This window comes from Chionomys nivalis, chromosome 21 (genome assembly GCF_950005125.1).
Source record: "Chionomys nivalis chromosome 21, mChiNiv1.1, whole genome shotgun sequence".
Taxonomy (NCBI): domain Eukaryota; kingdom Metazoa; phylum Chordata; class Mammalia; order Rodentia; family Cricetidae; genus Chionomys; species Chionomys nivalis.
In genome coordinates this window covers 6,587,307-6,709,202 of record NC_080106.1, presented here as the reverse complement: position 1 = coordinate 6,709,202, position 121,896 = coordinate 6,587,307, and the positions used below count along the sequence as shown (strand labels likewise).

Genomic DNA, 121,896 nt, shown 5'->3' with positions numbered 1-121,896 from the left:
GTAAGAACCCCTAAGACGCACTGACTCAAGCAGGAAGGAGTTCACCATGACATCACCTCTGTCAGGCACTGGAGGACATGTCAAAGTGTTCTTCCGGTGCACAGAATTTGACCAGGCTCAGGCCGGCTCTGAGGAAGGACAAATGAGTAAACGGAAGTTAAGAAGCACAGAAATAATAGAGGTGAAGGAAATAGTCTTGGAGATGACAACATTCTTACAGTAGGCGGAGTAGTCTAAAGTGCAGCTTGACAATGGAGCAAAGTGTGGGGAGAGATACCGTGAAAGGAGCGAATTAAGGCCCAAAAGTTATTCTCTGAACTACACACACACACACACACACACACACTTGCATGTGCACACATACAGTGATAAATAAAACATAATTTTAAAAAGGAGAGTCAATAATCTTTTTCCCAGGCATTTATTTCTCACAGCGTCTTAGTAATAACTGCTAGTGTAAATGGCTTGCTGGTTCACAAGTTGCTTTCACATGCATTTTATCTTTATAAATGCCGTGTGGGAAATCCAAGGTTGGCATTAGCCTGGCTTTGCAGATAATTATTATGCCCATTTACTGATGAGAAAATTGAGGCTTAGAAGTTAATAACTTGCTCGGGGCTATTAGCTGACAGGCTCCAGTGGCTACTTTCTTGACATCTTCTGGTGGTGGTTATGACTCAGTAGTCAGGTAGAGTCCAGACAGCAACTTGGGTCCTCTGTCTGCAAGAGCCACAAGTGATCTTCAGTGCAGAGCCATCTCTCCAGGCCCTTCTTCTGGTGTTAGTATTCAGGCATCTGTACTGGCCTGCCCTTGGGGTCCTGACAGGATGCGTCCTCAGCTGCAGTCACTAAGAGCACTACCCGTGCACACTTGCTATGTTCCCTTTTAAAAGGTGGGCCTTGCCCACCTCCAGCGCTCTGTCTCTGTCTCTCTCTGGCCACTCTTGTCCCCAGGGACCCATCTCTGCCTTCTTCTCTTCTTTTTCTCTGTCCCCTTTTCTGCCCCTTCTCTCCTCTTCCAATAAAACTCCGATTGATTGATTGATTGATTGATCTGTTTGGTTTTTCAAGACCTGTAGCTTTGGAGCCTGTCCTGGAACTAGCTCTTTTTTTTTTTTTTTTTTTTTTTTTTTTTTTTTTTTTTTTGGTTCCTGTCCTGGAACTAGCTCTTGTAGACCAGGCTGGCCTCGAACTCAGAGATCCGCCTGCCTCTGCCTCCTGAGTGCTGGGATTAAAGGCGTGCGCCACCACCGCCTGGCTGGAACTAGCTCTTGTAGACCACGCTGGCCCGAACTCAGAAAGATCTGCCTGCCTCTACCTCCCAAGTGCTGGGATTAAAGGCGTGCGCCACCACTGTCCTGTTTTTCAGCCGATTTTTTTTTTTTTTTTTTTTTTTTTTGGTTTTTCGAGACAGGGTTTCTCTGTGGTTTTGGAGCCTGTCCTGGAACTAGCTCTTGTAGACCAGGCTGGTCTCGAACTCACAGAGATCCGCCTGCCTCTGCCTCCCGAGTGCTGGGATTAAAGGCGTGCGCCACCACCGCCCGGCTTTTCAGCCGATTTTAAATTAATGATAACATCTGGTATTTTAAGAAAGTTTAGCGCAGGAAAAACAGCAAGATGACTCAGCTGGTGAAAGCTGGCTCCTTACATTTGATTCCTGGGACGCATGTGGTGAAGGAGAAAACCGACTCTCAAAAGTTGTTCTCTGTCCCAGCACTCGGGAGGCAGAGGCAGGCGGATCTCTGTGAGTTTGAGGATATTCTGGTCTACTTAGCAATTCTAGGACATAGAGAGCCCGCCTCAAAAAAAAAATCAAAAACGAAAACAAAAAACAAAAACTTGGCAGTGGCCCGGCGGTGGTGGCGCACGCCTTTAATCCCAGCACTTGGGAGGCAGAGGCAGGCAGATCTCTGTGAGTTCGAGACCAGCCTGGTCTACAAGAGCTAGTTCCAGGACAGGCTCCAAAAAACCACAGAGAAACCCTGTCTCGAAAAACAAACAAACAAACAAACAAACAAAAAACAACTTGGCAGTGGTGGCACACACCTTTAATTCCAGCACTCAGGAGGCAGAAACAGGTGAGTCTCTGCGAGTTTGAGAATTTGAGGCCAGCCTGGTATACAAAGTGAGTTCCAGGACAGGCTCCAAAACTACAGTGAAACCCTGTCTTGGGAAAAAAAAAAAAACAGGAAAAGCAACCAGTAGTAAAAATAAGTGAACATTTTTTAGCCTAGGGCTAGTCTGCACAACCAACTGAACATTTACCCAACCTTAAGAAGCGTTGCGTTGCTGATAAGCTCTAGCTACTACAGAGCTGCGGGCTAGTCTGCAGGACATTTGGTACTTCCCCAGGAGTAGGGAAAGGGACAAGAACTCACCTGTGACCTCGTAGACTGTACACACGGGGTGGAATGCAAGCCAGGCCAGACTGTGCCTTAGGTCCCTGTGCTTCCTTTCTGTGTCGGTCCTCTCCTTCTACCTCTACTTGTTCTTGTCCTTAAATGGTTTTAGGAATACAAGGCCGGGCAGTGGTGGCGCACGCCTTTAATCCCAGCACTTGGGAGGCAGAGGCAGGTGGATCTCTGTGAGTTCGAGACTAGCCTGGTCTACAAGAGCTAGTTCCAGGACAGGCTCCAAAACCACAGAGAAACCCTGTCTCGAAAAACAAAAAAACAAACAAACAAAAAAAACGGAATACGGATATTTTCCCTGTATATATGTATGTGCACCATATGTGTGCCTGGTGCTAACAGGGGCCAGAAGACGACATTATGTGCCCTGGAACTGGAGTTACAGTTGAGAGCTGTTATATGACTGCTGACAATTGAACCCTGGTCAGAACAAACAGCCAGTACTCTTAACCTCTGAGCCATCTCTCCAGCCCCATGTCTTCCACCTAGTTTTTTTGAGGCAGGAACTCTCTCGTCTCTCTCAAGACAGGGTTTCAGTATAACAGAGTTTCTGGAACTCACTCTGCAGACCAGGCTGGCCTTCAGCTCACAGAGATCTGCCTGCCTCTGCCTCCTGAATGAGTGCTGGGATAAAAGACAAGCATGTGCCACCACCGCCCCCACGCAGGATCTCCTTTGTTTCTGCCACTGAGGTGCCTACTCCAGGCTAGCTGGCCCACAAACATCTGGGCTTGTAGACTTCCAGGAAGCCTTATTTCCAGGTGATTCTGCTGTCTCCACCTCCCGTCGTGGGGCAGGAATGCTACAATGACAGGTGGGTACCACTGAGTGTGGAGTTTCACATTCCGGAGATTGAGTTTGTAAGGTAAGGCTTGCCTGTCGAGCATTTCACTCACTGAGCCGTTCCCTAACCTATGTTTGTTTTTAAACTTTATAAGTAAATTAGAGACATTCTTTACTTCAAAGGCTGGAGAGGTGGCTCAGGAGTTAGGCACACTAGCTGCCACATGGCAGCTCCCAACCCATGTAACTCTGTTCCCAGGGGATCTGATGCCCTGTTCTAGCCTCCTAAGGCACCAGGCACAAACTAAGTGCACACGCATCCATACATATAAAATAATCAAAATGTTTGTAGTGCCTGAGAGTTGGTTCTACTATCAATCTTGTTGCGTTTGCAGAGGACCCAGGTTTGATTATCACCACCTTGCATAATGGTTCACAATCATCTATAAGTCTAGTTCCAGGGGATCCAATGCCATTTTCTGACCTCTGAAGGCACCAGACATGCACATATATGTTACACTTACATGCATGCAGGTAAAACATTCATATACATAATATAAAATTAATTGATTGTAATTCACTTTTGCATGGTACCTTGGTACATGCCTTTTATCTTTCCTTTTGTTTTCTTTTTCTTTTTTTTCCAAGACAGGGTTTCTCTGTTTAGTCCTAGACCTGGCTGTTTTGGAACTCACTTTATAGACCAGGCTAGCCTCGATCTCACAGTGATCTACCTGCCTCTGCCTCACAAGTGCTGGGATTAAAAGCGTGGGACACCACCGCCCAGCTGGTGCATGCCTTTTATCTGGCACTCAGGACACAGAAGCAGGGAGATCTCTGTGAATTTGAGACCAGCTAGGTCTACATAGTAAGATAATTTTTATTTTTTAATGTTCTACTTCAGAGAGTTGTGAACATTTAAGTTTGAGTGTTTGATGCGGAACCAGGCACTAGTCAGCACTAAGAATGTTGTTTTATTTAGTATTATAGACTAGAGAGTACAGAAAAAAACGCAGTGTAGAACAAAGCTCACTGCAAGGTCACTTCTGAGGCACATGATTCAGCCTGCTTTCAGACTAATTAAGCTATCAGGCACGAGACTAGGGCAGTCACAGCTCCGGTAGCCCTCTCTCTGCTACACAGAGTGGACAGTCATCACCCTGTCCAGGCTGTCCCACCCTGTCCTGTCCATGGGTGGGCATAAATGAACTGTGAAAGCCCAATGGTCTGAAGGCTGGGACGAGGGGTATTACCTCAGTGGGAGTGACGGTAATTAATCAGGTCCTACATTTGATCACAACACAGTCCACAGAAACAAAACATATTAGCAATTGCCTACGGCTAAGGGGTTTGGGGAGATGGGGACTATTAATGACTACAAATGAGGGAGGAAGGTAGGAAGAACATTTGGGGGGGATTATGAACAATATTATGTCCTAAATTATGTCTCTGTCTCTCGTGTGTATGTGTGTAGACCAAAAAAGGTTCATCAGATCCCTAAGGAGCTGGACTTATAGATTGTTGTGAGCTTTCTGCCACAGATGATAGGAATCAAACTCAGGTCCTTTGAAAAAATGGTATAGCTCTTCAACACTGAACAATCTCTCCAGCGTCTATTTCCCTCCCTTCTCCTCCTCCCCTCCTCTCTATTTTGAGACAGGTTTTCAAGTAGGTAGCCCAGGGTGGTCTCACAACACAGCCAATGAAATTAAGCTCTTGAATTCTTGGTTCTCCTGCCTCTACCTCCTAAACTCTGGGGTTACACACCCAGTTTCACTTTTAATACAATCTCATTTCCTGTGAGTAGCAATATGGACTTCTGTGTGGCTGCCTAGGCGTTATATAAGCCTGGCTGAGAGCCATGGTCACGAGGGTTGGAAATTACTTCCAGCAGTGAGTCAGCCAGTAGAAAACACGTAAGCTAGTATGAGAAGACAGTTATCTATATGAATTCATCATCTTAAAAATTTCTTTTTAAATGTGGATGGGTATTTGTCTGTCTGTATGTCTATATACCACACAGGTGTCTGTTATTCAGTGAGGTCAGAAAAGGGTTTCTCCAAGGACTGGAGTTCCAGATGATTGTGCCACCACGTGGGTGCTGGGAATTGATCTGGAATCCTCTGAAAGAAGAACCGGTTCTCTTAACTGCTGAGCTAACTTTTCAGCCCCATCTACATCAATCTAAAGATGTATAGAACAAATATTCCACCCTGCTTGAGTCACAAAGAGCTTAGTATTTTCCTTTTAAAAGCATCTTCCTCCTCATCTGCCCTTCCCGCTGCAGCTGCAGTTTGATTTCCTTCTTAGGTTCCCGGGATGAATGAACAACAATCACCTATGACCGTTAACCCTTGGTGGGCTTGAGCCTCTTCTTTAGCCCTCTCCAGACCAGAGACCGACTATTCTACATTCGATTAGTCCACGTCTGACTTTAAGAGCTCCTCTTCGGCCGGGCGGTGGTGACACACGCCTTTAATCCCAGCACTTGGGAGGCAGAGGCAGGCGGATCTCTGTGAGTTCGAGAGAGCTAGTTCCAGGACAGGCTCCAAAACCATAGAGAAACCCTGTCTCGAAAAACCAAAAAAAAAAAAAAAAAAAAAGCTCCCCTTCTTCGTTCTTAAGACGGGGAGCACATTTTTACTACTCTGTAGCATGTTGTATGGTGGTCTCACACACCGTGGCCCTCCATCCACATTGTATTCTATAGCCTGTCAGCAACATCCTCAGGACCTCTGGGGTTAAGGAAAAACTGGATCTAGTGACTCTCTATTGGCAGGCCGGCACTCAGGAGGCTGGGCTTCAGGATCTGGAGTTTGAGGCCAGGCTGGGTAGCACAGTGAATATTGTATTAAAAATAAATAAATAGGGCTGGAGAGATGTCTCAGCAGTTAAGAGCACTAGCTGCACTTCCAGAGGACCCAGGTTCAATTCCAGCACCCACACAGTGGCTCACAGCCATCGACAGTGGCATCTGATGCCCTCTTCCACCTTAAAGACATACATGCAGACAGAGCACTCATGTACATAAAAGAAATAAAATCTTTAAAAATAAATAATAAATAAGGAAAGTGGCCAACAGGAACCAAATCACACCCCTAAAGAAAGGCGTTTTAAAAGCCATATTCTGTATTCTCTTGCCAAGCACTGAAAACAGCAGCTTGAACTGGAAATAAAACAGAGGAAAAACAAATACCGGGTAACCGGAGCTTGTCTCCTCCGGAACCCGCAGGCTCCCGGCTGCTAGCGTTTGCGCTGCGCACCCTGCTGACACAGGAGATTTAGCAGCTAACCTTGCAGGGGACCGGAAAGTTCTGACAGCGCAGGCGCCGCGAGGAGTCACAACTTTCGCTACGGCGCAAGCGCTGGAGGAGGCTGCCCTCCAAACCCGACCGTTAGGGCGGCCGGAGCCCCACTGCGCAGGCGCCGCGCTCGGCACCATGGCGGCGGTGTTGCTGCTATGGCGTGCGCTCCGCCACAGCCCGGAGCCTGGGTCCAAGCGCTTATGGGGTCTAATCTCGACCATGGGCCCAGGCCTCTCGTCCGGGGCTGGGAGCAGGCGACCATATACTGTCCGCGGGACTCTGGTTGGCACTGCTGCGGCTGAAGGCCAAGCGCCGCAGGTAACCTGCCCGGAACCTAGCGGTGGCGGCGAGTGTCGCCGGTCTCCGCGGACCGGATGTCGCCGGTCTCCGCGGGCCGGATGTGCGCCTGCACCTTCCTCTTCGGCAAGGCCCTGCTGCGTGGTGCGGGAGGAGGGCTGATGTGGGCTTCCCTGGGCGTGAGGCACAGCCTCGGGTGGTTCTTCTGCCGTGTGTGTGTGTGTGTGTGTGTGTGTGTGTGTGTGTGTGTGTGTGTGTGTGTGTCCGTCCGTCCCTGGGGATTTAAAATTGAGCCCAGTTTCCTTCCTTTCTTTTGGTTTTTGAGGCAGGATTTCATGCAGCCTGGAACTCACTATGTAGTCAAAGCAGCTCCTAAATTCATGATCCTTTTGCCCGCACCTTCGGGAGCGCTGGGGTGTGGATGATTTCACCAGTGTCTGACGTTAGTGATAGAGTTGGCTCAACGGAACCAGTTCCATTAGGATGAATTTCAGCGCTTTCGGAAAAGTGATTGTTGCCTAGAGCAGTAGGAAGCTTTTTGCGCGAATGAAATCTAGCCAACTACAGAAGGAGTGTAGTTTGTCGTTGATAGCCACTCTGAGTTTCGAATGGGAAGGCCCCATCTCAGCCTGATGAGGTTTTGATATTTTAAAACTTTTAAATGGTCACATTTTAGGGCAATGTCAATATTACAGATAACTTTTTAAAGCAGAGCCAAGTGGTACACACCTGCGATGTCATTTACTGGGGGATGGAGGCCAGGAGACTGTGCTGGAGACTGACACTAGTCCTGTGATCCTCAGCCTATGGTCGAAAATTATTGGCTTTTGTTGTTATTTCCTTTATGTTTTCTGACCGAATGTGGGTGACATTTATTGATGGAACTGACAGGCGAGCATCCTAGGCCCCTCTTCTTGGGCGGCAGATGGGAACTCTGAGGAGGGGAAGAGTCCTCAGCACTGGGCGGCCTTCCCTTTCCTTTTGTGTTTTTCCTGGGATGGGTGGTCCAGGGTACACCCTGAAGACCATGTCGAACACCACCTGTTGCCATAGCCAAATTCACTGTGCCAGTAAATGAGTTTGACACAATGGTAGTTGAGTGGAATGAGAGCCTCAACATTAAAGGTGGAAGAATGGGTGTCACTGTTGAGACCTCAGAAGACAACTGGATCCTCAGCGTAGCCCAGGGTGCCCTGGAGGGAGTCCCTCTGATACCTGCTTCACCACCTTCTTGATGCTGGTATGTTTGGCAGCCCTCTCCAGGTGGTAGGTCAGATCCAGAGCAGACGTTGGGAATGGATAGCTATTCAGGAGGCCATGCCAGTGAGCCTTCTTCCTGCTCATCTCTGGCATGACCCCACCCACATCTTGACAGTGCCAGTGGATGCAAAGACGATGTTCTGGGCACCTCCACTGCCATCATGCTGACTTCCCAGAGAGGCCATGTAGTAGTAGTGATGGCATGGATTCTGGTTATGAGTCGTTTAGGACATCAAAGTTGACATAGATGGCCCTGGTCATCAGGGCTAAGCTGTGGTGCAGGAGGCGTTGTTGATGCTTTTTTTTTTTTTTGAGACAGGGTTTCTCTGTGTAGTCCTGACTGTCCTGGAGCTCTTTTTTTTTGTTTGTTTGTTTGTTTTTTTTTTTTTTTTTTTTTTTTTGGTTTTTCGAGACAGGGTTTCTCTGTGGTTTTGGAGCCTGTCCTGGAACTAGCTCTTGTAGACCAGAGAACTCACAGAGATCCGCCTGCCTCTGCCTCCCAAGTGCTGGGATTAAAGGTGTGCGCCACCACTGCCCGGCTTGTTTGTTTTCTAATAAGATTTATTTATTTGCTATGTATACAGTGTTCTGCAAGAAGAGGGCACCAGATCTCATTACAGATGGTTGTGAGTCACCATGTGGTTGTTGGGAATTGAACTGGGACTTTTGGAAGAGTAGGCAGGGCTCTTACTGCTGAGCCATCTCCCCAGCCCCCCGAAACTCATTCTTTAGTCCAGGCTAGCCTCTAATTCAGAGATCCACTTGGCTCTGTCTTCCAAGTGCTGGGATTGAGAACGTGTGCCTTTGCTACCCAGCTTGTTGATGCTCTTGACTGAGTTGTAGTTCATAGCCATCACAAAGATGGTAGGGTAACTTCAGCCCAGGGACAGAGATGTTGACCTTTTGGCTTCCCCTATCAAGTGGGCCTAGCCTTCTCCATGGCAGTGAAGAAATGGTAGACTTCACAATATACTCACCAGTCTGACCCATTTGGTGTTGGTGGGAGTATAGCCAACTGGAAGATGGAGCTAGCCTTCCCATTGATAACAGGATTCCAATTCTTAGCCTTTACTGTGAATCAAAAAAATGTTAAGTTGGATTGTTGATCTTAGCATTTAAAGGTTGGTGGGTCGTGGTGGTGCACGCCTTTACTCACAGTGCTCAGGAGCAGAAGCAGGTAGACATCTATGAGTTCAAGGCCAGCTTGATCTACACGTCGTGTTCTGTGCTAGGCCAGCCAGGGCTACATGTAAGACCCCGTCTTGTAGGGGAAAAGAGCATAAAAGGCTAAGCCAATCTGGAGCATACCATAATGCTATATTTGGGAGGCAGAGATGGAAGGTCAGGATTTTAAAGCCATCCTCAGCTACAAAGTTATTTGGGGCCAGCCTGACCTATACGAGGCAGTTAAAAACAACAAAACCAAAACCAAAACAGGCTCTCTGGGTTGATGGTGCATGTTTGTAATCCCAGCACTTGGGAGACTGGTGCAGGAGGATCACTGAGTTTGAGGCCAGACTCTGTCACAGTACTGGGATTATAGGCATCGACCACTATATATACTTTTATGGGATACTGGGGATCAAATTCATAGCTTTCTGCATGGTTTGCGGGGACTACCAACTGGTCCATATCCCCAACCCTGTGTTGTTTTGGTATGTGGTCTTAGTGTTACCTCAGTCTTTTTTTTTTTTCTTTTTACAGAACTTGCTATTTCGAATACTGACCCCTAGCTTTGGAAGTATTAGCGGATTGTTACTGAAACAGCATATAGTGCCAAATGCAATCAGACCATGGCAGCTTTCAGGTGTGTATCTATGCGTTGCATGTGTCCCTAGTGATGGACACAGATGTTACTGTAGTCCTATTAGATATAATGGAAGAGGAGCATGGTCTAGTATGCTTGTAATCCCAGCACTAAAATGGGGGGCTGCCAGTTGGAGACTAGCCAGAATTAGCTAGTGAAACCATGTCCAAAAAAAAAGTTTGGGTTGCTGAAAACACACTCCTTACTGTAGTGAGTAGAGCTCACTACTGTAGTGAGTAGAGTAGCCTAGGAGAAACTCTGCTGGATTACGTGTGCAGCAAAGTTTGCCAGCTCAGTCTGTATAGATACACTGTGATCAAATGTAAGGATGTAGTCTCCTTGGCAAGAGACAAGTGACCATTAGAAGAATGTTGCTAGTTTGACATTGCCCAGAAAACTAAGTAAGAACAGCCACCATAAAAACCCTGAACTTCTGACCTTTTTAGTGCTGAGATTACAGGTGTGTGCCACTGTGTCTGGTTTTATGTGATGATAGGGATTGGACTGAAAACTTTGTGCTTGGTAGGCAAGTACTCCACCAACTAAACTATTCTTATTCCAACCTTTGGTTCTTTCTGTTAGTCTTTGGATAATCTGAAGTGATGTTCATAAATAGATTGAATACTTTGTCATCCTGCCTTTACCTTGCCAGTGGTAGAGTATAGAAATATGCCACTACTCACCTGGTTTTTTGTTTTGTTTTGTTTGTTTGTGTGTTTTTGTCTTTGTGAGACAAGGTATTAATTTGTAGTTCAGGCTGGACTTGAACTCATAATCCTGTGTTCACCTTCTAAGTGTCGGGATTACTGTATGTGCTGCCAGGCCTAGACCTATTTTTGCTTGTGTTTTGTTTAGCAACTGTGTGTGTGTGTGCACACGTGCGCATACAAACAGGTACCCCCTGGTGATCTCTCCTGCCCTGTGGGTCCTAGGAATCAGGCTGAAGTCATCAAGCTTGGCAAGAACCTTTACCCATGTAGCCATCTTAATTAGCCCTCATTTTATTTATTTATTTTTTTTGTTTGTTTGTTTTTTTCTTTTCTTTTTTTTTTTTTTTTTTTTGAGACAGGGTTTCTCTGTGGCTTTGGAGCCTGTCCTGGAACTAGCTCTGTAGACCAGGCTGGTCTCGAACTCACAGAGATCCGCCTGCCTCTGCCTCCCGAGCTCCCGAGTGCTGGGATTAAAGGCGTGCGCCACCACTGCCCGGCTTTTTTGGTTTTTCGAGACAGGGTTTCTCTGTGGTTTTGGAGCCTGTCCTGGAACTAGCTTTTGTAGACCAGGCTGGTCTCGAACTTCAGAGATCCGCCTGTCTCTGCCTCACAAGTGCTGGGATTAAAGGCGTGCGCCACCACCGCCCGGCTTAGCCCTCATTTTAAAATTGAAGTGGTGGAGACTGGTAGGGTGACTCTGCAGGTGAGAACATTAACTATGTTTTCAGAGGACCCAGGTTTGGTTCCCAGAATCCACATGGCAGCTCACAGCCGTCCTAATGCCTATTGCAGAGGCTCCAACCCCTCCTGACCTTCACTAGCACAGCACAGGTGGTACCCAGCTGTGCACGTGTGCAGACGTGTACACGCAGGCAAACGCCCACACACGATAAAAACGAATAGAGCATGAAGTGGAAGTCGTGTTCCATTGTTCTTTTTTCTCTTTGAGATGGGGTTTCTCTGCGTGGCCCTGGCTGTCCTAGAACTTTCTTTGCAAAACAGCTTGACCTCAAACTCAGATCCTGACTCTAACTCCCAAGTGCTGGGGTTAGACTCTAACAGTGTCTCTGCTTTAGTTCAGGGGGACATCCAGGGTTGGTGCCAGAATTTCGCTCCTTTCTTGCCTAGTTGGACTAGGGAACAGTGGAATGCTTGGATCCTAATCCGAAGGAGACAACCTGTGTTGGCACTGGGCTCATTTGCTTGAGTTTCATTTGAATTTCTTCCCGGGTTCAGTGACTCTGAGATAAGCATGAATAGCATCAATATACCCCAGCCATCCAAAAACTCAGTGCTGAGTTCTAATGGGAATAAGTATAGTTCTGCTTTTGCACCTGTTATATTTTTGGTTGTGAGCCTAGCCTTTAACGGCTGAGCCATCTCTCCAGCCCTTTTGCACCTGTTAATGTTTTTTTTTTTTTTTTTTTTTTTTTTTTTTTTTTGGTTTTTCGAGACAGGGTTTCTCTGTGGCTTTGGAGCCTGTCCTGGAACTAGTTCTTGTAGACCAGGCTGGTCTCGAACTCACAGAGATTCACCTGCCTCTGCCTCCCAAGTGCTGGGATTAAAGGCGTGCGCCACCACGGCCCGGCACCTGTTAATGTTTTTATGGAGAAAGTTAGACTCGGGGCTGGAGCTGTGGCTCATAGGTTAAAAATACCCCTCTTCCAGGGGACTTGAGTTCAGTTTCCAACATCCACATCGGGTAGCTCACAACCATCTGTAACTCTGTGTTCTGAATTCCATGGGGTCTGGCACCTGGTTTCCTCAAGGCATGCATATGTTACATATGCAGACAGACAAAACACCCATATAGATAAAAATTTTGTCTTTTTTAAATTTATTTTTAATTTTTTGTTCATTTATTATTATTTATTTTAGTTTTTCAAGACAGGGTTTCTGTGTAGCCATAGCTGTCCTGGAACTCACTCTGTAGACCAGGCTGGCCTCGAACTCACAGAGATCCACCTGCCTCTGCCTCTGAAGTGCTGGGATTAAAGATGTGTGCCACCACCACCCAGTTTATTCATTTATTTTGAAATAGGGAGGGTTTCTCTGTACCATCTCTGGCTGTCCTGGAACTTGATTTGTAGACCAGGCTGGCCTCAAGTTGAGAGATCTGAGTGCTAAAGGTGTGTGCCAACACAGTTGGCTAAATTATAATATACATACACATACATATATGTATATGCATAGAAAAGACTTGATGTCATGGTCATTTTTCTCCCTCATCTGTTGAGACTTTGGGCAAGACCAAGCCTTTCCTGTGCAGCCTTATGCCAGCCTAGGCCTGGCATTGACGACTGGTAGCCACAGTTGCCAAACCATTTGGGTCATTCTACTGCTTAAATTCACTTAAAACAGATTGAAATTGATCTCTAGTAAGCTTGTGTCATTATTGTCCTTTTTGTTTATTTATTTATTTATTAAAGATTTCTGCCTTCTCCCCGCCACCACCTCCCATTTCCCTCCCCCTCCCCCATCAAGTCCCCCTCCCTCATCATCCCTAAGTGTAATCCGGGTTCCCTGCCCTGTGGGAAGTCCAAGGACCACCCACCTCCATCCATCCTTTTTGGTTTTTTGAGTCAGGGTTTTGCTGTAGTTTTAGAGCCTGTCCTGGGACTAGCTCTTGTAGACCAGGTTGGCCTTGAACTCACAGAGATCTGCCTGCCTCTTCCTCCCAAGTGTTGGGCTTAAAGGCGTCTGCCACCACTGCCTGGCCGCTTGTGTCATTTTCAAACTCACATCTGTAACACCTTTTTTTTCTTCTGGTGACTTAGGGATTAAACCCAGCATGTATTGTGTTCTGCCACTGAACTATATCCTCTAGTTCTGTATTCTCTCACATTAGCCAATTAAAAAAAAAAGTTTTGTTTTTGTTTCCTTTTGGAGATGTCTCATGTCATTTAGGCTTATGTTCAACACTTTGTAACCCAGCTGGCATTGAATCCAAGGTGATCTGTCTGCCTGCTGAGTGCTAGTATTACAGGCGTGAGCTACTGTACCTGACTAGCCAGTCTGTTGCTTTGTTTAAAAATATTTTTTAGATTTATTATTTTATGTGTGCACGTGTTTTACCTGAATGTTTGTGTGTGTGCCACAGGTATTCCTGTCACCTGAGCAGTCAGAAGAGAGTGTTGGATTTCAGAAAGTGAAATTCTGCCGGGCGGTGGTGGCGCACGCCTTTAATCCCAGCACTCGGGAGGCAGAGGCAGGCGGATCTCTGTGAGTTCAAGACCAGCCTGGTCTACAAGAGCTAGTTCCAGGACAGGCTCCAAAACCACAGAGAAACCCTGTCTCGAAAAAACCAAAAAAAAAAAAAAAAAAAAAAAAAAAAAAAAAAAAAAAAAACAGAAAGTGAAATTCTGGACGGTTGTGAACAGCTGTGTGGGTGCTGGGAACTGAACCCAGGTCTTCTGCAAGAGCAGCCAGTGCTCTTAGTTGCTGTGCTATCTCCAATCCCATTTTACTTTTTTAAAAATGGAAAACTTTTTCAGTGTGTTTGTGTGTGTGTGTGTGTGTGTGTACACATACATGAATCCAGATACCCACAGAGGCCAGAAAGAGGGCATTAGTGCTGGATTATCTGGAGCTGTAGTTATAGGTAGATGGCTGTGAACTGCCAAACTTGGAATCCTCTTGCTAGAGAAGTATGTTCCAGCCTCTAGCTATCCAGTTTAGGTAGCACAGATTTGTCTTTATACATTAATGGTTCATTATTCTCTCATCAGCAGATACCGTAGTGTACATAGAAGGAAATGCTGCACTGCTTCCGATGCAGCAATTCTCAGGGCACAGGTTCCAAATGGTTTCTGTTGTGATGGGGTTTTTTGTAGACACACTTTCTTCTTGTATGTCTCTTGTAGCTGCAAACTTAATTCTTTTCTTTTTATTATAGGTAGTACTTACTATTTTAGCACCTCGCGGATGAAACAGAAGAATAAGGACAATAATAAACCCAAAGGCAAGGCCCCTGAAGATGATGAAGGTACATCTGCCTGATGTTTGAAGTACCTGTCCCTCTTGTGCCCCCTTGTGTACGCTCCTCTTAGTAGGGTGAGACTGTTAAGAAAGGCACAGTTGATTGCCTGTTCCTGTGTGAACTGCCCTACTTCTGTGATTGCCGAGTCTTTGTTCTCTCAGAGGTGTCTCTGTGGACACCTGTGTCCCTCTGTCACATCCAGGAAAGGGTAAATCCTAAATCCTGGGAGCGGAGACTGTGGTGACCAGGATTCACACTGGTCAGTGTTCCCACTGTTGCTGAGTGTGAGGCCAGCTAACAGATGAGTGAGGAGGGCTCCTGAGTGGGACGGGTTTGCAGTGCAAGGGTCACCACCGTTTACAAGCCTGTACTGCCCTGTTCCCGTTCACAGCCACACTCTGGGAGACTGTGGATGCCCTCATATCTTATCTTAGGTCTCACCTTTCTGGAATTAGGACTCATACAGGAGTATAAAGCATGTAGAAAATTAATGCTTGAACTAAACTTCTAGAGTTTATTAAGTTTCTTAGCTAGAAGCTGTTTGTTTTCTGTAAGGTTTTTAGAGCCAATGTTGGAAATTGTCTACCCTTAGATATAGTATGTGCTTAGCATTGTACTAAGTGGTTTTCGTACATTGTCCCATTTAATTCTGTTCTCAAAATAGAGCAAATTCTAAATGAATTAAGTGTATTTTCTTATTTATTTTGTTTGTGTGAGGTGAGACTGTCTCACTTGGACCAGGCCGACTTTAAACTTGTATCAGTACTTCTGCTTCTCTCTCCTGAGTGGATGCTGGTGTTCTGGGCATGCACCGTCATGCTCACCTCTGTCATTAAGTCTAAAAGGCATAGCTGGGTCTGGGAGCTGGGTCAGTGAGTAAAGCACCTGTTGTGCAGATGTGAAGAGTCTGGGTCCACAGCTCCCATGTAAACACTGGGCAGTCTGGCAGCCTGTCTGTAAATCTCATCACCGGGGAGCACAGCTAGGGAATCCTGGCCCAAGCTGACTGGCTGGACTGGTTGAATCACCAAGCTCTGGTTTAAGTAGAAGATCTTGTCTCAGTATATAGAATGGAGAACAATCAAGGAAGTCACCTGACTGGCCTCCACACGCACACCTATCCACACCTGTGCACTCATACTTACACACTCAATCACACACATAGTTTTTTTGTTTGTTTTTAAGCAAAACTAAGAAGACTTAGAACATACAAGTGAACATCTCACATGTTGAAGTAGAAAAGACTTCTTCCTTCTCCATTTTTTGACATAAAGTATCATGTAGCCCAGGCTGACCTAGAACTCACTGTGCAGCTGAGGCTTCCTTGAACTGATCCTCCTGCCTCAGCTTCCCAAGTGTTGTGTTTATAAATGTGTGTTTCTGCTTCTGGCTTGGCTGGGTGTTTTTTGTTTGTTTTGCTTGTTTATTTGTTTTTGTTGTGTTTGTCTTATTCTGTAGCCCTGGCTGACCATTGCCTCAGGCCCTCAAGTATTGGGATTATAAATCTTTATGCCTGGCTTTTTTAATTTTTACTTTATTTTATTTTAGACAGGGTTTCTCTGTGTAACCTCCCTGACTGTCCTGGAACTGAGTACCTTGAATTGAAGACCAGGTTGGCCTTGCATTCACAGACTTCTGCCTGTCTCTGCCTGTCTCTGCTGGGATTAAAGGTGTGCACCACCACCACCTGGCTAGAAAAGAAACTTCTGATAGATGGCAGTGGTTAAGAGCACTTACTGCTCTCGCAGAGGACCCTGGTCATTTCCCAGCATCTTACAGCCATCGAGGCCATGCTCTCGTTCTAGGTGCTCTGCTCGCCTCTTCTGGGCTCCATGGGCTCCTGCATGCATGTGATGCACATGAATTCATACACAGACAATAAATAGATTTCAAAACTTTTCAGGCTATCTTCTAAAGATAATGCCTCCATTGTTTCTGCAAGGTGAGACTTGTCCAGGTTTCTCTGCAGGTCATCAGTAGTCACAACGAATGGTGTGTGTCTAGAACTAGCCACATGGTGCTCACAGCAGGAAGGATCTGAGCCTGAGAACCTGGTGACTCTTCCCTTGGGATTCAGTAGCAGCGTTTTGCCTTTACATGCCTGAACCAGTGACCTATTTAGCGATTGACAGCCTTCCCCCACCCCCGACTCCCCGGAAGAATTTTGGCAACAAAGCTTGCTCTTTAGTCTTCTGTGTTGCTGACTGGTGGATGTGCCATGTGATAGCTTTGATGGAGGTTCATGCCTTAAGCAGATTGGAGACAGTGTGACATCAAACACTCCGGCAGGAAAAAAACTGTGCTGTGAACTTTCTGAGCTGGTATATTATTCAACCCAAAGACGTGCAAGAAATATGTAGGAAGAAGTACTTGGGGCTGTAGATCTGGCTCCGCGGTTAAAGAGTTCTACTGCTTTGCAGAGGATGTGGATTTAATTCCCAGCACCAACTGCCTGAAATTCTAGTTCCAGGGGGTCCATCCATCACCTTTTTTGGCTCTGCAGATACTGTACTCAAAGGTACAAATCCACACTTAGACATACCCATAATTAAATTTTTATTTTTTATTTCTTTATAATTTTTTGGTTTTAAGATAGGGTTTTTCTGTAGCTTTTGGAGCCTGTCCTTGAGCTAGCTCTTCTAGACCAGGCTGGCCTCCAACTCACAGAGATCCACCTACCTCTGCTTCCCGAGTACTGGAATTAAAGGCGTGCGCCACCACCGCCCGGCTAATTAAAAAGATTTAAGAACAATCTGAAGTTTTGAAATCACAGATACAAATAAACATGACACAGATCAATGAGGGACAGTTGGGATTGGGAAAGAGTTGAGCACTGGGCATCAAATGCCAGTTTCTAGTCCATCCCGGGGTCAGGGTTCACTCTTGTATCTTGTGATGGGATCATGGGAATAGAAATGAGGGACAATATGATATTCCTAGGGCCTAGGGTATGAATTATATTTATTGATTTTTGACGTTTTGAAATTGAGAGAGAAATGCTCTCAATTTTTTAGCCCAGGCTAGACCTGAACTTTCAACTTTCTTGCCGAAGCCTCCCAAAGTGCTGGAATTACAGTTATTACAGATATACATCATAATTCTTACCCAACCCCCTAACACAAGACAAGGGTTTTTATGCTCAGGCTGTTTTTGTGTATAGATGTTTTGTCTACATATGTGTCTCTGTACCACATGTGTGCCTAGTGCCCTGGGTCTAGAGTTCTAGACTGCTGTGAGTCTCCAGTGGGTGCTTGGAATTGAACCCAGGTCTTCTGGAAGAACAGTCAATGCTCCTAACAGCTGGGCTATCTTCCCACCCAACCTACAGTCCTAAGCAGTTTTTGAACTCACTGTAGCAGAGAACGACATTCCATCTCTACCAATCCTCAGACTGTACACTCCAGTGAGTTCCTGTCTCTTCCCCTTTATATTCCTCTCATTGCCCAGCTATCACTCCTGTCTCCATCTACTTTGTGCTGGGATTAAAGGTGTGTGACTCCCAAACACTGGGATTAAAGGTGCGAGCCACCACCACCTGGATCTGTTTCTGGAATGTCTTCCTTTTGGTCTGAAGATTTGGTAGAGGTAAAAGATCTCTCTAGTGGTTGGCTACTTTGCTTTTCTGATCTTCAGGTTGAACCCCATTATCTGTCTCTGGGTTTTTATTATTTGTGCTAAGGGAATGGGAGGATGGGGAGAGGCTGCAGCCAGGATATAAAATAAATAGATAAGTAAAAAAATTTAAAAATTAAAAAAAAAAAAAGGTGTGCGCCCATGTCAGGTCTAGGATAGCTCTCGAAAAACAGGCAGAAACTTGGGATTCATTAGGACACAGATCCTGCCCTTCCTTTGCTGAGCATTCCGAAGGAGAGAGATAGAAGTGAGACCCTGCTCATGTGAGAATGTGCCTGGGCTTACTCCTGATGTGCCTGATTCTCCCTGTGTTCTCTTCAGAGGAGAGGAGACGAAAAGAGCGGGAAGACCAGATGTATCGTGAGAGGCTGCGCACCTTGTTCATCATTGCTGTTGTGATGAGTCTGCTGAACTCCCTCAGTACCAGTGGGGGCAGTATTTCCTGGGCCGACTTTGTCAATGAGATGCTGGCTAAAGGCGAGGTGCAGCGTGTGCAGGTGGTACCCGAAAGTGATGTGGTGGAAGTCTATCTGCATCCTGGAGCCGTGGTGTTTGGGCGGCCTGTGAGTTGGGGTGAAAGCCTTGGGGAGACTGGGAAGGTTGGGAGTATCGCCTTTGTTTTGGTTTTTCGAGGCAGGGTTTCTCTGTGGCTTTGGAGCCTGTCCTGGAACTAGCTCTTGTAGACCAGGCTGTTCTCGAACTCAGAGATCCGCCTGCCTCTGCCTCCCGAGTGCTGGGATTAAAGGCGTGCGCCACCACGGCCCAGCGGAGTATTGCCTTTTTAATCAACCCTTAAATCCTGGACTTGCCTGGCTGTCTTTAACATGATGTGTATAGAGTAGGGCTTGATGCAGGGTTTGAGCAGTGCTTGTTAAGGTGGAGCCGAGGGAAGGTAGTCAGAGAGCTCTTGACAGGAAAGCGCTCTGATGGCAGTCATGTCAGAGTGAAAGAGGTGAAGACCAGTGATAATTGATTCTGACCAGTATCTCCTTGGTGTGAGAGGATAAGGAGCTGAGACCACTGCAGCCAGAAGTCGTACTGTATCCGCCTGGGTATGTGCAGAGCTTTTGTTTCCGGTCCCGAAGGTTTGGGAGTGCTAAGGTGGCAGGGAGTTACTGTAAACGGTTTGCAGCAAAGCTCTTAAGTGGCCGGTTGGCAGGGATGGGTGCAAAAATAGGTAATGCACAATTAGTCTGGGGTCTGCCCTGTGAGGGATATAACAAAATGCAAGTTAGTGAAGGGCTGGAACTCAGAGAGGACAGAGGGATTGTGCTCACACCAAGCTCCCCGCTTGAGAGAGCTGGAAGAAGGCACATGATGGGGCAGGGATGGGGTTCAGATCTGGTGAAGGGCTCAAGGTCAGAGAGCAGGGACCTGCCCCACCCCCAGGGCGAGAGTGCTCAGTGTCTGACAGTTGAAGGTGGAGACTGGCCTCAGAGGACAGCCAATTGACAGTGAGTCCTATCCTGCTCTGCTTCAGTTCTTAGTCTCTCTTATTTCTCCCCCAGTGTCGTGTACCGTTATGGAGTCCTGAAAGCTTTCCTGCAAAGATACTGTCTAGAGCATATTTGCTGTCCATTTTTCTGGATTGTTTCTATGTGAGCCTTAAAACTACTTGGGTATAGTATTAATTAGGATGCTGACTTTTTTTTTTTTTTTTTTTTTGCAGAGCCTTACTATGTAGCCCTGGCTGGTCTGGGCCTTACTATGTAGACCAGGCTCACCTGAAACTCCTAGAGACTCACCTGACTTTGCCTCCCAAGTTCTGGGATTGAAGGTGTATGTTATCATACTCAGTCAATGGACCCTGAATTTTTTTCTTTTATATTATATTGTTCTCCTGTTTTATTCGAAGTTGGGTAGCAGGAGAGTGTAACTCTGAGAGGCCACCTGGCTGCTCTCCCCTGCTCCGGGTAAGCACTCCAGGCTGTAGGCATGGTCTCTTTGCGGGCTGTGCTGACTGGAATGAACCTATTCTTCCAGTGTGCTGTATTTTCTTTCAACAGGCCTGTTCTGTGTTTTTTGTTTTGCTTTTTTTTGATTTTTCGAGACAGGGTTTCTCCGTAGCTTTTAGTTCCTGTCCTGGAACTAGCTCTTGTAGAGCAGGCTGGCCTCCAACTCACAGAGATCCACCTGCCTCTGCCTCTCGAGTGCTGGGATTAAAGGCGTGCACCACCACCGCCCGGCAACAGGTCTGTTCTGTACCCCAAAGGGATACCATGAGATTCCTCTTACCTGGATGTGGGTGGCGTAAATGTCATCTGGTCCAGCAGGTTTGATTAGATCAGTTCTGTGCTGATAATTTTAAGAACTGAAGCCATGGGATCAATACACACTGTCAAACAACAAAAGCTAAATCCATCTAACCATAAAAATGAAGGCATGACATAAGAAGCACCTCCCCCAGAAACCTGCCTACCTACATCAGCACAGGTGCACAGAGAAGCACCTCCCCCAGACACCTGCCTACTCACATCAGCACAGGTGCACAGAGAAGCACCTCCCCCAAATACCTGCCTACCCACATCAGCACAGGTGCACAGAGAAGCACCTCCCCCAAACACCTGCCTACCTCAGCACAGGTGCACAGAGAAGCACCTCCCCCAGACACCTGCCTACCCGCATCAGCACAGGTGCACAGAGAAGCACCTCCCCCCATACCTGCCTACCCACATCAGCACAGGTGCACAGAGTAGCACCTCCCCCAGATACCTGCTACCTCAGCACAGGTGCACAGAGTAGCACCTCCCCCCAAAACCTACTACACCTACATCAGCACAGGTGCACAGAGAAGCACCTCCCCCAAACACCTGCTACACCTGCCTACATCAGCACAGAGGTTCAGGCTTTGCAGAGGGACCTGGGTGAGGCTGGTGCAGAAGGTCCTGGGCACTGCAGAGAATGTAGGTTTTGAATTGACTTCTGAAATAAGATACTTTGTGCTGGAGTCTGGCATAATAAAGAGGGTCATTTCAACCCTTTTCCCTGTGCGCCTGTGCTGATGCAGGTTGGTGAAGCTATTTGGGTGTTAGAATGGCTTGATGTATTGGGAAAGCCCAGATCAGACATCTAAGATCAGTAAATCCTGAAAGTAACTTATGGGTGCTTCATCTAATGTGCAAAGGGAGGAAATATAAATTATGGTTAAAATATTTAATTGCCCCCTTACTGTCACCTCCATCAAGATGTCACCACCACACTGAGCCATGACACGTCGAAGACTTCTCTGAAACTATAGGGCTGAGCCACCCATCATCCATCATTGGCTCGAGTTAAATCCAGGAATGTCTTAGAATTTGAGCTCCCAATAATGTAACGGGGTAATATGTGGGAAGTGACGAAAGTGACATGAGCCCTGGGCACAATGCATGGTTCCTTCAGAGGAAGTCAGAATCCAAGGCCAACCTGAGTTATGCAGCAAGACTACTGTATCCAAAAGCAAAAGCAGTAAAACCTGAAGCTAGTGACTCGTACTGGCCATGGGGATAACTGTGACTTCCTGGTGATGAGTCCCACATGTCAGGGTAAAATTTTACTTAGTACAAAGCATTTCCATCAGAAAGGGCATTTCCTGAGATGGTCATTCTAGGCTGGGCTTGAGAAAACTAGAATTTTTTAGTCATGGAAATGTGTCTACAGTGTCCTCTTTGGAGCCCTGGGTCACATAGTGTGCCGGCTCTGAGTGCCGACCTTTCATTCTCTCCTTGCCTGCTCTCCATTTTGCCCTCAGCGGCTGGCCTTGATGTACCGGATGCAGGTTGCAAATATCGACAAATTTGAAGAGAAGCTTCGAGCAGCTGAAGATGAGCTGAACATCGAAAGCAAGGACCGGATTCCCGTTTCCTATAAGCGAACAGGATTCTTTGGAAAGTATGTTGGTTGTCTGTGGACTTGACTTTGTAGTGTGAGCCATACTGAACAGACAGCAAATCCTGAGCTGACTGCTGGATTCCTGTGGGGAGGTCCCGTGAGTGTGAGAGTAGAGAGGCTGCAGATGTGGACGTGCAAATCCCTAGAGTGTTCACTTTGTTTAGTTGTCTGTGGTCTGTGGTCGTTCTTAATCAGACGCGCCGAGGTTGCTGTTTTCTGTAAAGGAAGATGGAACAGAAGAATAGAAAGGGTCTCAGTCAGTAGAAATTCTTTCAGTGGCATCTTAGCACTGTTTGTATACTGTGAGGGACCATGGAACCTATAGGCATTGCTCGGCCAACAGTGATGAAGCCAGCGTCTAAAGCAAAGGTAATTGTGAGTTTGTAACCTGGGATGCAAAAGCCGGCATCTAGCAGGTATTCCTTTGACAATAGCTTGATAGCCTCACGGCCCAGATGCTAAATCCGCCCACCCTGTGACTGATCTGGTTTTATTGTCAAGTGACAGGGAGGTATGGGGCAGGTCATGGGTGGTCCTCTTCTTCCTTCTCAAATAGAGAGCCTAATCCAGAGTTTAAGTTTGTTAAGTTTTATTTGTTTACTAATTGAAAATGACAATATACGGTGGCGGGGAGGAGGCAAAAATCTTTAATAAATTAAATAAATAAATGACAATATAATATTAGCCATAGAAGAACCTGCTTTTGTTGGGCATTGTCACATGGCAGGCTAAGTAAGCCTTTGTACACACAGTGTAAACACTTGAAAAGCTTTGTGAAGAGGGAATGTGGTAACAGTGGACAGGAGACCATGTTTGCACAACTGCTTACCTTCTAGAGATCCCAGCTTTGTCATCAGTTGCCCTGACAATGACTTCATCCGTATAACGGCCTTTCCTTCTTACCCAGCGCCCTCTACGCCCTGGGGATGACAGCAGTGGGCTTGGCCGTCCTGTGGTATATTTTCAGACTGACTGGGATGGCAGGAAGGGAAGGCGGATTCAGTGCTTTCGTAAGTTGTACTGCTGGATGTTTGTGTGTGAGAACTTGAATCCTTCTCTAAGCCTATAGAAAAGTCCTCAGGTAGCCGGACGGTGGTGGTGCACGCCTTTAATCCCAGCACTCGGGAGGCAGAGGCAGGCGGATCTCTGTGAGTTTGAGACCAGCCTGGTCTACAGAGCTAGTTCCAGGACAGGCTCCAAAGCCACAGAGAAACCCTGTCTCGAAAAACCAAAAAAAAAAAAAAAAAAAAAAAAAAAAAAAGGAAAGAAAAAAAGAAAAGGAAAAGTCCTCAGGGAAAATGAGCTTTTTACAGTAGCTATGATCAACAGCCTGTCTCATCAGTGTTCCTGAAAGCCCATTTCCGGACATGGGAGCCACTGAGCCCACTGTGTATAGGGAACTGTGTTCTGTCTGCCCCCCCCCCAATTTTTTTTTTCTAAAGTTACATGTTAGCTTGGAGTAGTGCTCTTCTTTTTTCTATTATTGGCTAATAAACATTAAAAATACCTTAAAGAGCAGCCATAATAGAGGAAAACTCCCCTTCTACTCTTTTTTTTATTTTAAATCTTGTGTTGTGCATTGTGTTTTGACTGTGTAAGGGGATCAGATCTCCTGGAACTGTAGTTGCAGATAGTCATAAGCTGCCATGTGAGTGCTAGGAATTGAACCCAGGTCCTCTAGAACAATCAGTACTCTTGACTGCTGAGCCATCTCTCTAGCCCCTCTCTCCCATCCTGTTCTTGGGATATATCTTAGGAAATGTGCTTCCCTCCCATGGCTTCTCCGTCCCTCAGTGTAGACTGGGATGTAGGCAGCTTCCTTTCTACCCCTGCGAGTGTCACTCTGTTTTCACTGAGAATGCAAGCTTATTTCTGTCTCCTTAGCTAAAGAAGACTTTTTCTTCTGGTGTGGTGTTGGTGATTAACCCCAGAGCCTTGTACTAGTAGGTGAGCTCTCTACCACTGCACTCCTTACCCTGAGGAGAAGAAGTTCGTGGTTGTCTTTTCATTCTTCTTCTTCTTCTTCTTCTTCTTCTTCTTCTTCTTCTTCTTCTTCTTCTTCTTCTTCTTCTTTTTTTTTTTTTTTTGAGTCAGGATCTCACTATGCGCCTATGCAGCCCTGGTTGGCCTGACACTCTATGTGGACCAGGCTAATATGGAACCTAGAGAGGTATACCTGCCTCTGCCCTGAAAGCTGGGATTAAAGGTATGAGTTACCATGCCCAAATAGAGTGTTGCTTTTATTTTGTTTTAATTTTTGTTTTTGAGACAGGGTTTCTCTATGTAGCCCTGGCTGTCCTGGAACTTGCTTTGTAGACCACACTGGCCTCGAACTCAGAGATCCACCTGCCTCTGCCTCTGTCTCCCTAATGCTGGGATTAAAGGTGTGTGCCGTCACCACCTGGCTCCAAAGAGAGTTTTATATTTTTACTTATCTATTTAAACTTTATTTTTATTTTTGTGTATGGGTGTTTTGCCTGCATGTGTGTGTACCCTGTGCATGTCATGCCCACAGTGGCTGGCAGAGTGTCGAATCTCCTGGAACTCAAGTTAGAGAAGGCTGTCTCTATGTGGGTGAGCCTCTGTGAGAACAGGTGCTCTTAACCACTGAAGCATCGCTCCAGTTCTAGTTTTTGTTTCTTTGTTTTGGTTTTTTGTTTTGTTTCCTTTCGTTTTTGAGACAGGGTTTCTCTGTGTATCTTTGAAGCCTGTCCTGGAACCTCACTTTATAGACCTGGCTGGCCTTAAACTCACCACCTGCCTCTGCCTCCTGAGTGCTGAACCCAGCCTCCAATTCTATTTTTTTTTTCTAACATAAATTGTTAGATTATGGGGATGGAGAGGTAGCTCAGAGGTTAAGAGCACTGGCTGCTCTTCCAGAGGCCCTGAGTTCAATTCCCAGCAACCTCATGGTAGCTCACAACCATCTGTAATGAGATTTGATGCCCTCTTCTGGCCTGCAGGGACACATGCAGGCAGGACATTGTATACACAATATATAAATCTTTAAAAAAAAAAATATATATATATATATATATATATTTTTTGTTTTGTTTTGTTTTGTTTTGTTTTTTGAGACAGGGTTTCTCTGTGGTTTTGGAGCCTGTCCTGGAACTAGCTCTTGTAGACCAGGCTGGTTTCGAACTCACAGAGATCCGCCTGCCTCTGCCTCCCAAGTGCTAAAAATATTTTTGTTAGATTACTTTCTTCCTAATATAAACAACACAAATCAAAGATTCCCCTTGTGTGTTTGAAATGGTCTGTGATCTCCATTGTCACAGAGGGAGTAGGCTGATAGGTAGTCCCCCTGGGCTGTGAGAGGAAGCACCTCCACCGAGGGTGGAGATACATTTTTGTGTTAGGTCAGGCAGATAGTAGCTACTGCTTCCCTGTTTTGCTAAGGATGCACAGCTTCCCGCCTTGACTCTTTTTGCACAGAATCAGCTTAAAATGGCACGTTTCACCATCGTGGATGGGAAGACAGGGAAAGGAGTCAGCTTCCAAGATGTGGCAGGAATGCATGAAGCCAAACTGGAAGTCCGAGAGTTTGTGGATTATCTGAAGGTGAGAGTCATGTGTTAAGGCCATTAAAGACGGGAGTAGGTGGTGACGTCTTCTCTCCAAGAAGGAAGGTGGGATGAGCAGACTCTGAGACTGGAGTTGGCTCCATGAGCTAGATGTTATTTGTTAAGGTACCACTCTCAGCGTATAGGTATGATGTTCTGTACCTGGGAAACCAACAGCATTGCCCAGTATGCAGTTGGCCATCAAAGGAGAAGAGTGTAATAGTTCACTTCAGCTAGACCATCTTTTCTTTTGGAGCTGAAAGCCTATGAAGCTTTGTTTTTCTAGACCCCTGAGACTGTAGCTGATTCACGACTGTCATAGGTTCTCTTCATATGAGTCACTTAAACATTCTCCATGAAAGGCTGAGTACTTAGTGTCACATGTCTGTTCCTCACTAGAGCCCAGAACGCTTCCTTCAGCTTGGTGCCAAGGTTCCAAAGGGTGCCCTATTGCTGGGACCTCCTGGTTGTGGGAAGACGCTGTTGGCCAAGGCAGTAGCCACGGAGGCTCAAGTGCCCTTTTTAGCAATGGCTGGCTCGGAGTTTGTAGAGGTCATTGGAGGTAGGTATGGGCTGGAAGTAAGGGCAGGGTTATTGGCCTAGTGCCTGGGAGGGCTTTTCATATAACCCTCCCTAACGTGGGGAGCTGAGTGGAACAGAGAAGAACAAACTTAGCCCAAGTTCAAATAAGCTTTGGTTCAAGCCAGGCAGAGGTGGCACACACCTTTAATTCCAGCACTCAGAAGCAGACGCAGATGGATCTGAGTCTGAAGCCAGCCTGGTCTACAGAGTGAGTTCCAGTATATCCCGGGCTGCACAGAAACCCTGTCTTTAAAACAAAACAAAACCAAACCCCCCCCAAAAAAAACAAAAACCAAAATCTTTGACCCACATCCACTTGGTAGTTGTGTGTTTTAATTCCACTTTCATCTGTGGCTTGGGAGTCCTGGATGAGAAGATGGCACTTCTGCTTCATCTGCAGAGAGTGGCCGGTTAGATATAGGCATCTTTGGTAGGAGATTTGCCTAGCTGTAACCCAAAAATAGTATTTGATTTCCTTCCTCTGCCTATCTCTTGACCCTCTGTGTCCCGTCAGGCCTGGGAGCTGCCCGTGTGCGAAGCCTCTTCAAGGAAGCCCGGGCCCGAGCCCCTTGCATAGTGTACATCGATGAGATCGATGCTGTGGGGAAGAAGCGGTCCACCTCCATGTCTGGCTTCTCCAACACAGAGGAAGAACAGACCCTCAACCAGCTCCTGGTCGAGATGGACGGTCAGTGCCACGCATGCCTTACCATACACTGTACACCAGAGGAGACTTCCTTCAGGGCAGATGAACCTGGTGACATTTTTTTGTTCTAACTTCTGGAATATCACTGGAAGGGGTATTATTTTTTCTTTAGCCACTGTTACTTAGTGTTGTTCACTCCTGCCCTAGTGAGAACATTATGCAAAGAATAGTTTAGATGTTGACATCTAACAGCAAAGTCAGGTTAAGAATTGTACATCCGTTTGCTACCTTTAACAAACGCCGCTTTTACAAGCCGGGCAATGGTGGTGCATGCCTTTAATCTGAGCACTTGGGAGGCAGAGATGGGAATCTTTGTGAGTTTGGGACCAGCCCAATCTACAGAATGAGTTCCCGGACAGGCTCTAAGCTCTAAAGCTACAGAGAAACCCTGTCTCAAAAAAACCAAAAGAAAGCCAGGCAGTGGTAACGCACACCTTTAATCCCAGCACTTGGGAGGCAGCGGCAGTGGATCTCTGTGAATTCGAGGCCAGCCTGGTCTACAAGGAGGTAACCCTCCTTGCAGGACAGTTATGTTAAAGACATCTTTTTGGGCGACTGTGATGTGTGTTTTTGATATTTTGAGACAGGGTTTCTCTGTGTAACAGCCCTAACTGTCCTGGATCTTACTTTGTAGACCAGGCTGACCTCAAACTCACAGAGTTTGCCTCCTGAGTGCTGGGATGACAGGCCCACACCCCCACACCTGGCTTATGTGTTGTGTGTATGATGTATTCTTAAGGCCAGGTGAGGCATTTATTTTGGGAGGAACAGTTTAATAACATGATCCTCAAGGCATTCAGAGTAACACATCACATCCGTGGTGGAGAGCGATGAGAGAGGACACATGATGTCTTCCTTCGGCCTTCATACACTGGTCCATGCTTGCACCTCCATGCGCATGCGTATGTTTGCACTCCTCACACACAGAGGCGTGTGAGAGTTCAACTCCTAGCTGTTGTGATGTCAGAGGGGCTGGTGTTATTTCATGAACTGTAAAGTTGCTATAGCTTTAAAAGTCAAAGGATAGGCTGGTACTGATGGCACACACCTTTAATCCTAGCACTCGAGAGGCAGAGGAAGGCAGATCTTTGTGAGTTCAAGGCCAGTTCTAGCATAACTAGGGCAACACAGAGAAACCCTGTCTTGAAAAAAACTTAAAAAAAAAAACAACTTAAAAAAAAAAATCAAAAGATACTTCAGGCAGTGGTGGGGCACAACTTTAATCCCAGCACTTAGGAGTCAGAGGCAGGCACATCTCTGAGTTTGAGGCCAGCCTGGTCTACAGAGCAAGTTCTAGGACAGCTAGGACTACATAGAGAAAACCTAAATCAATCAGTCAATCAGTGGATAGTTCTAACACTGAAGAGAAAAGGCATTGTGTTGTTGAGATGGTATGAGAATGGCTGCAAACAGAGCTGCCCACAGCTCTGCCTTTCCTGGCCCTTTTGTTGTCCAGTTGTCTGTCCACATATTAGTTCAGAGCCCATGGCAGGAGCAACACCTACCCCAGCAGCTGCTTTGCACACTGACAGCAAGTGCTCAGGGTCCAGTTTCCAGAGCATTAACTGCCTTGGGAGGTGTGGCTGGAGCAGTTAGTTCCCTGCTGAGGGCAGAGGACTACTAGAGACTCCTGATTCTTTCAGACCAGGCCTTGGACCTGACATGATGGTCTTTCTTGTCACAGCTATGGCTCTATGATTTATAAAGTGAGGTTGAACACATATCCCTCATCCTTCTGAACATTGACCAAGCATCCTTAATCATGAAGGAGACTCCAATAAACCCTTCTCCTGTGGGTGTCTTGCCCCCTCAAAGATATATTTTATTTAAATGGAGGCTTAAATGGATTTCATAACCTTACTATTGAACTAGAAAAGAAAATCTGTTAACCAGTGTGTTACCTCACACAACTTGACGACAGAGGCTATCTTTTTCAAGAGATCTGAGTCTACTAGAAAGCATGACATTTTTCTGAGCTGAATTTCTCTGAACGACCATAAAAATAGCTGTTTGTCCCCCAGGGTTGGCTGAGGAACTGGTTGCTTGTCAGCTTGGCCCAGCACTAACAAGTCTCTCTGTGTCCTCACAGCTGCGTACACTGGCTCCTTCAGATGCTCTGAGCCTAATCTTTGTTGTCTCCTCAGGAAGAGCACTTTCTGTTCATTGACTGCAGGGGAGCGAGTTGAGCGGATGTGGTGCTGGTCGTGGGAAAACTCCCCAGGGAATGAGAAATCCTAGTCACAGAGGCCTAAGCACAGGTGCTGTGGGCATTTCTGGGACTGTAAAGCTACGCAAGAGAGCCTGAGGCACGCGCCCCAGCCACCTACCTGGTGACCACACAGTCACTTGGCTGAAGATGTATTCTTAAGAAAAGGACTTTTTGGAGAGGGGTGCTTTTGAGACAGGGTTTCTCTGTGTAAAAAATCCTGGCTATTCTGGAACTCTCACCGTAGACCAGGCTGGCCTCGAACTCACAGACATCTGCCTGCCTCTGCCTCTCCAGTCAGAGCAAGAACTTTTTAATGTGGGTGGTATATGTTGTACAAGTTTTTGTTTAGGGAATGCTAATTCCACATAGGAGTCATTTTAAAATCCTAACAGGGCCAACCATGGTGGTTCACACTCTTAATTCCAGTACTTGGGAGGCAGAGGCAGGTGGATTTCTGTGAGTTTAAGGCCAGCCTGGTTGTGGCAAGTTTCAGGCTAGCCAGAACTACATAGTTTCTCTGGACACCCGCATCCCCAGACCAGAAGTTAGAAGTGAACACTTGAGTGAGAGAATCTGCTCTGTCTGGGGATTGGCTGCTTTGTTGGTGCTGTGTGATAATAAATGCCTGTTACTCTATGCTGAAGTTGTCAGGGTGTGGCCAACTTCTCTTTTTTTATTTATTTTTTTTATTTTTATTTATTTTCTTTTTTTAGATATTTATTTATTTACTTATTATCTATACAATATTCTGTTTGTGTGTATGCCTGCAGGCCAGAAGAGGGCACCAGACCTCATTACAGATGGTTATGAGCCACCATGTGGTTGCTGGGAATTGAACTCAGGACCTTTGGAAGAGCAGGCAATGCTCTTAACCACTGAGCCATCTCTCCAGCCCTATTTATTTATTTTCAAGATAGGTTGCTCTGTAGTTTCTGAGCCTGTCTGGAACTAGCACTTGTAGACCAGGCTGGCCTCGAACTCAAAGAGATCTGCCTATCTCTGCCTCCCAATTGCTGGGATTAAAGGTGTGCGCCACCACAGCCTGGTTCCACTCCTCACATCTCTGTTGTGTCATCGACCAGCTACCCAGCTCATGTGTCTGTTCCCCATTCTTCTCCCACACAGAGCCTCTCCCCGGCCTAGCTGGTTTGAGAGCTGGATTCTTCCGCCTCCAATCCCCATAGGAGTGATGGGATTATAGAAGCTTCTGCTATGCGTCTGGCTTTTGAATGAGTTCTGAGAATTCAGACTCAGGTCCTCATCCTACATAGCAAATGTTTTGTTTTGTTTTTTTTCTTTTTTTCCCCCCCTAAATGAGCCATCTTTCCAGTCCTGTTGTAATTTTTTGTTTTGTTTTTATTAGTTTGTTTTTAGGACTGGAGGGGGGCAAAGTCTTACTGTGTAGCCCTGGTTGGCCTGGATCTCAGAGACTCATTTGCCTCCACCTCCAATTAAAGGCGTGTGTCATCGTGCTCTGCTTTTTTGTTTGTTTGTTTGTTTTTGTTCGCTTGTTTTAAGACTTATTTATTCATGTGCTGGGTAGTAGTGTCGCACACCTTTATTCCAGCACTCAGGAGGCAGACACAGATGAATCTCTGTGAGTTCAAGGCCAGCCTGGTCTACGGAGCAAATTGCAGGACAGGCTTCAAGGCTACAGAGATACCCAATCTTGAAAAAACCAAAAAATAAGTTATTTTAAAAAAATATTTATTAATTATGTATCCTTGTATGCCTGCAGGCCAGAAGAGGTCACCAGTTCACGTGAGCCACCATGTGGTTACTGAGAATTGGACTCAGGACCTCTGGAAGAACAGCCAGTGCTCTTAACTGCTGAGCCATCTCTCTGGTCCCTTGTGGTCTAGGCTGGCTTTGAGCCCCCTGTGTAATTCAGGATGACTTTGAAGTTCTGATCCTCTCATTGCTCTCTAAAGTGATGGGGATGCAAATATGTGCCATCTTCCTGGCTCCTTAATTTATTTTTTATTTTGAGATAAACTCTCACTAGTTGCCCAAGATGGCCTTGAACTTGGCCATCCTGTCTCAGGCTTCCAAATATCTGGGTACAGGCCTGGCACACTTTTGTATATAACCTGTATAATATCAGAATTCCAGGGCACCTGGGCAGAGGCAGTCAAGAAGCATGGGCATGCTGGGTGTGATGGAGCACACCTGTAATCCCAGTACTCAGGATGCAAAGACAGGCAGATCTCTCTGAGTTGAAGGCCAGTTTCATCTATACAGCAAGTTTCCGGCCAGCCAGGGCTACCGAGATTGATTGTCTCATCAAAACAAGCAAAAGCAGCCTGAGCATGGCACCAGGAGGTCTCTGGCAGAACGTTCTATGTCTCTCCCTTAGCAGGCACATCTCTAGCTCTCAGCCTCGTGCTCTCTGTGCCATTATCGCTCTACCAAGTGCTCAGATATGCAGAGGAGCCTTGGGGCTGTGACAGAAGGCAGTGTCTGTGGTGCTTCTATGAGTCGGAACTCATTTTTAAAAATCAGCATTGTTTTTAGGCATCTGCTTAGCTTTGGCAAGGTGACCTTCTGCCCTGCTCTGTCCTTGAAGGTTCAGTGGATTATTGTCACTGTTATGGCTTGTCCGGTTTAAAGTGTGAAAAGGAGGAAATGACCTTCCTTCTTCCTCCTTCTTTTCTCCCTCCCTCCCTCCCTCCCTCCCTCCCTCCCTCCCTCCCTTCCTTCCTTTCTTCCTTCCTTCCGAGAGTCTCATGCATCCTAGGCTGGTCTTGAACTCAGTATGTGACTGAGGATTACCTTGAACTTCAGATCATCCTACCTCCAGAGTGCTAGTTTTACAGGTAATGGCTACCACACCTGGTCTATGTGGTGCTGAGGATTGAACCCAGGACTTCTGCATAGTCGGCAAGCTCTCTAGCAACTGACCACATTCTCTGCCCCTCCCCAGCTTCTTTAGAAAGAAGGTTTTTAAGGAGTTTTGTTGTTGTTGTTTGTTTTGGGAGGGTGGTGTCTATGTCTTTGTTCTCTTGGAGCTCCCCTGTAGACCAGGCTGACCTAAAACTCATAGAGATCCGCCTGCCTCTGCCTCCCAGATGCTGGGAGTAAAGGTGTGCGCACCACCACATCCGTCTATAAACCTCTGCCTCCCAGATGCTGGGAGTAAAGGTGTGCGCACCACCACATCCGTCTATAAACCTTGTTGTGTAGCTGATTTTTTCCCCAGTCAGATCTAGTCAAGGATCTGGGGAGGTTTCTGAGCTACTTTTTAAAAAACTATAGGTGCCATCCTGGTCTACAGAGCTAGTTCCAGGACAGGCTCCAAAGCCACAGAGAAACCCTGTCTCGAAAAACAAAAAACAAATAAAACAAATAAAAAACTATAGGTGTATAAATATTTTACATGTTTGTAAATATGTGTACTGCACGTGTGCCTCGTGCCCGTGGACGTCAAAAGAAAGCAAGCAGACCTCCTGGAATTAGACTAACAGATGGCTGTGAGCCACCTGATGTGAATCCTCTGCAAGAGTGGCCCTGGTTTTAACCACTGAATCCTCTCTCCAGCCCTACTTTTAATATCCTGGACAAGAACCCTCATGCCTAAACCCAAGTGTTAAAGTGTTTAGGCACCACACAGGAAGGGCGGTGGCAGCTCGGTAAGAACTGTGGCTCCTGGGGTGAGAATGTACTAGTCCCTTGCAGGGATGCTGCCTGCATCTCCAGGGGTCTTTGGGCAGTTCTGCCTCCACATCTGGCCAAGGGAAAGTGCTGTTGTTGAAGAACAAGCAGCTTCACACTTTTGGCATGACTTTGATTGAAAGTCATTGGGAAGGTGTCCCCACCTCATCATCTTTTTGGGAAGGAATCTGGTGGCCTTTTTGTCCCTGGACCTTTACTTTTCCCTCCTATGGTAAGGGCGTAGGGGAAAAGCCATTTTGTTGAAATCCCCCACTCCAAAGGCCACTCACTGTCTGCTCTGCTCTCCCAGGAATGGGCACTACAGACCATGTCATCGTCTTGGCATCCACGAATCGAGCTGATGTTTTGGACAATGCTCTGATGAGGCCTGGGCGACTTGATAGGCATGTCTTCATTGATCTTCCCACTCTGCAGGTCAGAACCGCTGGGAAGGAGGGCAGCTAGCTTTGCATAGCACAGTCCCTGTGGCTTGGGCACAGCCTTCCTTCCTTGGGAAGCTCTAGTTTTGCGGTTGTCATTGTTCTCTCTCTGGGGCTCAGGCTTGGTGTGGCATTGCTGTGGCCACTGGGGCCCAAGTATGTGGCCATGGCCCCTCTAGGAACCACAGAAATACCCAATGTCCTTTTGTATCCCAGGCTGGCCTTGAACTTGTGATGATCCTCCGGCCCTCCAGCTTCAACTTCTTTTTTTTTTCTTTTCTTTTCGGTTTTTCAAGACTGGGTTTCTCTGTAGGTTTGGAGCCTGTCCTGGAACTAGCTCTTGTAGACCACGCTGGCCTTGAACTCACAGCGATTCTCCTGCCTCTGCTAGGATTAAAGGAGTGTGCCACCACCACTTGGCATCAGCTTCAACTTCTTTTTTTTTTTTTTTTTTTTTTTTTTTTTTTTGGTTTTTCGAGACAGGGTTTCTCTGTGGCTTTGGAGCCTGTCCTGGAACTAGCTCTGTAGACCAGGCTGGTCTCGAACTCACAGAGATCCGCCTGCCTCTGCCTCCCGAGTGCTGGGATTAAAGGCGTGCGCCACCACCGCCCGGCTCAGCTTCAACTTCTTGAATGCTGGGTTCGCAGGCCTAAAGGTGGGACTTGCTCAGTGTTTACTCGCTGCTCTCTCCTAGCTCCACAGTGAGCATAAGTTTTCCCCAGTGGCTTCATCCCTACAGGTATGGAGTTGACTGCACTGGCCTAGGTTGAGGTGGTTTTTTGTTTTTTTTTTTTTTTTTTGCTTTTTCTTTTTTGAGACAGGGTTTCTCTATGTTTCCCTGTCTATCATGGAACGCTCTCTGCAGACCAGGCCGGCCTCAAACTCAGAGATTCATTTGCCTCCCAAGTGCTAGGACTAAAGGTGCAAGCCACCACTGTCTGGCTTAGGTTGAGTTTTAAAGTAAATTCTCTCAAGTCAAAATGAAGGCATTTCTCCTTTCCATCTTGAATTCTATGAGGTCATGGGATTTTCCATCCCTCTGTTAGATTTATTTATTTGTGCATTTTTATGTATATGAGTTTGTCTGCATGAATGCATGTGCACCATGTGTGTGCCTAGTGCCAGAGGAGGTCAAAGGAGTATCAGATCCCTTGGGTCCCTAGGAACTAAAGTTTCAGATGGTTGTGAACCATTATGTGGCTACTAGGAACCCAACCCAGGTCCTCTGAAAGAGCAACAAGGGTTCCTAACCTCTGAGCCATTTTCTTCAGCTTCTCATCATCTTGCCTCTCTAAATTGGTTTCCAAGACTACGGATATGACTGAGAATGTCAGTCATGCAGAAGCCACGTCCTATGACGCCACCAGTTTCATTCATGGAGCTCATGGGAGAAGGGTTTGTCTTGTTAGCAAGTGTGCTGAGTTCAGCCGTGTCCCCATCTGTGACAGGAGCGGCGGGAGATTTTCGAGCAGCACCTGAAAGGCCTGAAGTTGACCCAGCCCAGCAGTTTCTACTCCCAGCGACTGGCAGAGCTGACGCCAGGATTCAGTGGTACGACCTTGACCCCAGTACACACGATCATAATGGAGCATCCACCTCCCAGTGCAAGTGCCATCCCTGTTCTGAGTCACTAATCAGGCCTGGGTGAGATCAAGTGTGGATGTAAGCACCAAAGGGATAGATAGATCAGTGGGCTATCTTCCTCCCGGATGGTGGAAGCAACAGCAGAAGTGTTGTGTTGCTCACCCGACTTCACAGGCAGCCCTATGGTGTCCTCACTACAGTAGCGGGCAGTCAGCATTGTGATGGCCCCAGAGCTTCTGTAGCCAAGGACTGCGAGACAGTCTGCAGTGTCTCCTGTGTCGCCTCTACATAGAGAACACCTTCTAGTTTAGACTGTCCCACCAGACCTCCTCTGCACAGTCCCCATGGGATTTCCAATGAAGTAAAAATCACAACTCGGTGCCTGTAGTGATAGCACATGCCTTTAATTCCAGCTCTCAGGAGGCAGAGGCAGGCAGATCTCTGTGAGTTCGAAGACAGCCAGGCTACACAGAAAAACTCTGTCTCAGAGAGAGAGAGAGATCACAGTTAGGTTTCCTTCCTGTATAACTCCCATTTTAAAGGTACATTTAAAATTACCCTTGAGCTGGAGAGATGGCTCAGTGGTTAAGAGCATTGCCTGCTCTTCTAAAGGTCCTGAGTTCAATTCCCAGCAACCACATGGTGGCTCACAACCATCTGTAATGAGGTCTGGTACCCTCTTCTGCCCTGCAGGCATACACGCAAACAGAATATTGTATACATAATAAGTAAATAAATAAATAAATATTTAAAAAAAAAAATTACCCTGAAAGCCAGGCTGCTGGCTTTATGCCTATAATTGTTACTTTTCAGAATTTGTTAATTAATTAATTTATTTATTTTTAAAGATTTATTTACTAATTATGTATACAGTATTCTCAGTATTCTGTCTGCATGTATGCCTGCAGGTCAGAAGAGGGCACCAGATCTCATTACAGATGGTTGTGAGCCACCATGTGGTTGCTGGGAATTGAACTCAGGACCTTTGGAAGAGCAAGCAGTGCTCTTAACCACTGAGCCATTTCTCCAGCCCCTGTTAATTTATTTTTATTTCATATGCATTAGCATCTACACCTATAACCTTAAGCACTTGAGAGGCTGAGACATAAAAACTGCTGTGAGTTTAAGGACAGGCTAGGCTATAGCATGAGATCCTGTCTCTAAAAATAAAAACAAAATTTCTCTTAGACTACTTTCTTCTTTTTTGATTATGCTTCAGTTTTTAATAGAATTTGTACACATGAGAGCCCTTCATTCTTATTCTTCTGTACACATAAGAAATGTCAGGTGCCATAAAACAGCCAGAAGCAGACGGGAATCTGGAGTAGCATGGCATTGCAGTGCTGCCTGCTCCCCTCCCTCCCTCCCTCCCTCCCTCCCTCCCTCCCTCCCTCCCTCCCTCTTCCCTTCCTCCTCCCTCCCTCCCTCCCTCCTCCCTCCCTCCCTCCCTCCTCCCTCCCTCCTGCCACAGTTCACCAATGCTGGCATTTATTTTCTTTCTCTTCCCTCCCTTTTCCTGTTCTCCCTCCCTCCCCTTTCCTTTCCTTTCCTTTCCTTTCCTTTCCTTTCCTTTCCTTTCCTTTCCTTTCCTTTCCTTCCCTTCCCTTCCCTTCCCTTCCCTTCCCTTCCCTTCCCTTTCCTTCTACCCTTCTCCCTTCCTTTCTTCCTCCCTTCCTTTTTGTTCCTTTCTCTGTTGTGTTGCTATAGAGTTCCATCAGGTAGACTACGCTTGCCTAGAACTTGTAGTCCTCTTGCCTCAGCCTCCCCAGTAATAGAATCATAGACCTATGCCCCCACTTCTGGCTTTTTCCATTTTTGTTTTTCTTCATTAAAAGCTGAGTCTCCCTCCTTCCTTTTTTTTCCTTTTCCTAAATGCTGACAGGGAAGAGCCAGCCCCCCCCCCCATCCCTGCCTGTGGTTTGTGTTGACAGGCGCCGACATCGCCAACATCTGCAATGAGGCTGCCCTGCATGCTGCCCGGGAGGGGCACACATCTGTCCACACGTTCAACTTTGAGTATGCGGTGGAGCGTGTCATTGCCGGTATGAAGACACACCCCTTGTTAAGGCTTGCTAGGGCCAACACTTTCAGACAACCAGTCAGAAGTTGTCTGTGCCAGACAAGATGGGGGTTGGGTAGATGGAAGTAGGCCCAGGTTCTGTCATTACGTCAGTAGCAAGGAATTGTTACTTTTCCTCCATTTCAGATATTGTAAATCTATCTAAGAACAGACCTACTCCTCGAGCAAATATAAAATCATCTTCAAGTCCAATATGCTGGCACACATATTTATAATACCAATACTTGGGAGGTTGAAGATCATGAGTTCAAAATCACCCAAGTCTACATCTAAGCCAGCCTGTACTACATGAGATACTATCTCAACAAACTGGAGGGATGGGAGGGCAAGGCCAGGCATAATGACACATACCTTTAATCTAAGCATTCAGGAGGCAGAGGCAGGAGGATCTCTGAGTTTGAGGCCAGTTTGGTCTACAACTTGGTGAGTTCCACAAAAGCCAGGGTTATGTAGAGAGACCATATCTCAAAAAAAAAAAAAACCCTCCAAAAATAAGTTTCCTGTACTCCCATCTGTGGCATTGATTATCCTAGGTACCATGAAGTGACTGAGGGCCCACCTCAGACCAGATGAGGCACAGCCAGCCAAGTATGGTGTAGGGTAGAGGCTGCTGACCCCAAAAGACTACCTGCAGGGTCTGTGGGAGAGGGATAAACCTGCCACTGACTCTCATTTTTCTGAAACTAATCACTAGTGATTAACAAGATAGGAACCTCATTTTCCATCAAGAGGATGGGGTACAATTTGTTTAGTTTTGGTTGGTGTATGTTTTCTTTGAGATGGGATCTCATCATATAGCTTTGGCTGGCCTTAAAATCATAGAGATCTGCCTGCCTCAGCCTTCCAAGTGCTGGAATTAAAAGCAGGAATCATAATGTCCAGTGAACAAGGTTGCTTTGCAATGGTGCTTGACCAAAAGCTTCTTTTCTTTTTTTTTTGAGATAGGGTCTCTATGTAGTCCTGGAGCTCTCTAGGTGGATAGGATGGCCTTGAACTCATAGATCCTTCTGGCTCTGACTCCCGAGAGCTGGAATCAAAGGTGTGTGCCACCTTGCCTAGCTCATTTTGGCGTCTAAAATGGCATGTGCTGGAACCTCCTACACAATTTCTGTGAGCCATGCGTACATCAGACAAGACACAGTGGCAGCTGATCGTTCAGCTGGAGGTGATTGTGAGTGTCAAGTACAGGACCCTACACCCCACTTGAAAACCACTTTCCCTCAGAGCCAAGACGGAGGTTCACTCTCAGTGTTCAAACCCAAGACAATTAGTGTTTAGTGGGCCTGCCGGTTCTCATTTGCTCATCCCTGTGATGTCAGCTCCCACCAGAAAATAAAAACCTTAGAGAAAACATACTTCTACTTAATTTTTTAAATTTTTTTTGTTTGTTTGTTTTTTGTTTTTGTTTTTTTTGGTTTTTCGAGACAGGGTTTCTCTGTGGCTTTGGAGCCTGTCCTGGAACTAGCTCTGTAGACCACGCTGGTCTCGAACTCACAGAGATCCGCCTGCCTCTGCCTCCCGAGCGCTGGGATTAAAGGCGTGCGCCACCACCGCCCGGCTGTTTGTTTTTTGAGACAGGGTTTCTCTGTGTAGCTTTGGAGCCTGTCCTGGAACTTGATCTTGTAGACCAGGCTGGTCTCGAACTCACAGAGATCCACCTGCCTCTGTCTCCTAAGTGCTGGGATTAAAGGCGTGCATTACCCCTGCCCAGCTACATACTTTTACTTTTTTTTTTTTTTTTTTTTTTTTTTGGTTTTTCGAGACAGGGTTTCTCTGTAGCTTTGGAGCCTGTCCTGGAACTCCCTCTGTAGACCAGGCTGGCCTCGAACTCACAGAGATCCGCCTGTCTCTGCCTCCCGAGTGCTGGGATTAAAGGCGTGCGCCACCACCGCCCGGCTTTACTTTTTTATTTATATTTTTGAGAGAGGGTTTCACTATGTAGACCAGGCTGGACTGGAACTCACAGAAATCTGCCTGCCTCTGGAACTCCTAAGTGCTGGGATTAAAGGTGTGCATCACCGTGCCTGGCCAAAACATTCTTTTAGAAAAAGATATGGGCAGCTTCCATTCTGTTCTTTACTGGCTGCTATGGAGAAATCATAACTAGGTATTGACAGCTCTGTCTGTCCCTCCCTTAGGAACTTCCTGCTTCCAGAGGCTCAGCCTTGGGAACCTGTGGCATTTGTCCTGTCTTAGTTAGGGTTTCTAGTGCTGTAAAGAGACAGAACCATGGCAATTCTTTTTTTTTTTTTTTTTTTTTTTTTTGGTTTTTTCGTGACAGGGTTTCTCTGTAGCTTTGGTGCCTGTCCCGGAACTAGCTCTTGTAGACCAGGCTGGCCTCGAACTCCCAGAGATCCGCCTGCCTCTGCCTCCCGAGTGCTGGGATAGGATTAAAGGCCTGCGCCACCACCGCCCGGCGACCATGGCAATTCTTATAAAAGAAAACATTTAATTGAAGTGGCAGCTTACAGTTCAGAGGTTCAGTCCATTATCATCATGGTGGGGAGCATGGCTGTGTGTAGGCAGACAGGATGCTGGCTACATCTTGACCAGAAGGCAGTAGGAAGTGGACTGTCACTCTCGGCAGGATCTTGAGCATATATGAGACCTCAAAGCCCACCTTAGCAATGACATACTTCCTCCAACAAGACACCTACTCTAAATAGGCCACATCTCCTAATCGCACTGTTCCCTTTGGGGGCCATTTTCTTTTCAAACCTAAACATTAACTTGATGTCAGGTGTAGTGGCACCTGATGGCCTGGGCAACATAGTGAGACCCCGTCTCAAAAAGCAGCAACAGCAAAAAGATACACAGAATGGGAACTTAATGTTTGAAAAGTTTGGGATGGTAAATGACCAGAAGCTAAGCAGGGAAGGTTAAGTAGACATGCCTCTGAGGTGTGAGGTCCTCATCTCATGGAGGGAAGAATGGAAACAGAACACTGCAGCAGAGGCAGCTGCTGCTTTAATTCTGAAGGGGCCTCCTCATCCTGTCAGTGACAAAGTCAGAAGTCACTCATGGCATAGAGAGGGACGCACTGAAGACGAAGACTGTCCTAGTTCCTAACGAACTGCTTTGATAGCCCTGGGTGGTGGCGCACCTTTAGTCCTAGCACTCGTGTATCTTTGAGCTTGAGGCCAGTCTGGTTTACAGATCAAGTTTTAGGACAGCCAGCGCTACATAGAGAAACCCTGTCTCCAAAATCCAAAACAAGAAAAGAAAGAACTGTTTTGATGGTTCCCAAGAAACCCTCCACTCCACCTCTTCCCAGGGTTCCCTGGAGTCTGGCTGTCAAGAGGGATGTCTGTGTGAAATGTCAGCAGAGCTACAGAAGTGCCAAGCAAGAAGACAGTGCCCAGAAGGTACCCAGCATATTGTTGCTGAACTTGGTTCTTGTCTTCTTTCAGGAACTGCTAAAAAGAGTAAGATCCTTTCCAAGGAGGAGCAGAGAGTGGTTGCCTTCCATGAGTCTGGCCATGCCTTGGTCGGTTGGCTGCTTGAGCACACAGAAGCTGTAATGAAGGTGGGTTGTGATGAAGCGGTGGTGGGTGATCTGAACTCTACAGTTGACCCATCTGCTCTGGGAAACACCACGTGTGTTTCTGTTATGTGAAAGAAATTTTATCACCAACTTGGCATGACTCTGGCTGTATCCCTGGCAGGAACTAGGAGGGAGAGGCTGGAGTGGGTCCTAAACCTTAGCTACCAGGCATGAGGGGAAAGTTTCCTAGGTCCAAGTCCTCTGTCTCTGACCATTTGAGCCTCATGGCAGAGAGCTGAACTTGTTTCTGCTCAGAACGGCAAATGTTTCTTTGAGATAGTTTCCAGAAATCATGTAGACTATGCATAGAGACCCTTGAGGAATCCAGGGGTATGGGACAAAAGATATGGCATCCAGCTTACCCTCTAGGGAGGCCTGGGTAGCTCTGACAAATAGCAAGGAATCTATAGGGGCTGGTAAAACCACTGTTCCCGCCCCAGCAGTTCAGGATGAGACAGTGCAGCAGACAGCAGACTGCCTGTATGTGCACACTTGCTCAGTTCCGCTGCTGTTTTCAGAGCTAACAGCATATTGTCTGCTCTCTTTGAAGTAGATTGGAGCAGTCCCTCTGTTCCTGGATTGACAGTTTAATGCCTACCTGCTACCCTATGGCATATTTGGCTGACACTGATCTGGGGACCAGGCCCAGCTTGAGGCAGGCGGGCACTAATGAATTCAGTAGCAAAATAAATACTGTTTGAAAACGCCAAACAAATACCAAACTCAGAGCCGGGCGGTGGTGGCGCACGCCTTTAATCCCAGCACTTGGGAGGCAGAGGCAGGCGGATCTCTGTGAGTTCGAGACCAGCCTGGTCTACAAGAGCTAGTTCAGGACAGGCTCCAAAACCACAGAGAAACCCTGTCTCGAAAAACATAAAAACAAACAAACAAAAAAAACAAATACCAAACTCAAAATTTCTTTTTGCGCTCAAAATTGTCACTTGATTTTTATGGCTGCAAGCATGGCTGTGTTCTGTTAAGGAACCTGTGGCTGTCACTGTGATCCTGATGGATCGTGACCACAGTTTGTTCTTATTATAGACATTAAATCATCTTCTAAGAAAATTTCTTGCCAGACATTGGTGGTGCGCGCATTTAATCCCAGCACTCAGGTAGCAGAGGCAGGTGGATCTCTGTTTGAGGCCAGCCTGGTTTACAGAGTGAGTTCCAGGACAAGTCAGGGCAACGCAAAGAATCCTGTCTCAAAAGACAAAACAAAACAATTTTCTTTTTGCTGGGTGGTGGTGGCCTACCACACCTTTACAACCGGTCTCAAAAAACAAAAACAAATTTTTTTTTCTTTGTGTGGGGGTATTTTGGCTACATGTATGTCAGCATACCACATATGTGCCTAGTTCTCATGGAAGCCAATAGTGGCCATTGGATCCTCTTGAACCAGAGTTACAGGTGGTTGTGAACCACCATGTGGGTGCTGGGAATCAACCTCACAATCCTGTGGACAGTCAGTGCTCTAACTACTGAGCCATCTCTCCAGCCCCCATCTTTTTTCTTTCTGACAGTTCTGGGGATCCAACCCAGGATAGCACATGGAAAACAAGCTCTTTGCTACTGATTGTAGTCATGGCCCTGAGTTTAAAGTTAATGCTAGCTTCTGCCTGGGTCTCACAGGCAGCTGGGCCTACATAGACCTGTCCCATACACTTTTTCTTTCTTTTCTTTTTTTTTTTTTTTTCTTTTTTTTCTTTTTTTTCTTTTGGTTTTTCAAGACAGGGTTTCTCTGTGGCTTTGGAGCCTGTCCTGGAACTAGCTCTTGTAGACCAGGCTGGTCTCGAACTCACAGAGATCCGCCTGCCTCTGCCTCCCGAGTGCTGGGATTAAAGGCGTGCGCCACCACCACCCAGCTCCATACACTTTTTCTTGTCATACAGCAGCTTCTTCTTGGCCTGCTGGGGAAGTAGTCCCACCTCTTTCTCAAATGTCTGGCATTGTAGGAGGAGAAGGCAAGGGTAGGATGGCCTCCCTTCCTTGGGTATATCCCAGTTTCCCACGGATCAGCGCCGACTGGTGTGTGAGGTGAAGTTTGCCCTTACACCTTGGGACTGCTTCTAAGAGAACTGTCATGTTGACTTGCTGTGCACACAGTGCTACTGATGAACACATCACACAGAAACTCCTGTTTCCACGAGCTGCTTCTGCAGCGTGAGGATTCTCTAAGAATTGTGACATATAGACTAGCCTGAGTGGCTCCTTGGCGACCTGATGATGGTTCTAGGAGGCTCCTGTCTCCCTTTGAGCTCACTTGCTCCCTGCTCTGTTGGTGTTCTGCAGGTCTCCATAGCACCTCGAACAAACGCTGCTCTGGGCTTCTCTCAGATGCTCCCTCGGGACCAGTATCTCTTCACCAAGGAACAGCTGTTTGAGCGGATGTGCATGGCGCTAGGTGGTCGCGCGGCTGAGGCCATCTCATTCAGCAGGGTGACCTCTGGTGAGGAGCCAGCCTTAGGGTTTGTCTTGGTCAAAGTCCTCTGTCTAATGCCTGCTTCCTTCTGCTCAGTGCACTTGACGGGGGGACTGGTGGAAGATGTGTGCAGTGCAGATGGTCTGAGCCAGAGGAGATCTGGAACGAAGCAAAAGCCTTACTTTAAGATGCTTACTGTAGCCGGGCGGCGGTGGTGCCTGCCTTTAATCCCAGCACTCGGGTGGCAGAAGCAGGCAGATCTCTGTGAGTTAGAGGCCAGCCTGGTCTACATAGCAAGTTCTAGGACAGCTAGGGCTGTTACACAGAGAAACCCTGTCTTGGAAAAACAAACAAACAAACAAAAGATACTTATTTTAAAACTTTCATATAGACTGTAAATACATTTGCTTGGTTAATCGCTGGTCATGGCTACATAGAACTGGATATTAGAGCATTCGCTAGATATACAGAAAGGTAATGGGGGTCTCAGGGACATTGTGCCTCAAAAATGACAGGCTTCCCTAGTACAGACCTGGCCATATGCTTGAATGTGTCACTGATGTAAGGCAAGCCATTGTCCTGAGTAGTTAAGTTTTTTCCTTTAAGAAGCAGTAATGAGCCAGGTGGTGGTGGCGCACACCTTTAATCCCAGCACTCGGGAGGCAGAGACAGGCAGATCTCTGTGAGTTCGAGACCAGCCTGGTCTACAAGAGCTAGTTCCAGGACAGGCTCCAAAACCACAGAGAAACCCTGTCTCGAAAAACCAAAAAAAAAAAAAAAAAAAAAGAAGAAGCAGTAATGAGCCAGTAAAATAGCTCAGCAGGTAAAGGGGCTTGCTGTCAAGTCTGCTGATTGGAGATCAGTCCCTAGAATCTATGTTGTGAAATAAGGGAACCAACTCTGGCAAGTTCTTCTGGCATTTGCCTGTGTGTGTGTGCGCACACACATAAAAAAATGTAATTTAAAAAACAAAAGGAAGTACTGTGTCCCAGTTAGTGTCTTGCTATGGAAGTTGTAAGCACAGTGTTGTGGGAGTCTGGTGCTGCTTGGGCTGCGACAGCCTGAGGTCAGGTGCTCCTGTGCACGTACGCTCTTCAGAATACCTCTCTCTGGATTCCAGGGGCCCAGGACGACTTGAAGAAGGTCACCCGCATTGCCTACTCCATGGTGAAACAGTTTGGGATGGCACCTAGCATTGGGCCTGTCTCCTTTCCTGAGGCACAAGAGGGCCTCATGGGCATTGGACGGCGTCCCTTCAGTCAGGGCCTCCAGCAGCTGATGGACCATGTGAGTGTCCTCACTGCCCATGGGTGTCTCCCCTGCAAGAGCCTGTTAGCGCCCTCAAATGAGCATGTACTGAAGGCTGAGTGTGGCTGGTTTTGTTCTGAACTCTGACTTGTTAAGTGTGTTCTTTTGGCTGAGGACCTAGATGGCTCCAAATAAAGCTAGATGTGGGACTGGGCAGAATGTCCAATGTAAGGATACCAAGTGGTAGAGCAGTGTATGATCCCTGTAGCCCGCACCTGGGTCTGCTCAGGGCCAGTCGTGAGCAGCAGCTGTGGGTTGTCCAGTCACTCTCTCGAGGGTGAGGGTGGCTGGTGGGTGTGAGGACAGAAGACGGTGCTGTGTGTTGGGAAGGACGGGCTTGCTCCTGAGCCATGTTTTCTTCACCTTGGTGTTAGAGCTGGCTGTCAGTGAGTCTGTGGACGGTGCCCCACACCTCTGTCATGACAGACTCATCCCTTCCTTTACAGGAAGCCAAACTGCTGGTGGCTAAGGCCTACAGACACACTGAGAAGGTGCTGCTAGACAACCTGGACAAGCTGCAGGCGGTGAGGACACGTGGGCCAGGCATCCCCAAAGCGTCTTTGGAGCCTAGAAGTGTAGGGGACAATGTGGTCAATACTGACACCCCCTATTCAGCTAGAATGTTTCCCCGTCTTCTCACCACAGTCTTGTCAAGCCAGTGCATTCAAAAGAGAGTTTCTTCTGCCCTCGTGCACAGGTTATGGAGCACGAGCAGTAATCAACATTGAATTGTAGGGGGTTTCCAGCACTTAAACTTTTTCTCCGGGGAAAAAAAATAGCTATTTTTCAATTTATTTTTAATTATGTGTGTGTGTCTGTGTAGGTGTGTAAGTATCTGCATTTGAGTGCAAGTGACCACAGAGGCCAAAGGAAGGAGCTGGAACTACAAGTGGTTGTGAGCCACCTGAGCAGAGTCTGGGAAAGGAGTTTGGCTCCTCTGCAAGAGTAGCTTTTCTTCTCCACCTTTTTTTTTTTTTTTTGTGTGTGTGTGTGTGTGTGTTTTTTGTTTTTGTTTTTCGAGACAGGGTTTCTCTGTGGTTTTTGGAGCCTGTCCTGGAACTAGCTCTTGTAGGACAGGCTGGTCTCGAACTCACAGAGATTCACCTGCCTCTGCCTCCCAAGTGCTGGGATTAAAGGTGTGCGCCACCACCGCCCGGCACTTTCTCCAACTTCTTCTTTTGTGGACTCTCTGTTTTTGAGACAAGGTCTCTGTGTAGCCCTGGCTATCCTAACTCACTGTGTAGACCAGGCTGGCCTCAAACTCTCAGAGCTCTCCATGCCTCTGCCTCCCATGTGTTAGAATTAAGGTGTGTGCCACTATACACACCTAGTATATGCTCTTTACCACCAAGACACCTCTCCAGCCCTCCCTCAAATTTTTTCAAAGATCTTTTCATTTTAGAATAGATTTAGATTGAGAAAAACTACACCTATATAGTACAGTGTTCCCTAGTCGTCAGGTGTGTGCCCCGCAGTCACCATTTCCTCAGTACCAGGCATCCTCACTCCAGCAGCCCAGCACTGAGCCCTTAGTGGATGCACACTTGCTCACCTTCCCAGCGGCCTGGATCCCACCGGACACACAGTCACTACATCTTACACTCCTCCTTCCTGTGACAGTCTCTCAAACCTCTGTCCTAAGGACAGCACAGACCTGCTGGATGTCCTGTGGGATTATCTGGTATTGAGGTGTGGGCAGTCAATTTTGAAAGGGAAGAAGGCTCCAGAGGTGAGGACACTGTGTCCCTAGGTTATGATGGCTTCTACCCAGAAGGCAGTGGAAGTGATAGCTCTTGGTGCCACATGAAGACAGACAAGAGTTGGTGTGGGTAGTTATTTCTAGCCTTTTGCTTCCTTAAAATGAGGCACCAGAGCCAAGCATTGTTGCTGCAGGCTTGTTGGTACAGGCCTGTCACCCCAGCTCTCTGGAGGCAGAATCACAAGAATAGTTGAGTTCATGACCAGCGTAGCCTACAGAGTGACATCTTGCTTCCAAAAATTAAAAAAAAAATCTTAAAAAAAAAAAAAGCCAGGCATGGTGGCACTCACCTTTAATCCCAACACTCAGGAGCTACGTAGAGGCAGGCAGATTTGAGTTCAAGTCCAACCTGGTCTACAAAGCAAGTTCCAGAACAGCCAGAATTGTTACACAAAAAAACCCTGTTTCAAAAAAAAAAAAAAAAAAAAAAAACAACCGTTTCAGACCCTCAGAGTATTGATCCTATGGCAGTGCAGTCTCTGCTGAAGTAACCTCTGATTAGCAAGGAGCCAGTGTTACTGTACAGAACTTCAGCTTAATGTACTGCAGGGGTGGGGGTTGGAAAGACCGCCAATGGGGTACCCACTGACTGCAGAATGGAGCTACCTCTATTTGGGCTGAACTAGAGCAAATAGGTTTTAGTCTAGTGACAGATGAGAGCAAAGGGGAACTGTGCCTCTTTCAGTACAGCTGCAGACATCACCCAGGGGCCTAGATGTCTAAAGCCCAGCATCACCAAAAACAAAAGGAAAATGTGGAAGAGTTTTCTTTTAAATATTGGGTGGTTTTTTAGATTTACTTGTTTATTATCTGTGCATGTACCTGAGTGTATATATGTGTACCACAAATGTGCAGGAACCTGTGAAGGTCAGAAGAGGTCGTTGCTTCCTTGGAATTAGAGTTATAGGCATTGAAAGCTGCCATGTAGGTGCTGGGAACCAAACCCAGGTCCTCTGTATGAGCAGCAAGCACCACCTTTAGCCTCTGAGGTGGAAGAGTTTTGTTTTGTTTCTGTTGTTAAAATAGAGTCTCACTGTGTAGCCGTAGCTGACCTGGAACTACAGAGACCTCAAACTCATAAACCTGCTTTTCCCTTTGGCTCTAGTGTGCTGGGGTTAAAGAAGTATTCCACCATACCCAGCGCTTGGGAAGAGTTTTGTTTATTTTGTTTTTTTTTTTGTTTTTTTTTTTAATTATTATGTATACAGTGTTCTGTCCACATGTATGCCTAGGTCAGAAGAGGGCACCAGATCTTATTACAGATGATTGTGAGCCACCATGTGGTTGCTGGGAATTGAACTCAGGACCTTTGGAAGAGCAGGCAATGCTCTTAACCTCTGAGCCATCTCTCCAGCCCCCTGGGAAGAGTTTCTTTTTTTTTGTTGTTGTTTTTGTTTTTGTTTTTTTTAAATAATTTATTTAACTTTATTTTATGTGCATTGGTATGAAGGTATCAGATCCCCTGGAACTGGAGTTACAAACAGTTGTGAGCTGCCATGTGGGTGCTGGCATTTGAACCTGGGTCTTCTGGAAGAACAGCCAGTGCTCTTAACTGCTGAGCCATTTCTCCAGCCCCCAGGAAGAGTTTCTTAACCAGCAAAATGTAGCAGGGTATGGCCACAGACACAGGACCTTTAGGATAAAAATATTTTCTGGGCCAGGCATGGTAGCATATGCTTGTAATCTTGGGATTCAAGAACTTGAGACAAATATAGCAAGCTTGAAGTCAGCCTGAGTTTATATATATATTTCTGTCTGGGAATATAATAATGACGAAGATGATGATGATGATGTTCATGTTTGACTGTATCCAGAGGAGCAGAAATCCCTCCCCAGTTGTGTCAGTTGGTGCCTAGCTCCACAAATTCCAAGCATGAGGCTCTGTATTTAGCTTCCCCGCCTGCCTCTCCCAGACACACATACCTTGTTTGGTGAAGGAAATTGCACTTGCCAGAAATAAGCAGAGGTTTTGAAAGGAAATAGAAAAATTAATGAGGCTGGCAGCTGACAGCTCACTTTTAGGGTAAAGACAGGGAGCAATTCTTTGCCTTAACTGCCTTTGCTCCTGTCTCTCTCTGGGAAGCCGACCTTTCGGAGGCACCCTGCTCACAGATTAGCCCTCCTGCTCTCCTAGGACACAGAGACGGTCTGTGGGATGGGTCTCATCTCTGATGTCTGCCCTCCAAGGCTCTTGTCTTTGTCCAGGGCACTCACACTGCCGTGCTTGTTCTTTCTAGCTGGCGAATGCCCTTCTGGAAAAGGAAGTGATAAACTATGAGGACATTGAGGCCCTCATTGGCCCACCACCCCACGGGCCAAAGAAAATGATCGCACCACAGAAATGGATTGATGCTGAAAAGGAGAAACAAGCCTCGGGGGAGGAGGAGGGTCCGGCTCCCTAGCCCCCACCTCGAAGGCCCAGCTCCACTTTTCTCGACTGCACCTGCAGTTAACTCGGAACTTGTCGACCAGCTGCCATCAGCCTCTGAGAGTCTTCTCACCTGAAACTTTAATCTCAGCCTCTGTCAGCTCTCTCTGGTTTCTCATGAAGACTTCTGATAACTATTTATTGATTCAGGATTAGTAAATCGTTGGCAGAGACAACTGACTTTCCATGTGTATTGCTTTCCTTGTGGGATGTGTGCATGTTTGAGTTGAGTCCCTGGGCTTCAGGTGCCCTCCATGTGTGGCGCTGTAGATGTGACGGCGGCCCACCGGTTGGACTGAATGGTCCCGTTTGTGTCCTGGGTGCCCCTAGAATGCTAATAGGATCCGAGATGAAAGACCCTCTGGGCTGACTGTCCGCATCTCAGGGCACACTCATTGGGTGTGGGGGTTGGGAACAGGCACTGGTGGAAGATGCAGATACTGCCACCTACTGCCCTGTGCACCAGCAAATGGAGTCTCTCCTGCCGGGTCCTTCTTATGTAGAGTGCCTTAGCTTCCACCACCAAAATTGATACCTTTCCCATTTTGTTGTAGAGAATCGACATTTGAGCTGTGCAGCCATGAGTCTTGTTTCCCTTCATATCATGATCCCTTCAGTGGCAAGACAAGCTCTTTGTGTAGGATCTGAACTCAAACCATGTGGGGTGAGCCACAGGCGCTTGTTGGTTCAGTTTCTGCCCGTGGCACCTCCACCCTTCCTGTGCAGGGGCATTTGGAGCATGGGTTACAGTGACTTCCTGTCAGAGCAAATTGTTATTGCCCAGCACTCTGCACCTGAGGAAACTGCTGAACAGTAGGAGCAGTAGCAGGGCCAGCAGCAGCATTTGGGGTGCCTCAAGGGGTTTGTAAGAACATTTTTGATCTGAGTTCTGATTCTTACCAAAGAGTGCATAATAAGGTTTCCTATTTCTCTAAGCAGTGTCTTAAGTAGGCATGAGAACCTGAGTTCCATCACTGAACTCAGAGTCCTCTGACGAGTCCATGCCAGGGCACACAAATGCCCAGATCCATACTCACAAATAAGTATGCCAGGCCTGGATGTACTTGGAGGAAGATACAGGCAGATTTTGATGAATTTTGAGCCCAGTCTAGTAACCTACAGCGTTCATACCAACCAGAACTACATAGTGATACCCTATCTCTAAAATAAAATGAATAATAGCCAGGTGATGGTGGTGCACGCCTTTAATCCCAGCACTAGGGAGGCAGAGGCAGGTGGATCTCTGTGAGTTCGAGGCCAATCTGGTGTACAAGAGCTAGTTCCAAGACAGGCTCCAAAGCTACAGAGAAACCCTGCCTTGAAAAACAAAACAAAACAAAAAGCCGGGCGGTGGTGGTGCACGCCTTTAATCCCAGCACTCAGGAGGCAGAGGCAGGCAGATCTCTGGGAGTTCGAGGCCAGACTGGTCTACAAGAGCTAGTTCTGGGACGGGCACCAAAGCTACAGAGAAACCCTGTCTCGAAAAACCAAAAAAAAAAAAAAGCAAATGTAAAAATTGTTATTCACTGAAACAGTCCCATCTACCTAGCTTTTTTTTCTTTTTCTTTTTTTGTTTTTGAGACAAGGTTTCTGTGTAGCTTTGGAGCCTGTCCTGGAACTCTGTAGACCCACCTGCCTCTGCCTCCTGAGTGCTGGGATTAAAGGCTTAATTTATGATAAATGTTTTGCCTGAACGAATATGTATGTGCCACGTGCAGTGCTTGGTACCCATGGATGTCAGAAGCACCTGGTCCCCGGGGACTGCAGTTATGAATAGGTCAGATCACCACGTGGGTGCTGGGAAGTGCCCCTAACCACTGAGCCATCTTTCCAGCCCTATTTTTATTTATTTATTTTTAGACCAGGTCTGGGGAGTGTTTACTGGTTTTTTGTTTTGTTTTTTTGAGACAGGGTTTCTCTGTGTAGCCCTGGCTGTCCTGGAACTTGCTTGCTCTGCAGACCAGGCTGACCTGAACTCACAGAGATCTGCCTGCCTCTGCCTCTGCCTCCTGAGTTCTAGGATTAATTAAAATCATGCGCCACCACAGCCTGGTGTGTTTACTGGTTTTGCAGAAGAACCCAGGATTTGATTCCCAGCATGAATATGGCAGCTCACAGCCGCCTAACTCTAGTTCTAAGGGATCCAATGCCCTCATCTGGTCTCTGTGGGCTCCTGAACACATGTGGTGCACATAACTCATGCAGGCTCACACACATAAATATTAAATCAATAATCTTTAAAAATCAAAAGAGAGGGGTTAGAGAGATGGCTCAGTGGTTAAGAGCACTCACTCATTGGCTGTTCTTCCAGATGTCCTGAGTTCAATTCCCAGCACCCACACAGTGGCTCATAGCCATTCATGAGATCTGGTGCCCTCTTCTGGCCTGCAGGAATACATGCAGGCAGAACGCAGGATACACAATAAATAAGTTTTTTTTTTTTTGTTTTTTTTTTGTTTTTTTTTGGCTTTTCGAGACAGGGTTTCTCTGTAGCTTTGGAGCCTGTCCTGGAACTCCCTTTGTAGACCAGGCTGGCCTCGAACTCACAGAGATCCGCCTGCCTCTGCCTCCCGAGTGCTGGGATGAAAGGCGTGCGCCACCACTGCCCGGCCAATAAGTCTTTTTTTAAAAAACCAAAAAAGGCTGGGTGGTGGTGGCGCATGCCTTTAATCCCAGCAATTGGGAGGCAGAGGCAGGTTTATCTCTGTGAGTTCGAGGCCAAGCCTGGTCTACAAGAGCTAGTTCCAGGATAGCCTCCAAAGCTACAGAGAAACCCTGTCTCAAAAACAAACAAAAAATCAAAAAAGAATTAAAGTTATGTGATTAAAGGAGTTCCAGATTATGAATACCAAGAAAGCTTATTATTGAATCAGGCTGGAATTTCCTGATGCTCCCAAACACCTAAGTTTCAGTAAGCACTGGACGGGAAGGAGCTACTTAAGGAACAGCTTGCTTTGGAATGAGCAAGTCACAGCAATAACAAGCTGAGGCTAGTCATGCAAGAGATTGCAGTCCTGTACAGAGCATGCCTCTCCTGCAAGGGTGTCATCCAACAAGCCCTTGGGTAGGATTGCGTTTGTAGAGTTCTCTGCCCAGGAGAACAGGAGCTGGAGACTTGAAAAAACTGCATCAGCCAAGTCTTTGCATAACCGTTGGCTTCTGTGTCCATCTCGGTTTTATGCAGCAGAGGAAACTTAAGGGCACAGCTGCACTTCCTTTCAGTTAACTAGATTCTAAGCTATGTTTCTGTTTCAGACCCCTAACAGCCACCACTGTCCCAAGCAGCACTGCAGCTGGAGCTGGAACACAGGTGCAGGTCTAGATTAGTGGTAGTGACCTGAGTCTCAGAAAGAGAAGATGGTGGTGGAGATGGAAACATCGCTGAGATTAGAGAGAGCCAGGTACTTGGCAGTAAACAGGAACGGGTCTGAGAAAACACATGCAAAGGGACTTTCATTCAAAGAAATGAGTACCATGGATCAAGGCATTCATTCAACAAATACTTCTCTGGGCTGGGATGACGGCTCAGGAAAGGAACTTGCTGCCAGCCTTGAAGGAGTGAGTAGCCCCTGACTGTAACCATGGGAAAGGGTTCATCCCTGGAGGGGATTGGCCAGTCAGTCTTGCGGAATTGGGAAGTTCTAGGTTCAATGAGACCCTGTCCAAAAATAAGGTGGAGGGCATCTCCAGGGTCAACTTCCGGCCTCCACCCCCACACACTGAGGCTTGAACCTAGAGTCTCAATCATTAATATAGTCTGTTGTATAGCAGGCCAGTTCTCTGCACTCAATTGCATCCTCGGTCCTCTTTTCATTATATTTTCTATGCGTGTGAGCACACCACAGTACCCAGAGGGCGCTCAGCAGACAACTCGGGGAATTCGATTCTCTCCTTCCACCATGTGGGTGGGTCCCAGGGGTCAAACTCAAATGGTTGGTCAGACTTGGCAGTAAGCACCTTTAACCCGCTGAACCATCCTGCCAGACTTTTTTTTTTTTTTTGAAAGATGGTCTCACTAAGTCGCCCAAGAAAGCATTGAAATTACTAATGTCCTGCCCACACACCAGGCCCAACATTTTTAAAATGTATAGCTTTTTATAAAATTTATAGCTCTCTTAACTATTGTTCCATTTCTACAGTTCCTATGATGGAACTTTCATCAGGATGAAACCTTTTAATTAAGGGTGGGGCGTAAAAAAGGCAGTTATTAGCATACAGATGCAGGATAGGTATCTATGCCTTGGCTGCTTCATGGTTCGTTGCCGCTGCCATTGTCTGGACAAACGCAATATATACATATGGTCACAGCCAATCCCGAGGAGTTAAGTCTGGGGTAAAGGGCTTATCTAAATAAACGGGGAGCTGGGGCTGGAGAGACGGCTAAGCAGTTAGTTACTAAGTAGTTACAAGTTACTGCTTGTTCTTCCAGAGAGGTTCAGTTCACTCCCAGAAGCCATATGGCAACTCACAACTCCAGTCCCGGGGATCCGACGCCCTCTCCCGGCCTCTCTGAAGGCTGCATGTACGTGATGCGGACGTGAGTCACTGAAACACTCATATCCATAAAGTAAAAAAATAAAAAAGTCTCAAAAAAATAAAAAATCCGGGAATGGTGGTGTACGCCTGTGATCTCAGCTCCGAGGAAGAGAAGCGTGAGTTGTAAGCAAGCCTGGACAACACAGAGAGACCACAGCTCTTAAAAGAATAAAGAGCTGGGCGGTGGTGGCGCACACCTTTAATCCCAGCAGTCAGGAGATACAGGTAGGCGGGTCACCTTGAGTTCAACCTGGTCTACAAGAGCGAGTTCCAGGACAGGCTCCAAAGGTACAGAAACTCTGTCTCGAAAAATAAAAATAAAAGAGAGGAAAGACCGCTCCTGGGTGGGTGGGTAAAAGACACCGAAGCCAGGAGGGAGAAGGAGTTTTAGGACTTTAATTCGCGGGTCTCTTGAGTTTTCCTATCTGGGCGCCTCCGACTCAGCCGACCAGAGGAACAAGCCCTGCGAGGTCGGGAACCAGCAAAGAAACGGTCGCCACCCAACCAGCGAGGCGCCCGGCCGCCGGCGGGCGGGTCCGCATGACGCCAGTTCCTCCTCTCCCCGTTCTGATTGGCTAGAGGGCGCCGGTGCTTGGGATTGGCCGGACTCTCGACAACCCCAGGGGGCTTTGCGGCGCTCGGTCCTTTCCGCTCGGCCGTTCCCCTGCACGGGAGGTGAGTCCCTACGGCCGGGCCGCCACCATCGTGTCGCATCGGGCTCCATCGGGCTCCCTCCGCGGCCATCGGCGAGGAGAAGCTGCCCGCGCAGCTATGGAGGAGCCGAGGCGCCGACGGCATGGGGCCGGAGCCCGGGCAGGGGCGGGAGGACTCGGGGCGGGAGCTCGGGACTCTGGCCTTCACCCGCCGCCCTCCTCTCCCTCGCGGCCTTAGGCAGCCATGGCGCCCAGCCGGAATGGCATGATCTTGAAGCCCCACTTCCACAAGGACTGGCAGCAGCGAGTGGACACTTGGTTCAACCAGCCGGCACGCAAGATCCGCAGGTGCGGGCGCGGGCCTCGCGCGTTCCCGGGGCGGGGACCGCCGTGCCGCGTGCGGAGCAGAGGTGACGCTTGTGTTTTTCCCGCAGACGCAAGGCCCGGCAGGCGAAAGCCCGCCGCATTGCCCCGCGCCCCGCGTCCGGACCCATCAGGCCCATCGTGAGGTGCCCCACAGTGCGCTACCACACCAAGGTCCGAGCTGGCCGGGGCTTCAGCCTGGAGGAACTCAGGGTGAGTGAGGTCGGCGGGGTCTCTGCGTTCGGCGCTCGTGGTGGGCTCGGTGCAGTGATGACATTCTCCGGAATCGCTGTACTGTCTTGATGAAAGTACTTTTGAACCCTTTTCCATCTGAGGGCACCGAGCTCTCTCGGCGGGGGCAGCAGGGGAGGGCCTTCGAGGTGGTTCACCCACTTCCGTTTCTGGACAGGTGGCTGGTATCCATAAGAAGGTGGCTCGCACCATTGGCATCTCCGTGGACCCAAGGAGGCGAAACAAGTCCACCGAGTCCCTGCAGGCCAACGTGCAGCGCCTGAAGGAGTACCGCTCCAAGCTCATCCTCTTCCCCAGGAAGCCTTCCGCTCCAAAGAAGGGAGATAGTTCGGTGCGTACGGTCTTTGGGGTGGGGTGGGGTTCAGCATAGGTGAGTCTGTGTGCCTGGATCCAGCTCAGCTGAGGTAGCCGTGGAAAGATGAGGGATTGGCACTGCGGGTCAGGTGTGAGCCCCTTTGCTTTCCCATCTCAATGACCTGGGGGCTGAGTGGCCCCCTGCAAGGTTGTCCAGGAACATTTGGAAAGCAATTTAACAGGGATTGATTGGTGTCTGTCGATGTGGGCTTCCTTAAAGTGGGATTAGATGAAGGTGGATTTGTTCGAGCAGGACCCTCTAGTAAGCCATAGGGGCCATAGAATGAATGCTACAGGCCCAGGCAGCCTGCTCCTGAGGAGCAAAGCTCACCCATAGCAAGTGTGAAAGGCACGAGAAAGAAGATGGACTCAACGTTTCTTGTTCTTAAAAACAGGCTGAAGAACTTAAATTGGCCACTCAGCTAACAGGACCTGTGATGCCCATCCGGAATGTAAGTAGACACTTAACTTGTGCTGCTTTAGACAAGATTGGCTGCTGGAAGGGGTGGGTTGTGGAGGCTGCTGCAGGGAGACAAACCCCCCCCCCAGTCTTTGTGTCTTATAAAACCCTGTTTTATAAGACAGGGTTTCTCTGTGAAACTGTCCTGGAACTCAATCTGTAGACCAGGCTGGTCTCGAACTCACAGAGATCCGCCTGCCACTAGCTGGCAAGCCTCCATATTTTTAAGGGATTGCCTTGACCCTAAATTATTCCTTGTTTGCAATGCTTGTGAGTCCTTGGGGCAGGTGCTTTTGGTTTTGTCTGAAGGGGGCATGGAGTATCCCTGTTACTGAGATGAAATGCCGTGATCAAAGCCAATTTTGGGTCACATTTTCACGCTGTGGTCCATCATTAGTAAAGAGCAGAGGCCACTGCAAGGAGTGCTGATATAGAACCAGGACCGCCATTCCCAGTGGTCTGGGCCCTCTCACTCTAGACCTGGCTGGCCTCGAACTCCGATCCACTGCCCAGCTTTACTGCCCAATCTTTTGGGGGCATTTTCCCATTGAGGCTCCCTCTATGATCACGTTCGTTTGTATCCAGTTGGCAGAAAGCTAGCCAAGCCATGATCTTTCTGAAGTCAGTGGCTCTAGTTATTTTCTGAGTAGGGTCTCCATGTGTAAGCCAAAACTGGTGTAAACTAGGGTCCTCCTATTACCTCAATCTCCCAAGTACCCAGAGGGTGGTTCCATGTGTGCCCAGACCCTCTGTAGCTCCTGAGAGTTGAGGAACGTCACAGTTCTGTGGACAGGTTGCATTCTGAGCTACCTTGTCTTCTGTCTTCCAGGTTTATAAGAAGGAGAAAGCCAGAGTCATCACAGAAGAAGAGAAGAACTTCAAGGCTTTTGCCAGTCTTCGCATGGCCCGGGCCAATGCCCGGCTCTTTGGCATCCGAGCAAAGAGGGCAAAGGAAGCTGCAGAGCAGGATGTTGAGAAGAAAAAGTGATGTGCTTTTGGAATATTGCAATAAATTTTCCATAAAGCAAAAGCTGGGTTTTTGTGCACTTTTTTTTTTTTTTCTTTAAATCTTAAGTGCATTGGTTTTTGCCTGTGTGTCTGAGGAGGCTGAATGCTCTAGAACTGGAGTTAACAGACAGCTGTGAGCTGCTGCTCGGTCCTCTGGAAGAGCAGCCAATATTTTTAATTTCTAGCCGTCTCTCCAGTCTCCCCTGTATTTTTTTTCTTGGGAACAATGGCTTGTGTTTTATCAGCTCTTCTGTCTTAGAAGGTATTTCCAATAGATACGGTCTCCATTGCCTCACTGATGTATTTTATCATTGTGAGTTTCGGCTAGCCACAGAAGAGGTGAAGGCTGCCTATTGATACCAGCTGTTGATCTCAGGCATCTCGCATGGTGAGCACTGCAACCCCCTTTAAGTTTCTGGGTTTTTTGCAAAGCCGTTTCTTTGCATTAACATGTCAGGCCTTGGGGTGGCCACAGTCGGCTGTGTCAATAGATGCAGTGTGCTCACCTCCCTTAGTCCTGTGAAAGGCTGGCATTTGGATGTTGTAGCTTTCCCTGGTTCGAGGTGCTTGCCATCTGTCCTGATGCTGTGGTGCCTTGTGGGCCCCATTCTGACCTGCTTGGTGTTGTTCTTAGGGTGTCTGAGGCACTCTTCAAACACCAGGGAGAGCCCCAGAGACAGATGAGGGTTGACCAAGTGCCTGCCTTGTTCCGTGAAGCAGTGAAACAAACTCTGGCGGCTGCACCTTATGAACAGGCCATTCCACATTTGAGGGATCAGGGTGGTCTGGAAGGGTCCTGGGCAACACGTTTATCTTTGAGCCCACCTTGCTGATCAGTGGGTGACTAAGCATTAGGTTTGGTCGTTTGTTAACCCTAAGTGGGAAGTAACATTCCCTCCTAATTAGACTAACAGGTGGAGTGGCGGGTTCTCATCAATACTCTGAGTGACCACAAGGGGGCAGAAAGCCCCTTTTGTGTATTTGGAAAACTTGTAAGATTTCTTTTGGAACTTGATATATGAGAGTATTAAGCCTTCTTTGTGTATGTGTGTGCACTGTGTATAAATCTAGTGTCCACAGAGGAGAGTGTCTGAGGTTAAAGTTGTGAGCCACCATCTGGGTAATGGGAATCAAACTCTAAGAGCAAGTCACCCACCATGCCGTTTCCAGCATGAGGAGAACTTAATTTGAAACCAACTTGTGAGTGCAGTTGACCATCCTTTCATTTTTACAAATCAGCTCTGGTACGATGGGAGTTAGAAGCCAGTTAGATTATTTTAGAATTATGGTTTTTTTTTTTTTTTTTTTTGGTTTTTCGAGACAGGGTTTCTCTGGTTTTGGAGCCTGTCCTGGAACTAGCTCTTGTAGACCAGGCTGGTCTCGAACTCACAGAGATCCACCTGCCTCTGCCTCCCAAGTGCTGGGATTAAAGGCGTGCGCCACCATTGTCCGGCAATTATGCAGTTCTTTAAAGTTGTTCCCACCCCCCTTTTTGAGAGTCTTATTCTAGCCTAGCTTCCCTGGAACTTGCTATGTGGACTAGGCTGGCCTCAAACTCAGACCCACCTGCCCCTGGCTCCCTTCAGTTTTAAAAGTGTTCTTAATCTCAGCAGGCAGTGATGGTGCACACCTTTAATTCTCCCTTAGGAGGCAGAGACAGGAGGGTCAATTTCTAGCACCCATACAGTTGTTCACAACCGTCTACAACTCCAGTTCCAGGGGGTTTGGAGCTGCCTCCTGGCCTATACCAGCAGGACGATCTCATGTGCACAGACATACATGTAGACAAAACACACACACAAATACACTTTAAAAGATCCTTTAAAGACATTTGTGAGCTCTCAACCTTGGATGTTGGGAATCAAACCCAGGTCCTCTGTAAGAGCAAGTGCTGTTAACCTCTGGGCCATTCCTCCACTCCCTTTTCCCTGTTTTGATACAGGGTTTTATGTAAGACTGGCCTGGAGTTCATTGTGGCCTTGAGCCCTGGATATTGCTGCCTCAGCAGTACAGGCCTGTACTCTCCACTTTGGCTCTTATGCAGTAGTTTCAAGCTTGGAGGAGGCTAGAGAGAGCCCCCCCCCCACGCCGCCTGTAAGAGCACCTGAAATCATTTTCCAGAAGCCACATAGAAAGCCAGAATGTTCTGATGCAGCCTTGTAACTGATGACCTGAGCTTGATTCTAGGACCCTCAGGACGCAGGGAAAGAAGGGGCTCCTGCAAGTTGTCCCCACACATGCAAATACATCCATACACAGACAAAATGTAAGTGCTCTCTTGATTTAAAAATTAATGTGTCAGGCCGGGTGGTGGTGGCGCACGCCTTTAATCCCAGCACTTGGGAGGCTGAGGCAGGTGAATCTCTGTGAGTTTGAGACCAGCCTGGTCTACAAGAGCTAAAAAAAAAAAAAAAAATTAATAGAAAAATTAATATGTCTAGCTGGGCGGTGGTGGCGCACGCCTTTAATCCCAGCACTCGGGAGGCAGAGGCAGGTGGATCTCTGTGAGTTTGAGACCAGCCTGGTCTACAAGAGCTAGTTCCAGGACAGGCTCCAAAACCACAGAGAAACCCTGTCTCGAAAAAGCAAAAAAAAAAAAAAAAATTGGGCTGTCAGAGGAGCTAGGTAACAAGGAGGACCCTAAGAGAGAGGCATGGATCTCCCTGGGAAGAGAACAGATGAGATTCCTGGTAAACTAGGGGTGTGGGGGTACAGGGGAGGGATGGGAGGGGGTAGAAAAGAGGTGGGGGAATGGAACAGGAGAGGGAGGGGAAACTGGTTGGTTTGTAAAATAAATAGATTAATTAATTAAAAAATAATGGGGCTAATGAGATGGCTCAGAGGTTAAGAGCACTAGCTGCTCTTCCAGAGGTCCTGAGTTCAATCCCCAGCAATCACATGGTGACTCACAACCATCTGTAATGAGATCTGCTGGGATACATGCAGGCAGAACACAGTAAACATAATAAATAAATAAATTTTTAAAAATAAAACATATGGGCTGGGGTAAGGGTGAGGGACTGGGAGGAGGTGAAGGGGGAAAACTGCAGTTGGGATGTAATATATGAGAGAAAAATAAAACAGACACACACATAGGTCTAACAGTGGTAGCACACACCTTAAGATTTATTTATTATGTATACAGTGTTCTGCCTGTGTGCATACCTGCACCCCAGAAGAGGGCACCAGATCTCATTAAAGATGGTTGTGGCCACCATGTGGTTGCTGGGAATTGAACTCAGGACCTCTGGAATAACAGTCAGTGTTCTTAACCGCTGAGCCATCTCTCCAGCCCAGCAAACACCTTTGATATCAAGACTCAGAAGGAGGAGGTAGGCAGATCTCTGAATTTGAGACAAGCCTGGTCTATATATGAGTTCTAGGACAGCCATGTCTGCGTAGTGAGCCTTTGATTCAAAATTTTAAAAAAGTCTATTTAGTGGAGAAGCAAAGGATGTACTATGGGATGGGCAAGACTGTATTCCAAATCCTAGGAATTACTTTTCTCTGTCCTGAAATGGGTTCATGTAAAAACATTCCACCAGGACAATTTGCGAAGAGGAGAAAAAAACTAGATTATTGATAAAAAGGACCCAAAAGAGAGGAGAGAAGCATCCAGACATCACTCCAGGACAGCTCTTGCTAAGAATATCATCAAAGCTCCAGATAAGTCAAGAGACTAAAATCAGCACGTCCATTACCTAGAGTCCACCTGAGTGTGCAGACCCATGGTCTTTGTTCCTGCTTGCCACTTTGGCCCACACTGGTGGCCATTGCCACCTCAGCACCAATCTCTCTTGGTCTCCTTGCTTTTGCCCCAGTGGTCTTAGCTTTGTGAGGGCACCTCCTGCAGAGGAGTCTTGCCAAGTGGCTTCTGGTGGGACATAGCAATGACCGGCTGCTGTCTGGGGCTCCTTCTCTTCCTTTCCTTCCCTCCTCTATCCTCTCTCTCCTTCCTCTTCTCCCTCAGCTGTCCTTTTTCTCCTCATCTAGCTCGATCTCCCCCTCTTCTCTCCCCCTCACCGACCTTCCCCTTTTCATCTTAGATTACATACCCTAGGGAAGCCAGCCTGGCCACCAGAGGGATCCTGGAAGCAGACTTCTCTCACTGCATCTCAGGGTGACAGAGGCTAGACTTGGTACCTCAAGCCAAGGTTCTTCTTGCACAGGAACAAAAGAATAGTGTGTAGGGTTTATTTATTTTTTAATTTATATTTTTCTGAGACAGGGTTACTCTGTAGCTTTGGAGCCTGTCCTAGAACTTGCTCTGCAGACCAAGCTGGCCTTGAACTATCTATCTATCTATCATCTGTCTCTGCCTTCCAATTGCTGGGATTAAAGGCATGCACCTCATTGGCTGGCTGACTGTTGTGTTTTGGCACAATTTGTTTGGTGCAAGCAGTAGTTAAGTAATATGTATGTAGTTTTTTCTCTGTACAGTGGAGACTAAAATTTGAGTGAGTTCCTGCTGGCACATCCCTCAAAGGAGAAGGACCAGACTCCATCAGTAACAAATGCAATTTTTGTTTTATTTTTCTCTGTATTTTGACCAGTTGAGGATTCCTATAATGGTCTCTACAATTGGAGGAGGAGGGGGAGGAGGAGGAGGAGGAAGCAGCTTACAGCTTCTTTGGTAAGACCTGAGAGCTTCACTACCTGAGGGTGCAAGGGTAAGAACTTAGAATGCCGTTAGAAATTATACTGGTGTAGGGACGTGGCAGTGGAAGTATTATCTCTAGGGTGCCTGACCGCATCAGAATAGATAATTCTCTGGTTTTACATACCAGACATGAATTCCTTCCTACTGAGTGAGCCTTAAGTATAATTAAACGGCAGCTGGTCACCCAAAAATACAAGTGTCACTACTGTGCCCCTGGGGACGTTTTCCGGCGCTGGTCATTGCTGCAGTTAGTAGGCTTTAGAGCTCGGGAGAACTATTGATGCTTTTCTCCATTGGCGTTCTCATGGCACCTTTGGACACTGTGAGAGCTAGTCCTCAGGGAAGAGACTTCCAGGTCAGGTCCAGTTCAGTTCCTCCAAACCCAGTGACTTCAGCAGTAGGGTCTTACCTTCAAGTTCTGGGAGGCAGCCTAGAGCAACTGCGGTCGCCTGTATTATCTGGGGAGTCTTGGACTCCTCTGAGTAACAACACACGGGGAGGCTTCCCACACCGGGCACTGGGGCTTTTGTTAGTCTTGGCATCTTGCGGGGAGCATTATAGGCTAAGGAAACATCATGGCACAGCGGGCAAAGAGATTGTACCAGTCAGAGAACAGGACATCTGCTGTGAGATAGTGTTGTCTACAACATTGTCACCTAGACAAGATATGCCCAGTGACAACGCCAGCTGACAGGCCAGAGGATTGCGCCAATTTTCTCTAGGGACAAGACCCTAGATACGTTATCCAATCCCAAGCAGTCAGCCCTAAACATATATACATACAAGCAGCACGAAATGGACTCTTCAGGCTGTGTGTGTGTGTGTGTGTAAAACAATAATAATTAAAGAAAACCTGGCTGGCCAGGCGATGGTGGCGCACGCCTTTAATCCTAGCACTCGGGAGGCAGAGGCAGGCGGATCTCTGTGAGTTCGAGACCAGCCTGGTCTACAGAGCTAGTTCCAGGACAGGCTCCAAAGCCACAGAGAAACCCTGTCTCGAAAAACAAACAAAAAAAAAAAAAAAAAAAACAACAAAACCTGGCTGGTGGCACACTCCTTTAATCCCAACAGTTAGGAGGTAGGTGGATCTTTGTGAGTTTGAGGCCAGTCTGGTCTACAGAGTGAGTTCCAGAACAGCCAGGGCTATACAGTGAAACCCTGACTCGAAAAACAAAAAGTTAAATTAAATTGAAGAAGAGGTTATGGATTTGAGAGGGAGTGGGAAGACACAGGAGAAGTTGGAGGGTGAGAGGCAGGGAGGGATGTAAATACAGTATTCATGTACGAAATTCTCTCTTTTTCTCTATTTTTTTTCTTTGTTTTTGTTGGTTTTTGTTTGTTTGTTTTGGTTTTCCAAGACAGGGTTTACTCTGTGTAACAGACCTAGCTGTCCTGGAACTAACTCTGTAGACCAGGCTGGGCTCGAACTCACAGAGATCCATCTGCCTCTGCCTCCCGAGTGATGGGATTAAAAGCATGCGCCACCACCTCCTGGCATTCTTTGTTTTTTTCAAGACAGCTTTCTCTGTGTAGCTCTGGCTGTCCTAGAACTCACTCTATAGATCAGACTGAACTCAAACTTGCAGATCTGCCTGCCTCTGCCTCCAAAGTGCTGGGATTAAAAAAGTGTGCGCCACCACCACCCAGTTCATGGATGAAAGTCTCAAAAAAAATCAATAAAATAAATAGTACTACTGAGCCGGGCGGTGGTGGCGCACGCCTTTAATCCCAGCACTCGGGAGGCAGAGGCAGGCGGATCTCTGTGAGTTCGAGACCAGCCTGGTCTACAAGAGCTAGTTCCAGGACAGGCTCCAAAACCACAGAGAAACCCTGTCTCGAAAAACCAAAAAAAATCAATAAAATAAATAGTACTACTGATACTTACATAAAACACTGGGGAAAAAATCACGTAAGAGGTTTGGAGAGTAGGATCATTAGTTGAGAGCATTGTTGTTCTTGCAGAGGACCTGGGTTTGGTTCTCAGCACCAACATGGCCATGGTTTGTACTAACTGCCTGCAACTTGGTCCATGATATTTGGCACCCTCTCTTGGCCTCCAAGGGCAGCAGGCACACTTTGCACACACGTATAGGCTAAATACTCAAGCGCATAAAATAAACACATAAACATGCTTTGTTACATTGTTTCCTATAGTTTGCAATTATATCTGAGTTAAAAGGAAAATAGTATTTATTTTATTTAATTTTTAAAATTTATTTTATGTGTATCGGTGTTTTGCATGCATGTGTGTCTGTGCGCTACATAGGAGAGCTCGAGAAGGCCAGAGAGAGCATGGGATACCCTGGGAGTGGAGGTACCAATGGCCGTGTGTCCTCTAGATAAGGTTTTCTTGAGCCGTCTCTTCAGCCCCAATAACACTTGCTTCTCTTGCAGAGGACCTGGGTTTAGTCCCCAGCACCCACATGGTGGCTCACAATTGTTTGTGATTCCAGTTCTAGGGGATCAATATACTCTTCCGGCCTCCGAGGACACTAGACATAAATGGTGCACATACACAAGCCGGCAAACACACACACATAAAATTACAAAATATTTTTAAAAAGAAAACCCTTAGACATGGTGATGCACACATTTAATTCCAGCACTTGGGAGGCCAAGGCTACAAAGAGTCATAATACAAAACAAGATAAAAAGAGAACAAAATTTGCTTTACAAAAAAAATCAACCAAACAAACAAAACCCCATCAACTAATTTTTGCATTTAAAAACCTAGAGGGATAAATATAAAACATAATGGTGTTTATGTCTGGGTGCTCAATTTAAAATGGTTTTTTTTTTTTTTTTTTGGCTCGGTTATCAGTGTTTTAACATTTCAGCACTGACATGTGTCATTTCCTGTATGGTAATAACAAAATATACTTGAAGGGAGATCTCATTTCCTGTGTCTGGCTAGCAGAAACACCCGAGGCAGCAGAAGCTAGGAACAGAAGGAATTCATTGCTACCTAGTGCTGGGAAGCAGGGCGTGCCTCATCCTCCTGGGCCTTTGGGCTGTTGACCTGGCGCTGAGGCAGGGGCACTGACCCAAGCTTCAAGTAGACCAGGGCTGCGAGAACACCAGCCTGTCACCCAGTTTCTGTCTGTTTCTCTATTAGAGCAGTCAGGGCCACCAGGAGCCAGCAAACACCAAGCTAGCTTCCAGGAAGTTGATTAAAACCTTTGGTCTGGGATTTCAGGTCCCAAGCTGCTTGAGTCTTCTGAGCGCTCTCTCTCTCTCTCTCTCTCTCTCTCTCTCTCTCTCTCTCTCTCTCTCTCTCTCTCTCTGTCTCTCTGACTGGCCCTCTGTCACTGGTCCCAGAGCTGTGCTTTTGTGAGGGAAATGTTCAACCAGACTCAGGGTGAAGCACTGAACCCCTCAGACAGACTTTGGACCAGCTCCTGAACACACTGCTGTTTTTTCAGGCCTATTTATTTATTTATTTTGTTTTTTGAGACAGGATTTTTCTATAGCTTTGGAGCCTGTCCTGGAATTAGCTCTCATAGACCAGGCTAGCCTTGTGCTTACAAAGATCAACCTGCCTCTGCCTCCTGAGTGCTGGGATTAAAGATGTGCACCACCACTGCCTCGATAGTTTATTGTATTTTTAATTATATGTATGTAAAAAAAAATCTGTGTCTCTGTGTGGGTATATGTGTGTGAGTGATGGTGCTTGAGAAGGCCAGAGGCATCAGACACCCATGGATGGAGTAACAGGTGAATGAGCCACCCGATATGGGTGCTTGGAATTGAACTCAAGTCGTGATATCAAGGCAAGAAGTCTGGCTGGGGACCTGGGGACTTCCCAAGGGCTAGCAACCCTCAGGTCCTGCTGAAGAGAGCAGAGACTATGCTGGCATTGCTGGTCCTTTGAGAGGGCTGGGTATCTACTCAGAGTGTGGTTCTTTGCTTAGGTTTCTCATTTTTCTTCTTCTTTTTTTAATATTTATTTTGTATACAACATTCTGTCTGTGTGTATGCCTGCAGGCCAGCAGAGGGCACCAGACTCCATTACAGATGGTTGTGAGCCATCATGTGGTTGCTGGGAATTGAACTCAGGATCTTTGGAAAAGCAGGCAATGCTCTTAACCTCTGAGCCATCTCTCCAGCCCTTGTTTTGTTTTTTGAGACAGGATTTCTCTGTAGCTTTGGAGCCTGTTCTGGAGCTAACTCTTGTAGACCAGGTGCCTCGAACTCATAGAGATCCGCCTGCCTCTGTTTCCAAGAGCTGGGATTAAAGGCGTGTGCCACCACAGCCCGACGGGTTTCTCATTCTTTTTGCTCACGTTCCATGCTGAGAGGCCAAGAGGTCGAGGGTCTGACTCAGCATGGTGGGTGCCCAGGGAACCAGGCTCCGGGAGGACCATAGGTCCCTGTGAATAGAAAACCACCATCACAATCCCATAAACAATCGGTGGGCTAAGGGTGGAATCTCCCAATCCTGGAAGACAAAGGGCTGAGAGGCTCAGCGCCACCCAGGCTGGACTCAACAGGGGAGAGTCCTGCGTGGGGCAGAGTGACACAGAGCAGCTGGGGAGGCTGGAAAGGAGCAGATGAGTTTCCAGGCATCTTTTAGCAGCAGCAGGAAGTGGAGGTTAGGTTCCAGAGTCCCGTATGCTCAGCCCAGAAGAAGACCCTTGACTAATGGGGTGGGGGTGCCCCAGGTACCAAGCTGGTGGAGGAGACATTGCCCCCCACCACATCTTGTCAGTTTCACCGTCGTCCCACCACCCTGTACACCCCTATCTTGGTATTGACACCCTTGACCCCAGAATCTTCTGGAGTCCTGTTTGTTGATGCTTAACATGGCCCCACTCCACTCCTACAGGCACCTATACCCCGCCCTGGACTCGAGATCTCCTGCCATCTTCACCGCGGTCTCCTGGTCTCCTTTACTCTCCTCCTCCCGTGACTGTTGGTCAGGTCTCTGCCCTATATTTAGGCAGAAATTGGCAAAGAGAATGAATGGGCTGGGAGGTGATTTCTCTCGTAGCCAACACCTCCCCTTCCGAGTGCCTTTCTCTCGGGAGGAGAGGGAGGGTACCAGAGGGAGAGGGAATGAATCTTCCTTTCCACCCGGGGGCGATTGTGGACGCGCCAGGTAAGAGTGGCTGGGAGAGAACTGAGGGTCCCTCTCTGACCCTCAGCTATAGTTTCTACCTTGGGCCTACAAATTCTGAGAGATAGGGACTCCCTTCCTGCTGCCTGCTTGCACCTGGCGAACAGTGAGCTCCCTCCCACTAAGTTGCTCACTGAATCAGGTAACAATCCTAGGAGTGCAGAGCTTTGGTGCGACCCTGGGGTGGGTTGTGCCTCTCTCCGAGACTGTCTGGACCCAAACCGGGTGCCTAGGTTTCAGCAGTGCGGAGCCTCCAGCCCCGAATGAACCCTATAGAGACACCACAATCCCAGAGCTTGCATGTAACCCAGACCCCTATCTCTCAGTTCAGAGATCGAAACCCAGCTCCAAGGGGGCGGCTCTCCGGGTTGTCTGCTCTCTGCCTAGTCCCTGAGCTTTTCTCTTATGGCCCCACCCCGGCCCCGCCCCTTCGCGGTCCCCTCCATCCCTTCTCCGCTGCATCGCCGCCCTACAGCCCCAAAGCAGTGGCGGCCGCCCGAGACACGTGTGCCCGTGCCCGGCGGGTGTGCGGGGGAACGCGGCCACGCCTGGCCTGGCCACCATTTCTCCGGCGCCCACCGGTTCGAGTGCAGAGCCTGAAGCATGAGCGGAGACTCGGAGCGCGCGGTGGCCCCGGGGGTGGTGCCTGCACCCTGCGCCTCGAAGGTGGAGCTGCGGCTGAGCTGCCGGCACCTGCTGGACCGGGACCCGCTGACCAAGTCCGACCCCAGCGTGGTGCTGCTGCAGCAGGCACAGGGCCAGTGGCTACAGGTAGGGGGGCCAGCGTCCTGCAGCTTGGCATCTGAAGATCTAAGTGTGAATTGGGATTTGGGGCGCTGGCAAGGGTGTTCCCAAACTGGGGCTACTAGGGCAAAAGAGGAGGTGTCCACCTGCTGTGAGAAGGGCGGGGCAACAAGGGAGCAGCAGCTGAAAGGGATCTTGGTGCAAAGTGCTCAGAAGTGCAGCAGAGGGGCTCAGGCTGGGACTGTAGAGCTAGAACGAAGTGCCCAGGCTAGACTAATGAACTCAGGAGGGAGTGCGGCTCAGAAACGGGGGCGCGGGGGGGGGGGGGACAATGCCTGAGGCAGGTATAGGGGCTATTTAAGGTCACAGGGTCTCCCCTCTATTGGCTGCGATGCGCTTCTCACCCATGAAACAGAGGTACCTTAAGTAGGGGGGCCAGTGGTGTTAAGGCTGCTCGCTAGACCTCGCTGGTTGAGTAGAATGGAGCTGGGCAGGGCTGGACAGCGACTCCATCTTTCAGATTCAAGTCGCCCAGCCCTGTCACCTGTCTCCTCACTGGTTAGGAGAAATTACAAATGATATGCAAGCGGCTACCCTTGTGGGCAGCAAGCCCCTCCCCACTCCTTAATGCCCCCTGCCGACTCAGATGTGAGCGCCTGCCATCAACATGGGGTTTTTCCACTGGACATCCATAAACCCAGGGTAGCCAGCATCTTCTGGGAAGGGTGCTTCCCCGAAGTCTCTAGCTTTCTTCAGCCCTCGGCTCTTAGTTCTGGGCCAGGGTCAGATTTTGCCCATGTTCTGTGCTGCACAAAACCCTTTCTCACCATCTTCCATGGGGTACTGGCTTTACCTCAGGAGTGAGAAACTAACAGGCACAAAAGACCTGAGCCTGTAAGAGTGCCCCCCAACATCAGCTCCGGGGCACCCCTTGGCTGTGGCAGTCATGTGCAGGAAACAGGGGAGAAGAGCCAGGGAAGATGTTAGACAGACCCCGTGACTATTATGGAGATAGCCAGGGAGCCTAGGGTGTGCAGAAGACCCAAGCAGTGCAGGGGGAGACATTCTGGGTGGTACCTCACTTAACGCCCGCTCTGCATGTTTACTCTGGTGTCTCAGGGTATTTTTTAGGCTCTGGGGCTGAGACACCTTGTGGTTCATTGACCTTGAAGATTAAGGGCCTGACCCAAACCATGTGTTTAAATTCCTAGACGGTATTGGGGGGCTTCTGTTACTCCAGGCTATTTAAGGGCCATCTTGTGACCCAGGTCCTCCCATGGCATTTTGTTGCTTGGTCTGCTTGCTGCCTGGTGCATGCATTTCCGGGAAGGACTCAGGCAGACCCTTGTTTTGTATGCAGAAGCCTCCATGGTGAGGGGATTTGATAGTCTGTTACCTGAAGTTTTCCATTGGTATATGTGCTGGAGGAGGGCGTGGAACTCAGTGGGAGAGGCTGGTGAACCCAAGTCCCTCCAGTAGGGACATCTCTTTGCCACTCAGCTGAGTGCTGGGGAAAGGTCTCTGCATTGGGCTTGCCCTGCCCGGGGCTGGAATCTGATTCTGTCCCTGACATTTTGGTCCTTGGGCAGAACTCTGCTGGTCTCTGAGCCTCAGTTTTACCATCTGTAATGTAATGTGGGAATGGGCACGAGATGAGAGGATACAGAGAAACGGTAGCCTGTGACTGGCTGGGAAAAAAAGATGTTCCTTTATCCATGGCATAGAAGTGCCACTGGTCAACAGAGTGACCCTTCTGGGCGCAGCCCTCTGTACACAGGCGGGAGATGGGCTCCGTCGGTGGAAAACAGGCTTGGGACGGCGCAGATGAGAGGGAAGGGAGGTGGCGGGAACCCAGGTAGATCTGCGGGGTTGGCTCACAGGCCAAGACTTGCTGCAGGTGGACAGAACCGAGGTGGTGAAGAGCAGCCTGCATCCCGTGTTCTCCAAGGTCTTCACTATCGACTACTACTTCGAGGAGGTGCAGAAGCTACGATTTGAGGTGTACGACACCCACGGGCCCAGTGGGCTGAGTTGCCAAGATGACGACTTCCTAGGTGGCATGGAGTGTACCTTGGGGCAAGTGAGTACCCATTACCTTGGGAGAGAGGAGGTTAGGAGTAGCTTCCAGGGCAGCGGTGCCCTCTACTCAGGGATTCTGCAGGGATGAGCTTCTGGCCCTGCCATCTCTGCTCCTCTTGAAAAGGACTTGTGTGTGTGAGACAGCCCAGGCTCTTGCAGGGGAGACACCCATGGGCAGTGAGGACACTCACATGGTCCATCAGCTGCTGGAGGCCCTGACTGAAGGGACGCCGTCCAATGCCCATGAGGCCCTCTTGTGCCTCAGGAAAGGAGACAGGCCCAATGCTAGGTGCCATCCCAAACTGTTTCACCATGGAGTAGGCAATGCGGGTGACCTTCTTCAAGTCGTCCTGGGCCCCTGGAATCCAGAGAGAGGTATTCTGAAGAGCGTACGTGCACAGGAGCACCTGACCTCAGGCTGTCGCAGCCCAAGCAGCACCAGACTCCCACAACACTGTGCTTACAACTTCCATAGCAAGACACTAACTGGGACACAGTACTTCCTTTTGTTTTTTAAATTACATTTTTTTTTATGTGTGTGCGCACACACACACAGGCAAATGCCAGAAGAACTTGCCAGAGTTGGTTCCCTTATTTCACAACATAGATTCTAGGGACTGATCTCCAATCAGCAGACTTGACAGCAAGCCCCTTTACCTGCTGAGCTATTTTACTGGCTCATTACTGCTTCTTCTTTTTTTTTGGTTTTTCGAGACAGGGTTTCTCTGTGGTTTTGGAGCCTGTCTCAAAAAAAGAATTTAAGGTCATCTTCAGTTATATGGTTAATTTGAAACCAACTTAGATTATATGAGACTGGAGAGAGAGAGAGAGAGAGAGAGAGAGAGAGAGAGAGAGAGAGAGAGAGAGAGAGAGCGCAACTGGGAAAATACCTCACTTGGTAAGAGCTCTTGTTGCACAAATCTGAGGACTTGAGTTCAAATCTCCAGCATTAGAGCTTGCTGACCACCGATCTAGCTCCAGGTTCAGTGAGAGACTCTGACTCAAGAGAATAAGGCAGAAAGTGATGGACAGGACGCCTGCTGTCCTCCTTTGGCCTTCACGCACACATATGCACACACATCTACTCCCTCCCATACATGGTAGTGTATGCTGGAGATTCTGACATTGGGGAGTTGAAGGCAGGAGGGTCCAGAGTTCACGGCCACCATCAGACAGGTCTCAGACAACACCAGTCTGAGCTACTGAGATGTCTCAACACGGGAAGGGAGGGAGGGAAGGAGGGAGGGAGGGAGGGAAGGAGGGAGGGAGGGAAGAAGGAAGGGAGGAAACCACAGCTGTAGTGACTCCCACCTATAACCCCAGCCCTGAACAGGCTGAGAAAGGAGGATTACCACCAGTTCCATATCAGCCTGGACAGTATAGGAAGATCCCATCTTAAAAATCTTGTCATCTCCCCACTCCCTTCCTCTCTCCCTCCCTCTCTCTTTCCCTCCCTCCCTCTCTCCCTTCCTCCCTTCTTATCCCCTCCCTCCCCAAACCACTCACCTCACCCTACACACTGTTCTGCAACTTGTTTTTTTCTCTTCCTGCATCTTCCTTCACCAGCACAGGAGCCTGATGCACCGCTCAGTGGCAGTGTTTTGCAAGAACCGTTTGAGGTTCTGGGTTCTAGTTCCCACAAGGCGGGCAAGGTCTCCATATTTTTCCCTGCAGCTGGGGTTAAGGGGAGTAGTGCATGAGGCTATCCTGCTCAGGGGACTCCGCTGGCAGCCCGGAGCCACTGTCCTTGCCTTTTCTCCTCTGTTTTCCACATGACGAGCACTTTACTGCTACAGTTACTGTGTGTATGCCCTGGGCCATGTACCACAGGATGTCCTTTTCGTTAAGGAATTGTTTGTAGACAGCACAATGAGGGCACCGAGATGGACAGTTTCATGTGACTGTCTACTGACTAGATGGCCATTTCCGTCACTCTGCAGACTGCCTTTTTCTGCCAGTGCCCTGGCTGTTTCCTGTGTGTTAACCCCATGGGATGTTCTGGGTATCTGATTCTCCATCCCAACATCATGTGTGTGACTCATCCCTGCCACTGGCTGGTTAGGGCTCATTCTCTTTAGATCGTCTTGCCATCCTCCTTTACATAACAGAGACTGAGATGAAGTGGGGGCACAATTCCTTCCTGCGGAAGATGGCACAGTCATAGATACCTCCAACACATGCACACATGCACCACAGTCCAGGTGGGACTGAGCAACAGGAGCATAGATAGATATGCATGGCCACATGTGGCTGGATACATACAGATTCTGCACTTGAACTCATCTTTGTGCACTAAAGTCAGCTTGGCTACTTGTCAGGTACCACAGACTCTAGCTCTTTTTTTTTTTTAAAGACTTATTTATTATGTATATAGTGTTCTGGATGCTGGATATACTGTACTCCAGAAGAGGACACCAGATCTCATTACAGATGGTTGTGAGCCACCATGTGGTTACTGGGAATTGAACTCAGGACCGCTAGAAGAGCAGCCAGTGCTCTTAACTTCTGAGCCATCTCTCCAACTCTTTTTATCATCACCCCTTGGTCTCCTCAACCACTAGCAAATATGAGGCAGGCAGCTCTGCTGGGGGTCAAGGTGGTAGCTACCCTGTAAACAGAACCATCCCGGCCTTCACACACAGAGAAACTGATTTCTCCAGGGAGACATGAAGGGCTGTATTCAGACCAGAGCCTGCTGCCCAAGAGGGTTTCCTCAGTCTTGCCTCTCAGGCTCTGTTCCCTGCTGGACAGGTGATATGCTGTGTGAAGGCATCATTCAGCTAGGGGTGCATGTTCCGGGGTGAGCTATCTAGCCAGTGGGTGTGACAGGAGAGGAGGGGAGGCCAAGCTGGGACGTGAATTCTCTAGGAACTGAGGATTGGTGCTCACATCTGAATGGCCCCCTCTGAGCAGGCACCTGTGCAGAAAAGTCAAGTGTGCTCCTTCTGCCACCCCAGGACCACTCTGACTTGTTTGGGACAGTCAGGATCCAGGGTGGGGCTCAGAGCTATTCAACCAGCCACTTATAAGGGTTCTCATTTCCAGACCAAAGAATAGAATCAGACCAGCTTTATAGTGAGGTCCTGACTGAGGGTGGATGCCCTAATGAATCTGCTCTGGTGCCCTGCAGATGCTAACTGTGTGATGTGTGTACCCCACAGGCAGGTGATAGGCTGGCCCAGGAGATGGCACACAGATACCAAGGAGATGGCACAATGATGCTTCTGGCATCAGCAGGAAGGCTGCTGGAACCCAGGGGATGGTGGGGATCCAGTGAGTGCAGAAGTAAGATCTTACGGGGGTTGAGAACCATCCTCTTCCTCCTTTATCCCTGCCGACTTCCTTGGTTTCCAGATTGTGGCCCAGAAGAAAATGACGCGCCCATTGCTGTTGAGATTCGGCAGAAATGCTGGCAAGTCCACCATCACGGTGAGAGCCAGAGCTGAGATCTTCCCTTCCCACGAGGCTTAGGGGCGCAGGGGTGCGGGGGTCTTGGGAGGAGGTGAGGAGCGAGGCCTGCTAGGAGAGACCAGAGCCCCCTCAGGGCGAGTGGCAGCTGAGGGAAGAGGATGAGACCGATGACCTGGAGCCCACGGATCCCATGTGACACACCCAGGTGATAGCCGAGGACATCTCTGGGAACAATGGCTATGTGGAGCTCTCCTTCCAGGCCAGGAAACTGGATGACAAGGTGAGGCTAGGATCCACTGCATGTTGGGCTTTGAGCCCCCTGCAGACTGGCTCGTGGTGAGAACCTAGTTCCTGCTCAGCACAGGCCTCTTCTACGCTTCAGAAACAAGTGACATGATTGATGGCTATGCGTGGGGCCGTTGGCATGCTGCTGTCACTGTGTTCATTGCTAACTGTTGCGTTTTACAACCGTCACTGTCATCACCCTCACCCTCCCAGCCACAAACACATGTGCTCTGCCGGATGGGCAGAAAGCCTCACTCTGCATGGCAGCATGGCACGTGATCACCGAGCTACCTCTGTTTAATGATGGGGAGTGAGACCCAGGGAGGACGGTGAGGTCACTGTCGTGAACTGGGACTGAGCCTGCTTCATAGGTTCTTCTCCTGGGGTGGGAACTGACCCTGAATAGGCCGTCCCTTCTGAGAGATTTAAACCTGGACCAGCAAGGGTGGGTGGTATGAACAAGTGTTTAGGCACCAGGCAGCAGGAGTGAAGGAGAGCGGGGTGGGGGCTGTGCACACACACCTAAGGCCACGATGGGTGCATCAGAAGTCAGCGTTCTTATCTCTGTGGGCTCTCAGGGAACAGTAGCAGCTTATTTTATGCCTGGGGAAATTGAGTCTGGGGGTGGAGGGGGGGATAAAACAATGAGCTGCAAAGGATGAAGCCAGCATCCAGGCATAAGGGACGGGGCCATCCTCAAGCCTCAAAGCCGGCTAGCCCCCTTGCCAGCCTACCCTCTGCTCCAGGACCTCTTCAGCAAGTCGGACCCCTTCCTAGAGTTGTATCGGGTTAATGACGACGGGAGCGAGCAGCTGGTGTACAGGACGGAGGTGAGGCGCCCACTGCCTGATGACAGAGGGGCTTCCGGGGTCATTTGAAGTGACCCGAAAAGGGCCCAGCGTCCTCTGGGGGAGGGGGAGAGAGGGTGACCATGTGACCGTGGCGTCTTTACATCTTACTCTCTTTCGATGGATGGAACAGCTGGCTGGACTTGGTTCTCTGTCCGCCCAAATTTAGCGTGGCAGCTTTGTTGTCCCCGGTCCTATTTTTAGGTGTACCTGCTTCCTCTTGCCGGGAAACAAGATTTTAGTTAGAGCGGGGAGAGAGTTTCCTTTTGAGACAAATTAATTTGAGTGAAGAGAATCTATTTAAGGAGAAAACAGCTGAGTAGCGGGAGTGAGGCAGAAGCTATTAGGGTCAGGGGTGGAGGGAGTGGAGAGCGGGAAGGTCTGGGCTACACCCGGTCCTATTTGAAGCCTGAATTGAACCTAGCGATACCCATAGTTTCCATGGGGCTGGGTACATGCTGCCAGTCAAGGGCCCCTTCGCAGCTGTTTTAGGTCAGGACGTTGAGAACCCTGTACCCTGGCTAAAGGACCCCAGGGTTCCCTGGGCCCTAGCTCCCTTGGGGTTCCCACCCAAGTCAGTCTTTTCTGGTCCACAGGTAGTGAAGAATAACCTTAACCCAGTGTGGGATCCCTTCAAGGTGTCCCTGAATTCACTCTGCAGCTGCGAGGAGACGCGGCCTCTGAAGGTGGGGATGCAGTAGGGGACAGGACCAGAAGTGGGGTCAGGGTTAGAGCGGGCGGGAGTAGGGATCTAGGCATAGGGTCGCGACCGCGGCTCGTGGGGAGGTGTCCAGTTCCTCCAGAACCACGGAGGCCTAGGAGAGTTAGGACTTATAGGAAAAGGGAGACCGAGGAGGAAAGTGATAAATGACAGCCTGGCCAGGGCTGGAAGGGCCGCAGGTCCTCTGAGGAACAGCCCACTGAGAGGTCTGGGCTCCCCAGTGCCTGGTCTGGGACTATGACTCCCGAGGAAAGCATGACTTCATCGGCGACTTCACCACCACCTTCGCAGAAATGCAGAAGGCCTTTGAGGAGGAGCAGGTGAGTTGCTGGCCCGTCTCAGGCCACAGGTTCTGACTCGTTCTAGTGGGTCTCTGGGAGGCTAGTTATTCTACCCCACCCCAGAGAAGACATGATGGTGACAAAGAGCAGTGACACCCACCACGGGACCAGAACAGGGGCCTGCAAGCAAGTAACCGTGTGAGCAACCGTGTCCATTTGTGTGTCAAGGTGGGAGGGGCACCCTAACTGGGCCCTGCCTAGCCCTCTGTAGCTGGGTGGGTGTGGTGGGAGAGTTGCCTTTAGCTCCTTCTTGGGCCCTGGGGTCCCTCAAGAAGATCTACAGGCTCAGAATATGGCACACAGTGCCAAAGCTGCAGTGTGTGCAGGGTCTAACCTGGGCCCCTATCTTACTCATAATCTCATCTGCATGGCTCCTCTCTGTTCTGTTCTGTGCCTGACTGCTCCCCTGTGGGATGGGTATGTCCCCACAGAGGCCATTCCTGACCCCCATGGTCAGGGGTCCTGTGTGCACTTTGGTTATGGTGTGGAGTATCAGGTCTCCACAGCGCTGGGACTTCCGGGGGCTCCTGGCCCCTCCCCTCTGTGGGAGGGGCCTGGATACTGCTGCTCTGGGTGGAGTTTCTGCCTGTCCCTGTTCCTGTCCCAGGCCCAGTGGGACTGTGTGAATGCCAAGTACAAACAGAAGAAGCGCAATTACAAGAATTCTGGGGTAGTGGTCCTGGCAGACCTGAAGGTGAGCCTCGGCCCTGCCCTCAGTCCCTAGGGAGATGGTTGGTGGGATTAGCTCCTCCATGTTGTCAGGTGGTTCTCAAAGGTAGAGCTCTGAGGTCCTGAAACGCCCAGGGAGGTTGAGGGAGGAGGAAGATACTACCACAGACCATAGTGCCTAGGGGAGAAATGCCAAGTAGGCTCCCTCCCCCATTGACACAGGCCTGCTCTTCTGGGAGTCGGGTGGGGTGATGAATCATGGGTGGTTTTGCCAATGGCATTGCCTGGAAGCTCCACAGGGTCCACTCCTTCCTGGATTACATCATGGGTGGCTGCCAGATCCACTGCACGGTGAGTCTATGGGTCTTGTCTTCCATGCTGCGCCCAGTCACTGGGGCAGGACCCCTGCCCAGCCCCTGGGTCCCAGCCCATGTACAGAGAGGGAAAATACAGTTTGTGTCTTCATTTCCCTATGTCTTCCCCTTTATGATCAGGAAAAGGAGGCAGGAGTTCAGGACCAGGCCTGGGCCACCCTCCCATGGCAGCATCCAGGGCTTACCTGCTACAAAGTTATAGGGAGATAAACAAAAAACCTGGAAGAGGAAAACAGGAGTGAGCACTTGGCTAACAAGGACTGCAGAGTCCGGCTGGCTTTGCCTTGAGCAGGCTACAGACAACAGCAGGCTGGACCGAAGGTCTAGGGGAGCCCATCATAGACTCTGCTGTGTTTATACACAGCTCTACTGGGCTGCTGAACAGAGCCACACCCAAGGTGGTCTTGAGGATGGCCAGGTAGAAGGCCTAAGGGGACTAGGCCAAGACAGGACCATAGCAGTTGAGAAGAGAGTGTTTCCATGGGTCCTGTCCCTCGGAGGAGATTTTAGCTCAGAGATTCTCCTAGAGGAGAGGGTCGATGCTATCCTGGGATTCCAAGAGTGAGACTTAGGGTTTTTAGGGTCTGGGTAGCCCCCCTCATCTCCTGGGGGCTAGTGAGTAACTCCAGTGAACAGTCAACCTTGCAAAGAGCTGGGGAAACTGAGGCACTGGGCTCTTGATGTCAAGCTGCTCTCGGGTCCCCTTTGCCTGTCCAGGGGAGGAGGAAGTGCAGGATGCTCATCATCCGGGCCCTTGCAGGTAGCCATCGACTTCACAGCCTCCAACGGTGACCCAAGGAACAGCTGCTCCCTCCACCACATCAACCCTTACCAGCCCAACGAGTACCTGAGAGCCCTAGTGGCAGTGGGCGAGGTCTGCCAAGATTACGACAGGTGGGACCCTACCTACCTCTCCGGGCCAGGTTGGGCTTGGGGGCTTTTCCGAAGTGGCACTCTCTGTATTAACACTTGATGTGCCAGAGAGGTCAGCTCGAGCAAGAGTGGGAACATCTTTTCAGTACACCAGTGGAGGCAGACAGTATACCTACCAGACAGCCATCTCAACCTGAGCCTGGCAGGGGGTACCTTCAGGGGTTGGGGAGGTGATGCGTTAGTTTCTAACATGGCCACACACCCCTTCACTGTGACACAAACCTGGAGATTGATTGGAGACCGTTTTATAGAGCAGAAGACACACTCACGGAGGTTGGGGTGACTGGCTAGGCAGAGGCTAAGTGCCAACCCAGGCGGCCTGGGCTCTGAGATCCTCACCATGACCCAGATCCCCACCCTGAGCGCCCTGTCCATGGAGCCCTCCCTCTCTGTGGGAGAGAGCAGAGTCCATGACCCTCATCATCTCAGGCCAGGAAGAACCCGGGGTCAGTTACCCGCCTTCTACTGTCAACTCTGCACTCTCCTGCCTGTGCTCATGATGGTCTTTGAACTCAGTGCCTCAATGTCCCCTATGTGGTATGCCTATGTTCCCTATTCCTGGCCCAGCAAGGCCCAGGCCTCCTGGTCTCTGTCCAGTGTCGACTTTGACTCCCCTGTGGGGGCCAGGTTCCTGGAGTTACCAGCTTCATCTTCTTTCCCAGTGACAAGCGATTTTCTGCTTTGGGATTTGGAGCTCGGATCCCTCCCAAGTATGAGGTAAGAGGGTCCTTGGCTGGGGCCCTACCCCTACTCCAAAGCATCTGCCTAGACCTCTAGTGCCTCCACCTCCCCAGGCAGGGGTGTTCTGGGTACAAGAACCCTGGTTGCCACCATCCTCTTTTGGGATGGGGACAAAGAGAGGAGACTCTGGCCTGTGGACCAGCGAGATGACTGATGGAGCTATAGGCATGACCCATGCTCCTATCAGAAGGGCCCAGTGACAGTTCAACTGCTTATGTATGAAAAGATGGTAGGAGAGGGGACTTATTGGTTAAGGTACCTTCAAATATGTCATTACTGTTGGGTCCAGGTGCTAAAGTAATTGCCCCACATTAGTCTGTCTGTCTGCCTCCTTCTTGGCTTCCTCTCTCCATGGAGATCTTCTCACATGGGCCCCAAGAGCTACAAACCAACTTCTCCCAGTAAGTGGGAGTCAGGTGGATTCTGGGAAGGTCCTGGCTGACTCTTGTCCCCACCCAGGTGTCCCATGACTTTGCCATCAATTTCAACCCTGAGGACGATGAATGTGAAGGTAGGAGCTGGCGCTGGCGGCTTTGGCGGAGAGGTACATAGGGCCAGGCTCACTCCTCTCCCCCCCCCGCAGGAATCCAGGGCGTGGTCGAGGCCTACCAGAACTGCCTGCCTAAGGTCCAGCTCTATGGCCCCACCAATGTGGCACCCATCATCTCCAAGGTGGCCCGCATGGCAGCAGCTGAAGAGCGCACGGGGGAGGCCTCTGTAGGTGACTGGGGACAGGGGCTGCATGCATCCAGCTGTGGAACCCGCTAGCTGTGTGTGTAGTAGTGGCTGAGAGCCAGGGAAGCGGTTCTCGGGACACAGTCCAGTACAAAGCCAGCCAGGCAGTATGGCGCGGGATGAGGGAAGAGCTCAGCTCCTCAGCTGTGGCTCTCTCAAAGCCCCAGGCAGTCAGCTTTTATTTTGGGCAGAGGACTGAATTAATCTCTTCAAAGTCAGCCCTCAACAGTCTGGAACCGACACTGATTTACCTCAGTTTCCCCTGCCTCCTGTCCCTTTGCACGGGACCACGGGTCTGGTTTCTTTTAGGCACTCTCAGTGTGTATTTGTCGCATTTTGCTTAGGATCACATCCCTCTCTTTATAACCCTCTGTGTATCCCTGAGACTCAGCTGGCTTGCTGCTTTCTTTTAATTTTTCATTTTGAAAAAGAAAGTCCTATTTACAAGCGAGCAGACTAGCGCACGACTTCTGGTCCTCCACGGCTCCTAGTGTTTACCAGTTTGTCCCTCTCTTCCTTCCGTTCTCCCTCCCCCTTGCCTGGTCCCTTTATCCTCTCCTTCCCAGCCGCTCCTGCCTCCATCCCTTCTGTGTGTGTATGTTCTAAGTGTCCTGAGCCATTTGAGAGACTGTATCCGGATGTTACTTCCTTCTTAAATATCCACATTGCCCATGTCTGCAGGGTGGGCTCTGTGTATATCACGTTTGTGGCAGGGCAAAGAAGGCAGCCCCTCCTGCTATCTAATCCTTCTAGATCCACATTCTCATCTGCTCCACCTTCCCCAGGTGTGGTCTGACTTGGGATTTTGCTCAGTTTTGCTTGTTCCTTTCATCTTGACCTCCATCATGACCCTTCAGGCTCCACCTTGAAGCCCCACACTCTAGTCGTGGGCAGTCCTGCTGCCAGGCTGCATTCTGAGCTTGGGGGAGGGTGTGAAGGCCACACCTAATCTTTGGGTGGGGACTGTTGCACACCGCAGGCAGGGGCGCCCTCTCCACTCCAGGTCCAAGAAGGAGGGGCTCCCACAGGTATCATCCAGGGCTATATTCAGGAGCTGTCCAGAGTGGATGTGGGGACCCTGGTCAGTATGTCTTCTGATCAGGGTTCTCCTTCTTTTACAATAACTTTTATGCTTTTTGCTTTCCTTGGAAATAACTTCTTTTAAAAGTTGAGGTCTCAAGCCAGCCGGTGGTGGCACACACCTTTAATCTCAGCACTCAGAAGGCAAAGTGGGGGGGAGAGATGAGTTCAAGGCCAGCCTGGTCCACAGAGTGAGTTCCAGGACAGCCAAGGCTATATAGAGAAAACCTGTCTAGAAAAAACAAACCAAGCCAAAAACAAAACAACAAGAGAGCTGGGGTCTCCTCATGTTTTCCAAATGTAAGGAAATTACGGAGTGAGGCTGGTGAGGTGCTTCATCCCCAGAATCCACCTGGAGGGGAGGGGCAAGCCAGAGCTGTCCCTGGCTGCCCCATGTGCATCACATATCGTGATAATCTAATTTTTTTAATTTTAAAAAATAAGAAATCACAAAATGACTCCTGTGGATCCATCTCCTGCTCAACAAATGCCCCGTTTGTCTTTCCTGAGTTAATTTTTCTCATTCTTGAGTTAATTTCAATAGCACAAAGGACTCTCTTGCACCCTTTCCCAGGGCCGCTTTGTGCCGCAGGTGCTCTGCTTTACTTTGCTCGTGTATTTTGTTGTGATAAGCTACACACAACTAAAAACGTGATTGTAACTATTTTAACTAGCCAATTAAGGTAGTGATTCTCAACCTGTGGGTCACAACCTCATTGGGGTAGAATGACCCTGTCCCAGGGGTTGCCTAAGACTGTCAGAAAACAAGATATTTACATTATGATTCTTTTTGTTTGTTTTTTGAGACAGGGTTTCTCTGTAGTTTTGGAGCCTGTCCTGGAACTAGCTCTTGTAGAGACCAGGCTGGCCTCAAACTAATTGAGGTCACCTGCCTCTGCCTCCCAAGTGCTGGGATTAAAGGCTTGTGCTGCTGCTGCCTGGCTTATATTATGATTCTTTTTTTTTTTTTTTTTTTTTTGGTTTTTCGAGACAGGGTTTCTCTGTGGCTTTGGAGCCTGTCCTGGAACTAGCTCTGTAGACCAGGCTGGTCTCGAACTCACAGAGATCCGCCTGCCTCTGCCTCCCGAGTGCTGGGATTAAAGGCGTGCGCCACCATCGCCCGGCCTATATTATGATTCTTAACAGAAGCAAAATTACATTTATGAAACAGCAACAAGAATGTATGTCTGGAGGTCACCATGAAGAACTGTAACAAAGGGTAGAGGCGTTAGGGAGACTGAGAAGCCCTGAGCTAAGATTTCTGAGGACATTCACACGTTCTGCAAATACCCTGGTTTCAACATTTCTTTTTTTTTTTTTTTTTTTTTTTTTTTTTGGTTTTTCGAGACAGGGTTTCTCTGTAGCTTTGGAGCCTGTCCTGGAACTAGCTCTTGTAGACCAGGCTGGTCTCAAACTCGCAGAGATTCACCTGCCTCTGCCTCCCAAGTGCTGGGATTAAAGGCGTGCGCCACCACCGCCCGGCATGGTTTCAACATTTCTTAACGTCACAGGGAGATTCTGTACCTGCTTGCTTAAGCGCTTTCATTTACTGAAAGGTGCTTTAAAAAACCTCACTTCTACTCATACACACATGTAGTGTGTGTGTATATGTGTGTGCATGTGTGCACATATATGTCTGAGACAAAGTCTTATTATTCAGTCTAGGCTGGCCTTAAACTTGCAATTCTGCCACCTCAACTCCCCAAGAGCTGCAATTACAGTCATATTTAGTTTTCATTTGTTTGTTTCTTTGAGACAAATCTTGCTATGTAGCCCTGGCTAGGCTGAAACTTTCTATGGAGACCAGGCTGGCTTCAGACTTGCAGCAAGCCCCTTGCCTCTGCCTCCTGAGTGCTGAGATCAAGTGTGTGCCACAGAGCTGGCTAATTTTTGGTGAATTCTTTCGGAGCAGATTGTAACTCTGATCCCCAGATATCAGCATATGAGAACCCCTTCCTATATGACTGAGATCACCCCCTTAGAACCACAGAATGAGCATCCCCTTCAGGAAGTTCATTTCTAGTAGGTGTTGGGGCATCGAGCCCAGTCTTTGCAAAATAGGCAGAAAATTCATAGCCAGCCTAGGAACGTTTATTTTGTTTTTAGTGGTGCTTATTTTCTTTATTCATCTGTTTTTGAGACAGGCCTGCACTCTATAACCCAGGCTGGTCTTGAACTCACTATGTAGCCTCGGCTAGCCTTGAACTTGCAGCAAGTTTCCTGCCTCAGCCTCTTGAGCGCTAGAATTACAAGTGTGAGCCAACACCACACATTGTTTGTTTCTTTCTTTCCCTCTGTGTAGCTCTGGTTGTTCCGGAACTCACTTTGTATACCAGGCTGGCCTCAAACTCAGAGATCCACCTGCCTCACATAGTTTTTTCTTTTATAGCTTCTGCTTTTTTAAGCTTTATGAGTTTTGCCTAAATGCAAGTCTTTTCACCAAGTGTGTGCCTGGTGCACAGAGGTCAGAGGGCATCAGATCCTCTGAAACTGGAGTTACAGGTGGTTGTGAACCTCTATGTGAATGCTGAGAATGAGCCCATGTCCTCTGGAAGAATGGCCTGTGCTCTTAACTGATGAACCGTTCTCTCTAATCCTAGTTGTCTAGGTTTTTAAACATTTTTGTAATGTTTTTTATATGTATGAATGTTTTGTCTGCATGTATGTCTGTGCACCACATACCCACAGAGGCTAGAAGAAGGATGGAGGATCCGCTAGAACTGGAGTTATAGATGGTTGTGAGCCCCTGCCTGGGTGCTGAGTATCAAACCCTGGTTCTCTATATGAGTAGTCAGTGCTCTTAACCATGAAGTCATCTCTCTAGTTCTGTCGTCCAAGTTTTTAAGAAAATGATCGTGGGGTTTGTTTGTTGGTTGGTTGGTTGGTTGGTTGGTTGGTTGGTTGGTTGGTTGGTATTTTGAGACAGGGTTTCTCTAGATAGCCCTGACTGTTTACTTTTTTAAGACAGGGTCTCTATATGTATCAGAGATGCCTGCTCTGCTTCCCTAGTGCTGGAATTAGAGGCATGCACCATTACATCTGGCTGAGTTTTGTATTCTTGACAAAAAGGATGGACTTCTATTTGAAACAAGTCTCACTCTTGTCCTTCTTGAAGCATGGGCTGTGCATCCTGGTGTCAGGGTGTTGGCTCCCTCTCTATTCAAGAGACCTGTGGTGTGAGACTGGGCTCAGGCCCTGCTTTGGTGGCCTTGTCTGTAAAGTGGATCCTGCAGTGCCCCTCCTGGAGTCACAGGCCATTTGGCAATGAGGGCTGGAGCACTGAACTTCACTCTGCATAGGGCCGATCAGAATTTACCTGTAGTGTGCTTCAGCAGAAATAGTCTTAGAAAACTCTGGGCACTGAGGGGGCTCCTCTTAGTGTGGGCTGGAACTGGCTGTGTGGCTCAGAGAAGACCCAGAGACCAGCACCCCGCTTCTCCCCTTTGCCTTTAGCAATACTACATACTGCTGATCCTCACGGACGGTGTGGTAACTGACATGTCAGACACGCGAGAGGCCATTGTCCGCGCCTCCCACCTGCCCATGTCCGTCATCATCGTTGGGGTGGGCAACGCGGACTTCACTGATATGCAGATCCTAGACGGGGATGACGGAGTCCTGCGCTCCCCACGCGGTGAGCCTGCACTCCGCGACATCGTTCAGTTCGTGCCCTTTCGTGAGCTCAAGAATGTAAGTGGCTAGAAGGGGGATGGTCCTGGGGGTGGTACCTGCTGCTCCATGCATGCATGACTTCCTGCTCAGGACACGGCCCCACCCTGGCTGTGTCCAGCCAAAGAGCAGCCCCTGGGGATGGCTTCCTAGTCAGTCTTTTTCTCCACCCTGATTAGTGCCTGAGCAGTGAGCTTCTGACCCCAAAATCTATGACTCAGAGAGAATAGTAGGGGTTCCGTGCACCTGGCTCACAGCTCCCCACGCCCACTCCACAGTAAAAACATCACATGGGTCTCTCATACATGCACATTGCAAGTTTCCATGAAGGTTGATACCTGGCCCCAATTCATTTGTGCCACTTCCTGTTGTTCTGGGAGAAATGAATGGATGGGGGTCCCAGCACAGATGTCCTGGGGACAGTGTGGGCACCATCGGGTGTTGCTAGAACACTCTAGGGGCTTGGTGGTAGCATTTTCAGTCTGTGTCTTTAGCTCACTGACTTCCAAGTCACATGTCCCTGAAGTAGATTTGAGTCCTGGTACTGTGACTCGGAAAAGGGGGCGGATGAGGATATAGAAGGCCCTCAGAGGTAACCATACTGTCTCTGAATCCAGGCGTCCCCTGCGGCACTGGCCAAGTGTGTGTTGGCCGAGGTGCCCAAGCAGGTGGTTGAGTACTACAGCCACAAGGAACTGCCTCCACGCAGCCTTGGTGTCCAAACTGGAGGGGCCGGTCCCAGCTCAGCACCATGAGGGTGCCAGGCAAGGGGGCCCTGAGCAACATGTCCATCTGCAGCACCTCCTGAGCCCCCAGAGACCCCTCAGAAATTTCCCGTCTAGCCCAGGTTCCAGCCCTCTACTCCTGTGTTCTTCTGGTCTGGTCGATGGTCCTACTTCCCAAGATGAAGAAATCCTCATGGAGTAACAGAAATCAGCAGTTCCCCTGTGCCTGCGCCTCCCTGCACCCAACAGGCATGGAGCAGGGTTTGCTGAGAGAACTGCCCTGACGGCCCAGCTATGGAGGGCATCCCCAGGCAAAGGGGTGGCGGAAATGGAGGTTCGTCGTTTGATTCTGTGGGGAGAGGCAGCACCCCAACCCTTGAGGACACCTAGGCCTGGGCACCTTGTCCCCATAGATTTCTCTGTCCTGTATGGTGCCACTCCTATCTGTGCGCATCCCTGAGAGACCCAGGAGCCTACAGGGTCTGCAGGAGGTGGCTTTGGGCGTAATAAAGTATCCCCTCATCCTCACCTCCTTGTGCCTTTCTTGCTTCAGGGGATCTTGTGGGACTGTCCCTGACACCAGGCTCATCAGGTCGCCCCCAACAGTAAGGATTGTGGGCTTCTCTGTCAATATCTCCTGATGTGTTGGGAGGGAAGAGCAGCCCTGAGTGACTTTGGCTGGCACACAGGATTCTCCATGTGCCACGAGCTGCTGGCTGAGGGCAGCTTCCACCTGTCTGAGTGGGGGTGGATTTCTAATTGAGATTTCCTCTCAATTATCTTGTCTGAGAAAAACAAATTGTCCCAATCCTGAATCAGACCCACCCACCTATCAATCTCCCTATCCACTCTGGGGTTATTTTTAGCTACTGATTCATCTCCCGTTAAGCCCAGATAATAGGCATCACCATGGTAACCTGGCTACGATTCTGAAAGGGCCAGTGGATTGTGGTCTCTTTGGGGACAGAAAGGACACCAGACAAATATATTATCCATGGATATATGGGGAAGTAGAGCCCCAGCAGGGTGGGGAGATTGTGGGCGCAGGGTGTTTCCCCTGGTCTGACCCAGTCCCCACAGTGCAAGAGCCCGACAGGTCTAGGACTCTAGCCCGAGTGCTTTGGTGAGGCCACGGGTCCTGGAATCCTAGCAGCAGGTGGTAGAGAATGTGGGAGGATGTTATGCACGTGGGAGAGTCAGTGTAGTGGGCTGAGGATGGTTGCTGGCCCGAGAGGTGAGACAGGGACAGTCCTTTTGAGCCTCGGCCTTTCTAGAGAAGTATCAGTTCTCAGGTCACAAAGCAAGGAGGAGGAGAGTGTCCTTCAACACTGGAGGAACTTGAGAGAGGGTGCAGGCTCTCACTCCGCAAAGAAACCAACACTCAGACGGGTGGAGGAACTTGCTTTGCAAAGTTCCTGTTTACACGCCTTTTTACTACATGAAAAGTATGTGCTGTATGATTTGTTTTTTTTTTTTTTTTTTTGGTTTTTCGAGACAGGGTTTCTCTGTGGTTTTGGAGCCTGTCCTGGAACTAGCTCTTGTAGACCAGGCTGGTCTCGAACTCACAGAGATCCGCCTGCCTCTGCCTCCCAAGTGCTGGGATTAAAGGCGTGCGCCACCACCGCCTGGCGCCATATGATTTTTGTAATCCCAAGGCGCTTGTGTGAAACGAACCCCTGAGAAGGCAGCCAGAATGTTCCCAGATGTTCAGAATCTCCCTACTTAAACTGGAGCCTCGGTCTAGAGCATCCAGCCTGGGAATGACTCTAGCTTTGGGTGGTTTCCAAATGGGCCAAACTGGGAGTCCTCGAGTGGCCAAGAGCCCCACAGCCTGCCCCACTGGGCCCTGCCCTGAATGGACTCCAGCATGCTCCTCTGCAGGCTTGGAGGCGTCTGCTTGTAAAGCTGACTAGCTTTAACACCTGTGGACTTTTTTTTTTTTTTTTTTTTTTTTCGAGACAGGGTTTCTCTGTGGCTTTGGAGCCTGTCCTGGAACTAGCTCTTGTAGGCCAGGGTGGTCTCGAACTCACAGAGATTCGCCTGCTTCTGCCTCCCAAGTGCTGGGATTAAAGGCGTGCGCCACCACCACCCGGCTCACCTGTGGACTTTTAACAGCATCTGACCAGATGCCTCCCCATCTGAGGTGGTCCTGATCCTTGCTCTTTGTCTGCTGTAGATGAGCAAGGCTTCTTAACAGGGCTTTGAGTATATTGCATCGAGAGGTGGGCTTACATTCCGTCTTTTTGAACTTGGGAGGACTTGGGGTCCAATGTAGCTTAAGTGCTAAGTGGTCCCAGCACTCAGCATAGGTGGTGGGTTTCGCTAAGTTCAAGGCCAGACTGGTCTATATTTCTGCAAATTCTGGTCAGCATAGCTACATAATCTGAAAAACTAACCAAATGCTAGGTAGTGGTGGTGCGTGCTATTGATTCCAGCAGAGGCAGGCAGATCTCTGTGAGTTCAAGTCCAACCTGGTCTACAGAGTGAATTCCAGAACAGTCAGAACTACATAGAGAAACCCTGTTTCAACCCTGTCCCCCCCATGGCCTGTGTCATGAGAATAAGCCCCTGGCCCAATTGGCTCCTATCCTGCAGTAGCTACATGGCTAAATAGGCAAATGGCCATTGTGGTTCCCCCCTCTCCCAGCCAGCTAAGACTCCTCCCTGGCTGATGTCATTGCTGGCAGAGGAAAGATCTGAGGCAGAGCCACACAGCTGGTCACACAAGACTACTGACTTACAGAACTGATGGAGAGGACCCATCCATGTTCCTTATGCTCTGAGCTCCATGCTTCAGCTTGACCCGTCACGCCCTCCGACATAACATATAAAGTAGGAGGCTGGATGTGTGATGTTCAGTCTAGTATGGGGTACCAGTATCTTCATCTAAAGGAACGGCCAGCCAAAGCTCTGTCCTTTGTGTTCTACATGGCTCCCACCTCAGTCTGTCCCCTCCTCTAGAGCCCGCTGGGCCCCGGGGACCAGGCTCTGCCTTGTTGGATTGCAGCCCATTCTCTTCCTTATCCGTGCTAGGCTAGGCAGGATGGAGGGGGTGGGAAGGACTAGCCCCATCAAGGCTGTTCTTTCTCCTGCTGCCGAGAGGAAGTGCGGGCAGGAACCTGTGACTAAGTGCTGGTAATTGGTGTGGGGGCTGCAGAGCCGGCAGACAAGCCCCACACAGCCCGGCCAATCACATACGAGCTGTGAGTGAAGCTGTTCCCTTCGCCACCTGCCGCCCCTCGCCTGTCCTTCTGCTGGTGGACCCCCTCACTGGTGGGCAGTCAGCTGGCCCTGGGGGTGTGTCCTCTCTGCTCCTTCTCCTCTCCCTTCTACCTCTCTTTTCCCCTCCTCCTCTCACCAGATCTCAGCCGCCTGCACACTGTAGAGTATTCCTCCTTTCTCAGTACTCAAAGCTTTTGCTTAAACAACACCGTGTTGAATGCTCACACCAACACCACATCGTGGCCTACTGTGAGTGCATTTCGTGACGGGGAGCTGAATTCAGAGAAGTGAAGCAATTTAGCCGAGAAAACACAGCAGATTCTTGAGCTGGGCCTTCCATGCTGACTCACAGGCTGCAAAGCCCAGACTGTAGGTTACGTGTGTTTAGGCACGTGTCTGTGTGCATGCAAATATGAATATGTGTGTTGTTTTACCATGTGTCTGAGTGTACATGTGTGCATGTGTGCATTTGGGAAGGGCCCCAATCTTCAGCTGCGTTATTGTTGAAGCCTCTTTGCAAGACTCTTCCAGTCACACTTGGGTTGGTCTACTCTGTGAGGTTTTATCCCAACGAAAGCATCCGGATATAGAGAGGAACGTATCATTTGCAGGGTCTAGGTGAAGCTTCTATCTCTCTTGGATAGGTATGTCAATTTACCTCAATTTGCAGATGGGTACTGGGGCTTGAAGGCCAGTGCAAGACAGAGCTATGCCCCTCACCGCAAGGATGAAAACTGGGGTGTTAGTTGAGTGTGTGGAGTTTGCCATGGATAGCCTCAACCCCCCATTTTACAAGTAAAGACAGACTTTTGGCCACAGAGGTAGGGTAAGCAGACAGCTGATTGGGGCGCTAGGAGTTTCATTACCTTTCAGGCTGGCTGGCTATGCTGTGGGGTAGGCACACTGATGACCAGGGGCCAATGGACTAAATTCTCCTAGAACCCTTATGTTCGACATAATGTCTCCAAGACACAGCCCTGGGATAGGGGAAGGGAGGAAAGAGGCCAACTGCCTTGCTTGGACTCTGTCTTTGAGCACATCTATTTCAGCAATCAAGACAAGACTCAGGGACAGTATGCTAAGACACTCCCAGAGCCAGCTAGCATCTTCTGACTGCCTCTCTCTCAGCCAGGGCCATACTATGACCCTGGCCAGGCCTGAAGACTAGACCTCAAGGCAATCCTTGATGAGATTTCAGGCTGATAGATGCCAAGAAGATCTCAGTCATCATGTGGAGGAAAGAGGGATGTGCTGGTCTCTTTCTGCTCATGCAATTTCTCCTTCCTCCCAAGACCATGAGTGGTCCATGATGTGGGAGAGTCTTCTGTTTTGTGTTGATTTCACTGGATAATAAAGAGACTGCCTTGGCCCTTTGATAGGACAGAAAATTAGGTAGGCGGAGTAAAGAGAACAGAATGCTGGGAAGAAGGGAAGTGAGGCAGATGCTATGCCTCTCCTCTCCAGGAGAGATGCGATGAAGCTCCAGCCCAAGATGGACGTACACTAGAATCTTCCTGGTAAGCCACCACCTCATGGTGCTACACAGATTATTAGATATGAGAGTTAGCCAGTAAGAGACTAGAGCTAATGGGCCAAGCAGTGTTTAAATGAATACAGTTTGTGTGTTGTTATTTAGGGTTATAAGCTAGCCAGGCAGCCAGGAGCTGGGTGGCAGGAAGCGGCCTGCTGCTCCTTCTACAGGTCCAGGCTCCTAGCACCCAATGGAGAGTCTGACACAAGGTCATCATGTCCTTCGAGACTCCATCTCATTCCTCATTCCAGCCTACATTACCAAGACAATCTGCCCTTACTGGCTCAGCATCATCCTAAGTCCCTGCTGGACAAACCCAAAAAGGTCATGGGTCCATCTTGGATCACTAACTATTGCTGTGGCCCGAGGCACGTGTCTGTGCCTTTTTGTGGTCTCGCAGCACCTTCTGATGCTACCACTTCCCTAACTGGTCATGAGGTGCAGCAACTGTTTTGTTGGGCTTTAAACCTTATGTGGATGGAATCGTGGTGCATTAGGCTCTCGTCTCACTGTCCCGGAGGGTCCAGCATCTCTAGTGTTGGGAGCAGTGAGACCCCAGATCCTGAATTTCTTGTAATCCCCTGATCTGAGTGCCTACAGCTGCTCTGAGCACGAGACCTTCAGGAGTTCCTAATGGCAGGAGAGTGGTTTCTGGTGGGTTTGGCTGGGGCGTGATTATCTCTATATAATCTGCCCCTGAACACAATAAAGGGGTTATTCTTGGGGAATTCAAGGATGACCCGTGTCGGTGTCTCTCTGTCAGTGTGTGTCTGTGTATTTTAGCCTCCAGCCCCCTTGCCCGAAGCTTGTGAACTGGGTGCCAGCGCACAGAGCCATTCGACTGTGGCCAGGTTCCTCTTTCATGGCATCTGTGTTGTGCCTTGCCTCCTTCTTTAACTCCTGAGGATGCCTTGGGCATCCCTACACTCAGTTTTTTTTTTTTTTTTTTTTTTTTTTTTTTTTGGTTTTTCGAGACAGGGTTTCTCTGTGGTTTTGGAGCCTGTCCTGGAACTAACTCTTGTAGACCAGGCTGGTCTCGAACTCACAGAGATCCGCCTGCCTCTGCCTCCCAAGTGCTGGGATTAAAGGCGTGCGCCACCACCGCCCGGCCCTACACTCAGTTTTATCAGGCTGAACTGCTGGCCAGAAGATGAACACAGTCCATTCAAGAGAGGTACCCTTCTAGGAGCAGATCTCATTTCAACACTTGCTCTGCATAGTGTTTTCAACTCAGCCCTTCGGGGCATGCGGCAAATCCTAGGACCTGACTTTCTTTCTTTCTTTCTTTCTTTCTTTCTTTCTTTCTTTCTTTCTTTCTTTCTTTCTTATTTCTTTCTTTCTTTTGCAGAGAACACACAATGTAGAACATTCCTTTCTCTGGTGCTGAGATACAGTGCTTGTAGTCCACATGGGCTTTTGTTGTTTTGAGACAAGGTCTCACCACTTAGCATTGGGTGGCCTGGAACTCTCTACATAAACCAAGCTGACCTTGAACTCCCAGAGATCCACCTGCTTCTATCTCCTAAGTACTAAGATTAAAGATGTGCCCCACCACAAAGGGGTGTTTGTTTTGTTTTGAGTCAGAGTCTTATTTATATAGGTTATTTACTGTGCAGCCAAAGATGACCTGGGATTCTGATCCTCCTGTCTCCACCTCTGGAGTGCTGGGATTACAGACATGCACCATCATGTTCGGTTTTATGAGGGCTGAAGATCAAATTCAGGGCTTTGAGCATAAGAGGCAAACACTTCACCAACTGAGCTACATCCCCAGCTCATGGGCTCTTTTTGGAAAAATCACTTGCTGTCATAAGAACTCCCATTCTGAGGACACATCAGAGGGTCCCAAGTCAAAGCTAATGCTGCCATGTTTGTGACCATTATAAATGGCATCTATAAGGAAGTTTGAGGGCTCTCTCTCTCTTGGCTGTGGCCATTCATTATCCTTTGAGTATGAGGACTTGGTTGCTAAGAGCAACCTGGCAACCAAGACAGACTCTTCATTGGCGTTCTCATGTGGTTATCTTTTTTTCTCCCTCTGCGTCCTTAGTACTGGGACTAAAGGCAAGCACCCCCATGCGCCCAGCTTCATGTAGTTATACTAACTGTTAGGCTGAGAGACCCTGCTCATGGTAAGTGGGGGCATCTCTGCTATACCTTTCTGCTCGCTCAAAGCTCTGTGCAAAGGGCTTTTAGGGAGGCTGTAGGCTGTGGAGATGGCTCAGTTGGTAAAATCCTTGCTGTATAAGCATAAGGACTGTGGCTTGGATCCTTGGAACTTGTGTAAGAATCCAGGTGTCCTTGTGTGCATTTGCAAGCTCAGCACTGGTAGAGACAAACAGAAGCTGGCCATGGAACTCCAGGTTCAGTGAGAGATCCTGACTCAAAAAATAAAGTGGAGAAGCTAAGACATGGCTTAGCAGTGAAGAGCACTTGCTGCTCTTTCAGAGGACCCAAGTTCAGTTCCTGGCACCCAAGTTAAGCAGCTCATAGCTGCCTGTAACTGCATCTCCAGGGAATCTGACACCCTTTTCTGGCCTTCACAAGCTCTGGCACACACATATATACACATAAACAAACAAAACACTTTTTTAAAAAAGAGGAAGGAGGGGGAGTGGGGGAGCGGGAGGGGATTGGGAGGAGGGGAGGAAGTGTAAATTTTTGAATGGAAAAATAAAACAATAAAAATTAAAAAAAAAAACCTTACCTTAAAAAAAGCGGAAACTGATTAAGACAGCTGATGTCAACCTCTAGTCTCCATAGACATGAACATACAATGCATACATACTTATATGCACGTGTACACACATAAACACATGCAAAGGGCTCTGTAGTATGTGACATGTAAGGTTGCATCAAGAAATCAGGAGTGGGGTGGACCTAAGGGATTCAGGTCACGTGGAGGATGGGAGGACCTAAGGGATTCAGGTCATGTGGAGGATGGGAGGACCTAAGGGATTCACGTCACATGGAGGATGGGAGGACCTAAGGGATTCAGGATGGGAGACACAAATAATGGGAGCGTGAGAGATCCACAGACACAACAGGGCCCCAGACATTAGTAGGCCCCAGACCTTATCACAACTGACTCCATGATGGAAGTGCCAATCAGGCCATAAAACTCAGTATGTAGACAGCACCACCTGCCAAGATGAAAACAAAGACCTAATCCATCAAAGTCCAAAGTTCTGGGAAAATCTCGAAGTGCACTAATCTTGCTTTTTGACGTCTGTAGTTCCACTTCTGGCTAACTGTGCTGGTTAACTGAAGTGTGTCAACCCAGAACATGGTTTATGTGCTTGAAAACTCACCCCGAGAAAGGCTCAGTGCCACACTGGGATCCCGAACAGCCGGTGTAGCCGCCAGCCGGTTAATAGAGACTTTGTATGGGCTTAAATCCAAGTTCTAACGCTCTTCTCTGGTGAACACCCCACAGCACAGGGCAAGAGAAATGTTAGTTCCGTCCTTGTCTGGGTGGAGATACATAGATACGCTGCTGTTCAAACCCATGAACTTTTGTTGATCCTGTTGTTGTTTAAAGATTTATTTATTTATTTATGTATTGTATGTGTCTATCTGCACATACACCTGAAAGCCAGAAGAGGGCATCAGATTCCACTATAGATGGCTGTGAGATATGGTTGCTGGGAATTGAACTAAGGACCTCTTGAAGAGTAGCCAGTGCTCTTAACTGCCGAACCATCTCTTCAGCCCTCTATTCTCTTTCTTTCTTCTTTCTCTCTTTCTTTCTTTCTTTCTTTCTTTCTTTCTTTCTTTCTTTCTTTCTTTCTTCCTTCCTTCCTTCCTTCCTTCCTTCCTTCCTTCTTTCCTTCCTTTCTTCCTTTTTTTTTTGAGACAGGGTATCACTATGTGGCTTTGTCTAGCTTGGAACTCACTATGTAGACCCGGCTTGCCTTGAACTCAAAGCAGATTCATCTGCCTCTGCTTTCTGAATGCAGGGATTAAAGGTGTGTGAACACCCAGAAGTATAGGATTCTTGCTTAATATGTGTGAATCCCTGGCTTCGGTCTCCAGTGCTGCAGGTCATCCTTGTTCCCCTCTGCAGGCAGTCCCTGTTCTGTATGCCTGATGCCCTACCCCTGGGTGCCTCTTACCCATGGACTTTGGAGTTTAGCCATTCTGGCCTCTTAGCTGGACTGGCAAGCCTCATGAGGATCTGCAAAGTTTTCACCCAAGAAAACAGAAAAGCAGGGCTTGTTCCTTCACTGCCTCTGCCAGGGTAGGCTCCATGCTGCCTCTGCATTTCATTTCCAGGGTACCCCTGGCCTAAGGTAGACAAGCTGGACTTGGCTTTTGACACCAAGGCTCTGAGGGGGCCCTGCCTCAGACCTGGTACCTCCCTGCTTGTGGGCTATCATTGGGGATGAATACTGGCCACAAATGCCACAATGTCTAGGATTCAGTTTCTTGGCATCTGGATGCCTTCGTGTCCCATACTGGGACAGGCAGAGGGGTGCCGTTTCCAGTTCTGCAACCAGACCCTGACTCACTCGTGTGGTCATATGGCTCTTGTTGGCTGAACTGCAGCCTGCAGCAGGAAAAGAACACCATCATGTTGCCCTGTCCTGCAAGAAAACAGGGACCCTTCCCAATAGCTGAGCCAAGGCCAGGGGTCTAGAGGGCGTTGTTCTCGTCGCGGAGCGTGAGCAGACAGCTGGTAGAACTGGCACTAAGGGAAAATAGGATGGAGCTCTGAATCAACCTGTACTAGAGCCAGCTCCTTGGATCAGAGCACGCCTTGGCTCTAAACCAGGACTGGCTCTTTGTCATATTTCCATCAGAGTATTCCACAGAGTGCAGGCAGATGGGCAGCACACTGGCACGGGAAGGACTAGAAGGGATTTTGCTGGCTCCATTTGAGCCCAGTTCTGTCCAGAGCTGCCAACCCTTCTTCCTTCCCAGAGCAGAAGCGTGCTGCTGTGGACATTTGGCTGGGATGGCAGCCATACTGGTAAGCAGCCCACATACTCTGGGAGCCCCAGTGAGTGGGCAGAGACCTTTCCCATTACTTGGATTGATTGGTGTTTGTTCCCAATACTTACTTTGACTTCTATGGTTTAGATTTGGTCTCCTAGGGAACACAGAGACATTTCCCTGTTGTCTACATCTTTACTTTTGCTCTCTGAAAGAATGGTCCTAGGCTATAAGGTCTAGGAAGGTCGTCTGGGGGTTCAGAAGAAAACTTTGGGATGGCAGCCCAGTAAATGCCCAAGTTCTAGAGAAAAAAAGAAGGTCTTGAGTGTGTAAATCCCCTTCTCTCTCAAGTCTCATGGTGAAGGGTATGAAGTAGACAGATCCAGGCTGGAGCTGGGGTGGTCTGCACAGCATGGTCCTGAGCTTTTATTGCTAGATCAGGGGCATAGCAGAGTAGGAGGACAGATCTGTGCAAATAGGCCAGATGGGTCAGAAGGGTCAGTCCATGGTCCAGGGGAGACAGAGGCCAGAGTCACCCATCTTGGACTGGTAAACAGCGTTGAACTTCTTATCCAGTTCAGGAGTAAAGTGTTCCCTCCAGTCCCCCACAACACCTGGTGGAGTAAGGGCAGACGGCATGAGTCAGACAGGGAGAGAAGACATCAGGAATACACCACAAGCCAACCCCTGAGAGTCTGACCACTGTTTCTCCATCCCCATACTTTGGACTCTGTCCTGTAGGAGATATGTGCACCTCCCACCTGACACCTGGGAACATGACTTGATTTGGAAGTGGGTCAAGAGCAGATAAAGAGTGGCCTAACCTAGTGACAGGTATCATCATCAAGTTTGGGAGTAGAGTTGAAAGTGACGTAACCAGAAACTGGGAGCAATGGAGCCATAGGAGTAAAAGAGGCAGGAAGGGGCCTCTGGAGGGAGCGTGGCCCAAGAACACCTTGTTCTGATCTCCAGGGCTGTGTGAGAACTCCTAGTCTGTGTGCTTTGGGTGGCAGTCAAGGGATGTTGATGTGGGATTCCCCTTGTATGCTGTAAATACCATTGGTGAATAAAGAAACTGCCTTGGCCTGTTGATAGGGCAGAACTTAGGTAGGCAGGGGAACTAAACTGAATGCTGGGAAAAAGAGGAGTGAAGAAACTATGGAGCCCCCAGAGACAGACATGCCAAAACTCTGCTGGTAGGCCATGACCTCGTGGTGATGTACTATTTAATGAAGATGGGTTAAATAAAGATGTCAGAGTTAGCCGATAAGAAGCCAAAGCTAGTGGGCTAAGCAGTGATTTAAATAGTATGGTTTCTGTGTGATTATTTCGGGTCTGAGCAGCTGAGCAGCTGGGAAACAAACAAGTGGCCACCTCACAACAGGATGTGGTCATGAGCACCCACGGCTGTCCCATCCTGAAGCTACACTTGGGGGCTAGAGGACAGTGCCTGGGTTCATGTGTACCTTTAAGATCTTCCCTAAGGGGGGCTGGAGAGATGGCTCAGTGGTTAAGAGCATTGCCTGCTCTTCCAAAGGTCCTGAGTTCAATTCCCGGCAACCACATGGTGGCTCACAACCATCTGTAATGAGGTCTGGTGCCCTCTTCTGGCCTACAGACATATACACAGACAGAATATTGTATACATAATAAATATTTAAAAAAAAAAAAAGATCTGCCCTAAGGATTTGTCTTGTTGGAGACTGTGAGGACAGCTCTAATTCTTTTGACTGTTAAGAAAGGCAAGAGGTTGGGGGCTGGAGAGATGACTCAATGGTTAAGAGCACTAATTGCTCTTCCGGAAGACCCAGGTTCAATTCCCAGTACCCACATATCAGCTCACAACTGTTTCTAACTCCAGCTCCAGATAATCAGACACCCTAACAGAGATGTACATGTAGGCAGAATACAAAATACACATAAAATAAATAAATTTTAATTAAAAAAAAAAGGCAAGAGGTTTTGGTGTACCCAGGGGCTTTATCAGGAACAATAGCAAGGTATACTTTTAGTTGCCATGGGGACCCCACAGACCCCTCCTTCTTTCTACATCCAACCATCCCACAGACACTCAGGTAGAAAAAGACCTTTTCCACAACCCACTCTTCCGAACTGGTTGGGTGGGGCTTGACTCAGGCAATGCTAGAATGCATTGCCCATTATAATAGTGAAGGTCAGTTTCTTTTGGAAGAGTTGGCAGAGATGGAGTTGAGACACTTTCTGAGAGGTTTCCAGAAAGTTGGGTGGCTCTGGGAGGAGAGGTTTGAGACAGAGCTGTAGCCTGAGGCCAAAAAGAGACTCCTGTAAAGGTGCCACCAGAGGAGAATGGCATGGGGCCGGGACTGTCCTCAGCATCACTAATGCTGCTGAGACATGAGGAAGGCACGGAAAGCAAGTCAACGAAGTAGACTTGGGAGCTGTCATCAGATACAAAAAGACAGGAGGACAAGGCACAGTGGTGCACACCTTTAATCCCTGCACTCAGGAGGCAGATGCAAAAGGATCTCTGTGAGTTCGAGGCCAGCCTGGTCTACAGGACAGCCAAGACAACATAGGGATGTCGTCTTAAAAAACAAAACAAACAAACAAACAAACAAAAGATGAATGTTGACTGGTCCCAGAATGGGCCCTGGGCATTTGAATGGAGCCTGGGAGAGAGGCCTACCTTTCCTCAGGAACTTGCCCTTGCTTTGGTCCATGATCTCATTGGACAAAAGGCTGTAGTTGACCATGTTGCTCTGACTCATGAAGGAGAAGCTGCAGTGCTCCAGTATGACATCTTCCTCTTCTGGCCTCAGGGGGCACCCCAGGAATTCACTTAACTTCTGGATGGTAAGGCGGGGTTCCTGGACCCAGAAAGATAGCCAACCCAGAAGAATACATAGTTAAGACATTAAAATAATACAAGTAGGGACTAGAGAAATATCTCAGCTGTTAAGAATGAGTACACACTGCCCTTGTAAAGGACCCAAATTCAGTTTCCAGCACCCACATCAAGCAACTCGCAGCTACCTGTAACTGTCACGCCAAGGGATCCAACGCACAAGTACCCACATAGACACACATATAAGCACATATTTAAAAATAAAAGTTATAAGCCAGGCTTAGTGGCTCATGCCTTTAATCCCAGCACTCAGCAGGCAGAGTCAGGTGGATCTCTGTGAGTTCAGGCCAGACTGGTCTATATAGTGAGTTAGTTCCAGGACATCCAGAAGTACATAGAGAGACCCTGTCTCAATACCCCCAGATATATATTAAAAATTTGTTGCCGGGTGGTGGTGGTGTTTCAGCACTTCAGAGAACTTGTTGTTTTTGCAGAGAAACTAGGTTCAATTCCCAGCACACCCACAGCAATTCACAGCTGTCTGTAACTCCAGTTCTAGGAGATCTGACATCTTCTTCTGACCTCTGAGGGCACTAGGATTGTGTGTGGTGCACAGACATACATGTGGGTAAAACATTTACACACATAAAAAATAAGGTTAATAAATCTGAAGAAAAAAAAAAAAAGACTACATAGGGGGCCGGGCGGTGGTGGCACACGCCTTTAATCCCAGCACTTGGGAGGCAGAGGCAGGTGGATCTCTGTGAGTTCGAGACCAGCCTGGTCTACAAGAGCTAGTTCCAGGACAGGCTCCAAAACCACAGAGAAACCCTGTCTCCAAAAACCAAAAAAAAAAAAAAAAAAAAAAAAAAAAAAAAAAAAAAAAAAAAAAAAAGACTACATACGGATCTGGCTGTGGTGGTGCATGTTGTCTTTAATCCCTCCATGGGGAAGGGAAAAACAAGCAGATCTCTGTGAGTTGAAGGCTACCCTGGTCTACGTAGCAAGTTCTAGGTCAGCAAGAACTACACAGAGAAACCCTGCCTCAAAAAACTAACTAACGCTTCTTCCTCGGCGCAGCCTGCGAGGTGGCTGCCATCTCCTTTGTGGCATCATGGCTGCCCTCCAGCCTCTGGTGAAGCCCAAGATTGTCAAAAAGAGGACCAAGAAGTTCATCTGACACCAGTCAGACCAATATGTCAAAATTAAGCGAAACTGGCAGAAACCCAGAGGTATTGACAACAGGGTGCGGAGAAGATTCAAGGGCCAGATCCTGATGCCCAACATTGGTAGGGGAGCAACAAGAAAACCAAGCACATGCTGCCTAGAGGCTTCCGGAAGTTTCTGGTCCACAACGTCAAGGAGCTGGAGGAGCTGCTGATGTGCACAAGTCTTACTGTGTGAGATTGCTCACAGTGTTTCCTCCAATAACCAAGAAGCCATCGTAGAAAGAGCAGCACAGCCAGCCATCAGAGTCACCAATCCCAACGCCAGGCTGCGCAGCGAAGAGAATGACTAGATGGCTTGCGTGCATGTTTTATCTGTGTTAAATAAAGCCACAAAAACTGAAAAAAAAAAAACCAAAAAACAAAAACAAAAAAACTAATGATATGTGTGTATATGAAAGCATACACACACATATACACACATATACACAGACATATATATATCTGCATACAAACACACATACATATGCATATTGGGAGTGCATGCTTTGGTTGGCAGAGCTGGAGAGGTGGAGTTGCTAAGGCCATTCTGGAGCCCAGAGGATTGTGGGTGGGTCCCCACCATCAGACTCTGAACGTGTTATACTGTTGGATTTTGGCTCGGCTTTGATTTAATTGTGACTATGGTTTGATTCTTCCCTCTTCGAGATGCTTTGAACTTTGAAAGTGGTTTTGGATGTTTTGAAGAGACTGAGCTTTGAATGTGAATCTTTAAAGACTAGGACTTTTTCTTTCTTTCTTTCTTCAAAACAGGGTTCTCTGTATATCCTTGGCTGTCCTGGAACTCATTCTATAGACCAGGCTGGCCTTAAACTCACAGAGATCCACTTGTCTCTGCCTCCACCTTCTGAGTGCTGGGATTAAAGGCGTACATCACCACCGCCTGGACCTGCTCTTCCAAAGATTCTGAGTTCAATTCCCGGCAACCACATGGTGGCTTACAACCATCTGTAATGAGATCTGGCGCCCTCTTCTGGCCTGCAGGCATACATACAGACAGAATATTGTATACATAATAAATAAATAAATATTTTTTAAAAAAAGAAACCCTGTCTTGAAAAACAAAATACATAAATAGATAGATAAATAAATGTCTTGTTTTATATTGTGATTTGCTATTAATATGAGATGTTTTGAATACATAAGAAAGGAAAGGTTATTGTTTAACAGTTTTGTTGTATCAGGTTAACTAGGGGTCAATTGTCCTTGTGGCTTCTGTTAACTTGATGCAAACCTAGACATGCCTGGGAAGAGGGAATGTTGAGGAAGTTCCTTCATAAGACTGGCCTGCAGACTAAACAGTATTTTCTTGATTAATGACTGATGTGGGAGAGCCCAGTCCATTGTGGGACACAGAAATCAAAGCCCAAAGAGACAGAACAGGGGATTCCAGGCCAGGATGTTTGTCTCAGCCCCTGTCAGATGCTGTGGCTGAGTGGTGTCCAACCAGGTCCATACCACCAATTGTCAAGGATTGGAAGCAGGGTATAAAAATCTTGAAAACTGTAACCTCAATTATTAATATATTTTTGTGTTTAGAGCACGTTGTGTTTGACACTCAGAGATGTCACATCTTTAAAGAATTTGATCAAGAAAAGCCTTGAGGATCGAGCTTTACTTTTTGCAGCAAAACCCATTCGGTTGGAAAGGCCTAAACCTCTACTGATGCGAATCTATTTATGGTCGTCTTTGTTCTCCTTGTTTTAATGTCTTGAGGCCAAGCCAACGTTGTCTGTGGAGGGGGGGGGCGAATGTGTACAGTTTCTAGGACCCAACAGAGCTTGGATTCCCAAAAATCCCTAAGCACACGCAGTCTCAACAGCTGGAGCCAGAGCTGCAAGCGTCTGAAAGGTCAGCCTTGTGGATATAATTTAAAACATACTGCGAAGAAGTGGATTTCATCTTGTTATTCTGAGTTAAAAATCTTGCTGTTTACACATAATATTGGAACAGCTCAGGGAACTCAAGGTTCTCCAGCATCACGCATCAAATTTGCTGGCTGTGCCAGGGTGGGCTGAGTAATCAGGCCTGTCTGTTCCGGGAGGAAGCACAGGGGCTGCTTGCTTATCTGAAGTTTCTTTCTTTTTTTTTTTTTTTTGGTTTTTCGAGACAGGGTTTCTCTGTAGCTTTGGAGCCTGTCCTGGAACTCCCTTTGTAGACCAGGCTGGCCTCGAACTCACAGAGATTCGCCTGCCTCTGCCTCCCAAGTGCTGGGATTAAAGGCGTGCGCCACCACCGCCCGGTTTATCTGAATTTTCAAATGCAGTCAAATACGAATCAAAATCATTCTGATGGATAAACACAAAAATAACAGCAATAGATGGAAAATATAAGTTAAGGTAATGTGTGGGGATCAACGGGGACCAGTTTTCCCCTTCTACCACACGGGTTTCAGGGACTGAGCCGGGCCAACAAAAGCCTTTATCCACTGAGTCATCTCTCTGGCTGGGATTAAAGGTGTGCACCACCACTGCCTGGCTATCATTGACCTTCAACTCACCAAACAGACCAGGCTGACCGGCCAGTGAGCCGAGCCGTGGGGATCTGATTGTCTCTCTCTCTCTCCCAGTGTGTATGCACTTTCCTGACTTAGCTGTTTCCCCAGATCCACAATCTTAGAGTTCTAAATGTACATTACAACTTCTCGAAACTCAGGCTGGAGAGATGTCTCCAAAGTTAAGAACACTTATTGCTCTTGTAGAGGACCTGGGTTCGAATCCCAGCACCCACATGGTGCTACTGTTACGTGGTGCTAGATGCTGCAACTACCAGTTCCAGGGATCCAGTGTCCTCTTCTGGACTCCTTGGGTACCAGGCACACACTTGGTACACAGACATACATGAAGACGAACACTCATACACATAAGATAAAAATTAAAAATTGCTTGAATCTCCTACCAACAAGGCTCATAATGGCCGTTACTTTGGGGAAGCTGGAGAGTGTCTGAATCAGGAGCAGCCAGAGATTCTGAAAGCACAATATCGTTGGTAGTCCTGTCTTAGGAAAACAAGCTTCGCAGAATGTTCTGGAAGGGCTGGGGATGCCAGGGCTTTGACTGAGGAAGACTTGGCTGTAGGTGGCCTGTTGGTTATGGGGAAGGGGCGCCCACCTGGTGCAGCTCCTCATAGGTGACAAAGAGCAAATTTAGGTCCTTCTGGAGGCCCAGCCACCCCTTCACATGGTCGAACCAGGAACCGTAGAAGCCTGAGGAAGAGAGAAGGTGCTGCAGTCCCAGTGGCATGTGGCTGGGACCCAGGAGGAGGAGCAGGGGTGACCTCAGAGGTCGTTAGAACAAGGCGCAAAGCTGCCCGCCAGCCCCGTGACAAGGAGGGGGCTCTGTGAGCCTCCTCAGTCCCCAAGACCCACCTGTACCCTCAAGAAACTCATCCACAAAGTCTTCGAAGGAGCTGGGGTCGGGCAGGAAGCTGGCGATTCGGTGGAAGTGATAGAAGGAGACAAGCGTGTCCTTGGGATTCCGTGCCATGTACACCACCTGGTGGACAGAGTCCTGCTTCTCAGCGCTCTGGGCCCTAGGCTTCCCCAGCTGCCGTGACCTGATCTAGCTGAGCTCTGGACTCTGACTCCAGTCTAGAAGTGTGGGTGGGAAGAGTTGCACAGTGCTGTCCTGGACTCCCCCCAAATGTAGCGATGAGTGGATGCCAGGCATGGCCACTGAGCGGCAGTAGGGAGAGTCCTGTATGGCTAGTGAGTGGGTAGCCCCTGGGGCAGCTTTTGGTCTCTCTTTTTCTTTTCTTTCTTTTCGTTTCCTTCTCTTCTCTTCTCTCTCTCTCTCTCTTTCCTCACTCCTTCCCTCCTTCCTCCCTCCTTCCTTTTTTTTTTTTAGATTTATTTATTTATTATGCATACAACATTCTGCCTCAATGTATGCCCGCACGCCAGAGGAGGGCGCCAGGTATCAGTACAGATGGTTGTGAGCCACCATGTGGTGGTGGGAATTGAACTCAGGACTTCTGGAAGAGCAGCCAGTGCTCTTAACCTCTGAGCCATCTCTCCAGCCCCCCTTCCTTCCTTTTTTGGTCTATCGAGACAGGGTTTCTCTGTAGCTTTGGAGCCTGTCCTAGAACTTGCTCTGAGGCTAGTCTCGAACTCACAGGAATCCATCTGTCTCTACCTCCTGAGTGCTGGTATTAAAGGCGTGTGCCACCATGCCCAGCTGGTTTCTTTTTCTACCTTCCTTTTTTTTTTTTTTTTTTTTTGAGACACAGTTTCTCTGTGTAACAGCCCTAGCTGTCCTGGAACTAGCTCTTGTAGACCAGGCTGGCCTCGGACTCAGAGATCCACCTGCCTCTGCCTCCCAAGTGCTGGGATTAAAGGTGTGTGTCACCGCCATCCAGCTGGTTTCTTTATTGTTACATTTAAATTTTTTTGTCTTGCAGGGGGCACTGTTATTCACCCTCTCAGGTTCCAGGCAGCTGATGGCCACCATCACCCCACAGTAGGTAAGTGGTCCTTGCCTACCAAAGTTCAGCCAATCTCCAGGTCTCCTGGACCTCTGTCTGCAAGACCTACTGGAGTTTCTTCAGTCCCCATCCCCACCAAGGTAGGAAGGGACCTCTCTTCCCCAGAGTCAACCACTAACTAGTCAAGATGGAGTACTCTGACATTCACTACACCTGAACAACGAACCTGCCTGACCCTCCCCATCCTCCCCCTTCTGGCTTGGCTACACTACTGGCCTGGCAGAAGCTTCCTGCTGTATAGACCTCGCCTCTACTCCAGCCTAGGTCTGATGCTGAGTCCACCCTCCCGTATTTCATGTCCTTCACCCCAGGACTTGAAGGTGAACTAAATCCTTTGGACCCTTTTATCCCGCAAAGCCTGACTCCACCTTGGCTCTTGTGCAAATCCTGAGGTGCTGAAGGTGCCTGTTTCCTACCTTCGCTTTGGACTTTTTCAGAGCCGGGGCCAGGACTTTGGCACTCAGGTGGGAGGTGAACAGACGAGGCCAGGAACTTCTAAGCTCAGAAACGAGTTTGCTAAAGGAGACTTGCTCTATCCAAGGCACGCGGGCCCAGTTGGGGAGGTGGTGGATAGGCCACAGTTGGCCCTCACAGAAGATAAGGCTCAGCACTTGCTGCATCCATGTGGTACCTGCAGGACAAGGGGTAGGGGCAGGAGATGGGGGTGCGACTACTTCTGCCTAAGACATTCCAGTTTTCCTTTGTTCCCTCGGAGTAACAGATGGACTGGGTGCATTGTTAACCGTGTAATCAGGACAGCAAGGGTCCTGAGCCCAGCCCCCACTCTTAATGTACTGCCTTCCACAGACCACAGAACCCAAGCCTGGCCAGCTGATTCTCTGCCACTATGACGTGGTCCTTATTGCTATTGAGACCTTAAGCAATGTGTTTTTTTTTAATATTTATTTATTATTTATTATGTATACAATGGTCTATCTGTGTGTATGCTGAAGACCAGAAGAGGGCACCAGACCTTATTACAGATGGCTGTGAGCCACCATGTGGTTGCTGGGAATTGAACTCAGGACCTTTGGAAGAGCAGGCAATTCTCTTAACCACTGAGCCATCTCTCCAGCCCCAATGTGTTTGTTTTTTGAGACAGGGTCTCACTATGCAGCTCTGGCTGTCCTAGAACTCACTCTGTAGACCAGGCTGGCTTTGAACTCACAGAGATCCGCCTGCCTCTGCCTCCCGAGTGCTGGAATTAAAGGCGTGCGCCACCACTGCCTGGCCTTTAGTATAGTTTTGATTGTCTTTATTTCTGCTAACATTCTGTGCAAGTAGGAGTTTTCCGGTCCCTCTCCTCTGCCGCGAATAGATAACTTCAATTTAGGGGTTTTCTAAAGAGCTTGGGCCTTTTCCCCTCTGTCTTCTCCCGTCCTCCCTTTCCTGGGGTCCTGTAGGTGGAACCCAGGGCTATGGATGAATTAAGTAAGTGCTTTACCATTGTCAGACTCCAGCTCCTTTCTCTTTTCTTTCTACGCTTTCACTACAGAGCTGCCTGCTTGTGGCAATGAGGGCTTTTCCTAGCGTGTACCTAAAATCTCCTCCACACATCTCACTCTTTTTTTTTTTGTATTTGTTATAGTAGAAGCCTAGTTTTTAGTATCAGTTTCTGTCTTCCAGCCCTAGCTTGTCACTAAAAAGCATGTTTGGGGTTGGGGATAGGCTCAAGAGTAGATCACTTGCCTAGCGTCACGAAGCCCTAGGTGTCAGTTCTTGTTCTGTAGAAACAAAAGAAGGAGGGGGCTGGAGAGATGGCTCAGTGGTTAAGAGCATTGCCTGCTCTTCCAAAGGTCCTGAGTTCAATTCCCGGCAACCACATGGTGGCTCACAACCATCTGTAATGAGACCTGGTGCCTTCCTTGCCAACAGTACATTGTATGCTTAATAAATAAATCTTTAAAAAAAAAAAAAGAAACAAAAAAAGGAAATAAAGAGAAAAGAAAGGGGTATGCTTTTGAAAAAATCAGAGTCCTGGAACTGGAGAAATGGCCCAGGAGTTAAGAGCACTGGCTGCTCTTTCAGGGGATGTGGATTTGATTCCCAGAACCCGTATGGAAGCTCACACCTGTTTGTAATTCCAATTCCAGACCTGTGACAACCTCTTCTGGCCTCTGCAGGCACCAGGCATGCATGCGTCATAAAGACAAACATGCAGACAAAGTACCCCATACATAAAAAATCATAAACTTTTTTTAATAATAAAAAAAAGAAAATTAGTTGTCCTCATGCACCTCACAGTAGCAACTTCGAAAGCCCTACGATAGCAGGGCCAGAGACCAAGAGGAAGGAATGTGTAAAGGCTCTGTGGGAAGAGTGTTCCCGCCCCTGTGAAGACATGGGGGTGGACTGGGCAGATGGAGAATCCTCTGTCCTTAGACAGCATGTCTTGACAAAATAAACAGACCAGTTCTTCCATGCTAATCTGCAAATCAAACACAATTCCAATAAAAACACCCTCAGGTTTCTACAGAGTTAGACAAATTGGTGCTGATTACACTGAAAAGAACCACATGACAGCCAGGCCCGAGAACAACCGTGGCTCCCACGGGAAGCCCAGTAAGACACACAAGGGAGGTCAGGGAAGTTAAGTTCAGAGCTACGGTCCAGCACAACCCCTCTGGGTCAACAGATAGCTGTCTGGTAAAACGCGGCATGAGATCTTCACACCACACAGGAATAAACCAAGTGCGAACATTGCAAACAAACAGGCAGTTTCCTCTTTCGTTGCAAAATAATATCGAGCTGGGCGGTGGTGGCACACGCCTTTACTCCCGGCACTAGGGAGGCAGAGGTGGGCGGATCTCTATGAGTTCAAGGCCAGCCTGGTCTACGGAGTGAGTTCCAGGACTGGTTCCATAGCTACTGAGAAACCCTGTCTTTGAAAAAAAAATGCTCTGTAACAGAGGTTATGGGAACACATTCTCCCAGCCTTACATTTTTTTCTTTCATAAAATTTATTATATAAATGCCTTGGACTGAGGCATGGTGGCACATGCCTTCATGCCTTTAATTCTAGCAAAGGCCAGGGATATCTTTGAGTTCTAGGCCAGCCTGGTCTACGTAGTAAGCTTCAGTACAGCCATAGCAACACAGAGAGACTCTCTCCCAAAATAAATAAATAAATAAATAAATAAAACCTTAAATAAAAACATCACAGTCGAGACTAGTTACAGCCATCAACCATTTCTTTTTTCTTTTTTGGAGTGGCGGGGGGTTCAGTTTGAGACAGGGTTTCTCTGTGTAACAGCCCTGATTGTCCTGGAACTCACTCCCGTAAAACAGGTTGGCCTCAAAATCAGATCCACCTGCCTCTGCCTCCCGAGTGCTGGGATTAAAGGCGTGCGCCACCACCGCCCGCCTGGCCACGGTTTGGTTTTGTTTTTTTCATAGACCTTCGCAACCTGAGACGATCTTGTCTTTTCCTCATTAGGTTGAAAACTTGTACGTTTTCAGGAAAGGAAGCCCTCTTTGTCTGCGTGGGATGGCATCATTGCTCACATCCTTTGGGACTGAGGGCAACTCGAACACAAGCATTAGATTCTGTGGCTGTGGATTTGGTAACTGGGAACTTCGCTAAGAGATCAATGGGACCAGTTCCGTATACAGCATAGCTACACTGGACAATCCACATTCTAGGCTGGAAGAAGCAGACAGTGTGAGGCTTTTACCACACAATTTAAGACAGTAGTTAGTGATTTCTAGACTCTTCCCTTTAATATTTTTAGACCACTACTGAGTATGACCTCGTTTGCGATCACAAATAATGGGGAAATGACCTGACTGTACCAAGGAGATAGAATGTAAAAGGTGTCGTTGAAAGGGTCTGGAGTCATACAGAAGCTGAGCAGGAGTGGCTTCCAGAGAAGGCTGGCATTTCCCACCTTCCTGCCTCATGGCACATTTGTGACACCATTCTTTCATGAAGACGGGCAGAGTTTTGCAGCTGGCCCTCTGGAGCAGGAAGGTGTGAGTGTTCCTGAGGGCTGGGTGTTCTCTCATTGTGCACAGCCAGTCAACCTCTGGGAGCCTGGGGTACACGAGCGGCCCCTATGTTGATCATGAGTAGACACAAAAGCAGGTTTTCTGAGAAGGGAGAGGGAGACACACAGGGTTGCCTGTGCTCTGGCAAAGCAAGACCCGGTCCTGAGCAGTTGAATGTCTGCTCAGTAACCTGCTCAGGCCTCCGTTTACTCCGAACGGTGAGGGACTTGCCCTGGTACGGTGCTAAGTGTGGCATGTGATCCTGGACACGGAAGCAGTGGTCAAGCGTCTTCCTCGGACCCCCTGGTATAGCTGCTGTAGCAAATCACTACCAGCTTGACTGGTGAGATGGCTCAATGGGTAAAGAGGCTTGCCAGCAAGCCTGATAAACTCCCTTGGGAGCTGGAAGACTGAGACATTTCTGAGGCATCTCAGCATAACTGCCCCTCTCCCCTTAGAACCAGGAACCTGATAATCACCCACGTGCACTGAAGCTGTGGGTACTTTCCTAGGTATTTTCCATCCCTCTGCAGTTTTTCTCCGAATAGACCCAGTGCCTGGAACTGGGGCAAAACGACCTGCAGGTGTTCCTCCTTGCTCAACCAACCCAGCAATCGCCATAGCAATGACCAATCGTAGTTACCTGATCAATAAACAAGCCTGTCACAATAGTTGAAAAACTACTCCTGGACTTCCCCTTTGCTTCTGCAGTTTTTTCCTTTAAAAGTAGCATGTAACAACTACTCAGGGTCCTTCACCTCCCGCAGCTGAGGGACCCTGATGCGCCGGCCAATTAAAATTCCTCTTGCTTTTGCAACAACTGCAGTGTGAATGGTTTCTTGAGGCGACTCCTCCTCGGTAATTGGACTTTAGGGTCCAACATTTGGTGCGTTAGCCGGGAATCGGGTCGCCCCCAGACCTGTTCTGGACCCAGTTGGAGGTAAGAACGAGCTCGCTTTAATGTTTGTCAGTTTGTCTGTGTCTGTCACTGTGGTTTATGTTCGTCAGTAATTTGAAAAATTGCACCTACGTGGTGGAAAGAGAAGAACAACTCTTGAAAGGTGCCGTCTGACCTCCATACAGGCACTGAGCAGCGTGTGCTTGAACACACCACACACACACACACACATATACACACACAAATAAATAAATGTAACAACTAACCACCACACAAGTGGCTTTCAACACGCAACTCATACTCTGCTTCTGGAATTAGGGTGACAGCAGAGCTGGCACTTGAGGTCATGTTTCCTTGTCATCGTCCCAGCTTCTTGGGGCTATACCGTATTCCTTCCACGCCAGGACTGTTACACAGAGAAACCCTGTCTCGGAAAACAACCAAACAAACAAAAACGAAAACAAAAAAAACGTAACTTAGGCCCTCACCTACATCAAGCAAACACTCCACCGAGCTGTGACTTTCTCTACTTCAGACATTTGTAAGAAGCTTAGGCCACAGGCAAAAAGGAGGGGGCTCTGGGGAGCTGTGCAGGGTCTTTCCCCTCAAACAGTCGCCCTGTCCTGGGGTTCCCTTCAGAGATATCCAATCCTAGGGTCCTAGAAGGGAATGGGAGGCCACAGGGCCTTCCCTTAGCTTCTCTAGCTTTCAGAATGGGGAGGAAGGTTACCGCCACCTTTTCCAAATCAGACAGAGCCAGTCTAAACAAACACAAGTCAGGAAAGGCTCTTCAGAGCAGGTGTGACCCTTTCCTCCCTCCTGCCTGCAGGGCCACCAGTGTATCTGGCCGGCTACAGACCAGGCCCTGCTCTATCGGGATCTGCTCACACGGTTATTGAGGGAAAACCCCTCCCCACCCATGCTCCCACACAGGGACACTGACTCTCTGGATCCAGGACCCACCCAAACAGGACTTAGGGCCCATAGCTCTGCTGCCCTCTCCTGCAGGAGGCTAGAGAGAGATCTGTAGGCACAGTCTATTGGGTCCCAGCCCACCCACTGCATTCCTTCTGGTGGGCAGCCCGGCCCACAGACCAGGCCCCTGGGTGGGTAGCTGCAGTGAGATGTGAAGGGAGGGAGGGCTCTGATCCAGGGAGCAGGGGGAGGGAAGGGGAGCAGGGGGAGGGAACAAGGTGGCTGCAAAGTAGGACAGCTATGTGGGGTGGAGGGGATGCAGGTCTGGTGTAGGAGGAAGAGGAGGCAGGAATGTGGAGTGTAGGAGGGACAGCTGGCCCTATCTGCTGGACTGTTGGTTCATCCGGTGGCCCTGGTGACCAAGTCACAGGAGGCAGATCTTACTCTTAATAGGCATTATGGCCCCAAGAGACAAAGGCAAGCTTGACCCCTGACTGGAATCCTTACCTTGGGTGCCTATCCTTATGGATTTAAGAGGGAGAGGATGGTTGTGCAGAGTCTTGCAGAACCATGCTGGCACCCCGGCCACATTGGATGAAGGGAAAGCAGGCATTGCTGCGTTATTAGAGGGTTCCTGTCCCCATATCAACACACTTCAGTGGGGAGACAGACACCATCCACCTCAGCATGGCTCAGGGCAAGGCAAAGCTTGTCCCCAAAAGACCACGTGCCTAAGAGCACCCCAGATGAAGCCAGGTTCTCAAGCACGCACCCCACATCATGGCCAGCATCTTCCCACAGGCTCAGGAGCATGTTCAGGCGAGTGCAGCGAGATCAGAGAAGTTGCGGGAGGCTGCTGGTGCCCAGGAAAAGGACACCCTACAGCTCCTGAGGCTGCTAGGTAGAAGAATCACTGGCCAAGGCCGCTACTGGAGGCTCCATGGCCAGAGAGGCAACCCCACAGCTCACACCAGAATCACAGGTGATGGGGGGGATGACGGGGGGGGTGTAGGGGTCTAAGAGAGGGAATGAGGCCCTGTGGGCGTAAGGTAACACTGGCATCCCTGCATCGCTCATGCTCCTTGTCCCAGACCCCATCTCTCACCTGACTTGGGGAATGTCACCAAGAGGACGTCTTTGTCCTGGAACTGGAAAGCACAGGCCGCTTTCAGGGACTCCAGAGTGTGAATGAACCCTGGGAAGCGGATGCCATCGAAGATTTCCGTGGTGTTCATGCGTTCACTCATGCTGGTGCTGGGAGTGGGGCTGGAGGTGAAGGAGTCTGTTATCCAGCAGGCGCAAGTCAGTCTGCTGTTCCAGCACTAAAATGTGGAGCTAGGTCCATACAAGGTGGCTGCTGGTGTCATTCTCAGGCACCTTTGCAGGGCCATCTTGGAACCTTGGTCAGAATTACCTGTCGTCTGGGCCAAGGAAGGCCCCAATCCTCTCCAGGAGTACAGATCTCTGTGCTCTGGCTTTGGGCTGGCAGTAGCATCTGTCTGACCCTGAGAGTGTGGCCCTTTGCTGGGCAGAATTTTGCCTTGGCTGCCAGTTCTTGGCCACTTATATGCAGGGCTGCTGCACCTCAGCAGTCAACTTGTGGGCTTGGTGACATGTTATGAATATCCTTGTGGACTTGGGTGCTGCTTGTCACTCCCAGAGGCCTCAAAGCAGTAGTGGGAACTGTGTCCTGAAGCCCTATCTAGCAGAGAGAAGGTTCCCACCCTTCAGTCTTCCCACACAGCTGCCCTGCTTGGGTTGAGAAGAATGCTTCTGCTGAATCCTGGAGCAGCCTCTGACACCAGCCCCATCCCCCGTGTCCCCTAGGGATCCCCACTCACCACAAAGTCCTTCTCTGTGAGCCGTGCCTCGCTGTCTGCAAGCAGCCCAGCCCTAAAAAAACGTGGCTCAGGCTCTAGTTGGGCAGCTCCAAAAAGGCTCCACCCTCGAGTTGCAGGGCCCTGGGACAGATGACTGTGGGGTGCCCCGCCCCCACCACAGTTTGAGGGACTTGGAAGAGCGCCCCCATTGGCAAGCAACAAATGGATAATTTTCAGGACAGAATATTTGAGCAGACTAAAGTACAATTTAATAAGTGACTGGGGATGACACATTTTTTTCTGTTTCAAAAATGCTCCCCTGTGGAGGCGCTGGCCAGGAGGGGCCCCTGGAGTGGGAAGTGCAGCATTTCTTTCTCTGGATTCTGACAACACAAGAGGGCAGCTTTCTTTGCCTCCCTAGAAACCGTGCTGTTTGTGTAAGTTCGACATTTGTGGTAAGTAGTAGTTCAGCACAAAGTGATCAGTGTGCTAACAAAGTACGTCCAGGAAGACGTTTTCATCTCCCGCACCACCAGGACCCTCCCCTGGCCTCACTGTCTCGTTAGGCAGCTGCCAAGAAGCACAGAACTAAATGACTACAGTGCTACTTGCAGCAACCAATGTCCTGGAGATTTGTATACAACTGAATAAAACTTCTTCTGTTTGCTTAGAGTGTTTGTTTTTTTGGTTGGTTGGTTTGTTTTTTTTGTTTTGCTTTGACCCATGATGCTGCAGTGCAGCACCTGGGCTCCAACCCCTTTGTCCTACAGGTGAAGAGTAAGCCATGATCTACACAAACCCATGAAGCACACACTGACCTGATGTCCACCTGTCCCTGCTTGTCCTTTAAAGGGTAGCTCCAGCCCCTGGTCCCTCTTTTCAGATTTTCCCAGGGAGACATCAGCTCACCATCTCAAACCCAGACAATAGCCAAGTTCTCCACAGGTTCAGCTAACCTGATTCCACTAATTCAAACACCACGTGATTACCACAGGAAGGACAGGGACAGATGACAGTTCAGGAGTCCTAACAACTCTCTTCGGGCCTCTCCACAGAAGCTTGTGTCCTTCCCATCATCCTCCCTGATTTCATCTGTGCCAATGACTGTCACTGGGTTGGTTCCCCTATGTGTTCTTTATGACCTTCATCTGTGTCATTGTATGCACAGACAGTTCCTCTACACGGCTGTGCTCTGTTCCATTGTTAGGTGTTTGTTCAACTGTTCCCCGTGTGTTGACGGACATCAGGACTGTTTTATTTTTTGGTTTTGGTTTTTTGAGACAGGGTTTCTCTGTAGCTTTGGAGCCTGTCCTGGAACTAGCTCTTGTAGACCAGGCTGGCCTCCAACTCACAGAGATCCGCGTGCCTCTGCCTCCTGAACGCTGGGATTAAAGGCGTGCGCCACCGCCCTCCCAGCTCACTTTGCACTCTTTTTTTTTTATGGTACTTATTATTTTTTTTATTAATTAATTTATTTAATTATTAAAGATTTCTGCCTCTTCCCCGCCACCACCTCCCATTCCCTCCCCCTCCCCCAATCAAGTCTTAAAAAATATGGAACGCTTCACGAATTTGCGTGTCACCCTTGCGCGGGGCCATGCTAACCTTCTCTGTATTGTTCCAATTTTAGTATATGTGCTGCCGAAGCGAGCACTCACTTTGCACTCTTGAAGAGGACCTGGATTCAGTTGTTTAGTTCCCAGCATCCACATGGTGGCTCACAACTATCTGTAGCTCCAGTCCTGGGGCTTTGATGGCTAGGACATTCTTCTGGCCATCAACAACACTACACCTACATGGTACAAATACATATATGCTGACAAAACACTCACACATAAATTAAAATTAATTTAAAACATTTAATTCATATAACTTCCATTATGGAATGAATATTTGTATCCCAATCCCCAAATTCGTATGCTGAAATCCATATCCTCAATAAGATGGTACCAGGAGGTGGCCCTTTGGGAGGCAGTAAGGATGCAGCCTCCTCGTATTAGTCGTGAATGGGACTAGTGTATTTGTTTGCTTGTTTGTTTGTCCTCTACCTTTACTTAGTTGGTTTTTTTTTTTTTTTTTTTTTTTTTGAGACAGGGTCTCTCTATGTAGCCCTAAAACTCAAGATCCTCCTACCCAGCCTTCGAAGTGCTATGGTTACAGGTGTGCACAATCAAGTCATGTATTAGTGCCCTTTTAAGACAGACAAGACCTGCTGTTCCCCATGAGGGGAACAAGGGAAGGTGGTCATTTATAAACCGAGAATTGGGTCTTCTAGATCTTCTAGATGATCTAGATCTTGACATGCTCAGCCTTGAGAACTGCAAACAATAACTGGGTGTAAATCTGCAAGCCTGTAATCTTAGCACACCTGAGATGGAGGAAGGCGGGTCGCGAGTTCAAGATACTCCTCAGTTACAAAGGAAGCTTGAGGCCAGCCTAGGCGACGAAAGACCTTGTGTCAAAGCAGGAGCTAGAGAGATAATTTAGCGGTTAAGAGCACTTGTTCTTGGAAGGGCCCAGGGTTTTAGCTCCCAGCACTCACATGGTGGCTCACAGCCGTCTTTAACCCCAGTTCTGGAGTATCTGACACCCTCTCGCACATCTGAGAGCACCAGGCATGCACGTGGAGCACATACACATGTGCAGGCAGAACACTCATTCACGTGATCAAATAAATGGACCTTTCAAAACTGACATACATGTATGAAACATGACATACATGTATGAAAATGTCATAATGATGTATAGTTAATATATGCACTAGAAACACGAAGAAAAGAAACACTGAAAAGTAAGCACACCACTCTGCTATGGCAGTTTGTTATAGCTGCTCATGGTCATCAAGACAGAAGTCTTGCGGGCGGTGGTGGCGCACGGCTTTAATCGCAGCACTCGGGAGGCAGAGGCAGGTGGGTCTCTGTGAGTTCGAGGTCAACCTGGTCTACAAGAGCTAGTTCCAGGACAGGCTCGAAAAGCTACAGAGAGGGGGCTGGAGAGATGGCTCAGTGGTTAAGAGCATTGCCTGCTCTTCCAAAGGTCCTGAGTTCAATTCCCAGCAACCACATGGTGGCTCACAACCATCTGTAAAGAGGTCTGGCGCCCTCTTCTGGCCTTCAGGCATACACACAGACAAAATATTGTATACATAATAAATAAATATAAAAAAAAAGAAAGAAAGAAAAGCTACAGAGAAACCCTGTCTCAAAAAAGAAAAAAAGGGGCGGGGGGAAGCAGGGTGGGGAGAAGAGAAAAATGTAGAGCTCAATAAATATCAGTAAAAAGAAATGTATAAAAAAAACCAAAAAAAGAGAAAAGAATGAACTCAGAGATTTGATTTCAGATAAAGAAATATTTGTTGGGCTGGTGGGAATGCAAGCTGGTACAATCCCTTTGGATGTCAGTGTGACGATTTCTCAGAAAATTAGGAAACAACCTTCCTCAAGACCCAATAATACCACTTTTGGGTATACATCCAAAGGATGCTCAATCATGCCACAAGGATATGTGCTCAACTATGTTCATAGCAGTTTTGTTTGTCATAGCCAGAACCTGGAAACAACTTAAATGCCCCTCAACCAAAGAATGGATAAGGAAAAAGTGGTACATTTGCACAATGGAGTATTACACAGCAGAAAAAAATAACGACAGCTTGAATTTTGCAGGAAAATGGATGGAGCTAGAAAACATTATTTTGAGTGAGGTAACCCAGACACATAAAGACAATTATCACATGTACTCACTCATAGGTGGTTTTTAAACATAAAGCAAAGAAAGCCAGCCTATCAATCACAATCCCAGAGAATTTAGACAATAATGCGGACACTAAGAGAGACTTACATATATCTAATCTACATGGGAAAAAGAAAGTAGAAAAAGACAAGATCTCCTGAGTAACTGGAAGCATGGAGACCTTGAGGGAGGGTTGAAAGGGGGAAGGGGAGAGGCGGGGAGGGGAGCAGAGAAAAATGTAGAGCTTAATAAATATCAGTAAAGAAATATATGTTGGAACTTGGCATGGTAGTGCATGTCTTTAATCTCAGCACTCAGAAGGTAGAGGCAGGAGAATCTCTGTGAGCTTGAGGCTACCCTGAGCTACATAGCAAGTTCCAGGACAATCATGGAAATCCTGTTTCAAAACAAACAAACAAACAAACAAACAAAAAACAAAGAAAGGCCAGGAGTTGGTGGCACACCCTTTTAATAACAGCACTCAGGAGGCAAAACCAGGTGGACCTTTGGGAGTTTGAGGCCAACCTGGTCTACACAACAAGTTCCAGGACATCCAGGACTATATAGAGAAACTCTGCCTCAATAAAACCAAATAACAGCAGCAGCAACAACACCAAATAAGCTATGTTGGGAGCCATGGAGATGTTGAGTGGGTTAAAAAGTGTATCCTTTGACTTCCGCACCCAATCTATGGCACACGTGTTGACACACTAATTAATTAAATAAATTTATCTATTTACAGGCTGGAGAGATGGCTCAGAAGCTAACAGCACTGACTGTGGTTCCAGAGGTCCTGAGTTCAATTCCCAGCAACCACATCTGTAATGAGATCTGGTGCCCTCTTCTTTCATGCAGGCAGAACAATATATATATATATATATATATATATATATATATATATATATAAAATGAGTATTTAAAAAAATTTAAAAAAAATAGGGGTGGTGGCAGTGCACGCCTTTAATCCCAGCACTTGGGAGGCAGAGGCAGGCAGATCTCTATAAGTTGGAGGCCAGCCTAGACTACAAGAGCTAGTTCCAGGCTGGCTCCAAAGCTACAGAGAAACCCTGTCTCGAAAACAAACAAACAAACAAAACAACAAAAAATAAATAAAAAATTTAAAAAGAAACGAGTAAAAAATATTTATTTACTATGTATACAGTGCTCTGTCTGCATGCATGCCTGCACACCAGAAGAGGGCATGAGATCTTATTACAGATGGTTGTGAGCCACTGTGTGGTTGCTGGAATTGAACTTGGTACCTTCCTCTGGAAGAGCAGCAAGTGCTCTTATCCTATGAGCCATCTCTCCAGCCCTAATTAAATATTAAAAGTAAGAGACAGGGGGCTGGGGAGATGGCTCAGTGGTTAAGAGCATTGCCTGTTCTTCCAAAGGTCCTGAGTTCAATTCCCAGCAACCACATGGTGGCTCACAACCACCTGTAATGAGGTCTGGTGCCCTCTTCTGGCCTTCGGGCATACACACAGACACAATATTGTATACATAATAAATAAATAAATATTTAAAAAAAAGTAAAGATGTACACTGGGAAGCAGAGACAAGAAGACTATGAGTTCAAACCCAACATGGGCTACCTATTAAGACCCTGGTGTATAGTTTTTGTTTTATTTGACATAGAGAGACAAGGAGTCTATGTAGTCCTGTTTTGGAACTCACTTTCTAGATGAGGCTGGCCTTGATCTCAAAGAGATCTTCTTGCCTCTGCTATCTAAATGCTAGTGTTAAAGGCATGCACCACCGTGTGTGAGCTAAGACCCTATTTAAAAACAGAGTTGTAGGGATGATCCATGAACTTCTAGACCTGCTGTGAGGAGACTCTTACCTCCTGTAGCCAAGGGCAGACATTGCTAAAAGTGAAGCCCAGAGTCTCACCATGTGAGTAGGAAACAAAAACGGGGTCCCGTACTAAGCTGGGAACATACAGAAAGACTCGGGTAAGCTGGGGACTCTGGGCTGCTATACTGTGATTCTTCCTTAGAAGCGAAGGGCAGGTTTTTCCCCTGCCAGTGGGAATAACCTTTAATTGGATTTTTCACTGCTGTGGCCAAACACCCAAGAGAAACTAATCCCAGGAAAGGAAGATTCACTTCAGTTTCGGGAATTTCATTTCATCATAGTGGGCGGGTGTTGAAGAACAGGGCGGCTCACACCATGACAGCCAGGACACACACACACACAACACACACATACACCCAACACACACACACAACACACATACAACACACACAACACATACATACACACAAGCACGCACATGCACACACATGCGAGCACACACTTGCACATGTAGCACGAATAATAAAAACCCAGAGACAGATATTGAGGTTCAGCCTGAAGATCAGAAAAGCAAAGCAGTCAGCCACTAGAGAGAACTTTTACCTCTACCAAATCTTCAGACCTAAGGGGTGAGACCCTGTCTGCACGAATCCTCAGACTCCACACTCCGCTGAGTTCTGGTCTCTTCCCCTTCATATTCTTCTCTACACCCAAACATATTGCTCCTGTGTCCATCTTCCTACTGCTGGGATTAAAACTGTGTAACTCCCAAACACTGGGATTAAAGGTGTGAGCCATCACCACCTGGATCTGTTTCTGGATCGCTCTTGTGTAGCCCAGGATGGCCTTGAACTCAAAAAGATCCCTCTGACTGGGCGGTGGTGGCGCACGCCTTTAATCCCAGCACTCGGGAGGCAGAGGCAGGCGAATCTCTGTGAGTTCGAGACCAGCCTGGTCTACAAGAGCTAGTTCCAGGACAGGCTCCAAAACCACAGAGAAACCCTGTCTTGAAAAACCAAAAAAAAAAAAAAAAGATCCCTCTGCCTCTGTCTCCTGAGTCTTGGGATTAAAGGTGTGTGCCACCACTCCCTGGCTGTATGGCTGACTAGTGTGACTGCTTTGCCCTCTGATCTTCAGGCAAGCTTTATTTATTAAAACACAAATAGTAGGGGGCTGGAGAGATGGCTCAGCGGTTAAGAGCATTGCCTGCTCTTCCAAAGGTCCTGAGTTCAATTCCCGGCAACCACATGGTGGCTCACAACCATCTGTAATGAGGTCTGGTGCCTTCTTCTGGCCTTCAGGCATACACACAGAAAGAATATTGTATACATAATAAATAAATATTAAAAAAAAAACACAAATAGTATACCACTATATGCACACCCACCCATATGGGGTGAGGGGCTGCTGGCCTTGACTGCCTGATCTAGTGAATATTCTTCTTCTTTTTTTTTTTTTCTATTTCACCCAAGTTGTTGGTCTAAGGGATGTGCTGCCCACATTCAGGCTGGGTTTCTCCACATAGTCTTCTCTATCACGAAGCTTCAGAACCAGAAAGAGACAAAAGAGGCCACAAGCAGTCACATCATATTCTTGAGGAACCACTGAGTACGGATAAAACAACAACCCAACTTTGGAAAGCAGCAGATCTGCCTTGGTTTGGGAGGAACACCCTCAGGTGTGAGGACGTTGGAATGTCAGTGTGTAGTCGTCACGTCACGTGAGTCTCTGTCTATACCGCCAGGGATGGTCCCGAAGACCTCCTGGACTGCACAGGACTGTGAGAGCGTCTAATCAGAGTCTGAGGAGCTCCGGTGCTGACTGACCTGGGAGGGACAGGCAAGTAGGGGAGAATGGGGTGGATGTGGGTAGTCAGAAGGGAATCCCTGGTTGGGGCCTCAGGCTCTTCATCATAGAAGGATTTCCAGAATCCTAATATCCACATTGGGCCATTTGGGGTAACTCATGCTTGCTCAAGAGCAATGCCTTAAGGGCAGTTGGCCTTTACTCCTGACACTGTAACGCCTGTGACCTCGGATGATCAGTCACACTGCCTGGACTTTATCCTTCAGACATAGTAGTAGGTGTGTGAGGGATGAAGGTTGGCTCGGGCAACACCCTAGTGGACCTGGCAGTAACGTAAACTTTAACCATTCAGGAGGCTGAGGCAGAGGGGATCTTAGAGAGTTTGAGTTCAGCCTGGGCTACAGAGTGAGACCTTGTCTCAGAAAACAGACAAACAATAAAGAAGCAAAAATCCCAACACAAAATTCTAAATGGAAGGGCCCCTAAGAAGAGGACAGTTGTCTCTTGGCAATCGGCTCCCTGATCGCTACAGCTGATGGTCCTCCACTCTGCTGGGGGCAGGTTCTTTTCTCGGTCTATTGGACATGTTGCTCCTACTAGGGCAATAATGAAGTCTTGTCATCAACATGTGCATACCAGCTTCTGTATGAATCTGTACATGTGTCTTTTTTTCTTCCCGAGACACAGTTTCTCTATGTAGCCTTGTCCTGGAACTCACTCTGTAGACCAGGCTGACTTCGAACTCACTGTATCTCGAGTGCTGGGATTAAAGGTGTGCGCCACCATCGCCTGGCTCTGCATGTGTGTCTTAAGCACTCCTGTACGTACATTGTATTTGAACAGCTAATATGTTTACTATAAAGAATAAGCAAGGCTTGCTTGTCATAACATGGCTGTGTCCAAGAGCTAACTTGCAATGTTCAACTGGCAGACTGAGGCTCCTGCACCCTAAGAGGGAAATACCATGTGCCTTGCCATCTGAGAGGCCCCCTCACGGATGCCCACAGGAGATGTGGAAGCTGGTGAAAGCGGCTCCACTTTGGGGAGGGGGCTGGTGTTCTGGGGCATAAAGGCTCAGAAAGGAGTGGATAGCAAAGAAAGCCTTCCAGTACCAAGTTCCCTCCTCCCTGTCTCTTCTCACCCCTCCTCCCCAGTAAAAGAACACAGGGCAGAAATGGGGCTAGGACAGGTCTGGGAGGAAAGGCAGGTGGTGGGGTGGAGCCAGCACCAAAGTGACTGGGGAGCTGCCCAGGCTAGGAGGGCCTTTCTGGGACAAACCTGTATATTGCTGGGGTGAGTGGGCTGGGGATCAGAGGACGGGTGGGGACCCAATGGGCGCTGAGTTGTCCCTGTCAGCAGGACAGTGCTGGAGCCTAGGAACAGCTGTGCAGGGAAGGGTTAGCCACTGGTTATGGGTGGGGGAGTGCTGTCTTGGTGATGACCCTTTACAGTCTGGTTGTCTTTCCATCGTTGGGGAGTACTCTGCTCTGCCTTTCGGCTCTGGCTTCTTTCTCACCCCTCTGATGTCCTCTTTGTGTTCCTTCCTGGAGACTCCTTAGCCTGTCCCTTTGTTCCCAAAGCCTTCCTAGGAAGGAGCTAGTCCTACTCTTGTTCTGGAACTTTCCTCATGCTTCTCTCCCTTCTTACCCGGCTGAAGGCAGGTCCTCATCCTGCATAAGGAGATGTCTGTGGGATGTAAGGGTGTTCGAGAGTACTGTCAGCTTTAGCGGAACAGGGACTGTTCTGTCCTCCTGGCAGCAGAACTCCCGAATCAGCGGTGACACAGAACAGCATGAGACCATTCAGAGAACATGCTTTGTATGGGTGTAAAGGCATGCTCTCTACCATGTCTTCTTTCGGTATGCCAAGTCTAAACACTTAGGCCCTGAGGCTTGCGTTATCTGGGCTGGTTCTGGTGCAGACGGCGTCTCTGGGTACCTCTGTCTGATCACGAGCTTCATTCTGCTTCGGGCCCACTCACTTAAGGAAGGCTTTAGTTCCAGTACTCGGAAAACAGAGGCAGGTGGATCTCTGTGAATTCAAGGCCAGTTTGGTCCACAGAGCGAGCGAGTTCCAGGCCAGTCATGGTTACTTAGCCTTATCTCAGTGACCACAGAAAGAACTCATTAACATAGTCATAATTGCACAGAATGAGGGGCCAGAGGTCAGTGGAGGAGCACATACCTAGCCTGTGAAGGCCCCTGAAAGACAACACAGCATGACTGACTACCTTACAAGCCCTGATGATTATTCTTAAATTTGACTGGAATTTCTTTGCTTCTTTTTTTCTTTTCTTTTCCTTTTCTTTTCTTTTCTTTTCTTTTCTTTTCTTCCCTGAGACAATCTCTCTATGTAGCGCTGGTTGCTCTGGAACTCACAAAGATCAGGCTGGCTCTGCCTTTGGAGTGCTAGGATTAAAAGTGTGGGCTGCCATGCTCAGCTTCAAATTTTCTCTTTAATCCTTTTTCCCCCCTAAGCAGTCATATTATTGTTTTTCACCTTTGGTCATTTAATCACCTCTTTTCTTTAGATGCCAAAGGAAAGGAGGAGTCATGGTTCCATAGCATCACAGAACATTTTTTTCTAGAGAAAAATAAGGTCTCAGGTCCATACTGGGCCTTGGGGCAGAGCCTGTTGAGGCACCGTAACCACATGGCTTCATGTAATAGAGAAATTTCAGTGTAAAGCAGGTTAGGATATCTCTCCCGAGATGATGGGATGAATTGCCCCTGAGATGATGGGATGAATTGCCCCTGAGATGGGATGAATTGCCCCCAAAATGATGGGATGAATTGCCTCTGAGATGGGATGAACTGCCCCCCGAGATGGGATGAACTGCCCCCCAGATGGGATGAACTGCCCCCGAGATGGGATGAATTGCCCCCGAGATGGGATGAACTGCCCCCTGAGATGGGATGAACTGCCCCCCAGATGGGATGAATTGCCCCCAAGATGGGATGAATTGCCCCCGAGATGGGATGAATTGTCCCCGAGATGAGATGAATTGCCCCCGAGATGGGATGAACTGCTGCGTATGGCGTTAGACACCCGTGATTTGGCCTCCTAGTCAGGAAAGGCTCAGGACATTTCCCTAACATTCAAATCCACCTTGTCATGCTTTCTTTGGGCTTCATGAGGTCTTCTCTCCATACGGGAAGTAGTTCTCACTGAGGGATCTTGGTGGAGTCCTAGGTGAGCATCAGGTCAGCTCTGAGGGATAGGAATGGCAGTAGGAGTTCCCTGAGTGCCGGTCAGCGTGATAGATGGATGCTGACCGCACCACCCATGGGGAAGCGGAAGCAGTCAGTAATGGTGGCCCTTTTATGAGCCAGGTGGAGGGTCGTCTTTAGAAGGAGTTAGGGCTTTTCCTATCGGGACCCCTTCTACCTCACACAGTCCTGAGAGTTTTAAGCTCAGATCAACCACAGTGGCCCAGACAAGAGTTCAGAGTCCATGGATCAACGTGCCAGAGCATGACTCATGGGTTCTACTCCTGTGGCTTTGAGCTTTCATTCCTGGGTTTCCAGACTTAGGCAAGAGGGATAACAGCAGAGCTAACCTCCCAGGGAGAAAGAATGTAAGTTAAGAAATGGGGCCACGGAGAGAGGGCGCGGTGGAAAGCAGCGATGGCACCAAGCACTTGGAGGTCCTCTCAGGTCCTCAGAGTTTGCAAACTCAGTCCCCAGGGGAAGCAGGCGGGGGACACAGCCAGCAGAGGGCAGCAGCTGCAGTAACCTGGGGGACGTACCTGGTGACGGGCAGGGGCACCGGCTGTGTGGGTAGGCGGGTCTCCATGTCTGGAGTTCCAGACTGAGCACGAGCCGCTTTGTACGGCACTTCCCTGAGACTGGCCTGAGCCTGGCCTCGCTCCCAGTGTTCACCAGCCTCAGGCTCTTAGACAGGAAGTTAAGGCCTGAGGAGTTTATGAAATGCTCTTTCAACCCAGCGGGTCCCTCCTCCTCATTTCACAGGCCAGCATCCTGCAGCCCATACAGGAGCCCCTCCTCTGTCCCGTTCTCTGCCCCGACTTTGACTTTGTTTTTCTGGCACGCAGTGTGGGAGGCGGGGCTTCTGAGGTCATGATCAAGGATTTATCAGGAAATTTGCTGATGAAGTGGCGCTGCTGGCAACAGCCTGGCCTTGGACCCACCCCACCCAGGCAGAAAGTTTAGAGCAGACTTCGCCACAAAAATCTTTAACAGTCTATTCCAAAATAACCAATAGGGCCTACCCAGAGTCCTGGCAAGGTGTGTGGACTTCAAGCTCACCTGTGGATGTGGTGTGCACTTAGATGCCACATGAGCTTCATAGCAATGGGAGGCACCTCAGTATCCTCGCAGGAACCTAGCTTAGAAGCTGAAAGAATGGCCAGCAGTAGTTACAAGGTGCAGCCCAGAGCCACAGAAGATGCAAAGTCCTGGCAACGAACCACTCTTCTCCCCTCCCGCCAGATGCTCCAGCTGCCTCAGAACCAACTGAACTCCCAAGCATAGCAGTGGATCCGAGGCAAACATGGAGGTCAAGCGTGGAGGCAGCGATGGAGCCAGAATGGCTAAACGGGCTCTGGAAAGACTGAGTCTGCACTCTACGCCTTGACCCTTCATAATTCCCTCTTGGCGGAACACACCAGAATGAACAAACTAGACCTCTGAGGTCATGGACTTCTCCTTAGAGGAAGGAGCAGACAAGAAGCCAACCCTGAGCGATCTGCAGCTGCTGGGGGGGGGGGGGGCTAGGAAGCACGAGAAGGTGCTGAGAGAGGCCCTGGGCGGATGCAAATGTCCTGTAGCCTTGAGCATTCCTGGAGGGTTAGAATGGGCCACAAAGATGGTGGAGGCCAGGTGGTGGTGGCACACACCTTTAATCCCAGCACTCAGGAGGCAGAGGCAGGCGGATCTCTGAGTTCGAGGCCAGTCTGGTCTACAAGAGCTAGTTTCAGGACAGGCTCCAAAGCTACAGAGAAACCCTGTCTCGAAAAACAAACAAAACAAAACAAAGATAGGGTGGAGCAGAGAATGAGTGGTGTTGAAGGGGAGGTCAGGTTGTACATCATGAAAGCTCCCCTAAGGGTCTTCTCTGTGGGGATGGGGCCTCTGAGTAGCCTTTAAGCTAGGCTAAAAATGGCATACCACTGTACTGAGAACACAAAGAGAAGCCGACCAGGTATCAGTGGGGCCTGCAGGAGGTGAGACGTGAGAGCAGTCTCCTCTGGCCAGGTTTACTGAAGGACGCTTGCGTGAGACAAGGTCTCCAGAGAAACAGAGCCGACAGAAGTGTGGGTAGTGTGTAGAGATTCATTACCGAGACTTGGTTCCACTCCTAGCAAGCCAGGAGGCCAGAATGCCGGAGTCCAGCTGATGCCAATGTCAGGTGAAGACTCCCCTACGTGGGTAGCAGCTGGAGGAGCGCGCTTGCACGTGGGAAACACACGTTCCATCCAGGCCCGCCTACCTAGGATTGCGAGTTCCATCTAGAAATATCTCGAGCCACTCCGAGAGAAAGTGACCTGTTCTGGAATCCTGAGGCCCAGCCACTCTGACGTAAAACTAACCATCCTATGGTGAGGAGACACTTCAGAGATTCGGAAGGTCTGCTGGAGCAAGCAGGAAGAGGGGAGGCCGTGATGCTACAAGATG

The 121,896-nt window shown here is 48.5% G+C and overlaps 4 protein-coding genes, 2 non-coding genes and 1 pseudogene across 13 annotated transcripts; 5 read left to right on the top strand and 2 right to left on the bottom strand.

Moving 5' to 3' along the window:
* The first annotated feature begins 6,622 nt into the window (after window positions 1–6,622).
* Window positions 6,623–48,505, top strand: Spg7 (SPG7 matrix AAA peptidase subunit, paraplegin). Of its 5 annotated transcripts, none has more exons than XM_057753889.1 (17): window positions 6,623–6,817; window positions 9,761–9,863; window positions 14,469–14,558; window positions 18,507–18,748; window positions 21,916–22,055; window positions 22,963–23,065; window positions 25,494–25,619; window positions 26,021–26,183; window positions 26,718–26,891; window positions 33,080–33,204; window positions 34,658–34,760; window positions 36,725–36,835; window positions 40,284–40,399; window positions 42,707–42,863; window positions 43,957–44,123; window positions 44,591–44,668; window positions 48,141–48,505. In XM_057753889.1, the coding sequence occupies exons 1-17, from the start codon at window positions 6,635–6,637 to the stop codon at window positions 48,303–48,305; spliced, it is 2,346 nt and encodes a 781-aa protein (XP_057609872.1). In that variant the 5' UTR covers window positions 6,623–6,634; the 3' UTR covers window positions 48,306–48,505. The 5 variants fall into 5 exon arrangements, with proteins under 5 accessions (XP_057609872.1, XP_057609876.1, XP_057609875.1 ...); XM_057753891.1 differs by lacking the exon at window positions 6,623–6,817 and adding an exon at window positions 7,243–8,036; XM_057753892.1 differs by lacking the exon at window positions 9,761–9,863 and having other exon boundaries at window positions 6,686–6,817.
* A 4,939-nt stretch (window positions 48,506–53,444) lies between these two features.
* Window positions 53,445–55,973, top strand: Rpl13 (ribosomal protein L13). Its single transcript, XM_057753902.1, has 6 exons — window positions 53,445–53,542; window positions 53,759–53,868; window positions 53,955–54,096; window positions 54,293–54,466; window positions 54,885–54,941; window positions 55,779–55,973. The coding sequence occupies exons 2-6, from the start codon at window positions 53,765–53,767 to the stop codon at window positions 55,935–55,937; spliced, it is 636 nt and encodes a 211-aa protein (XP_057609885.1). The 5' UTR covers window positions 53,445–53,542; window positions 53,759–53,764; the 3' UTR covers window positions 55,938–55,973.
* On the top strand, window positions 54,152–54,237 carry LOC130864229 (small nucleolar RNA MBII-202). Its single transcript, XR_009055923.1, has one exon. It is a non-coding gene; the product is annotated as a small nucleolar RNA MBII-202 (small nucleolar RNA).
* A 9,616-nt stretch (window positions 55,974–65,589) lies between the features above and the next one.
* Cpne7 (copine 7) lies at window positions 65,590–83,604 on the top strand. 4 transcript variants are annotated; one of them, XM_057753897.1, is made up of 16 exons: window positions 65,590–65,715; window positions 66,209–66,504; window positions 68,358–68,557; window positions 71,911–71,985; window positions 72,173–72,247; window positions 72,999–73,082; window positions 73,697–73,786; window positions 74,043–74,141; window positions 74,770–74,856; window positions 75,123–75,182; window positions 75,966–76,099; window positions 76,801–76,855; window positions 77,339–77,390; window positions 77,463–77,596; window positions 82,148–82,384; window positions 82,981–83,604. In XM_057753897.1, the coding sequence occupies exons 3-16, from the start codon at window positions 68,537–68,539 to the stop codon at window positions 83,116–83,118; spliced, it is 1,341 nt and encodes a 446-aa protein (XP_057609880.1). In that variant the 5' UTR covers window positions 65,590–65,715; window positions 66,209–66,504; window positions 68,358–68,536; the 3' UTR covers window positions 83,119–83,604. The 4 variants fall into 4 exon arrangements, with proteins under 4 accessions (XP_057609880.1, XP_057609878.1, XP_057609879.1 ...); XM_057753895.1 differs by lacking the exon at window positions 65,590–65,715 and having other exon boundaries at window positions 66,215–66,504; window positions 68,375–68,557; XM_057753896.1 differs by lacking the exons at window positions 65,590–65,715; window positions 75,123–75,182 and having other exon boundaries at window positions 66,215–66,504; window positions 68,375–68,557.
* A 9,574-nt stretch (window positions 83,605–93,178) lies between these two features.
* LOC130863690 (sulfotransferase 2A1-like) lies at window positions 93,179–109,005 on the bottom strand. The gene is made up of 7 exons (XM_057753899.1): window positions 108,950–109,005; window positions 108,214–108,374; window positions 101,725–101,939; window positions 100,194–100,320; window positions 99,937–100,031; window positions 95,442–95,622; window positions 93,179–93,390 (listed from the first exon to the last, which is right to left on the bottom strand). Exons 2-7 carry the CDS (start codon window positions 108,353–108,355, stop codon window positions 93,275–93,277), a joined length of 876 nt encoding a protein of 291 aa, XP_057609882.1. The 5' UTR covers window positions 108,356–108,374; window positions 108,950–109,005; the 3' UTR covers window positions 93,179–93,274.
* Window positions 96,715–97,119, top strand: LOC130863694 (60S ribosomal protein L32-like; annotated as a pseudogene).
* A 1,471-nt stretch (window positions 109,006–110,476) lies between the features above and the next one.
* Window positions 110,477–110,582, bottom strand: LOC130864207 (U6 spliceosomal RNA). Its single transcript, XR_009055907.1, has one exon. It is a non-coding gene; the product is annotated as a U6 spliceosomal RNA (small nuclear RNA).
* Window positions 110,583–121,896: the final 11,314 nt, after the last annotated feature.

Bases quoted from the DNA above. Each gene is read 5' to 3' on its own strand.
- Spg7 (XM_057753889.1), top strand. From the start codon at position 6,635: ATGGCGGCGGTGTTGCTGCTATGGCGTGCGCTCCGCCACAGCCCGGAG. The intron at 6,818-9,760 runs GTAACCTGCCCG...TTCTTTTTACAG, and splicing joins CTGAAGGCCAAGCGCCGCAG to AACTTGCTATTTCGAATACT. The intron at 42,864-43,956 runs GTGAGGAGCCAG...TCTGGATTCCAG, and splicing joins ATTCAGCAGGGTGACCTCTG to GGGCCCAGGACGACTTGAAG.
- Rpl13 (XM_057753902.1), top strand. From the start codon at position 53,765: ATGGCGCCCAGCCGGAATGGCATGATCTTGAAGCCCCACTTCCACAAG. The intron at 54,097-54,292 runs GTGAGTGAGGTC...GTTTCTGGACAG, and splicing joins TCAGCCTGGAGGAACTCAGG to GTGGCTGGTATCCATAAGAA. The intron at 54,942-55,778 runs GTAAGTAGACAC...TCTGTCTTCCAG, and splicing joins CTGTGATGCCCATCCGGAAT to GTTTATAAGAAGGAGAAAGC.
- Cpne7 (XM_057753895.1), top strand. From the start codon at position 66,337: ATGAGCGGAGACTCGGAGCGCGCGGTGGCCCCGGGGGTGGTGCCTGCA. The intron at 74,142-74,769 runs GTGAGTTGCTGG...TTCCTGTCCCAG, and splicing joins AGGCCTTTGAGGAGGAGCAG to GCCCAGTGGGACTGTGTGAA. The intron at 74,857-75,122 runs GTGAGCCTCGGC...ATTGCCTGGAAG, and splicing joins TGGTCCTGGCAGACCTGAAG to CTCCACAGGGTCCACTCCTT.
- LOC130863690 (XM_057753899.1), bottom strand. From the start codon at position 108,355: ATGAGTGAACGCATGAACACCACGGAAATCTTCGATGGCATCCGCTTC. The intron at 100,321-101,724 runs GTAGGAAACAGG...TCTGTCCACCAG, and splicing joins TGAAAAAGTCCAAAGCGAAG to GTGGTGTACATGGCACGGAA. The intron at 95,623-99,936 runs GTGGGCGCCCCT...TTCTGGGTCCAG, and splicing joins CCTATGAGGAGCTGCACCAG to GAACCCCGCCTTACCATCCA.